At 46.4% G+C, this 121,896-nt stretch overlaps 1 protein-coding gene across 1 annotated transcript; it reads right to left on the bottom strand.

The window, feature by feature from the left end:
- Positions 1–10,930: 10,930 nt before the first annotated feature.
- Positions 10,931–103,995, bottom strand: SHISA4 (shisa family member 4). The gene is made up of 5 exons (XM_075335845.1): positions 103,795–103,995; positions 63,082–63,253; positions 35,414–35,550; positions 15,549–15,824; positions 10,931–11,916 (listed from the first exon to the last, which is right to left on the bottom strand). The coding sequence occupies exons 1-5, from the start codon at positions 103,850–103,852 to the stop codon at positions 11,882–11,884; spliced, it is 678 nt and encodes a 225-aa protein (XP_075191960.1). The 5' UTR covers positions 103,853–103,995; the 3' UTR covers positions 10,931–11,881.
- Positions 103,996–121,896: the final 17,901 nt, after the last annotated feature.

Here is a 121,896-nt window from a genome sequence, read left to right on the forward strand (position 1 = left end):
AACAAAATTTGACCGGAGCAAAAGTATGGGCACCCTTATCAATTTCTTGATTTGAACACTCCTAACTACTTTTTACTGACTTACTAAAGCACTAAATTGGTATTGTAACCTCATTGAGCTTTGAACTTCATAGGCAGGTGTATCCAATCATGAGAAAAGGTATTTAAGGTGGCCACTCCTATTTGATTCTCCTATGAAGAGTGGCATCATGGGCTCCTCAAAACAACTCTCAAATGATCTGAAAACAAACATTATTCAACATAGTTGTTCAGGGGAAGGATACAAAAAGTTGTCTCAGAGATTTAAACTGTCAGTTTCCACTGTGAGGAACATAGTAAGGAAATGGAAGAACAAAGGTACAGTTCTTGTTAAGCCCAGAAGTGGCAGGCCAGAAAAAATATCAGAAAGGCAGAGAAGAAAAATGGTGAGAACAGTCAAGGACAATCCACAGACCACCTCCAAAGACCTGCAGCATCATCTTGCTGCAGATGTTGTCAATGTGCATCGGTCAACAATACAGTGCACTTTGCACAAGGAGAAGCTGTATGGGAGAGTGATGCGAAAGAAGCCGTTTCTGCAAGCACGCCACAAACAGTCGCCTGAGGTATGCAAAAGCACATTTGGACAAGCCAGTTACATTTTGGAAGAAGATCCTGTGGACTGATGAAACAAAGATTAAGTTGTTTGGTCATACAAAAAGGCATTATGCATGGAGGCAAAAAACCACGGAATTCCAAGAAATGCACTTGCTACCCACAGTAAAATTTGGTGCAGGATCCATCATGCTTTGGGGCTGTGTGGCCAATGCCGGCACCGGGAATCTTGTTAAAGTTGAGGGTCGCATGAATTCAACTCAGTATCAGCAGATTCTTGACAATAATGTGCAAGAATCAGTGGCGAAGTTGAAGTTACGCAGGGGATGGATATTTCAGCAAGACAATGATCCAAAACACCGCTCCAAATCTACTCAGGCATTCATGCAGAGGAACAATTACAATGTTCTGGAATGGCCATCCCAGTCCCCAGACCTGAATATCATTGAAAATCTGTGGGAGGATTTGAAGCGTGCTGTCCATGCTCGGCGACCATCAAACTTAACCTCATAACGACGGCCGTACGACTTAAAGCGGCGGCAAAACAGGGTACTTATTCTGTTCCGCCGCTTTAAAGCGGCGGCCCGAAAAAGCCCTGTAGCGCCCCCCAGCGACCGAAAATCTCGGGGGTTTCAGCTACCGGGGGTAGCTGAGACCCCCCAGATTATGAATCGGGGTGTTTTTTTTGGACCCCGATCATGTGATCGCCGGTATACACCGTATACCGACGAACACATGAAAAAAAAAGAAATGGCCGGTAAAACTGATTTCTTTTTCATCTGACATGATCAAACATGTCAGATGAGAAAGAAATCTAAACCCCTAGTGCCCCCAAAGCCCCCGGTACCGGAGAGTCCCCCCACCCCCACCCCTACCCCCACCGGACATCCAAAATGGCGCCGAAGCGCACAGAAAACTGCAGCCGCCGCCGGCTCTGCAGTCATTTCCCTCCGATCTGAAATGATCAAACATTTCAGATCGGAGGGAAATGTCCTCCCCCTGACCCCTCCTCCGGTACACCGGAGATCTCTGGTCCCCGGAGCCCCCTCCGGTCTCCAGAGCCGCCTCCCCCCTCCCCCCTCCGGAGCGTGGAAGATGGCGGCGCGCGGCCGCATTCATTCTGCTCTTTCTGCCGCATGTGACACGTCACATGCGACAGAAAGGTGCCCCCAAGTCCCCAGGTCCCGCTAGGTCACCCCCCGTCACCCCCCCCAGCCCCAGCCCCCGGTCATACGTTACCTGTCTGGTGATCCGTCCCGCGATCACGCCGCCTCCTTCTTGAATGCTGGCGGCGCATGCGCAGACAGCGGCTGTCAGCTGGATCCCTGGGACGCTGATGTCGCTGCTGCACAGGCTCTCCACTGTGGACCGGGGGAGAGTGAGTGCAGTAATCAGCAGTCTCTCCATGTGAGGAGTGTGGTCCTCACATGGAGAGACTGCTGTTCCAGAAAATGGGGGGTAAGTTCTGTGAGCGTGCCCCTCATATTCTGGAATGAGATTACTGCAGGTCACTCTGCCCTAAGTTGGACCGGGGCAGTGTGAGTGCAGTAATTCTCAGATTACTGCACCCACACTGCTCATGGAGAGCTTGCTCTTCCAGAAAATGGGGGATACGTTCTGCGGCCTGCTATTTTTAGGCTGGGAAGAGTCCAATAACCATGGCTCTTCCCACCCTGAGAATACCAGACCCCAGCTGTCCGCTTCACCTTGGCTGGTGATCTAATTTGGGGGGGACCCCACGTTTTGTTTTTTTTTAAAAAAACGCCTGGGGAGCCCTCCAAATTGATCACCAGACAAGGTGAAGCTGTCAGCTGTGGTTTGCAGGCTACAGCTGTCTGCTTTACCCTAGCTGGCTATCAAAAATAGGGGGGACCCCACGTCGTTTATTTTAATTATTAATTTTTTGGGGGGCTAAATACAAGGCTAGGCACCCTTTAGTGCCACATGAAAGGCACTAAAGGGCGCCAGCTTAGAATATGCAGGGGGTAGGACGTTATATATGTTTGACATGTATCCATTCATCCATTGTAGCATTTTAGGCTGTGTGCCCATAATCGGGATTTGCAGCGTTTTGGGCGCAGAGTGTGTCCATAGTGTGTCCCTGTGTCCATAGCGCTGCATTGTGCAGTAGAAGCACAGTGGAAGGATTTTTAGAAATCCCATGCCCAATGTGCTTGCCCAATGTGCTTCTTTTCTCCGCAGCATACACTGACCTGTGGTGTAGCTTCCCGAGCCTCAGCATGTCAATTTCTGCTGCGGAGATGAGTGTTCTCTGCAGGTAGCATAGAGCTCCACAGCGGCCTGAACCCAAATCGTGGGCATGGGCAGCTGCGTTCTCCCGTGGACAACACTCACATCTCTGCAGGAGGCTGACACTGTGTACTAGACGCCGTGTCGCTGGATCATGGCCACATAGCCTAAAAGTGAGACATTTGTTGCTACAGCAACATTTTTGTGAAGTACCTGTGGATTCAAAATGCTTACTATACTCCTGAATAAAATCCAGTTTCCAAAATGGGGTCACTTGTGGGGGGTTTCTAATGTATAGGTACCCAAGGGGCCCTGCAAATGTGACATGGTGCCCGCAATTTATTTCAACTTTTCCAGAATTCAAATGGTGCTCCTTCCATTCCAAGCCCTCCCATTTATCCAAACAGAGGTTTTTGGCCACATGTGGGGTATCCCTGTGCTCATAAGACAATGGATAACAACCTGTGGGGTCCACGTTTTGTTGTTGCCTCTTGAAAAAGTGAGAAATTTGATGCTTTTTTTGTGAAAAAAATGAAAATTTTCAATATGGCAACCTAAGCTTATCAAATTCTGTGAAGTACTCTTGGATTCAAACTGCTCAATATACACCTAGATAAAAGCCTTGAGGTGTCTTGTTTCCAGAATGGAGTCACTTGTGGGGGACCGCCACTGTTTAGGCACCTCAGGGGCTCTCCAAATGCAACCTGGCGCCCGCTATTGATTCCAGCCAATTTTGCAGTCAAATGGCAATCCTTCCCTTCCGAGCCCTGCCATGCGCCCAAACAGTTGATTTCCACCACATATAAGGTATCGCCAAACTCAGGAGAAATTGCACAATAAATGTTATGCTGAATTTTTTCCTTTTACTCTTGTAAAAAAAAAAAGCTACCTGGTTGAAATAACAATTTTGTGGTAAAAATTTTTTTTTTTTTTTTCATGGCTCAACGTTATAAAATTCTGTGAAGCACCTGGGGGTTCAGAGTACTCACCAAACATCTAGATAAATTGCTTGAGGGGCCTAGTTTCCAAAATGGGGTCACTTGTGCGGGGTTTCTGCTGTTTAGGTACCTTAGGGGTCCTCCAAATGTGACATGGTGCCCGCAATCTTTTTCAGCCAAATTTCCTTTCCAAAATTCAAATATTGCTCCTTTCGTTCCAAGCCCTCCCATTTGTCCAAACAAAGGTTTCAGACCACATGTGAGGTATCACCGCGCTCATAAAAAAGTGGTTAACAAACTTTGAGGTCAAATTTTTGGAATTACCTCTTGAAAAAGTGAGAAAATTGATGCTAAAGCAACATTTTTGAGAAAATTATTAGAATTTTCAATATGACAACGTAACGTTAACAAAATCTGTGAAGTACCTGTGGATCTAAAATGCTCACTATACCCCTAGATAGAAGCCTTGAGGGGTCTAGTTTCTAAAATGGTGTCACTTGTGAGGGGTTTCTTCTGTTTAGGTACCTTAGCGGACCTGTAAATGCAACATGGTGCCCGCAATCTATTTCAGCCAAATTTGCTTTCCAAAATTCAAATATTGCTCCTTCTGTTCCGAGCCCTCCCATTTGTCCAAACAGAGGTTTCTGACCACATGTGGGGTATCGGCGCACTCATAAGAAAGTGGGGAACAAGTTTTGGGGTCCATTTTGTTGTGCTATTTCTTCTAAAAGTGAATAAATTTGGGTTAGAGCAACATTTTTAGGTAAAATTTAATTTTTGCTTTTTTTCATTCCACATTGCTTTTGTTCATGTGAAGCACCTGAAGGGTTAATAAACTTCTTGAATGTGGTTTTGAGTACTTTGGGGGGTGCAGTTTTTAGAATGGTGTCACTTTTGGGTATTTTCTGTCATCTAGGCCTATTGAAGTCACTTCAAATGTGATGTGGTCCCTAAAAAAATGGTTTTGTAAATTTTGATGTAAAAATGAGAAATCGCTGATAAACTTTGAACCCCTTTAACTTCCTAACGAAAAAAAATTTTGTTTCCAAAATTGTGCTGATGTAAAGTAGACAAGTGGGAAATGTTATTTATTAACTATTTTCTGTCACAGAAATCTCTGGTTTAACGATATAAAAATTCAAAAGTTGAAAATTGCTAAATTTTCAAAATTTTTGCCAATATTCAATTTTTTTCATAAATAAACGCAAAAAATATTGTCCTAAATTTGGTACTAACATGAAGTCCAATATGTGACGAAAAAACAATCTCAGAATCACCGGGATCCGTTGAAGCGTTCCAGAGTTATAACCTCATGAAGTGACACTGGTCAGAATTGCAAAATTTGGTCTGGTCATTAAGGTGAAAATTAGCTCCGTCACTAAGGGGTTAACAGAACTGGAATTGTTTTGTAAACAGGAATGGTCAAATATACCTTCATCCAGGAACTCATTAAAAGCTACAGGAAGCGACTAGAGGCTGTTATTTTTGCAAAAGGAGGATCTACAAAATATTAATGTCACTTTTATGTTGAGGTGCCCATACTTTTGCATCGGTCAAATTATGTTTAAATGCGGATTGCACATTTTCTGTTCGTACAATTAACCTCATTTTAATCCAGAAATATTACTCAGTCCATCAGTTATTAGATATATGAAACTGAAATAGCTGTTGCAAAAACCCAAATTGTTTTAAAGAAAAAAGGTTAACATTAATAGGGGTGCCCAAACTTTTTCATATGACTGTAAAAGAGGCATTACCAATGTGATGTGTGATGGCCGCTCTCTGCTCTCACTGCAGAGCTGTGTGTGGTTAGATCTGTCACTTCTGCAGGCTCCTCTTAGCTTCAGCCTCCATCTGACAGGCAGACAGGGTTGCAATATCGTTTTTAATAAAGCAGAGCTCAGGGAGCTGCAAAAAAATGTGTTTGCAAGAAGCCAAATTTAATTTCTCCTGTTCTGTGTGAGTTACTTGTGTCACATTGGCAACACCTCTTTTATTTAAAATAATCTCTGGAGGCAGAGTTATCTGCAATCAATCATTTTCTATAACCATCACCAAGCTTCTTGTAGATCTCATCTTGAATTTTGGACCACTTTTCTTTTGTAAACTGCTCCAGGTCTCTCATATTTGTAGGGTGCCTTCTCCCAAAAGCAATTTTATGATCTCTCCACAGGTGTTCAATGGGATTTAGATCTGGACTCATTGCTGCCACTTCAGAACTAGTCTCCAGTACTTTGTTTCCATCCATTTCCGGGTGCTTCTTGAAGTATATTTGGGGTCACTGTCCTGCTGGAAGACTCAAGAACCAAGACGCAAACAAAGCTTTCTGACACTGGGCACTACATTGTAGCCCTAAATCTTTTGGTAATCTTCAGATTTCATGATGCCTTGCACACAGTCAAGTTACCCAGTAACAGAGGCAGAAAAACAACCCCAAAACATATTTAAATCTCAACCATATCTGACTGTAGGTACTGTGTTCTTTTCTTTGTAGGCCTCATTCAGTTTTTGGTAAACAGTAGAATGATGTGCTTTACCAAAAAGCTCTATTTTGTTCTCTCATCTATTCATAATACGTTTCCTTGAAGGATTTTGGCTTACGTATATTTTGGCAAACTGTAGTGTAGCTTGTTTGTGTCTCCTGCCATAGTGTTCATGTTAATTAAATGTCGATGGATAGTTTGCGCTTACACTAATGCATCCTGACCCTGCAGGACAGCTTTAATTTCTTTGGAGTGGGGCTGCTTATCAACCATCCAGACCATCCTGTGTAGCAACTTTTCATCAATTTTTCTCTGCCGTCCCTGTCCAGGGAGAGTAGGTACAGTGACATGGGCTGGAAACGTCTTGATTATATTGTGTTCCATTGACAAAGGAACATCAAAATCTCTAGAGATGGACGTCTAACCTTGAGATAGGTAATATTTCAACAATTTTGGTTCTGAAGTCCTCACACAGTTCTCTTCCCCTCTGTTCTCCATGCTCAGTGTGGCACACAAACAGAAGAACGATCCAAAGTACTATAGCAGGGCATATCATATTGTAAAACAAATAGGTAAATAACCCACCACAGGCATAATTCAGCAAAAAAAACGGAGAATTGTGGTTTAAGGGATAACAATAAATATTTTATTAGCTGGCAAATACCATATTATAACACTCATAATTTGCATATGGAGAGCAGGGGGTCAAAAAGGGTATCCAGGTATTCAGTATATAGTTAATTAAATCACATTATTGCTACAAGGAAGTACATGTCCACAGAGGATACAGGGAATAAAGTGTCATGTGCAATACAATTACTATTACCACAGAAACAGGGGATTACATAAACATTGCACACAGTCCCATGTAAAGTGCTATGCATATCCTAGTGGATCAGACAAGAGTTTTAGCAGCACATATATAACAAATCAAGTAACAGTCATGTCTATACCAGTACCCAGAGGTGGAGGGGATGCACACCAAGCCTAAGGACACACGTTTTCGCGGGTAGCTTTATCAACCAGGCGAGGTAAGGATGACGCTTTTTGACCCCTGCTCTCCATATGCAAATTATGAGTGTTATAATATGGTATTTGCCAGCTAATAAAATATTTATTGTTATCCCTTAAACCACAATTCTCCGTTTTTTTGCTTAGTGTGGCACACACAGAGACACAATGCAACGATTGTGTCAACTTCTCCCCTTTTATCTGGTTTCAAGAGTGATATTTATATTGGTCACACCTATTACTTGCCACAGATGAGTTTGAACGAGCATAACATGCTTGAAACAAAGTTGTTTACCCACAATTTTGGAAAGGTGCAAACAATTTTCTCTGGCCCATTTTTGTGGTTTTGTAAGAAATTACATCCAATTGACAATTTTTCCTCAGTTTTTTTTGTGTTGTTCTAACACACACAAAGGAAAGTAAAGGTGTATACCAAAACATGTCTAATTGCGATAATTTTCTGGGAAAAAAAACCCTTCTTTTTTTGGAACAATTTCAAGCGGTCCAACACTTTCAGCCATGACTGTATATGCAGTGTGTCCACCCATATCCTGTCCACCGCCATTAACTTGAGAACGGCGGCAGCTATAGGAATAGAAGTGGTGTCTAGGTATAGTAAAGTAGCCATGCGCTACACAATGAAACCACCTATAGCGCCACCTGGTGGAAAACAACGGAGTGAGCATTTTTATCTCGAAAACAGAATGAGATAGAGAAAAAAAGTGAATTAAAAAATTGTAGGGCATCATCAACTCAATACGAATCACCACCTTGCATACAGAAATGCTATGATATGAAACCCATGACCCCCCCCAAAACATTGAATGCTGGTCACGCATATGGCACGCATTTAACTTTGATGCTCAAAGTGGCCACCGTCTGCTGCAATGCACATCTGGACTCTGGACAGCATACTGTATCTTGCTGCACGTTGTGGTAGGTGATGCGTTTGCACAAGCATCTGTGATACGTCATCGTAGATCCTGCAATGTTGGTGGAGGGGTCACATACACCTGCTGTTTGATGTGACCTCACAGAAAGAAGTCCAATGGGGTCAGGTGAGCGTGGAGGCAACTCCACGCAGCCACCATACCCAATGACTTGTAGGAAGGTCTCCATGAGGTATCGCTTCACGTCCGCAGCCTTGCGAGTTTTACACGTTCTAATCTCTGTATGCAAGGTGTCGATTCGTATTGAATTGATGATGCCCTAGAATTTTATAATTCACTTTTCTCTCAATCTCGTTGCGTTTTCGAGATAAAAATGCTAACGCCATTATTTTCCACGAGGTGGCGCTGTAGGTGGTTTCATTGCGTAGCGCATGGCTACTTTACTATGCCTAGACATCACTTCTATGCTTATAGCTGCCGCCGTTCTCAAGTTAATGGCGGTGGACAGGATATGGGAGAACACACTGTATACAATAGATCACAAAAGTGAGTAAACCCCTCACATTTTTGGAAATATTTTATTTTATCTTTTCATGGGACAACACTCAAGATATAACACTTTGATTCAATGTAAAGTAGTCAGTGTGCAGCTTGTATAACAGTGTAAAATTAGTGTGCCCTCTAAATAACTCAACAGTCATTAGTGTCTAAACCGATGGCAACTGCTGGTGGGAGGATCAGCCTGTCAGTGCTCAGACCAAAGGCCGCACACTGCATCAAATTAATCTGCATGGCTGACATCCCAGAAGGAAGCCTCTTCTAAACATGATGCACAACAAAGCCTCCAATTGGTTGAAGACAAGCAGACTAAGGACATGGATTACTGGATCCATGTCCTAAAGTCTCATGAGACCAAGATAAACATATTTGGTTCATAAGGTGTCAATCGTGTGTCGCGGCAACAAGGTGAGGAGTATAAAGAGAAGTGTGTCTTGCCTAAATATAGCTGTGTTTTTCTGTCAGACACACATACAGTGGGGAAAAAAGTATTTAGTTAGCCACCAATTGTTCTCCCACCTAAAAAGATGAGAGCGGCCTGTAATTGACATCATAGGTAGACCACAACTATGAGAGACAAAATGTGAAAACAAATCCAGAAAGTCACCTTGTCTGATTTTGCAAGATTTTATTTGCACATTATGGGGGAAAATAAGTATTTGGTCAATAACTAGAGTTAATCTCAATATTTTGTTATATATCCTTTGTTGGCAATGACAGAGGTCAAACGTTTTCTGTAAGTCTTCATAAGGTTGGCACACACTATTGGTGGTATGTTGGCCCATTCCTCCATGCAGATCTGTCGCTCTGCAACACGGACTTTCAACTCCCTCCAAAGATTTTCTATGGGGTTTAGAGCTGGAGACTGGCTAGGCCACTCCAGGACCTTCATATTCTTCTTATGAAGCCACTCCTTCATTGCCCTGGCAGTGTTCTTGGAATCATTATCATGCTGAAAGACCCAGCCACATTTCATCTTCAATGCCCTTGCTGATGGAAGGAGGTTTGCACTCACAATCTCACGATACATGGCCCCATTCATTCTTTCATGTACACGGATCAGTCGTACTGGTCCCTTTTTGGCAGAGAAACAGCCTCAAAGCATGATGTTGCCAACCCATGCTTCATAGTAGGTATGGTGTTCTTTGGATGCAATTCAGCATTGTCTCCTCCAAACATGACGAGTTGTATTTCTACCAAACAGTTCTACTTTGGTTTCATCAGACCATATGACATTCTACAAATTCTCTCCTGGATAATCCAAATTCTCTCTAGCAAACTTCAGACAGGCCCGGACATGTACTGGCCTAAGCAGAAGAACACATCTGGCACTGCAGGATCTGAGTCCCTGGCGGCGTAGTGTGTTACTGATAGTAGCCTTTGTTAGTTACGGTGGTCCCAGCTCTATGCAGGTCATTCACTAGGTCCCCTGTGTGTTTCTGGGATTTTTGTTCACCGTTCTTGTGATAATTTTGACCCCTGAGATCTTGCGTGGAGCCTCATATAGAGGGAGATTATCAGTGGTCTTAGGTCTTCCATTTTCTTATTATTGCTCCCACTGTTGATTTCATCACACAAAGCTGCCTGCCTTTTGCAGATTCAGTCTTCCCAGCCTGGTGAAGGGCTACAATATTGTTTCTGGTGTCCTTCGACAGCTCTTTGATCTTCCCTGTAGTGGAGTTTGGAGTGTGACTGCTTGAGCTTGTAGACAGGTGTCTTTTATACCGGTAAAAAGTTCAAACAGGTGTCATTACTACAGGTAATGAGTGGAGGACAGAGGAGCTTCTTAAAGAAGAATTTACAGGTCTGTGAGAGCCAGAAATCTCGCATGTTTTTAGGTGACTAAACACTTATTTTCCCCATAATTTGCAAATAAAATCTTGCAAAATCAGACAAGGTGAGTTTCTGGATTTGTTTTCTCATTTTGTCTCTCATCGTTGTGGTCTACCTATGTCAGGCCTTTCCCATATTTTTAAAGTGGGAGAACTTGCACAATTGGTAGCTGACTAAATACTTTTTTCCCCCCACTGTATTTTATTTGTAATGTTGTTGTTTTTTTTTTCTTTTCGTGGGGGGGTTAATGCAGACTGTCACCAGCAGAGGGGCCCACACATTTATGCAACATGCTGGTGGGTGCCCATGTCCAAATTTTGCCCTTGGACCCACATGACTAGTTACTGACAGACAACGCAATGCTACCACAGAACTAAAACATGTTTTGTTTATTTTGACAGGAACTGCTGGTACTGATAATTACATATAAACAATGCACACATAAATATATTTGTGAATGTAGGATATAGGATGCTCTAAAGTTTCACTATCAATTGGTTTAATTTGTGACAAAGCAAAAATGATGACACCAGGGTAGTGTAATAAGCGGCAACACATTCAGGTGAGATCCTTACTTCTGGTAAATATGTAATTAAACCCTTAAAGGGGTTGGCTTGTATCAGAAGAAAAGGCCGCAATAATTCTATGTGACTGCAGACAGCCAAACTGTTACAATGTGCAATGTGCACACTGTTATGATTCCACTGTGCTGCCTGTGTGGGTGGACAGTCACATATGTGTGATTTACATATTGCCATTATGACCCGAGTAGACTCTTGCACTTCTTTCAATTATCCTCAACTGAGAGAAAACCGGTAAGACTAGACGGCTCATGAAAGCCCACAAAATAGGGGGTTACAGGCAAATCATGACAATGTGTGAATTGCAAACTGTCAAACTTTGGCTGTCTAGTCACATAAAATTACTGCAGACTTTTCTTCTGAGACTAGACAATCCTCTTACTCGAATTTACATGGGACTGATAACGCTAGTTACTATTAAATTGCTATGAACATAGTCTGAGAACTCTGACAGAAAGATGTATACTGCGCATTCAACAGTTCAATGGACATCAGGTTAGTCCATGAGAATAAACACATGTATACCCATGCAAGTCAGGGGCATAAAGAAGGGAAGAATTACAGAAAAAGGAATATACATTTGCATTATAAGGTAGTATTATATAGTAGTACAGTGGTTATACAGAAGATCTGTGATGAAATAAAATAAATAGAGAGTATCCCTTTGAGATTTTCTGGATTCAATAGATGCAATAATGAAATGAACCAGTGGCATCCAGTTTTCCAGTTTCCGCTTTGGTTTTGTCATACTCCAGGATGCATTGTGTTTGGAGGTGCAACTAGGAAAACGAAAAAGAGGTTAGCACATTTTAAGTAAATAGATTGATGCAAAACAGTGTGAACAGCCTTTTTAGAGAGAAAGACGACTGGACCTCTAGTGCCACCTATAAGATTGAGGAATTTTTAAAACTCAATATCTTCCCAATACAATCCATAAGCATTGTTGACTAGGACTGGGTGGACCCAGACTATAAAAGTCCGGATCCGCGCGGTTTCAAAGTTGCCCGGGTGCCGGACCCGTGCCTGGTATTCTGTCTGTTTGTTCCGGATCTAGAAAAATTAAAAAAATAAAGGAAAAATAAAGAAAATAACAATGAAGCTAGAGCTTCATACTTACTACTGGCTGTAGGCTGCTCCCGCACTCCTGCACGCTGCTGCAGCCTCCCTGTGCCACTCATTTTATATGCACGGTTTTCCCCACCCACCAGCCGGCCTGGCGTCTGTGATTGGTTGCAGTCAGACGCGCCTTCAGCCTGTGTGACGTGTCTCCTTGCATTCAGTCACCGCTTATCGCGGCTCATTCATTCTGCACTCACAGCGGGCAGCCATGCTGCTCTATGGCCGTTCGCTGTGATATTCAGATGTAGCAGAGCTGAATCGTCGTGGGACCTCATGTAGATTACGTCGGACCCTGCAGGGGTGTGTTGTGGTTAAAAAAGTGGTGAAAGAGGGTAGTTTTTGTATTTTATTCCAAATAAAAGATTTTTTCGCTGTCTGTTTATTTACTTTCACTTACAGATTAGTGATGCAGGTATCTCATAGATGCCTGTGCCATCACTAATCTAGGGTTTAGTGGCAACTGTGTGCTGTTACTAACTACTAACCCCTCATTACCCCAATTGCCACCACACCAGGGCAACAGGAAGAGAGAGGTAAAGCTCCTGGATTGTCGCATCTAATGAATGTGACAATTCCAGGCGGCTGGAAGGTTATATTTTTAGGCTGGGTCTCGCCAGTCTTTTTATACCAACCCCCAGCTGGCTTTATCTTGGCTGGGTATGAAAATTGGGGGGCACCGCACGTCGTTTTTTTAATTATTTGTTTAAATGGCCGCACACACTCTCCTGATAGAAATACCTGCTGCCGACCCGCTCCTATGCAGCTGCACGCTCGTGTCTGAAGAGCGTAAGGCCGTGCTGGGTGATGAGATGCGACACTCGCGCAAGTTTGACACCAGCTTTACGGTGCGCTCACAAGAACCGTATGACTCGCACGAGTCTCACATCGCATCACCTGGCAGTCACACACTCCCTGGACACAAGCGTGCAGCTGCATAGAACTAGAGCAGAGCATAGTATAACATATACTATATATATAATATATACAGTAGAGCATAGAGAGCAGATGGTCAGCTTTTTTTCATCCAGATTCTGGATGAGCAAAAAGTCATAGCATGCTGCGATTGTCAGCGAGAGACGTGTCCTTTGCACCCATACAAGCCTATGAGTGCAATTGAAACATTGGACTGCACTCGGATGACTTCCAAGTGCAGTGCGATAATCACATCAGCTGACAAAAGGAGGAAATGGGGAGATTAACCCCTCCCTCTCCTCCGCAGCTCCCGCCCTCTCCTATGCAGCTGTGATCCAATTGCAGGATCGGATCACAGTTGCTTAACACTCGTCCCACGCTGGCAGCACAGCGGGCGCCAAGGGTTATTGGCATATCGCATCTGATGCACTCGTATCCGATCGTGTGAATCCAGCCTTAGTTGATGCTATGGGAGAAACAGTCATATTTACTCTAATCCGATATATATGTTGGCTGGACTGTTCTTGTAGTGCCAGCTATAGCTGGTCTATTCTGGTCTGGAGAGGTGGATTTACCCAGGCTTACTGCTGTTGTTTTCCTTTTCTTTTGGTCTCTTTGTGTTGTTGCCTTGCTTTACTTGCATTTAATTTTAGTGTCTTAGTGTTAATTCCGGAAAGTGTGCAGCGTGACTTTGCTTTTGTTATTCCTGTCTGTCTTGTCTACTATTTCCCTTACACTCCAGCCTCTTCATTCCCTGGGGGAAGAAACAGTTTAGCTTTATTTAGGAATACAGCATAGTACGAGACCCAGGCATCTCCACCATCAGGAGTAATACAGGGGACAGGGATAGCCTAGGGGCCCGTTCGTGAGGGACAGTATAGGAGCCTTTTGTTCCTTGCTTTCCTATAATCACATTGTGACAATGTGCTCTGGGATTGCATCAGCTCTGCTGCAGAGCTGTGCCTGATTATAACAGTACAGCAGAGTTGAACCTCATCTCATTACAAACACAACAAGCATATATGCATTGTCTCCTCATGCAGATGTCAGCTCTGCTGTACTGCCTTTCCCCCACACTGGCTGCATGTGAGAGGGAAGCCGAAGAGCTGTACAAGGACTGCAGCTACACCTTTTCTTAATTAGACAAAATTCAATTCTGTTGTACTGTCTTAGCTCTGATCTCACTGCAGAGCTGTTTGTGACTATGACAGCAACGTGTCAGTCATTACTTGTCTGAAATTAACAGCTAATTTTCATACAACAAAAACTTGTATTCCTCTGGAGCAAGATGTCGGATCGCAGGTATCAAGCTATAATATTCTTCAACATTCTGACCTACAAGCGCATATTGATGGTAGGTTCCTCCTACTGACAGATTGCCTTTAAGATAAGGCAAAGCTTGTTAAAAAAGCAAAGTCCTCTTCCTCTTTCAAGAGTCTATTTGCATATTTTTTTGCAATTCCCAGAAGATCATTGCATGGCCTATAAGCCTCCTTACGCCGACTTCGCACTATTCATGACAAGAAACAGTACCCTTCAGATCTCATGTCAGAGGCCTCTCACCCAGCCAAGCCTCCTGTTTTGCACAGATAAGAGGCCAACGTTCTACAAAACATGTCTGCAAATGGAATTTCTAGTTTGGTTTCTTATTCCAAATCTTATGGCATGGATGGTCGATATGGACTTTGCGGATTGATAGATCCAATAAGTGGCACTAGAATTTCAGTTTTCTTTCTCTCCTAAAGGGAACCTGTCAGCTCATACATGCTGCACAAACTGTGAGCAGAGTGGAACAGCCACTGGCTGTATGAGCATAGCCAGGCTCAGAGAGAAACATACTTTTAATAGCTGCGCAGGTGACTAGTCATATTTGCACGTAGGCAGAGACCTGTCAAGTCACTTTCAGCGGGTGGGGAAAAGTGTTTCAAAGTCAAATAAACCTGACTGTGATCATACAGCCAATGGGCAATACAAGCCACCATGGTTTGGGCAGCATGTATCAGCTGACCGGAACCCTTTAAATTACTATTTGCATATTTAAACCCCCAGAGGAGCATTGCATGGCCTATAAGGTTGGCACTCTACACAAAAAGAAATGTTACCCCTTAAAGGAGTCTGAACACAGAATGACTGATCAAAGTTCCGGCACTCAGTGTACCCTTGGCATGGCGAAACATTTAAGTGCACCTTTCCATATACTTGTTTGCTATCTATCTCCACTCCCCTCCTCGTCTTTGTTAGACATCTCTGGCTTTATAAAGAGTCAGAGAAGAGTGAAGACAGATGGAAAACATGTAGATGGGAAGGTACACTGAACCGTTTGGGTATGGCAAGGGTGCACTGAGCATCTGTTCTTGGTTCTAAAAACGATGCGTCTTACCATTTGGATTGTACATAGGAGGTCCTGGAGGATACATGGGATATTGTGCTGTAGGACCACTTGGTTGATACACAGGCACTGGTTCATATCCTGGTGGTGGTGGTGCAAATTTAGGGTCCATTGGGTATGGTGGTTGTGGGGGATATGGAGACTGCATAGGGTAAGGAGGTTGCATTGGATATGCAGGCTGCATAGGATATGTAGGCTGTGTAGGATATGAAGGCTGCGTAGGATATGGTGGTTGCTGAGAAATTCCTGACATCTGGGTTTCTTGAACTAAAAGACAAAATAAATATGATTAACCCCTTCCCACTGTAACCAATAAATTCGGGAGATTTTGCTGTTTCCACTCAATACATTTTGTATCTTTTCTGTCGACGTAGCCATATTATGGCTTGTTTGCTTTTTTGCGGCACGAGTTGTAATTTGGAATGGCATCATTTATTTTACGATTCAATGATAAAAATGATCTGGCAACATAATTCTCCAAGTCACAATTAAGAAATCGATTCCAAATTGATATTTACAGTGTATGAAAGCCACCATCTGCCGGGTATGGCATGGACTCACTCCTAAGCTCGCTCCATGCTGCCGCACCCGACTTGTGCTGCATACGTATGATGGATGTTGGGAAGGGGTTATTAATATGTTTACTAATGCTTATAAAGTTAGTATTGAACTATTCATCGTAATATACACCTCAAGAAGACAGGCAAAATGGATAACATTGCAAATCTCATAACAATGGCACCTTGACGTTCATATGTTACTTTGACAAGGGCCAAGTTACAATGGGTAAGACAACTGAGTCCTTGCATCTCCAAAATGGCAGGTCTTGTAGGATGTTCCCAGTATACAGTGGTTAGGACAACCAGTGAACCACAACAGAGGCTCATTAATGTGTGGGAGTAGGGGAGGTAACCCCATTTCATCTGATTCCAAAAAACACTGTAGCACAAATTGATGTAAAAAAAATACTGCCGGTGAATCGTAACCTGCTGCATAGCCATAGCCTGGTAATAATGTCCATAAACAATTTTGTATTCACTGTGTGCACAATTATTAGGCAACTCAGTATTTTGACCATATTATCAATTTTATGCAGATTTTCCAACTCCAAGCTGTATAAACATGAATTATTTTTGGATGAAACATATCAGGTGACGTGTATTTGTGTAATGAGGGAGGATGTGGCCTAAGGGATATCAGCAACATTTATTAAGGTGTGCAGAATTATTAGGCAGCTTGTTTTCCTTAAGCAAAACAGGCCAAAAAAGGGATTAACTGAGAGAAAAATAAAGAATTGTTGCAAGTCCTACAGAGTGATGCAGCACCGAGGCTCTGAGTCCAGTGATGTGTCACATAATGTTCGGCATGCTGGTATTTTGATACAATAACTGTATTCTACTGCAGATCTAGCAGTGGTTAGAATGCTGAGCCATGTATAACCCCGCCCACACCACTGATTGTCAGCTTTTTGTCACTATACATTGACAGAATGCTGCTAATCAGTAATGGGGTTGGGGTTATACAGAGCAGTTGACTAGGAGGCACAAGACACCCAGACCTGCAGTGATGATCTACTGCTGATAAAACACTGATTTTATTGATGCCACAACACACAGCCAAATAAGTAACACATCACTGGAATCATGGTCTCAGACCATGCTGATCATCATGCTGATCTTGAATTTCATAGCAAAAACCTGCTGATAGATTCCCTATAAAAAGAAATATCAATGGTGAAAATGTATTTTCAATTTATCCAAGTTTTTCCCATGCATTTGTTAGTGGTAAAAGCAGCTGTAGTTTACAGAAATCTCATGCACATGCTGCATTTTCTCCTTGCTGATTTTAACCATCAATAGGTTTTTTTCTAATCTGCATTATGGAAAAAAGGCAAAAAAAAAAACCACAGCAAAACCCCCCAAAATATTTATGTATTGTACACAGTGGGTTTTTTTTGCCAACACTCTGGTTTTTAGTACAGAAAAATCTGCTGGAAATACTGCCTTAAAAATGATTGAAGTTGATGAAAGGGAATCTGTCAGCAGATTTTGTAGTGTATTCTGGAGATCGCTTGCTGTAAGGGTTAACACACAGATTTCAGTGATGCATCTCTTATCAAGATTTGTGTTGTTGTTCACCTACACTTTGTTTTAGCTTCAGGAGATTATCATTGCTGGATTAGGACAGCTACAAGTTAGCTAGTCCGGCACACCTCCTACTGTCATTAGCAGCTTACTGTCTATAGACATTGTATATAGAGAGCCTAGTGTGGGCAGGTCTTGCTTTCTCAGCTCTGCTGCATTGCTAAATATAAAAACTGATTGAGTCAGAATCACTGCACCAAGTAAACTAAATAATACATCATTGGATTCAGAGTCTCTTTTCCTTTTATCATGCTGCTCTCAGATGAGGTAGCAAAACGCTACTGACAGAATCCCTTAAAGTCCTATGAACCTCAAAATGTTACCCCAGAAATGTACAAAATACCTTCCAAGAAGCTCTGATGTTGTTAAAAAAGTCTCTCGTGCAGTGATAAAACATCAACAATCAAAAAAGTATTTTAATGTGCAAAATGTATTAAAAAAAGCATACATTCAGCATGTAACATCCCTGTATCCCTGTATGTGTGTAGCTGACAAGCTTTTATTTTCCACCTATCCCCTAAAGAATATAATATTTTTTCGATCTATTATATGTATCCCAAAATTTTCCACTATATCTATCTGAAGAGCATAAAATATGGATGAATATTATTCAGCAATCAGCTATAAAGGAAGAAGGTGCACGGTGCAGATATAGAGTTTAGTTTAAAATATTTACTATGTTGCTTGACAGGTATGGTGTTGATATTCATACTATATGGGGGGGAGGGGGGGGCTTTTGATAACGGAGGATGGTTAATCTAGTGTAATTCTGCTATCAGGGAACCTTTCATGTCCAATAACGTTATTAACCTGCAGATATAAGGTTAATCTGCAGGATAACAGTGTTATGAAGGAGTCCGACTGTCATACTGAAAGTGAGGCACCCAGGAGAAAATAAACTTAATTTCTCCCTGGAGCCGCAGCCTCTGAATCTTACAGGTGTGCTTGAAGCAATTACAGTCACCGCTTACTAATATTATGAGCAACGGCTGTAAACATTCTTGGGCATTTTGACTGACGGCCAGCTCAGCAGTGCATCAGTGCAGAGTTACACAGTATAGCGAGCAGTGAGTGACTGAAGCCACACCAGTGCGCCTGCATGTGCATGACTGAAAGCTGGTAGATCCCAAGAAACAGAGGTAATTCAAATAGTTTTAATTAAGTTTGACAATTTTTGAACACAAGGAAAAAGTGGAAAGGAAAGGAGGTGGGCAAAACAAAAGTGGAAAGAAAAACTGACAGATTTAGGATAAAGAGAAACAACAAACAAAACTGCAAGGCTACTTTCACATTATCTCAACTAAAATGACAGCCATTATACTCAGATTGCATATACACTACTCACAAAAGATTATGGATACCTGGCTTTCACGTGAAATGTATGGAAAACATAAAAGGTTCATGCTACAGTGACATTATTAATGATGAGTGAGCACTACCATGCTCGGGTGCTCGTAACAAGCAGTTAGATGCTCTGATGGGTGTGCAACAGGTGACAGACAGTAATGTGGATTCTGGCAATAGAAGGTCACAGCGTTTATGTTCAATCTATTTTTATTGTAAACATATCATATTATACATATACATCATGAAAAACTGAATGACTGACATGTCAAACTTTTTATAAATTGCATAGTAAAGAAATCATGTTTTCTCAATCTGTCTCGATCTCAATTTGACCGGATAATGAACACTTTACATCTATAGTCCTCAATAGACCTCTTCAAATTGGATTCCAACGAGATCTCAGGAAAAGGGAAGGAGAAGAGAAGAGAGAGAGAGAGAAGAAAAAAAGGAAAGAAAGGGGGGAGAAGGGAGGGAATTAGAAGGGGAAGTGGGGGAGAGGTAGGTAGCAGCGTGAGTAAGCTGGGAAGACGAAGGCAGACACAAAAGGGAAATGTTGGGTAGTTTGATTTGATTAGATTAGGGTGGGGGAGAGGCGCTCACTGTCATCTGAGAATCAGGTGGTCCTACATTCTTGTCCGGTTCATCCCTGACCATGCTGTACTCCACCGATCTAATAAGATGTTATGGCTCCGTCAAAACAGTTTAACAAAATCTGGAGAGTCCTTAAATAAGATCCATTCTCCCCAGGTCCTGCAAAATTTGTCCCTAGTGCCCGCAATGTCGGCAGAGAGCTCCTCCATCCTACATATGTTTGCCATTTCAGAGTACCACTCTGAGATGGGAGGTATCGTGGAGGACTTCCAGTACCTAGGTATGACGGAGCGCGCCGCCGCCAGGCAGAAGCGGAGTATGTCTCTCTTATGATAAGCGATTGAGTGTGGTAACATAGAGAGGAGGACTATCTTGGGGCAGTTATTCACTGCTTTCCCAGTTATAAGCTGATAATTAGCAAGAACCTTTCCCCAAAACTGTTTTAATCCATCACACTCCCACCAGATATGTGTCATGGTACCGACATCTTGCCCACATCTCCAGCACATCGCAGATACTGAAGGGAATATAATATGTAGTTTTGACGGAAACTGGTACCAACGTGTCAAAATCTTAAAATTTTTCTCCCCTGCAGAGCACGTGACTGACAATTTATGAGTAAATAAGAAACATTTCTTCCACTCATCGGGAGAGAAGTGTTGCTTCAGCTCCTTTTCCCAAGCTAATTGGTAGCCTCGTTTGCCTGAGACCCCAACTCTGATAAGAATACCGTACAGAAGGGAGATTGTGTGTTCAGGCGGGATGTTTTTAGTAAACAGTTCCTCAAAGGCACTACAAGTGCCTCGGACTCGATCAACTGTTCTCCCCGGAGAGACAAATGCCCGTAGTTGGAGAAACTCTAACCATTGTGAACCTCTAGACGGAAGCTGTGTCCGAAAGGTTTGGAATGAGGGTAATTTACCATCAATCAGTATGTGCCCCAAGCGGATGTCTTCCTCCGCCCTCCATCCGAAGTAGCTTCTCTGTTTATATCCAGGGTGAAATGATGGAGTATAGAATAAGGAAGCGAGGGGACTAACTGACTGTGGAGGCGACATTTTTTTGGATACTATGTGACTAACTTTGAGCGTTTCTTTGATAAAATTTGAAAGTATCCCCACGTTAGAAAGATCTGAAGGAGGTATCCAAGGGAGGTGTTTAAGAGGGATCTCCAGTCCTTCTTGCTCTACCCGTATCCATTGCTTAGAGTCACTGTTGAAATGCCAGTCTAATATACGGGTCAAGGCTGCAGCCTGCATGTAGACTCTGAAGTTAGGAAGGCCTGCTCCTCCACACTCCCTTGGAAGGGTAAGAGTGCGTAAGTTGATTCTTGGTTTAATTTTACCCCATATGAATCGGATAATAGCAGATTGAAGGGTACGAAAAAAACTACTGGGAGGAGAAATGGGGATGGTTTGAAAGTAGTACAAAAAGCGTGGCAGGATATCCATTTTAATTACATTCATCCTGCCCATCCAAGACAATTTCAGTCCCCCGTAAGACTTTAAGTTCTTTATTGTACCTTCTAGTAGTGGTAAGTGATTAAGTGTATATAGTTTGGAGAGGTCCGCTGGGATTGAAATACCCAAATATTTAATGGCCGAAGGTCTCCATTTGAATGGGAAGTTAGACATTGCCCGGGAAACTTCAGTTTGGGTCAAAGAGATATTTAATGCTTCTGATTTTGATAGATTAACTTTAAAGTTACTAAGGAGGCCGAATCGTTCGAATTCCATCATTATAGACGGGATCGATATATGAGGTTGAGAGATGTATAACAGGAGATCATCTGCATATAATGCAATTTTATGATTGGCATCCCCGATCTTGAGTCCTTTGATATTACTATTCCCCCTGAGAGCGTTAGCTAAGTGTTCCATGATGACTACATACAAAAGCGGAGATAAGGGGCAGCCTTGTCTGGTCCCGTTTCGTACAGCAAAGGAGGAGGATAAAGCCCCGTTAACCCTGACCTTAGCGGTTGGGTTGTCATATAAAGCGCCAATTTTCTGTATAAATCGGGGTCCCAGTCCCAACTGACCCAATGCTGCCCTCAGAAATCCCCAATGGACTCTGTCAAAGGCTTTCTCAGCATCGATGGCTAGGAGACCCAGCGGGATCGAGTTGTTTTTAGCTTTAGCAATAAGAGACAAGGTTTTAATTGTATTGTCTCTTGCTTCACGGCCTTTGACAAACCCCACTTGGTCAGGTCACAGCGTTTAGCTGCAAAAAATGATCCCTGACTTTCTGGTGTTCCTGCTGTCAGTATTCATTGTATTAGGTAGCTTTACTGCTTGGTTTTCATCTCTTCTCCTTTAGGACCCAGCAGAGCTCTCCTTCTAGACAGCTGCTTATATCAGTATTCTCCATGTGCTTATATACTCCCATCTTCCCTGGACTTGTGCTGGTGATATTATTCAGTTAATTCTAGTTCTGTTTGCAAGCAGGAGGCTTGTACTCATGTGTGGTATCATTGCTGAAAGTTTGCTGAACGTCTAGTGATCTGTGGATAAGTAGTTCATGCATTTTCCTCCCTGTGTCTTGTATAGTGTTTAGTGGGGGTTGATGAAGAGCTCGGCCCACCCGTTCCCTATTTAGGGACCAGCACTAAGAATATCTAGGATCAGGTATCAGGTTCTGTCCCTCTGCGCCAAGCCGATCTATGGTGGTGAGAGACCCCAGAGACCAGTGGTAGGTAAGGTCAAGGGTCACCATCTCCCCCTTCCCTCAGGGCCGTTCGCATGGTACTTCCCCGTACCTAGCGTGACAGATATGCTCGCTAACTTCAGAAATTTGGGAGTTAATATGAGCATATGGCTCCATAGCTATTTAAACAGATTTCCAGATAACCTTGGAGACTTCAGGAGTAACAACGCGAGAGGTCCCACCAGGATATGAAAGTGATGGAGCAGAGATATCAAGTCAGATGGCACACTCTGATGGGATTGTGACAATGACACACAGAAAAGGAAATCGCATGAACAGCGTTTTTTGAAGCATTGACATTGATAACTAATTAATATTGTATTAATTATTCAAATAATACATAATTCTGTATGATTTTAGATAGTTTGTTTACTTGTTGTAACAAAAATAATATTCTTGGAATTTTGAATGCTTTTTAATTGGGTTACTTTAATTAACTATTAAATATCTCAGAGAATCTGTCAAAACCAAAGTCATAGTCTTTCAACACCATAAACGTAATATAAACTCGTTCAGACATCGCTAGTACCAAAACCACTGTATACCAGTGTTATAATTGTTGCACATCTGTGGCTGTACTTGCTTGCGTGACTATTGAGTTGCGTGTCCTTCCAAATCCAAGTCCTCTGAAATCATGGGATGTAGCTCACTTACTATCATAACATTCTTCCTCAGAAACCCTGTTCTTATGTGTATCAGTGTAATTCCAAGAGCCTATCACTTTCCTATAAGTAGTGGTTCTTTTATTATGGAGGCAAGAAACCCTCTATAACAATATTGTAGAAGTCCCTCATTCCTCCGCTTTCTGTTGATCGTAGATCTAGTGATGCGTCTCTCTACCGACATCCTAACAGGCGCTGACACAGGAGCTGCGTTGATCACAGCCCCGAAGCTCCGATTTATATCTGGGGCCCATCACTCCTGTTCAGTCCTTTTGCATCCTGGGGTAATATCTTCTTCGGCACCCGTTTCCAGATGCTCATGGATGGCGGAATGAAGCATGTGAAAAATCTCCCCTCTCTCTGGTCCGCACCAGAGGAGGGCAGAGTGTCCCTTCTTAAGACGAGTTGACAGTTCAGTCCCTTGACCAGCTCCAGTGGGAACACTGTGCTGTGAGTTCATTTCCTTAATGGCGCTCTGATTTTGAGAATAACATGGTTTAGAATATGTGGATAAGTCGATCATTATAAGAGGCAACCTCTGTCCTCTTTGTTCTTAGGTGGGCAGATCCTCTCTTCCTCTCCACCAATAGTTCAGGCTCATCCCACCTTGTAATTGATGATCTGAAGTTAGAAAGTTTCAGTTTACTCGTTCATTGAGTGATATAAAAGGCAGTAGGCTCGCATGTAACGCAGGGATTTCCTTGCAGGGATGACATCATCTGTGAAGGGGCGCCAGTGCCTAGAAGCACTGCACCCACCCACTTGATATATTGATAAATTTGTTCTGTTGAACGTCTTCTTGGAATATTGTCTTGGCATGGTCTGAGAGATATTCTGCACAATATGTGCCCAATTATTCCACTCTGGGATGCTTCAAAGTAGCTTTTACAGTCGTAACCACAGAGTTCTTTACAAAGCAGCTACTCTGGACCGCCAGCAAATCATGCCCCCTAATCAGGTTTATTTTCTCCTGGGTGCTGCACCTTCAGTAGTGCGGCCGGGCATCATCACGTTGCTATTAACCTGCAGACTGCCCCTATATGTGCAGGTTAATAGCATTATCGGATATGACAGGTTCCCTGTACTGCTGTCATTAGTCAGTGACATGACATATGTACGCGTATATATATAAAATTATTTATTTCAAATATCCATGCTATTGTTAATCTTTTGCTGTTTAGAGGCCTTTATCATGTTTAGAGCTGTCCCTATACAAGCTTCAGCCGAGGAGACAGCAATGGCAGGCCTAACAATAGTGACAAAAGGAGCCGTGTGACTTTCAGGGTTCTGCGATTAGTATTAATCATGGCACCTCACTGGTTACAGTTCTGGGATGGGATCAATGTTTTCTAACAAGTTGTTGCAGGCTGCTAATCACAGATTTTCCCAGCATCAGTAGGTGCCTGGACATAGCTGTTTTCCAGCACAATCTCAGTGCTATTAATTTATGGCCTTCAGTCTAAAGCGGGCTTTACACGCTGCGACATCGCTAATGCGGAGTCGTTGGGGTCACGGAATTCGTGACGCACATCCGGCCGCATTAGCGATGCCGTTGCGTGTGACACCGATAAGCGATTTTGCATCGTTGCAAAAACGTGCAAAATCGCTAATCGGCGACATGGGGGTCCATTCTCAAATCTCGTTACTGCAGCAGTAACGAGGTTGTTCCTCGTTCCTGCGGCAGCACACATCGCTGCGTGTGACGCCGCAGGAACGAGGAAGCTCCCCTTACCTGCCTCCCGGCCGCTATGAGGAAGGAAGGAGGTGGGCGGGATGTTACGTCCCGCTCAGCTCCGCCCCTCCGCTGCTATTGGGCGGCGGTTCAGTGACGTCGCTGTGACGCCACACGGACCGCCCCCTTAGAAAGGAGGCGGTTCGCCCATCACAGCGACGTCGCCGGACAGGTATGTATGTGTGACGGCTGTTGTGCGACACGGGCAGCGATTTGCCCGTGTCGCGCAACAGATGGGGGCGGGTACCCACACTAGCGATATCGGGACCGATATCGCAGTGTGTAAAGTAGCCTTTAGGCTACTTTCACACTTGTGTTGGACAGCTTCCGTTGCTATCCGCAGCCTTGAGGAATTACGGTAACCATTGCAGGAAACCGTTTGATTCCTCATAGACTTCTATTAGCTACGGATAGCAACGGATGTCCTTGCATTGCGTCCGCCCCGCGGCGCATCAGTTCTTTTGACGCTGACCGTCAGTGACCGTTGGGCGGATGGAACGCTGCATGTAGCGTTTTTCTGCACTTGGCAGAGTGTCAAAAAAACGCAACCTGCAGGAATCCGTTGGCGTCCGTTGTTTTATAATGGATGCCTATGGTGGCGGATTCCGTTAACGCATCCGTCTTTACACAACTACGCATGCCCAGATGTGTAGAGTCAAGGAAAAAACCTATAACTGATTGCGTTATTATGTACGATCCGTAGCATCCGTTGTGCCACTATATGCAACGCATCCGTTGCATGCGTCACACAACGCAATGCTACGGATGCCGTTCAACGCAAGTTTGAAAGTAGCCTTAGCTGCCAGTGCAGCACATTTATAGCTCAAAGGAAAAAAAAAAGAGTTGAAGGATTTTTTTTCTGTCGCCTAGAATTCTGACAAGAAGGGGTTGGAACGCAGACCAAGTCACTGTTTTTGCCTAGAAAATTGCCCATATATGTCCAGCAAATCAACATCAAAGTTAGCTGGACTTTCCCTGGAGGCACAGCAAGAGCCCCCTTCACCATTAGTCACTTGACTTTCTAATAATCTATCCCCCTGAGCTGGTGTTAGGAGGAGCAAACAAGGTGTTTGTCCAGGGCCCCATACACAAAAGGGCCGCCCGACAGTTACAGGTTTGGGAAGTTGGAGTGCAACATGCAGTGTATGTGTGTAAAATACAGTGTGTGTATATATGTGGAACATGTGGGTGTTATGCAGCATAGAGTGTATATATGTGTAGCGCAGAGTGCTTTCTAACATTGAGTATTTGTGTAACATACTGTTTGTGTGTAGCATGGAGAGTGCAAGCTTGTGTATATAAGTGTAACATAATGTCTGTGTGTATCATTGAGTGTTGTTTTTTTTTAACATTGTGTGTGTGTAACATACAGTGTGTTTGCTTGTGTGAAACCTGCAGTTTATGTGTAGAATGAAATGTAGGTGTGTGAAACATGCACAAGTGCCTCCAGTATCTGTGTATCATAAAATGTGTGTTCAGCATAAAGAGTGTGTGAAGCATAAAGAGTGTGTGAAGCATAAAGAGTCTGTATAACATAAAATGTGTGTATAACATGGTTTGTGTGTAGCACTGTGTGTCTGATATATACAGTGTGCAGCATTGAGAGTGTATGTGTGCAACATACAGCTTATGTGTTGCATGGAGTGTGTGCTGTGTGTAAAATAGCGTGCGAAGCATGAAGTGTGTGTTACAGTGTGTGTGTGTCTGTATGTAAAATACAGTGTGTATGTGTAAATTACAGTGTGTGGTGTGAAGCTTGGAGCGTGTATACTTGTAACAAATTGTCTGTGTCTCACATTGAGTATGATTTATAATATACTAGAAGGTGGCCCGATTCTACGCATCGGGTATTCTAGAATTTACGTATTGTGTAGTTCATGTATGATTTTTGTTTATATATATATATATATATAGATGTTGTTGTGTGTAGTTACCAAGTGTTTGTGTAGGGCGCTGTACATGTTCTGGATGTTGTCTGGGTGTGATGGGGGGGTGAGAGCGGTGTTGTTTGTGTGTTGCGTTGTTTGTGGAGCGCTGTGTGTCTGTAGCGTTGTGTGTGTGTTGCGCAGTTTGTGTGTGTGTGGTGTGTTTTGGGGGGAGGTATGTTTTGTGCAATGTGCGTGTTGTGCGGTATGTGCGTATATTTGTGTGTGCAGCGTTGTCTGTGTGTGTGGGTGTCTGTGTAGGGCAGTTGTTTGTGGTTCCCAGTGTGTGTGTGTGGTGTGGTGTGTTGTGCAGTGCGCGCGTATGTGTGTGTGTTGGGGGGAGGTGTGCACTTCCCATCGTGCTCCATCCCCCATGCAGCGCACTCCCCATCGTGCTCCATCCCGTATGCTGCGCACCCCCCATCGTGCTCCATCTCCCATCCTGCGCACTCCCAAACGTGCTCCATCCGCCATGCTGCGCACTCCCAAACGTGCTCCATCCGCCATGCAGCGCATTCCCCATCGTGCTCCATCCCCCATGCTGCGCACTCCCAAACGTGCTCCATCCGCCATGCTGCGCACTCCCCATCGTGCTCCATCTCCCATGCTGCGCACTCCCAAACGTGCTCCATCCGCCATGCTGCGCACTCCCAAACGTGCTCCATCCCCCATGCTGCGCACTCCCCATCGTGCTCCATCCCCCATGCTGCGCACTCCCAAACGTGCTCCATCCGCCATGCTGCGCACTCCCCATCGTGCTCCATCTCCCATGCTGCGCACTCCCAAACGTGCTCCATCCGCCATGCTGCGCACTCCCAAACGTGGTCCATCCGCCATGCTGCGCACTCCCAAACGTGCTCCATCCGCCATACTCCGCACTCCCCATCGTGCTGCATCCTCCATGCTGCGCACTCCCAAACGTGCTCCATCCGCCATACTCCGCACTCCCCATCGTGCTGCATCCCCCATGCTGCGCACTCCCAAACGTGCTCCATCAGCCATGCTGCGCATTTCCAAACGTGCTCCATCCGCCATGCTGCGCACTCCCAAACGTGCTCCATCCGCCATGCTGCGCACTCCCAAACGTGCTCCATCCGCCATGCTGCGCACTCCCAAACGTACTCCATCCGCCATGCTGCGCACTCCCAAACGTGCTCCATCCGCCATGCTGCGCACTCCCAAAGGTGCTCCATCCGCCATGCTGCGCCAGCATCAGCCTCTCCGTCTCCAGCATCAGCCTCCCCATCCCAGCCTTCCCCAGGTTCAGCCTCTCTCCTCTCAGCCTCCTCCAGCACGCCATGCTCCTCTGCCGACACTCACAGATCCGATCGCATACACTCACACACACCCACCCGATCGCATACACTCACACACACCCGATCGCATACACTCACACACACCCGATCGCATACACTCACACACACCCGATCGCATACACTCACACACACCCACACACCCCCACCCGATCGCATACACTCACCCCCACCCGATCGCATACACTCACACACACCCGATCGCATACACTCACACACAAAGACACACACACTGACGATATTGCACATACGCGCTGATACTCACAACATCCGGGGATATCACATGCTTCTGGCCATGTGATCCCCCGGCAGGTCCTGGAAGCTCACAACAGCACAGTATCGCCGCCGAGAAGCAAGCGATATCCCAGGATGTTGTGAGTATTTGGATGCGATGTGTGAGGTGTGTGTGAGTGTGATCTGATTTGTGTGTGTATGTGTGTGTGTGTGTGTGCGCTGTTATGTGTGTGTATGTTCCGCAGCTGCAGGACCTTGATGTGTGGATGCGATGTGATGTGTGTGTGAGAGTGAGTGTGAGCCGGTGTACACTGGTAACTATGATACACATCGGGTAACTAAGGGACCTTAGTTACCCGATGTGTATAATGGTTACCAGCTTTCACGGCCTCCGTCAAGATCCCAGCATCGCAAGGTTATGTCTGGCGCTGCCGGGATCCTGACGGAGCCGGTGTAGAAGCAAGCGATATCCCAGCATGTTGTGATGTGTGAGGTGTGTGTGAGAGTGAGTGTGAGAGTGAGTGTGATCTGATGTGTGTGTGTACTCACCTGGGAATCGGAGCTCCGTGTCAGTTGGGCCAGAGCGAGCGTGCATTGCGTGAGGGGGGCGGGGCCTGCAGAGAGCCGGGGCGAGAGGCCAATCCGTGGGGGGGGGGCGAGCCCAGCGGCCAATCAGCTTTGTGTCACCGTAAGGACACAATTTCGGAGCAAGACAGACAGACAGACAGACAGACAGACAGACAGACAGACAGAATAAGGCAATTATATATATTGATAGAGTGTGTATGCAACATTCAACGTGGGTGTAGCATGGAGTTTATACATAGCAAAGACTATGAGTCCTACATATAGTGTGTGTGTGTGTGTGTGTGTGTGTGTGTATGTATGTATATATATGTGTGTGTATGTGTGTGTGTGTGTATGTGTGTGTGTGTTGTGCAGCAGCAGTGCTCCCGTCCTCAATCCCAAAATCATAATTTCAACATGTATGTGTGTGACATGCAGAGTGTGTGTGTGTCTGTGTGTTTGTGTGTTTGTGTGTGTTGTGCAGCAGCAGTGCTCCCGTCCTCAATCCCAAAATCATAATTTCAACATGTATGTGTGTGACATGCAGAGTGCGTGTGTCTGTGTGTGTGTGTGTGTGTGTGTGTGTGTGTGTGTGAAACAGTGTGTGCATGTTATATAATTAATGTACTGATGGCTCTACCTAGTAATCCAATATTGTGCTATTAATTTTCTTGCCATATATAGCATACGGGCAGCCGCCACTTTACCCTATGCAAACAATAGTTGACATAACAAAAATGAATATAATAAAAAACAACACTTTATTAAACACTATTAAAACCATATGGACAAAATAAAAAAAAACTACATAAATATAAAAATTATTACTATGAGACCACTCAGTAGGTTGAGGCCAAAAAATGGGTGTAGGGGGTTCACCAAGCTGTCCGAGGGGAAAATGACTCTATCAATGGATGTTACACACACTAAGTGGTGACCCCACTCCTTCATGGCTGTCTGGTATACCTGACCCAACACTTGATTAATTACCACACAACGGTGAAAAAAGGGAAATCAATAAATGGAAAATGAGTCTAATATAGGTCATGATGTGTATACACCACTGATCTTGAATCTATATATAGTAGAATCAGTCATCAGTTGAATTCATCAGGACAAAATGTTATATGTATTTTCCATAGCAAGACGCATTTCCTCCCACTTCATCAATCGGGGTTCATGAGAGACCGGAGTTTGCAAGATTGAATGAAAATATTCAGTGTAGCTCATCTAATGGCTGTTTGCCTCAGGATATACAACATCGCTGATCTATCTTGCCAACTCCGGTAGGGTGATATTCCCCTCAGTGACAAGTTGGTGAACCCCTTACACCCATTCCTTTGCCTCGACCTTCTAAGGGGTCTCACAGTAATAATTTTTATATTTGTGTCGTCTTTTTTGTCCCTATGGTAATATTATTTAATAAAGTATTGCTTTCTATTGTATACATTTTCTCTAGCAGGGTATATTCTGGTATCTATATATATAATTGCCTTATTCTGTCTGTCTGTCTGTCTGTCTGTCATGCTCCAAAATTGTGTCCTTACGGTGACACAAAGCTGATTGGCCGCTGGGCTCGCCATGGCCCCGCCCCCCCACACGGATTGGCCGCTCGCCCAGGCTGCGCCCCCACACGGATTGGCCAGCCGCTCGCCCAGGCTCCGCCCCCCCCCCACAGATTGGCCTCTCGCCCCGGCACCCTGCAGGCATTGGCAATTCGGCCCCGCCCCGCCCCCTCACGCAATGCACGCTAGCTCTGGCCCCGCCCCCTCCCCCCCGCGCATTCCCCGAACTGACACGACTCCCAGGTGAGTACTGTACTCCCCCCCCCTCCCCTTCGGGAGCCCACATCAGCGTACGCCGCCAACCCAGCCAACACTTACTCTCGCATTGCTGGCTTTGCCGCCGTATGCTGGTGTGGGCTCCCGTGCGAGCGGGGGACGGGATACGTTGGTAACCATGCTAGCATAGTTACCAGCTGGTAACCATGCTAGCATGGTTACAAGCGCATCAAGGTCCTGCAGCGGCGGAAGATCCACACGCACACACATAACAGCACACACACACACATACACACACATCAGATCACACTCACTCTCACACACACCTCACACACACATCACATCGCATCCACACACTCACAGCATCCGGCGATATCGCTTGCTTCTCGGCCTCGATACTGTGCTGCTGTGACCTTCCAGGACCTGACGGAGGATCACATGGCCAGAAGCATGTGGTATCTCCGGATGTTGTGAGTGTGAGCGCGTATGTGCGATTTCCTCAGTGTCTGTGTGTGTGAGTGTATGCGATTGGGTGTGTGTGAGTGTATGCGATCGGGTGTGTGTGAGTGTATGCGATCGGTTGTGTGTGAGTGTATGCGATCGGTTGTGTGTGTGAGTGTATGCGATCGGTTGTGTGTGTGAGTGTCGGCAGAGGAGCACGGCGTGCTGGAGGAGGCTGGGAGCAGAGAGGCTGATCTTGGGGAAGGCTGGGAGGGGGAGGCTGATGCTGGGGGAGACTGGGAGGGGAAGGCTGATGCTGAAGGAGGCTGGGAGGAGAGAGGCTGATCCTGAGGAAGGCTGGGAAGGGGAGGCTGATGCTGAGGGAGGCTGGAAGGAGAGAGGCTGATGCTGGGGGAGGCTGGAAGGAGAGAGGCTGATGCTGGGGAAGGCTGATGCTGAGGGAGGCTGGGAGGGGAAAGCTGATGCTGGGGAAGGCTGGGAGGACGGAGGCTGGGAGGAGAGAGGCTGATCCTGGGGAAGGCTGGGAGAGGGAGGCTGATGCTGGGGGAGGCTGGAAGGAGAGAGGGTGATGCTGGGGGAGGCTGGAAGGAGAGAGGCTGATGGTGGGGGAGGCTGATGCTGGGGGAGGCTGGGAGGACGGAGGCTGGGAGGAGAGAGGCTGATCCTGGGGAAGGCTGGGAGAGGGAGGCTGATGCTGGGGGAGGCTGGAAGGAGAGAGGCTGATGCTGGGGGAGGCTGGAAGGAGAGAGGCTGATGCTGGGGGAGGCTGGAAGGAGAGAGGCTGATGCTGGGGGAGGCTGATGCTGGGGGAGGCTGGGAAGAGAGAGAGGCTGGGAGGAGAGAGGCTGATTCTGGGGAAGGCTGGGAGGAGAGAGGCTGATGCTGGGGACAGAGAGGAGAGGCTGATGCTGGGAGGAGAGAGGCTGATGCTGGGATGAGAGAGGCTGATCCTGGGGAAGGCTGGGAGGGGGAGGCTGAGAGAAGAGAGGCTGATGCTGAGGGAGGCTGAGGCTGGGGTAGGCTGGGAGGAGAGAGGCTGATGCTAGGGACAGAAAAGGCTGATGCTGTGAGGAGAGAGGCTGATGCTGGGAGGAGAGAGGCTGATGCTGGGAGGAGAGAGGCTGATGCTGGGAGGAGAGAGGCTGATGCTGTGTGCAGAGAGGCTGATGCTGCGGGCAGAGAGGCTGATACTGCGGGCAGAGAGGCTGATGCTGGTGCAGCATAGGGAATGGAGCACGATGGGGGGTGCGCAGCATGGGGGATGGAGCACGATGGGGAGTGCGCAGCATGGGGGATGGAGCACGTTTGGGAGTGCGCAGCATGGCGGATGGACCACGTTTGGGAGTGCGCAGCATGGAGGATGGAGCACGTTTGGGAGTGCGCAGCATGGCGGATGGAGCACGTTTGGGAGTGAGCAGCATGGCAGATGGAGCACGTTTGGGAGTGCGCAGCATGGCGGATGGAGCACGTTTGGGAGTGCGCAGCATGGCGGATGGAGCACGTTTGGGAGTGCGCAGCATGGCGGATGGACCACGTTTGGGAGTGCGCAGCATAGCGGATGGACCACGTTTGGGAGTGCGCAGCATGGCGGATGGACCACGTTTGGGAGTGCGCAGCATGGCGGATGGAGCACGTTTGGGAGTGCGCAGCATGGCGGATGGAGCACGTTTGGGAGTGCGCAGCATGGCGGATGGAGCACGTTTGGGAGTGCGCAGCATGCCGGATGGTGCACGATGGGGAGTGCGCAGTATGGCGGATGGAGCACGTTTGGTAGTGCGCAGTATGGCGGATGGAGCACGTTGGGGAGTGCGCAGCATGGCGGATGGAGCACGTTTGGGAGTGCGCAGCATGGCGGATGGACCACGTTTGGGAGTGCGCAGCATGGCGGATGGAGCACGTTTGGGAGTGCGCAGCATGGCGGATGGAGCACGTTTGGGAGTGCGCAGCATGGCGGGTGGAGCACGTTTGGGAGTGCGCAGCATGGCGGATGGAGCACGATGGGGGGTGCGCAGCATGGGGGATGGAGCACGATGGGGGGTGTACACCTCCCCCCAACACACACACACACACACACGCGCACTGCACAACACACACACACACTGGGAACCACAAACAACGCCCTACACAGACACCCACACACACAGACAACGCTGCACACACACACAACACCCAACACACAAACACCGCAGCACACACAAATATACGCACATACCGCACAACACACACATTGCTCAAAACATACCTCCCCCCAAAACACACCACACACACACAAACCGCACAACACACACACACACACAACGCTACAGACACACAGCGCTCCACAAACAACGCAACACACATACAACACCGCTCTCACCCCCCCGCCACACCCAGAACATGTACAGCGCCCTACACAATCACTTGGTAACTACACACAACAACATCTATATATATATATATATATATATATAACAAAAATCATACATGAACTACACAATACGTAAATTCTAGAATACCCGATGCGTAGAATCGGGCCACCTTCTAGTGTTATATATAAAGCCATGCAAAGTGAAATGTTAAAAAATTCAAGGCAAGGAAGTAATTACAGACCCAATCACAAGATGAAGGTGGGCTGTTCCTACGCCACTCACTCCACGACTTTGGACATACAGTAGGCTTCCTCAGGGAGTGGGAGGTCCATATGCCAGAGGATGACTGCATGTAATTGCCTAATAAAGGGTGGCATCATCTTACCGGGCACTGCTCCGCACACAATACGGATACCTCCCTGACAAGGCCGGAAGGACTGGGTCACTGAAGTTGCCGTCCGTGACACAAAGTGAAGCCTGTCACGTCAGGGAGGGAATCACAGACATGCACAGAGTGGTGCACAACGTCACCCATGTTGGAAGGTGGAAAAGTACAAGAGTACGAGATAAGGTAAGGGACATAAACCTTTCAGAAAATACGATGTACTGTTAGGTATCGATGAAAGTGACTTGTATTGTCATTATTCACATGTGTCATTATTCAGGAAGCATTAACTTCTGACTTTTATTATCTATTTGCTCATTTTACATTTTTTTTTGAGTATTTCAACATTATATCCTGTTTCCTTGCCCTTCTTGTTTTTAATTTTTTATATGTCTGGTACAGTATATATGTTGTTTAAACATGTTTTTTTTTTGTAAAGGAATTGATTTTTGTACATATATCATCCACAAGTTTTACTTTGTTTTGTATATTACTTTTAAATTTGTCTAGGATCTTATAAATTTTCTATAAAATAAAAAAGAAAGAAAATTAAAAATCCGGATCCTAATGGGTGACAAAAAAGTGTAATTTTTTTTTATTGAAAATTAAAAACAACCTCAATGCACATCAGACAAAAGGTAAAAAAATGGCAAACGTGCACTTAGCAATAAAGACGACCCTTTGTATACCCATTAGAATCCGGATGCTGGATTTTCTTTCCTTTCTTGCATTTTTGTCTTCTCGTACTCAAAGTTTCCATGTATTGTCTGTGATTGGGTCTACAGGTGAGCTGAGTTCTTGCTTTATTTTGTTTCTGTAAAACCCACTCTGACCCCAGGTCTGGTTATCACATCCACATTAACACCTGACCCCCAAAGCAGAAGCCGTATGTAAATAATGTACAGAATGGAACACCCTTCAGTGATACTGCCTAAGGCCCCTTTCACATCTCAGTTTTTTGCCATTAGCCGCAATCCGTCAAATTTAGAAAAAAACGCATCCAGTGACTGATGCCGATGGATCCGTTTTTTTCTCATAGACTTTTATTAGCGACAGATTGTGACAGATGGCCTCACGTTTCTTCCGTCGTTCGACGGATCCGTCGAAAATTGTTTGTCCGTCGGATGGAGACAACGGAAAAAATAAAGTTTTTTGTCTATGTCGAAAAAACTAATGGCAACGGATCCGTCGCCGTCCGTCATTTGGTGGAATAGAAGCCTATGGGCACAGGATCCGTCATAATCCATCAAATGACGACGGATTCTGTTTTTTTAACTGAGCATGCTCAGATGGGGTGTGAAAACACTGTATTTATGATGCGACGGATCCGTTTTTTCGACGCATCCGTCGCATTAGTTTTTCCACAATCTGCGACGGATCCGTCTAGCCATCGGATTGTGACTGATGGCAAAAGGCTGATGTGTGAAAGGGGCCTTAGTGGCAACCACTGGGTATTGCAGATCCATTCCTAGTCCAATAATAGAAGCTGATCTGCAGTATCCAGTAGGAATCATTAGTATCGCAGTACTGATCAAACTCCATAGATATTCTTAATCTAGTCTCTACCCTAATAATGAAGAGAAACAAATATTACTGTACTTGTTTTAACTTAGCTAAAGACATTTGATGACTGTGGTGAACAGTTCAGATCAGACTCACCATAGTATGGGGTTCCTCGCTGGTGACGCCGTTTGTACAAATAGCAGCAAGAACACATGAAGCAGCAAATGAGTGTGACAATCACCACAAAGAAGAGAACCACAGCAAAGCCAATTCCAGCTATTGTCTTTGGGCTACTAGGAAAAAAAATCTTGTTAGTTTGGAATATCAGAATGCAAGAGAAATGTACAAAGATACCATGTCTTCACTAGACTGTAAGCTGCAATGACAACCAATAAGCACCTCATGAACGAGCTGTGAAAATTAAGGGTTGGCTGAATGCCCCAGCCCCAACCACTTAGGCTGCTTTCACACTACGTTTTTTTAACATGCGTCCTGAACGTTTAACGCAAAAACGGATCCAGTGCAAATGCGTTCTCATTTCAATGCATTTGCAATGGACTCGCGTCAACATGCGTTCACATGCGTTATAGTGAGGATCCAGCGACTTGCAGTTTTTTTAACTTTTTTCAAAAATGCTACTTGTAGCGTTTTTGAGCTGTTTCCAAATACTGCAAATCGCTGGATCCTGACTAAACAGCATGCAAACGTATGTGAACGCTGGCATGCTGATAGACAGGATCCTGCTTGCTCTACTGAGCATGCCCAGAAACCAGCCTGTCGTGATCAGTCTCTCTCCCCCTCCCTCTCCCCCCACCTAAGAGCGGCGGACGCTCGTAACCAAGGTAAATATCGGGTATTCAAGCAAAGCACTTCACTTAGTTACCCGATATTTACCTTGGTTACAGCGTACCACAGCTGTCAGAAGCCGGCTCCCAGTCTCATGTTCAGTTCCCCTCACTCCCGATCACATGACTCCAATGCCCGCCCATAAACTTCAAGTGACCGGATCCTACAAAATAACACATGCGTTTTTCTCTGCAAAAACAGGATCTGCTTTTGCAGCAAAAAACGTTCATGACGCATGCTAAAAAAACGTAATGTGAAAGCAGCCTTAGATGCTGCTGTCACTATTGACTGCAGCATCTAAGGTGTTAGGCTATGTGCGCACGTGTGCGCTCTGCACCGCACACAAAAGGTCCGCTTCAGAGCGCAGCTGAAAAGCTCCGTTCTGAAGCGCCTGGTGCCTGCAGAATTCATGCGCGCTGCATGCTGCCTCTCCTTATAGACAGCATGCAAAACGCACAAAAGAAGTGACAAATCACTTCTTAGAACGCAGACTTCGGGCAGCAGCCGAATCACTGCTTTCTAATACGCCACGTGCGCACGTCTCATGCACAATCTTCATAGATTGTGCTGGGGACGCAGGACGCATGCAGTTACGCTGCAATGCAGAACGCAGCCTAACTGCATGCAATATGCACACGTGCGCACATAGCCTTATACTGCTGCAATTGAGCTACCTCTGCCCCCAGCAGTTAGGCTAGTTTCACACTACGTCTTTTTAACATCCGCTGAAAACGTTATTTTAGCGGAAGTACGGATCCTGCTTTTACAGCAAATAACGTATGCAAACGCATATGTTAGGGTACTTTCACACTTGCGTTATTTTCCTTCCGTTACAATCCGCCCTTTTGGGAAACAGCGGAATCCGTTAACGGATTCCGCTGTTTCCCATAGACTTGTATGGTTGACGGATTGTACCAAAAGGAGCTGCGTTGCTTCCGCTGGGCGACGCTCCGTTGCTTCCGCCCAGCGGGAGGAACGCAGCATGTAACGTAATTTTGAGCAGCGGAATCCTCTGGATTTCACTGCGCATGCTCTTTTTTTTTTTTTTTTTAAATCAAACTTTATTTTGGCTCGCGGTGGCCGAACGTTCAGCTGAGCGCCCGGCCGTCGGCAAGCGACAGCGCTCAGCTGAATGACCGGCCACCAGCATGCCCGGCCGCCGGCAAGTCACAGCGCTCAGCTGAGCGCCCGCCCGCCGGCATGCCCGGGCGCCGGCAAGTGACAGCGATCAGCTGATCACCCGGCGGCCGGCTGCAGGGAGCGATCAGCTGATCACCCGGCGGCCGGGAGCGATCAGCTGATCACCCGGCAGCCGGCTGCAGGGAGCGATCAGCTGATCACCCGGCAGCCGGGAGCGATCAGCTGATCACCCGGCGGGCGGGAGCGATCAGCTGATCACCCGGCAGCCGGCTGCAGGGAGCAATCAGCTGATCACCCGGCAGCCGGGAGCGATCAGCTGATCACCCGGCGGGCGGGAGCGATCAGCTGATCACCCGGCGGCCGGCTACTGGGAGCAATCAGCTGATCACCCAGCGGCCGGCTGCAGGGAACGATCAGCTGATCGTTCACTATAGTCTGCCGCTGGTAAAACCGGGAAAAAAAAAAAAAAAAAAATCAAAACGAATTGCGTTGTTTTGCAGCATCCGTTGCATCCGTTGTGTCACTATATGCAACACATCCGTTGCATCCGTTACACAACGCAATGCAACGGATACCGTTCAACGCAAGTGTGAAAGTAGCCTAATTTTGCAGGATCCTGCACTGGATGTTTAGGGGCGGGCACTGGAGTCATGTGATCGGGAGTGAGGGGAGCTAGACTGGGAGGAGGCTTCTGACAGCTGCAGACGCTGGTAACCAAGGTAAACATCGGCCTTGGATACCCGATATTTATCTTGGTTACGAGTGTCTGCAGCTGCTAGGAGCAGGGCTGCCTGCACGCGTAACCAACGTAAACATCGGGTAACTAAGAGAAGTGGTTACGCGATATTTACCTTGGTTACGAGTGTCCGCAGCTCTCAGGTGGGGGAGAGGGAGGGAGGGAGGAAGGGGGAAAGACAGAGATAGAGAGAGAGAGGGTGAGGGAGGGAGTAGAGAGATAGACAGATCACGCGAGACTGGTTCTGGGCATGCTCAGTACTTTCTGGGCATGCTCAGTACAAAAGCAGGATCCTGTCTATCAGCATGCCAGCTTTCACCTGCGTTTGCGTGCGTTATAGTCAGGATCCAGCAATTTGCAGTATTTGGACGGAGCTCAAAAACGCTACAAGTAGCGTTTTTGAAACATGTTAAAAAACTGCAAGTCACTGGATCCGCACTATAACGCAGGCAAACGCAGGTGAACGGATGTTAACGCGAGTCCATTGCAAATGCATTGAAATGAAAACGCATTTGCACTGGATCCGCTTGTCCGCTAAAATAACGTTAAGGACGGATGTTAAAAAGACGTAGTGTGAAACCAGCCTTATACTTTTGATCACTGAACTCAGTAAAAATATTGAAAAAAAAATTGACACATACAGTTTTTCACAAACACTGACTCCATAGGCTTTTTCTTGCACCATACTTTGACCCCTTTGTGCGACTTTTGGAGGATGATTTTGGTGCCATTACAAGTAGTGTTGAGCGAGTAGTTGACTCTTCGTATTCACTATGCTATTAGCGAGTACTGACCGCTACTCACATATTCATTACAAGTAGCGGGCACAATGTAAGTCAATGGGATATACTCGCTAAGTAGCGAGTCACCCGAAAGCCGTACTATTCGCTACTCACATGGAAATTACGGCTTTCGGGTTACTCGCTACTTAGTGAGTATTTCCCATTAACTTACATTGCGCCCGCCACTCGTAACAAATATGTGAGTAGCGGACAGTACTCGCTAACAGCATACGAACAGTTAACTACTCGCTCAACACTAATTACAAGCCACAGATTATTTCATAGCTCATATGAAATTATTTAGTCAGGAACTTGGACCTTCCTAAACATTCTGCAGAACTTTTAGGCTTTAGATTAAATGAAAAGAACCTGCTAGCACCCGGTATCTGTTTTTCATGGTACAGAAGCAGAGAAAAGGAATTCCTTTTCTCAAGTGGGTGCACTTTATTGATCCATCAAAAAAAAAAGTCTGAAAGTTGAGCTACTGTACAATGGCAGCAAGTGTGCTTCAGTGCCTATAGGGCATTCTGTGCACTTGAAGGAAAGCTATAAGAATTTAGACTTTAGTCTCAAGAAACTTAACTACGAGGATCAAAGATGTAAATATGTTGTGATCTGAACGTTTTCTTTGTTCCTTGGGCGACAAGGAGAATACACAAATTATGCTTTTTGTGTGAATGGGACTGGCGATATTAGTGGAGCTAAAATAATTGGCCAAAGAGAACATCTTTCAACCTGGAATCAAGAACATACTTGCGAATCATCTGGAGCAACTGAAAAAAGTACACCTGCGATGGTATCGGTCCCCAGCCAACTTAGCACAGTTCCTCCCAAATTATTCGCCACATTGTTGGAAGGGCTGCCTCCAAAGGGGTACTCTTGGTCACTGCTGGTGGGCGTGTCCCAAGGTTTTCTCGTTCTGGTTGGAGGTGTTTGGCCTGATGGGTGAGCTGACAGGCAATCGTATTAATCCGAATCCGGCTCTGGCAGTGCTAAACGTGGGTATAGAGGAGTTCTCTTGGGAATCCAGGGGTTTATTAGTTCACATTCTAGTAGCTGCCAGATATTGCATAAGTTTGCACTGGAAATCCCCAAAGACGCCTACATTAGTTGAACTATATAACCGAATTAATCTCCAATGCCAATACGAGTTCTGTCTGGCTCACTCCATCCGCGCCAAAAACAAAATACTTCAGATTTGGGACACGTGGTTAAACTCTGTATATGCATCCCCTGTCAGGCATCTGTTTCCAGGGCAAACTGTTGATAATTAAAAACGGGTCAAATAGGCTCAAAGTGTGTGTTACGCAGGGAGTTCACCCATACCACATGTCACTAGTCAAGGTGTTTAAATCTCTGTTGTTGTTACTGCTCGGGCTACCCCAAAACGCCATCCAATTCCCTCCCTCCCCCCTCCCCCTCCCTGGTTGCCTCCTTGCAACCATCCATGGTTCTCCCCCTCTCCCCCACCTCTCTCTCCCCTCCCCTTTCTTATCTTCCTTTCTTACTCTCTGGTTCTGGTTGTTTGGATCCCTCATTTTGAGGATTAAAGAGTAAATTGGTAGGTTGATTCTATACGTATTGGGTATTGATTAACCTAAAAAAGTTGCAACTTGCATCAGACATGATTGGTGATGTGGTGGTGTGACAGGAAATGTGAATCATAATCAAAGGTGACACTACCACATGTTACAGCGTTGTTTTCTTTGTGTATTATTGCCCATGATACCTGAATTTCTCCTTTTTTTGTAATGTAACTTCCTACAATAAAAATTGATTGGATTAAAAAGAACATACTTGCGGAAAATTTAGCTGATTCCACTAAAGATCTCCTGTCAACACTCCAAATTAAGCTTGGATTGCTGAAACAGTTTGTGAAAGCTCTACCGAGAGAAGGAGATACTTTTCAGTATCTGTGTACCAAGTTTCAGGGACTGTTCGAAGCAAAACTGGGTCTGGACATTCGGAATCTCATGAAGGACGATGTGTTTGAAACAAACATGAAAGCTGTTGAGAAAAGGGCTTTAGGGGTTCTTTTGGAGAAGTCGTGAAGAAATTTCTAGGTACCATGTTTTCCCTGAAAATAAAACCTACCCAGAAAGTAAGCCCTTGCAGGAATTTTCAGCCTATTTGGTGTAAGGCTTAAAATATAAGCCCTACTCCAAAAACATGCCCTAGTTGCAATTCAATAAGAAAGTATCCAGGCAGCAAAAAAGTTAAAGAATACAGAATAACACTTCATTAAAGAAAATAGACAACCCCAAAAATAAAACAGACACACCCAAAAGAAAAATTGCACTCACCAAACCCTAAACAATTACAGCTGGCAAGTATCAACTGTGGATGGGCTCTCACATAGGGCTCTGCGTTGCTGTCAAGTCCCTGGCTGTTCCAGCTGCATTGCACTGCACCTCTCACACACAGAATGGATACCAGTGTCACTCCGCTGTCACACACACATAGAGTACCAGTATCACTCTGCTCTCACTAGCTACGAGTGAATGATACTGCTTACGGCCAGCAGGGGGAGCTATCTGCTGTGGGATGCAGGGAGACCTGACAGTGATGCAGATTGGTATGATAGAGCCCATTCACTTGTGAACTCTATTGTTTAAAAGGTCTGGTAAATGCAATTTTTTTCTGGGCTGTCTGCTTTCTTTTGGGGGTGACAGTAGATAGGGAATAATAAACTAAAAAATGGAAATGAAAATATAAATACTGTATATCAATTAGCCAGTAGATGGTACTACATATAACAAATAAGGAAAGGTATGAACATATAAATTACTGTAATAACCCTGAATATTCATCACATTATGTATAGCCATGAATAAATTATAAAAAGATAACTTTAATACTTGTAGCAAAGATCACAAAAGATTAAAAACAAGAAGAGTACTTTATAACTTATTCATGGCTATACCTCATCTGTGAATAAATGTTAATATGTTGTTAAAAAATAAATGTGGATACCGAAGTTGTTCATGGAAAAATAGAAGACATCTCCTAAAAATAACCCTAGCACATTCTTCAGACCAAAAAATAATATAAGGCCCAGTCTTATTTTCTGGGGAAACACGGTTGTTATGCCAAAATTTCTAAAAATCTGAAAGCTAAGCATTTTTGACATGTATGAATATTAGCAATTTTTGCACCATAAATTAGGCCTTGTGCCCATGTTGCTTTTTTTCATGCTTTTTTTTCTTGCTTCTTTTAACCAATAAAAGCAAGTAAAAAGAATCCCAGCAAAGTCTGAGAATTGTGACTTGCTGTGCACACACTGCTTCTTTTTTCCTTGCAGTTTTTGTTGCTGAAAAAAGAAGCAGCATGTCAATTGTTTCTGCGTTTTTTTCTGCTTTTTTCACCAATTGACTTCAATGGAGTCAGTGAAAAACGCAAGAAAAAACGCATGTGCAATGCACACTTTTGTGCGTTTTTATGTGCTTTTTCTGACATCACTGGGTTCCCTGTAGCCTTTTCCTCAACTCGGGGTCTTTACCGTGGGACCTTGGTGCAGAGAACTCCGGTGACATCACAAGGTGAATCGAGTTCATGCCGGTGGAACAACGGGGTTTCCTGCAGATCCGCCAGCATGAACTCGGTTCACCTTGTGACGTCATCAGCAGGGCTGTGGAGTCAGTAAACCAAAACTTCGACTCCGACTCCTCAATTTCTCTTGCACCGACCCAGACTCCTACATATATTACTTATAGTTAGGTGAAAAATTTATTGTAGTACATGAACATGTGCATGTGAACATCAGATATTTAATAATTTTTATGATACAATAATCAAGATATTTGGATAGAACATAAAATATATTTATTGGAATTCAACTTTAGAACACAAACTGTAATAAATTGTAAATATGTAATACACTATGTAATATACAGTAGATTACATATATATCTTGTGTGTATGTATATATTTAATATATATATATTACATATTGTATTACATATTTACAATTTATTAGTTTTTTGTGTTCTAAAGTTGAATTCCAATACATATATTTTATGTTCTATCTAAATATATTAAATGTCTAATGTTCACATTGCACTACAATACATTTTTCACTTAAATATAAGCATTATACTAAATGTTATTATTTAGTAAAATATTCAGCACATTCTGCATTGCACTACTGTCCCCAATTTATTATATATTTTAGGAGTCGGAGTCGGTGCATTTTATACCAAAATGAGCTCCGACTCAGACTCCACAGCCCTGGTCATCAGGGTTCCCTGCACCTAGGCCACATAGCCAGTGTCAGCAAACATTTTCTCATCTCGCGGTCTTTACTGCAGGACCTAGGTGCTTGGAAGCCCGGTGACGTCATAAGGTGAATTGAGTTCATGTCAGCGGATCACCGCGGTTTCCTGCAGATCCGCCGGCATGAACTCGGTTCACCTTGTGATGTCACCGGGGTTCCCTGCACTTAGGCCACATAGCCAGTGTCAGCAAACATTTTCTCATCTCACGGTCTTTACCACAGGACTTTGCTATAGGGAAATATGGTGACGAAGGTGCCCTGGTCTATGAGGCGACCCGTACCCCAGTAACCCAGGATCATCATGGTGACGAACCAAAGTTACCATGGCAGCAATCAGGTCCCTGTAATCGCATTACAGGGAGCCGATCGCCAGGGAGAGGTAAGCCATTCTTCTCCCTGCCTCCTGAATGCTGCGATCGCATTGATTGCAGCATTCAGGGAGTTAAAGTGCCGGAAGCGGTGCGAGCACCGCTCCAAGCAGAGAGTGCTGGGATCCAGTTGTAAGATCAGCCAGTGACCCAGGGGCGACCGCGGGGGTGCAGCGTAGGAACCCCCACAAGCGCCATGATTAAAAAACGCACACAAAAAAAGCATGGAAAAAGCATGTGAAAAAACGAGCAATAAAAAATGCGTGTTTTTTCAGTTGTTTTTTTCCTGCCAAAACATGTGTTTTTATGTGCAGATTTTCTGCACATAAAAATGCAATGTGGGCACATAGCCTTAATTCCATCTGGCTAAAAATACTTTTTAGCAAAGCTGAGATGATTATTTATCAACTTATATTAAAGAGATAGATAGTCAAATAATATCTTTTTAAAAGTCTATATATTTATGGATCTACTTGTGTATGAAAATGTGTTGAAGCAGTTTTCTACTACTGATTTAACCCCCTCTCATATGACCTAACTCATTTTTCTAATATACTTCTATTACCTGCCCTGCGCCTGTAAGCTCATCTATTTGTGCTGCTATATTCCTCTGTTGTGATGTAGCTCCTACTATTTCTGATCTGGGGACCGGAATCGGACAAACTGAGCAGCGGACATCATTGGTGGGGGTGGACTACCTCTCAGTGAGTTACAGCAATCTGAGCACTCATACTCAGGTCAGGCTTCATCCTCCTCTGACTTGATCCTGCTGAAGCTTTGGAGCTCCGTTCCTTCAGCTGGCAAGCACTGCGATGTGCTGCTCATCATTAGGATGCGTATCACAAAGCTTGTCAGCTGAGGGGATGGCACTTCAAAGCTTCAGCAGGATCTAGGCAGAGGAGAAGCCTGATCTGAGCAGACTGACTCTGATCAAGCTTTGACGTACCATCAACTCAGTCCTTTCAGCTTGTCAGCTGAAGGGATGGTGCTGCGAAGCATTGGCAGCTTCAGCCAGAGTAGGAGAATGAAATCAGATTGCTGTTACTCACTTAGAGGTCAGGGCCGCCATCAGGGCATTACAACCTTGACTGTTGCACGGGGCCCGGAGAGGAGGAGGGCTTGGTCGGGGCCCGAGTTAATTACTTAGCTTTATTGAGCCCCGGCTGGGCCCCCCTCTTCACCAGGCACACAGGCGGCACTGTACCTTTAAATCTTCCTGTCTGGCTGCTTCAGACGTTGCTATGCAGCATGCTGTGCTTTGGCAGGTCCTGATTGATGGTTCTCAGTGAGAAAAACAAAATTAAAATTTGTAGCTGTGATACCTTTTAATGACTAACTAAGATAAAGTAAGAGGATGTAGGGCGGAGCCGGACATGGCCGAGTGAGGAAGCAGCTTCTCTGAGCTCCTCTCTGCAGAACTCCATAGCACTGGCCCAAGACTCCAAAATGGGCAAATTAACGGGCAAAAAGGCCACAGCACGAACCCCAAAGAAGGCCCCCATGGCTCAAGGCAAAATCGGGGCATATCTGTCTAATCCACGGGGCTCCAGCGCTCTATCGCAGCCCGAGCTGGAAAGGCAGCAAGAATCGCGGCCTGCTGACCCGATAACTGACCTCAAGACGTCGGTGGAGAGGCGGGGGTCGACAGTGGAGTCGCGGGGACCCGGGGGAACCGCGGTGACCACCGATAGCAGTGACGGTCACGGGCCGGGGGATGTGCGGAGGAGCGGCCGACAACATGAATCACAGGCCCCACTCCAAAATGGCCGCCGCACGCTTCCAGACCAGGCCCTGCAGCGTCAGCAAGATGACCCCTCAGCGGCAGCATCACCGCCCGCTACTCCTTCATCGCAGCCCGCGATGGGAATGGAACTTCCCGGTGGCCGGCAGAACATCGACTTACCTCCGGTCGCTTCCAGATGCCTAATGCCTCTTCAGCCTGCAGCACACACGCAGACAGGCTCTGGAGCGGCGTTCGGGAAACATCCATTACAGCAGCGCTCCCAGAGTGAGGGGGCCCCGCGGTCACCAGTCTCCCGCGTTGTCAACAGCACCACCGATGGAGGTAGGAAACAAAACCCGGGCACCCCGGCCCCACCGCATACCAAAATCTCCAGCCCGCAGGCGATAACTGGACTGGGGGAGGGGGGAAGGGGCACAGTCATGGCTGGCGACAGCAGCCCCCCATCATTTGCAAAAGGCACAATTATTTACCTGACGGCCCCCCCTATAACACCGCCATATACGGGCACTAATGTGGAGCAGAGGGGATCCTACAGCATCCAAGGGCCCCAGGACCAGACTGGGGGAAACCTCCAAGGGCCCCCTCCTTATACTCCCCCTGCGAGGTGGTCCACGGGCTCCTCAAGGGAAAATAGCCCGACGGGCCCAGGAGGTAGCATGGTGGCAACCACTAAAGGTCAGTGGAACGATGGGCCCAGGGCACCAGGGACCCCTCCGCAACAGATTACCACAGTAGCACACTTGGGAGGAAATATAAGCACCTCTAGAAGTTCACAAATACTATATGACCCAGCTTTGCAGGACTCTATCGGCTCTTTTTCCACAACATCTTTCTCCACTAATGTGATAAATGAAGAGCGTCCAGCATCCTTAGCAGACCTACGGTCCCTTTTCCAAGCAATGCCCACTAAAAATGATATAGCTGCTTTGGCCAACCAGGTAGTGGCAGAATGTAAGCAAGAATTTGCCCAGCTACGGATGGACCTTTCTTCACTCACCCAAAGGGTGGATGTCCTTGCAGACCAACAAACAACATCTCAAGCTGACATCCAATCTGTCCAAGCCACACTGCAGGTTCAGTCCAAGCAGCTATTCTCTCTCCAACAGCATGTGGACGACTTAGAGAATAGAAATCGAAGAAATAACCTGCGTATCAGGGGTCTGCCGGAGTCAATTGCCCCTCCTGACATACCTTCAGTCCTTATTTCAATCTTTAATAATCTACTAAAAAGACCACCCGGGGCCCCCCTGGAACTTGACAGGGCCCACAGGGCATTACGCCCCCCGGACCCAGGGGACCCCCGCCCGAGAGACATTGTATGCAGGGTGCACTATTTTGCAGCAAAGGAAGCTATCCTTCAAGCAGCTCGAAAGAAACAGTCCCTAACGTACAATGGATCTACAATACGCATCATGCCGGATCTTTCGAGACACACCTTAGCTCAGAGGGCGGTTCTCAAACCCTTGTTGGATGTCATTAGAGAAAGGGGTCTCCCGTTTCGTTGGGGTTTTCCCTTTTCTCTGTCGGTACAAAAAAATTCAAGATGGTGGGTAATGCGGTCACCAGAAGACCTCCCATCCTTTACCTCAAACCTGGGTCTACCCCCAATCTCCATCTCTCAATGGCCCACCACCTTGCTCCAACCGTGGGTCCCAAGGGAACGCCCAGCTCCTCCCCACGCAAATCCATCCCCCGTTCATGCAAGGGGACTCCCCCCGAGAGAGACTCGGGACCGGAGATTGGGCCGTCCGAGATAAAGGTCAAGATATCGGGGACTACCCAATGTTTCGTAAACTTTAACTAGCTAAGTACATAGACTTTACTTTCTAACCTGCCGAGTGCCCAAGGCCCTTATTACTCAAACTTTTGATTATATGCGCCAGTGTTTATGGTAATCTCTAATGTTAACAGTATACTACGGAGCTATCAACGGTTATGTCTGATCTTTTTCTCCCCCAAGTAGGTCGGGACCCTCTGTCTTGCCCGGGTGAGGCGGACAAGCTCCCCCGGAACGTTTGTTCTCAGCTAGTGTATTGTGCGGGAGCTATACTCCTGCTGTTTTCTCTGCTTCAACTCCTATTCTTTTTACTCTTCATCTGCCTTTCACAGTTCACACTTCCTTCTCCCTCCCCAAATGGTGGCCGAGACGGGCTAGTCCGTCCCTATATCTCATGTACCTATAACACTTCAATCTTTTACAGATGGCCAACCTGACAATCGCCTCCTTCAATGCTAAGGGTCTTAACGTGCCGGAGAAGAGAGCACAGGTCCTCTACCACTTCCACAAGCACAAGGTGAAAATAGTATGTTTTCAAGAAACGCATTTCAAACAGGGACACGCCCCTATCTTAAAGAACAAGTACTACCAAACCTGGTTATTTTCAGATAACCCAGAATCCCGCTCAAAGGGAGTGGCGATTGCCATTCACAAGTCTCTTCCACATCAAATTATAAACTGCACATCAGACGGTACGGGACGGTATATTATCCTCTCACTAATAGCTGGAGACCAAACATTCACAATCATAAATGCTTACGCCCCAAACCAGAGACAAGATGACTTTCTGGCTAGCCTTGCCGACACTGCGATGCCCCTAATTAGAGGTACAGCAATTCTCTGTATTGACCTTAATGCTACTCTGGACCCTACATTAGATAACTCCAAGGGGAAGTCCAGCATTTCATACACCACCATCAAACGTATCAAAAGGGTTCTATTAAGTATCCAGTTGTTTGACACTTGGAGAATAACACATCCGTCAGATAGAGACTATAGTTTCTACTCGCACTCACAAGACTCCTACAGTCGTATAGACTACATCTTCATACAGCACAATGCTCTCCCTTGGGTCCGACAGACTGGAATAGGCAGCATATTGTGGTCAGACCACGCCCCAGTATACTGTGAGGTAGAGGTTCCTTCCCTCCCAGCCCCTGCGGGAACATGGCGGCTTAATGAATCTTTGCTCATGGATGAGCTCTGTGTTTCTGATGTGCTGACCACGATCACTCATTTTTCAGAGGATCATTTGGCAGACGACACAGCCCCCACGTTTAAGTGGGAGGCACTGAAGTGCGTCTTGAGGGGCACTTTCATCAAACATGGAGCCCGTATTAAAAAAGAAAAAGCCCAGAATCTAACAGAGGCCCTCCGCAGGGTCTCGGGGTTAGAGCTTGCTCATAAGCGAGCTTTATCAGCCACCACCTTACAGGCCCTCTTGCAGGCCAGATTACAGGTCAAGAAATTGTTGGATGCGTCATACCAGCGCCTGTTGCAAGTGGGAAGGGGGAAATTTTATGAATTCGGGGATAAGCCGGGCAGACTATTGGCAAATGCACTGAAGGAAGGGAAAGCCCACACTCTAATTCCCTGCATTAAAAATACAAGAGACGAGATGCTCTATGCTACTCCTGATATCTCTTCTGCCTTCCATGCGTACTATTCCAAATTATACAATCTGACCCCTCGGTTTCCTGAGATAGACCACGAGCCCCCTACAATGCCCTCTCCCTTTCAACCTCTTAATCAGTCCACAATTGAGGACCTCGAGAAGCCATTTCTTCTTGAGGACATTCTGTCAGTAATCCGTGACACACCCGGTAACAAAAGTCCCGGCCCGGATGGATTCCCAGCCAAATTTTATAAGACGTTTGCAGAACAGTTAGCACCCCTAATGCTCCTTTCTTTTAACGCTATATCAGATGAGACCCCATTCCCTCCCCACTCCACGACAGCTCATGTGGCTTTGCTCCGAAAACCTGGTAAAGACCCTACCGCATGTAGCAGCTTCAGACCAATATCGTTGCTCAATGTGGATTTGAAGATCTATGCTAAGCTTCTTGCAAACAGACTCAATCCCCTTTTGCCAGATCTGGTGCACTTGGACCAAGCAGGATTCGTTCCTGGTAGGGAAGCAAGGGACAACACCCTAAAAACCCTAGACCTGGTCCAACATGCTCACACCCAAAAAATCCCCGTGATGATGTTATCGTTAGACGCCGAAAAGGCATTCGATAGAATTTCCTGGCATTCTATTTCTCAGACTTTGTCCCATGTTGGTTTTGGTCCAACCTTCTCATCTAAAATTTTGGCCTTATACTGTTCCCCGACCGCGCGTCTAAAGATTAATGGCACCCTGTCGAGTCCCTTTGATATCCATAACGGGACTCGACAGGGATGCCCCCTATCCCCATTGCTCTATATCTTAGTCATGGAGCATCTGTTGTCGGCCATCCGGCTTAACCCCGACATACGGGGGATTAAAGTTGCCACTCAAGAATATAAATGCGCCGCCTTCGCGGATGACCTACTTATTTATGTGCAAAACCCACTCACTTCCCTTCCATCCTTAATGCGTGAACTCAATCGTTTTAGCAAATGGTCCAATTTTAAAATCAACCTTGACAAATCTGAAGCCCTAAACATATCACTTTCCCAAGCAACAGTAGATGCTATAAAACCAAACTTCCCCTTCAAATGGCCACCACACGGCAGTATCGGCTACCTAGGTATCACTATCCCATCTGATGTAACCAGACTTTTCCAGCTTAATTTTCAAAACTTTCTCTCCAAACTCGAGAGGGACCTGACTGTATGGCATAGAGGCACCCTCTCATGGTTCGGTAGGATCAGTGCCCTCAGGATGACAGCCCTGCCCAGACTGCTCTACTTACTCCAGACGGTCCCGGTATATGTTCCGGCGTCGTATTGGGTAAAGTTACAGCGCCTGTTTAATCAATTTGTGTGGTCCAAGGGACGGTCCCGACTCGGGAGGAATGTCCTAACTAGGACCAAGGGGGCGGGAGGGGTGGGGCTGCCTGACTGTCGGCGTTATTATCTGGCTGCTGCCCATGCAAGGGTCTTAGACCTCTTACATAACTCTGGATCGAAGCTCTGGGTCCGCCTGGCACACGACCTGTGCCCCTTATCTATTCTATCCATGCCATGGAACTGGCCACTTCTTACCAAACATAAGATAGGAATGTCCTACACCACTAAACAAACATTACAATCAGTACACTCAATGCCACGGATTAAGCGCCTGCTCCAGACTCAGGGACCCCTCATGCCACTGACGGATAACCCTGACTTTTTACCAGGGGCATCGTCTAATAACTTTTTGGGAAGCTCAAAACAGAACCCCCTGAGACTGGGACAGGTGGCACCAGAAGGGGTTCTTCTCCCACTTCCGGACATTGTGGGGCAGAGAGACTTCAAAATGCGGTTCTACTTTGAATATGCCCAACTTAAACACTTCATAACCACGCAGGGGCTAGACCTAACTTGTCCCTCATCCCCAACCCCTTTTGAACTTATCTGTACAGGGATACCCGACACTAGACATGCAATATCAAGGATTTATGGGATCTTGACAGCAGCAGCAGAAACACCACTTCCTCGCTTCTGTACTGCTTGGGAGGCAGAGCTCGGCCAGACATTCTCCAGGGATCAATGGGAACGATGCTTCCGCCTGACCCACAAGTCAGCGGTTGCAACGAGAATGCAAGAGACTTGCTACAAAATTCTCTCCAGGTGGTACAAGGTCCCGTCATCCCTTCATAAGTGGTGCCCCGAAATCCCTGACACATGCTGGCGGTGCGGAGCACAGGGAGGTACCATGGCCCATATCTGGTGGTACTGTCCGAGCTTGGCGGCCTTCTGGAGCAAGGTGCTGGTGGGCATCCAGGAGGTCACAGGGATCTTAGTCCCCAGTCGCCCCGAGGCAGCCCTATTGTTTATGTTTAAAATACCAGAAAAGGTGTATAAAAAGTCTCTTACCGGACATCTACTCCAGGCCGCCAAGACAGTAATCCCACGACATTGGAAAGACCCTACCCCCCCGTCCATAGAGGAATGGGCGACAGAAGTAAATGTAATACACCGCATGGAGATGGTAATGGCTCAATCGCGAGGCCAGCTAGTGGAAGCCTCCTCTAAATGGTATCAGTGGGAATCTTTTCTCTCTGACCCAAGGTTTCTTGCCCTCGTTGACCCTCAGTAAATAAGACTCTCAGCTAGCCACACCTTCCATAGTCATTTGCATTCTTTTCAGGTTCACGCCCAACAGACGGGACGCCAGCCTCGGCCAACATACTCCTATCCACATCTTTCCCCCTACGGTTCTCCCCCTCTTGTCTCCCCCACCCACTTCTGATCTACTCTTTTCCTTGTTCATCCTTCTTTACCTTTACTTTGGTTTCTTGTTCTCTATTAGTAAGTCATGTTGTTTGATTATTTCCTCAACGACAGTTGTAAAGATTACTGAGCCTGTGGCCTTTAGCCGCCGTGATGGCTCCTTGTTTATCAAAATTGTATTCAATGGTTTGCAATGTTGTTGTACTCTTTCCTTTGAAAACCAATAAAACTTTAAATTGGAAAAAAAAAGTAAGAGGATGTTACAAAGCAAGTTTTCAAGACATCTCAGGTCTCTTCATCAGGCATGGTATGACAAAATATCTGAAGAAACACAAATATATACACAAACAGAGCAGAGAGATGGTATAATAAAAGGACATTTAATAAACAAACACTGTGCTTAGAGAGAGAATCTTAAGAAGCTTAATTAGCTTGATTAGTGGTTTGAAAGTTTTATTGTCCCAATATCCATGTAGGATCAGAGGCCTGGGACCCTCAGTCTCTGGAGCAGACAACTCCGATTTTGTAAGGAGTCATAAATCCTCCTAAAAGGTTGAGTCCTGTGTGAACAGAGTCAAACATTGTAATGAATTTGTATTCCCAGACCCTGCAATGATTTTGTGATCTGAAGTTGCCTTTTAATATGACAACTACAGTTAGGTTCAGAAATATTTGGACAGTGACACAATTTTCGCGAGTTGGGCTCTGCATGCCACCACATTGGATTTGAAATGAAACCTCTACAACAGAATTCAACTGCAGATTGTAACGTTTAATTTGAAGGTTTGAACAAAAATATCTGATAGAAATTGTAGGAATTGTACACATTTCTTTACAAACACTCCACATTTTAGGAGGTCAAAAGTAATTGGACAAATAAACCAAACCCAAACAAAATATTTTTATTTTCAATATTTTGTTGCGAATCCTTTGGAGGCAATCACTGCCTTAAGTCTGGAACCCATGGACATCACCAAACGCTGGGTTTCCTCCTTCTTAATGCTTTGCCAGGCCTTTACAGCCTCAGCCTTCAGGTCTTGCTTGTTTGTGGGTCTTTCCGTCTTAAGTCTGGATTTGAGCAAGTGAAATGCATGCTCAATTGTGTTAAGATCTGGTGATTGACTTGGCCATTGCAGAATGTTCCACTTTTTTTGCACTCATGAACTCCTGGGTAGCTTTGGCTGTATGCTTGGGGTCATTGTCCATCTGTGCTATGAAGCGCCGTCCGATCAACATTGCGGCATTTGGCTGAATCTGGGCTGAAAGTATATACCGGTACATTTCAGAATTCATCCGGCTACACTTGTCTGCTGTTATGTCATCAATAAACACAAGTGACCCAGTGCCATTGAAAGCCATGCATGCCCATGCCATCACGTTGCCTCCACTATGTTTTACAGAGGATGTGGTGTGACTTGGATCATGTGCCGTTCCCTTTCTTCTCCAAACTTTTTTCTTCCCATCATTCTGGTACAGGTTGATCTTTGTCTCATCTGTCCATAGAATACTTTTCCAGAACTGAGCTGGCTTCATGAGGTGTTTTTCAGCAAATTTAACTCTGGCCTGTCTATTTTTGGAATTGATGAATGGTTTGCATCTAGATGTGAACCCTTTGTATTTACTTTCATGAAGTCTTCTCTTTACTATTGACTTAGAGACAGATACACCTACTTCACTGAGAGTGTTCTGGACTTCAGTTGATGTTGTGAACGGGTTCTTCTTCACCAAAGAAAGTATGCGGCGATCATCCACCACTGTTGTCATCCGTGGACGCCCAGGCCTTTTTGAGTTCCCAAGCTCACAAGTCAATTCCTTTTTTCTCAGAATGTACCCGACTGTTGATTTTGCTACTCCAAGCATGTCTGCTATCTCTCTGATGGATTTTTTCTTTTTTTTCAGCCTCAGGATGTTCTGCTTCACCGCAATTGAGAGTTCCTTAGACCGCATTTTGTCTGGTCACAGCAACAGCTTCCAAATGCAAAACCACACACCTGTAATCAACCCCAGACCTTTTAACTACTTCATTGATCACAGGTTAACGAGGGAGACGCCTTCAGAGTTAATTGCAGCCCTTAGTGTCCCTTGTCCAATTACTTTTGGTCCCTTGAAAAAGAGGAGGCTATGCATTACAGAGCTATGATTCCTAAACCCTTTCTCTGATTTGGATGTGAAAACTCTCATATTGCAGCTGGGAGTGTGCACTTTCAGCCCATATTATATATATAATTGTATTTCTGAACATGTTTTTGTAAACAGCTAAAATAACAAAACTTGTGTCACTGTCCAAATATTTCTGGACCTAACTGTATAATGTGGTTTATGTGGTGTCCTGAAGTACAGAAATGTTTGACCACAGGTAAATGGGTTTTTTTGTCTGTAAATGTATGGCGGTGATGAGATCTCATTCTTGTTCTTAGTGCCTGGCAGGTCCTGGTGCACAGGTCATCTGCGTGAAGAGGATTCTCGGCATCTTCTCTGCTCTCCAGACCAGGAACTGCGGGGTTCACTGCAGGCTCCGCCCCCTCCTCCTTCTGTGCTGTGGTTCATGGTTTCTGTCCTAGACACAGAGCTCCTGGCCAGTCAGAGGCTGGTAAGATGAATGTGTTGTGATAGCTGGTGACAGTGGTCTGGGTCTGCTATACTGTGCACTGTGGTGGACTGGGTGGAGGGCCAATAGAGGGTCTGTAGCTATGTATGCTTTAAAGAGGTTGGGGGGTCTGAGCCATACCTATTATATGGAGCTGAGGGGGTCTGAGCCATAGCTATAATATGGGGCTCAGGGGGTCTGAGCCATATCTATTATATGGGGCTGGGGGGTCTCTGAGCCATATCTATTATATGGGGCTGGAGGGTCTGAGCCATACCTATTATATGGGGCTGGGGTTCTGAGCCATACCTATTATATGGACTTCCCCGGAAGAAGGCACTGCGCCGAAACGGGCGTAGGGAATTGACAGTGGTTCCACGTGGATACAGGTAGTACACTACATTTTCACTTGTTTGTATTCATATTATACCATCATGGCACCCCGGAGTGACTTTTTCTGTACTTTCCTATGCAATTTGCATTAATATATAGCATTGACATACTTTTAGTCTCTCCAGCAATTTGGGGATAATATTGCCATATCCTTACATTTCCACAGTATTATATACATATCTTGCTGTCAGTTGACATCGCTATACCTATGTACTTTCACCTCTGAGATATGTATTCTATTGGTTGTAGTACTAGCTTTGGCTCTTTTTTACATAATAGTATTATTTAATATAACCTGGTGCTGCTATTATACAGTATGCAGTTTCCAATGTCTCTGGTCATTTTGTACTAAATTATCTGGTCTCTCAAATTATTAATTTGATATATATTATTATCTTGAGATAGTCAGTACCAGTATATATCAATTTTGGAACTAGTATATTAAGTAAAAAGACTTTTATTATCAAATTTCATAAATTATCTGTACATAGTATATATAACTATATTTTGACATCCTAAATGGTATAGCGTGCAATAGTATTACTATATTTATAATTATATTGACAATATTTATATTTATTTGTATTTTCTGGATAAGCATACATTCATTTATTGTAACTATTCTCTGTATCACGTGGTTATAGTGCCACCTTGTGGCCATTTGCAATTAATGCAATATATTTTTCATATCTTAGTAACATTTCCAATAAATTATATTTTGATATAAATTGTGTTCTTTTGAGTAGTTTTGTGTGTATAGGTTCTTTGGTACTCCGTTCTTGCCAGTATATATAGTCCAAATATATTTTATAAAGCCCCCCCTTAGTTATTTATATCATTTCTAACTGTATTGGAACAATTATTTAGGGATGGCAAAGTAACACAATATATATCTATATCTATTATATGGGGCTGGGGGTGTGTGAGTCATGTCTATTATATGGGGCTGGGGGGTCCTGAGACATGTCTATTATACGGGGCTTGGGGTTTGTTGCTATGTAATTTATGAGGGGCTGAGGTCTGCTACACTTTACCCTGTGGGGAGATGTGCTGCACTGTCTATTGTTAAAGGGAACCTGTCAGGCCCAATATGCAGCCAGAACCACGAGCACGTCTTGGTGCATATTGCTAATCCCTGCCTAACTGTCCCTGTATTTAGTAGAATAGATAAAGAAATCTTTAGAAAAAGTATTTCTAAAGATTTTTTATCATACAATAATGAGGCCCAGCATTCAGAACAGTGGTCACCGCTGGTGATTCTGCATTCAATAGCATTTTAGTACGCCCCTGTAGGTGTACTAACATGCTAAGAGGGCGGACTAGTCGATGGAAATAACGCCCTTATAACTAGTCCCTTTGCTCATTAGCATATGATACAGATCTTTAGAAACACTTTTTCCAAAAATCTCTTTATCTATGCTACTAGATACAAGGACAGTTAGGCAGGGATTACTAATATACATCCAGAACTGCTCGGGGTTCTGGGTGCAATTGCACCTAACAGGTTCCCTTTAAGTGCTAGGGACATATTACCCTGTGTACTGTGTGTCGCACTGTATATTATGGACATATTACCCTGTGTACTGTGTATTGCACTGTATATTATGGACATGTTACCCTGTGTACTGTGTATTGCACTGTATTTTATGGACATATTACCCTGTGTACTGTGTGTCGCACTGTATATTATGGACATATTACCCTGTGTACTGTGTATTGCACTGTATACAGGGGACATATTACCCTGTGTACTGTGTATTGCACTGTATTTTATGGACATATTACCCTGTGTACTGTGTATTGCACTGTATACAGGGGACATATTACCCTGTGTACTGTGTGTTGCACTGTATACTGGGGACATATTACCCTGTGTACTGTGTATTGCACTGTATACTGGGGACATATTACCATGTGTGCTGCACTGTATACAGGGGACATATTACCCTGTGTACTGTGTATTGCACTGTATTTTATGGACATATTACCCTGTGTACTGTGTATTGCACTGTATACAGGGGACATATTACCCTGTGTACTGTGTGTTGCACTGTATACTGGGGACATATTACCCTGTGTACTGTGTATTGCACTGTATACTGGGGACATATTACCATGTGTGTTGCACTGTATACATGGGACATATTACCCTGTGTACTGTGTATTGCACTGTATACTAGAGACATACTACCCTGTGTACGGTGTATTGCACTGTATACTAGAGACATACTACCCTGTGTACTGTGTATTGCACTGTATAGTAGGAGACATACTACCCTGTGTACTGTGTATTGCACTGTATACTAGAGACATACTACCCTGTGTACTGTGTATTGCACTGTATACTAGAGACATACTACCCTGTGTACTGTGTATTGCACTGTATACTAGAGACATACTACCCTGTGTACTGTGTATTGCACTGTATACTAGAGACATACTACCCTGTGTACTGTGTATTGCACTGTATAGTAGAGACATACTACCCTGTGTACTGTGTGTTGCACTGTATATTATGGACATATTACCCTGTGTACTGTGTATTGCACTGTATACAGGGGACATATTACCCTGTGTACTGTGTATTGCACTGTATATTATGGACATATTACCCTGTGTACTGTGTGTCGCACTGTATATTATGGACATATTACCCTGTGTACTGTGTATTGCACTGTATGTTATGGACATATTACCCTGTGTACTGTGTATTGCACTGTATACTGGGGACATATTACAATGTGTGCTGCACTGTATACTGGGGACATATTACCCTGTGTACTGTGTATTGCACTGTATACAGGGGACATATTACCCTGTGTACTGTGTGTCGCACTGTATATTATGGACATATTACCCTGTGTACTGTGTATTGCACTGTATTTTATGGACACATTACCCTGTGTACTGTGTATTGCACTGTATACTGGGGACATATTACAATGTGTGCTGCACTGTATACAGGGGACATATTACCCTGTGTACTGTGTGTTGCACTGTATACTAGGGACATATTACCCTGTGTACTGTGTATTGCACTGTATACTGGGGACATATTACCCTGTGTACTGTGTATTGCACTGTATACTGGGGACATATTACCCTGTGTACTGTGTATTGCACTGTATACTGGGGACATATTACCATGTGTGCTGCACTGTATACAGGGGACATATTACCCTGTGTACTGTGTGTTGCACTGTATACTGGGGACATATTACCCTGTGTACTGTGTGTTGCACTGTATACTGGGGACATATTACCCTGTGTACTGTGTATTGCACTGTATACAGGGGACATATTACCCTGTGTACTGTGTATTGCACTGTATACTGGGGACATATTACCCTGTGTACTGTGTATTGCACTGTATACTAGAGACATACTACCCTGTGTACTGTGTATTGCACTGTATACTAGAGACATACTACCCTGTGTACTGTGTATTGCACTGTATACTAGAGACATACTACCCTGTGTACTGTGTATTGCACTGTATACTAGAGACATACTACCCTGTGTACTGTGTATTGCACTGTATAGTAGGAGACATACTACCCTGTGTACTGTGTATTGCACTGTATACTAGAGACATACTACCCTGTGTACTGTGTATTGCACTGTATACTAGAGACATACTACCCTGTGTACTGTGTATTGCACTGTATACTAGAGACATACTACCCTGTGTACTGTGTGTTGCACTGTATACTAGAGACATACTACCCTGTGTACTGTGTATTGCACTGTATAGTAGAGACATACTACCCTGTGTACTGTGTGTTGCACTGTATAGTGGGGACATATTACCCTGTGTACTGTGTATTGCACTGTATACTAGAGACATACTACCCTGTGTACTGTGTGTTGCACTGTATACTAGAGACATACTACCCTGTGTACTGTGTATTGCACTGTATAGTAGAGACATACTACCCTGTGTACTGTGTGTTGCACTGTATACTGGGGACATATTACCCTGTGTACTGTGTATTGCACTGTATACTAGAGACATACTACCCTGTGTACTGTGTATTGCACTGTATACTAGAGACATACTACCCTGTGTACTGTGTATTGCACTGTATAGTAGAGACATACTACCCTGTGTACTGTGTGTTGCACTGTATACTAGAGACATACTACCCTGTGTACTGTGTATTGCACTGTATACTAGAGACATACTACCCTGTGTACTGTGTATTGCACTGTATACTAGAGACATACTACCCTGTGTACTGTGTATTGCACTGTATACTAGAGACATACTACCCTGTGTACTGTGTATTGCACTGTATAGTAGGAGACATACTACCCTGTGTACTGTGTATTGCACTGTATACTAGAGACATACTACCCTGTGTACTGTGTATTGCACTGTATACTAGAGACATACTACCCTGTGTACTGTGTATTGCACTGTATACTAGAGACATACTACCCTGTGTACTGTGTGTTGCACTGTATACTAGAGACATACTACCCTGTGTACTGTGTATTGCACTGTATAGTAGAGACATACTACCCTGTGTACTGTGTGTTGCACTGTATAGTGGGGACATATTACCCTGTGTACTGTGTATTGCACTGTATACTAGAGACATACTACCCTGTGTACTGTGTGTTGCACTGTATACTAGAGACATACTACCCTGTGTACTGTGTATTGCACTGTATAGTAGAGACATACTACCCTGTGTACTGTGTGTTGCACTGTATACTGGGGACATATTACCCTGTGTACTGTGTATTGCACTGTATACTAGAGACATACTACCCTGTGTACTGTGTATTGCACTGTATACTAGAGACATACTACCCTGTGTACTGTGTATTGCACTGTATAGTAGAGACATACTACCCTGTGTACTGTGTGTTGCACTGTATACTGGGGACATATTACCCTGTGTACTGTGTATTGCACTGTATAGTAGAGACATACTACCCTGTGTACTGTGTGTTGCACTGTATACAGGGGACATGTTACCCTGTGTACTGTGTATTGCACTGTATACTAGAGACATACTACCCTGTGTACTGTGTATTGCACTGTATACTAAATGCTAGAGGTGGGGAGACAAAAGGCGCAATAGGGTCTTACCCGATATAACGTGAAATGATAAGAAGGGAATAGGTACACTCACCTAATGGGGTTGTGCCAGTCACAACTCCTTAAATCGCATGTGAGTGTCCGCGTGGTTTAAGCAGCGGCCCCGTAAAATAGTGATAAAATATAATAAAAGAGAAAACAGGTATATGCCGCGCTTAAAAACCACTGATGCAGGATTAATGAAGAAATTTCTTTTTATTTCAGCGTTTCAGAGACAAGGACCGTCTCCTTCATCAGGGAAAAAGAAATCAACAATATTTCTTTTTCCCTGAGGAAGGAGACGGTCCTTGTCTCTGAAACGCGTTGGAATGCTGAAATAAAAAGAAATTTCTTCATTAATCCTGCATCAGTGGTTTTTAAGCGCAGCATATACCCGTTTTCTCTTTTATTATTTTATTATATTTTAACTGTATATTCTGATCTCGTATCTCTGTAGTAAGCTCGGTTCTGCTCCCATATCTTTGAAGTAAGCTCGGTTCTGTTGCTGTATCTCTGTAATAAGCTTGGTTCTACTCCTTTATCTCTGTAGTAAGCTCTGTTCTCATATCTCTATAGTAAGTTCAGTTCTGCTCCCATATCTCTGTAGTAATCTTGGTTCTGCTCCCGAATCTCTGCAGTAAGCTCGGTTCTGCTCCCATATCTCTGTAGTAAGCTCTGTTCTGTTCCCATATCTCTGTAGTAAGCTCAGTTCTGCTCCCATATCTCTGTAGTAAGCTCAGTTCTGCTCCCTTATCTCTATAGTAAGCTCTGTTCTGCTCCCATATCTCTGTAGTAAGCTTGGTTCTGCTCCCTTAGCTCTGTAGTAAGCTTGGTTCTGCTCCCTTAGCTCTGTAGTAAGCTCGGTTCTGCTCTCATATCTCTGTAGTAAGCTCGGTTCTGATCTCGTATCTCTGTAGTAAGCTCATTTCTGTTCCCTTTTCTACGTAGTACACTTGGTTCTATTTCTGTATATATGTATTAAGTGTTGGATCTTTGGTGAAGATATTTCTGTATACAGAGTGTGATGTATCGAGTCTGCTCAGTGTTGACTAAAGTATTGTGAACTACTAGATTTGTATTTGGAATGATTATTTTCTGGGTCTGACACTGACAACTATTTATAATATAATGTTATGGTATTGCTAATGTGTTTATGATCCCAATATGAGAACTGCATCAATCACCGTTTTAAAGCCTTGCTACCTCTGCTGTTTATGTAGCAGCCTCAGGAAAGCAGGTTAAAGATGAGTACCCAAAACTTGTGGGCCACCGGTATGTGCTTGCCCCAGGCTAAAATTTGCCAGCTGGCCCCTGACCGTGTTCCAGTCACAGTCCCAGCAGAGGGGCGGCAGTGTCGCTTCAGTGACTACACTGGCTAATTTGCATTGCATGCAAATTAGATGTGATGCTGGCAAGGACAGTGGGGCAGAGCAGGATGCCAGTGTGTCAACCCACGGCCCAGCGTGCAGCAGTGTGAGCAGGTTATCATTCTGAGTCTGTGACCTCATCATACTGCTGCAGGTAACAGAGCCGCAGAGATGGCAAGGACGTGGCAGCTAGCGGGGACAGGTAAGCTGAAGATAGGAGCGGGACGATCGTCGGGGGGTGATGGGGCCTGTTGACCCCAGCCCTTGTCTTCCTTCAGCTGGATGTGTGTTGGAGGGCGCACATCCAGTAGAAATGCATCGTGACTTAGGACACCGTGCAACGTGGCAGCCGGGGAGGGTGAGTAAAATGTTTTTGGGTTTTTTTCTTTTTGCGGCATACAAATCTACCAGGAAGAGCCCAGGAAGGAGACATACAGTATATTCCAGTAGGACGACATATATACCAGGAAGCGGACAGAAACCAGGATGGAAACATATATACCAGAATGTGACTAGGAGGGGGACCCAGGATAGGACATATATTCCAGGATGGGGACAACTAAATCAAGATGGGGACATATATAACAGGAGGGTCCTAGGATGGAGACATATATACCAGGAGGAGGACATATATGCTAGGAAGGGGACAAATAAACCAGGATGGGGACATATATACCAGGATGGGCCCAAGAGGGGGACATATATACCAGGAGGATATTATACAGAGGGGCAGTGTGTGTTGGGGGGGATAGCATACAGAGGAGCAGTGTGTGTGGGGCAATATATATAGGATCAATTTGTGGGAGGATATATATATAAAGAGGGGCAGCTTGTGTGAAGGGATAGTATACAGAGGGGAAGCGTATGTGAGGTATATTATACAGAGGGGTAGTGTGTGTGTGGGGGATATTATACACAGGAGCACTGTGTGGGGGGGATATTATACAGAGCAGTGTGTGGGGTGGATATTATACAGAGGAGCAGTGTGTGTGGGGGAGATATTACACAGAGAAGCAGTCCATGTGGAGGATATTATTTTCATAATTCAGGCCTGGCTCAGCCGCTGCTGAGCCAGCGCTGTCATGTGTGCGGTGTTCAGGACATGAAGGGGTTAACGTCTTGCAGCTTCATTCCCAGTTGCAGAGCACTATATCCTGGCGCTGCACCTGTCGTCCGGTGCCAGTAATAGTTTTGCTCTGCAGCGCTCGTTTCTGGCTCCTGTGAATACCCAATCAGTCCTGCCTCCCTACTACCTCGTCCTGACTCGTGTTCCCCTGCTCCATTAGTTTGTTCTTCTTCCCTGACTCCCTTTCCCGGTCTGTATATTTGTCCTATCTCGTTTGTCTGTCTCTGTCCCGACCCGTGTACTCCGACCCCAGTCGGTTACCTGTCTGCCCGGCTTCCGAGTTTGCTTTGTTGGTGACTTCGGCTCAGTCTCTCCCTCCTGCTATATACGTGAAATCTTGGCTCTGACCCCTGGCATACCACCTGACTTCTCTTTGCTTATTCTTTGGTGACCAATATTGACCTTCTGCTGATGATTTGGTTTGTTGACTATGCTGCTGCCCTCTGCTGGTTGACCTGCTAACTGTACTCTGAAGTTACATTGCTAGTAACTTCAGTACCTTCCTAGTGCAGTGTGACAATTATATACAGGAGCAGTGTGTGTGTGGGAGATATTATACAAAGGAGCATTGTGTGTGGGGGGATATTTACAGAGGAGCACTGTTTGGGGAATATTATACAGAGGAGAGGTGCGTGTGGGTGGATATACAGAGGAGCACTGTGTGGGGGGCAGATATACAGTGGAGCAGTGTGTGTGGGGATATTATACAGAGGGGCATTGTGTGTGGGGGGATAATATACATGGGGCAGTGTGGGAGAGATATTATGGAGAGAAGGGGTGTAGAGGGTGCTAATACTTTTGACTGTGTGTGTGTATGTATATACATATATACACACACACACACACACACATATACACACGTTTTTCCAAAAATGGCAGTGAGGCTTTGAAAGGTTTGATTGGTGGAGGCGGAGCTGTAGTGGAGCCTGGGTGGAGTCCCAAAGGGGCCTCAAAATTTTGCCAGTGTGGGGCCCTGAAATTCCTAGTGGCGGCCCTGTTAAAGGTAGCCCCATCCCCATCATTGATGTGCACTGCCTAATTTGTCGGATTCCTGTTTCAGATCAGAAGTATCAGTGGCTGCATCACAACAGAGTAATATAGCAGTCACAAAGACATGAGCTTTCAGAAGCAGGTAATCGAAGTACATTAGAAAAATTATTAAGAGTTAGGTCATAAGAGTAAGGTTAAATTAGTAGCGTGAAACCTCTTAAAGGATCATAAAACACCCAAAACTCACCTTATAAAAAGACAGCTCTTTTGCATTCTTTCTGTGATCAATTTAGTAGGTTCGATACAGCAATATCTGTGCTCACAGTTCCCACAACAAAATGTACCAAATCTACAATCAAATTTGGGACGCCAAAAACCTCCAGGATCATGATATCCAATGCAGTCTTCATCCCCCAAAACTAAAAAAAAAAAAGAATAGAAACTATGTATTAATTTTAACGGAATCACAATACTCAATAGTTCCGGGGTCAGATACCAGGAAAGCACACCAAGGATTAAGGGGATAGACAGAAGCGTAGTCAGGTCATGGTCCAAAGTCAGAATACCTGGAGGATAATGGATCAGAGCAAAGGTACAAGGCAAACGAAAGGTCAGATAAGGTCAAAGGTCTGGCAACAATAGATCACAACACAGAGCGAATATAACTAGGCCAACAAGCACCACTGAGCAGAATGCTACAGTACAACTGGCAGTGTCCTGGGATCAACTACTAAGCTAAGGAAATGGACAATCACAAAAAACAGCACCTGTCAGGGCGGAGCGGTCACTTAACAAACCGACAGCTCAGCATGCCCAAGCACCAGATTGGACGACTGAGCTGTCACTCAATCTGACAGCTCATCATGCTGATTCCATAGCACAGCAGTCACTCATTGCATTCAAAACCCACTGAGCGGAAGAATTGTGACAATTGTTAGGGTATGTGCAAACAACCTAGTAGTTCATAAGGAGCAAGAAGGAAACCTGACTGCATACAGCTGCTGTGCCGGAAAAGTTTATTCAAGGAATTTTTTCATCAGTGCAGGTAAAATCAGCGGGAGATGACCTGGATGCGAGCCCCTCCAGGAGGACGACGGCCGTTTCGCCTGCCAATCAGGCTTCTACGGGTCCACATGTGGGGGCGATCATACACTCCTTAAATAGGGGAGTGCACCCAGGTCACATCACCACATGTTAAAAACAGAGGAATCACTGTGCAAAGTTAAAAACAAAGTACAAAAAAGGACAAATTTGTGATATGGGCTTAGTGTAATAATATACAATTTTTTGGCAGACTAATTTTTCTGGTCCCATTTATAAAAACACTGTTAGAGTCCCTAGGGGCCGTCGTATTATAAAGTCTTTATCCCATTTCCAGGAAGATGCAATGTTCACAAAGGAATGGGAAGAAATTCAACTAGACTGTTCAATGAAGTTGTTAAAACTGGTGTTAAAGAAAAATGAGGAGGAATACTCCACTTTAAATATAGATGTGAGGCAAATCCCGGGATATGAAGATGAATTATGACTCCAGTCATAGTCCCTCATCACTCCCTGGCAGTGCCCCCTCCCTTCTTGTTCTCAGTGTTCCACTCACACCTCCATGGCCATGTCCTGTGATATGGAGATGAGGTGGTGTGGGAACAATGGACACAGGATGACTCCCTGCCGTCACCCTGTAACAAGAGTTGTATCTCATTAGCAAGGCTATGGAACTAGCTAGACAGAACGACTCCAGTAAAAAATGGTTCATATCTCGCAAGCCATATTTCCGATAAATATGGCAACCATAAAAATGGTGTCTCCGCATGTGGACGATGCCGGCACCCCCTTTTTATGGGAGCAGGACATTGGGAAATGCCCCAGGCGTGATATCAGCCAATGGGGAACTGGCAGACAGGTCATGAGTCCCCTCGTTCTGTAGCTAAATTCATAACTGTCACAATGAGAGCATTGGCGTCTGCCTACGACGCTCCCAGGCAAAGTTATGGCCAATATCCCCTTTGCTGGATAATTCTGATCCATGCAGGGGGAGTGGCAGTGCTTCCCTGTGAGGTCACTAAGGTAGGAGGGGACCTGGATTGCCCAGGTTGATAACCCTACTTCGGCCATTTTCCAGTGGTCTTTTCGCTGGGGGCACGTGTAGGAAACATCTGTGGGAAGGATCCTAGAAACCTGGGTACAGCGCCCCCCTGTGGCCAGACGCAACAAGGTAACTGCTGGAACTGTGTATGCCTGTTTGTAACCCATGCTTTGATTGTAACTGTACTCTGACATATGTATATTCTGTAGATTCCCTATTGTATATATTGTAGTTTCTAGTGTGCTTTAGGCTGATTAAATTATATAATTAATCTTGGGCTGTTCTGTTATCTCGATCTTGAATCCCACGTCTGTGTGTTCGGCTAATAGTTACCGTAAATCGGTTGGTGGCAGCGAATTGTGCCAAGGATTATTGTGGGGAGGCCAGTGAGATTCGGGGAGATTTTATATATTCCGCCCGCGGAGGTCGGGGGAATATATACCTTACTCTCACCGGGGACCCTTCAATAATCGGCATAAGTAGTATAGCGGCCTCCTTGCTTATGGTCGGGCAATTCCATAATTGGCCTGACTATAAGAGGGGCGCTAGAGAGCGCGTCACGTGCTCTGTCTGTCGGTCGGGAGGTATAAAGGAGGGGTGACCCCCACTTGTTACCCCCCGATTGTGACGTACTGGTAGCCAGCGCGGGGGATTTCTGAGTGACCCCCCCGGTGGTTTGTGACATATTGGTGGCATAGCGGTGGGATCGAGATAATAGTGTGTGTGAGTGTGAGACCCATACTCCCAGACACTAAAGACTGCCTGCAGCAGCTGTGGCTGCTGGGGTCTTCAGACTAGCTCAACACTAGAGTGTCAGAGTGCAGATACTGTAAGGTGTGTGGAAGCATCAGGTGTCAGTTCTGTGTCAGTGACCAAAAGTCTGCAAGAATGGCTGATGGCACCAGGAGCAGAGCTATGCAACTGGCCAATGCTAAGGCAGGAGCCGAAGAGAGGGAGGACGGTGCTGTGGACAGTAATGAGGAGGTTGCCCACGAGTCCTCCAGGAGCTCGACGCCAGAAAACAGCTCTGCAGAGGACATTGCACAACCTAGCAATTATGGACAAGATGAGGAGCAGCTCACCCAAGGGTCCTCAACGAGCCAGATGCCAGCCCTCCGCTCTGCAATGGACAGTGAAGCACCAGGCTCCGCAGCGGGCCGCAGATCACCACGTGCCATTCCACCGAGCCTGGGAGGCTCGGATAGCCTTCTTCAAATGGCTATGGCCCTTCTCCAGGCTGGAGACCAGAAGGGCTACAAGGAACTCCTGGCAGAGCGCAGGGCAGAGCGGCAGGCAGCGCGTGATGCTGAGGCTGCGGAGCGGCAAGCAGCGCGTGAAGAGCGCCAGGCAGAGCGTGAGGCTGCGGAGCGACAGGCAGACCGTGACTACCAGCTGCATCTAGCCAAGCTCCAGCCCTCATCAGCCACACGTGACCTTCAAGACACCAAACTTCCAAAGGTCCGTGTTGAGGACTTCCCAGTGCTGGAGAAGGATGGAGACTTGGACTCTTTCTTGACTGCTTTTGAACGGACTTGCTTGCAGCACCATCTGGACAAGGAGCAGTGGGCCAAATACCTGACCCCCCGTTTAAGGGGTAAGGCCCTCGATGTCCTTGGGGACTTGCCTGCTGAGGCAGATCAGGGCTACGACACCATCAAGCGGGCCCTGATCCAACAGTACAACCTCACCCCGGAGTCCTACCGCAAGAAGTTCCGGAGCCTACAGAAGGGACCAAAGGACTCCTGGGCTGACCACCGGCGGGCACTTGCCCGAGCTGCCGACCACTGGACCCAAGGCCTGCAGCTTTCCACCGGACCGGAGACCCTGGACTTGTTCATCACGGAGCAACTCTTGTGGAACTGCCCTGAGGATCTCCGCCAGTTCATCCGAGACCAGAAGCCAAAGGGGTCCACGGCTACAGCTGCCCTTGCCGATGACTACACCAACAACCGGGCCCCTGAGGCCAGGAGAGCGGCCACCAGCAGCACCTGGAGAGGGGGTAAGATGAATTCTGCGACTGCCCCACCTGCCCCTAGACTGCAGGGGGTGTCCCCCTCAACTCCCCTCTCCAGGCCCGTGGCGGAACCAAGACGGTGCCACCAGTGCAACCTACCTGGACACTTCAAGGCCATGTGCCCTCAGCGTCCCAAGGCCCCGGCTCCGTCCCCGTCCCAAGGGCCGCCCAAGGTGTATTGTGTGGGTGGGGGTGGTGGTAGGTCCCTGGACAGCTTCCAACCTGTCACCGTCGGCCGGTCTGTGACCATAGGACTGCGAGACAGCGCCTCGGAGGTGACTCTGGTGCGGCCTGAGATGGTGTCCCCCCAAGACTTGATCCCTGGAAAAACCCTCGCTGTCTCCGGGATTGGAGGCACTGACCCGGCGCTGCCTGTTGCTGACATTTATGTGGACTGGGGCGCAGGGCGAGGGGTGAGGGAGGTGGGGGTAACTGATCGGATCCCCGCAAACGTGCTACTTGGGACAGATTTGGGGCAGATAACCTCCCAGTTTGGGCCCCAACCAAGGGCTGAACCTTCAGCCAGTACTGACATGCCTCCGGACAATGTTAATGTGTTATCTATGAATGATGTAAGGGAGGAGGGAGTGAACTCTGATATTTCTGCTTGCATAGACACCATAGACACACACACAGCTGCAGCTGTGACAGGGGAGGGGGTCAGAGAAAGGTGTGACCATGCCTCTACAAGTAATCAGCCTGTGAGCTGGGATCTGCTGCCCTCTGCAGGGATAAGCAGAGAGCAGGGTGCTGCAGGGGGAGGACCAGTGTGTGGGGTGGGGGCTACCACAGCAAATGTGGGGTCCCCAGAGATTTCACAGCGGGGTTCTGTTGCTGCAGGAGGGGAACAGGCAGGTGAGATTGGGGCCGGTCCAGGAGCGGAAGTGCTCCCAGGTAAGATCTCGGTGCATGGTTCCCCCACAACCGGGGTGTCAGGAAGCCAGGTAGGTCTGCCTGAACCGGCGACTTGGTCAGGAACGGAGGAGGAGCAGGCACGACCCACGGTCGCAGCGGCTGTGGCCGCTGTCACCCGCAGTGGGAGTGCTGGAAGCCAAGGGGCCTCCCGGAGGTCCGATAGCTCTTCCCCTTCTGACCAAGTGGCAGCCGAGTCAGGTGGAGGCCAGGACACAGGTCCCGGGGTACTGACTGAAGATGTGACAGTCTCGTCGATTCTGGCCACATCTAGTCAGGGGTTTCAGGCAGCGTTAGAAGCTGACGACAGCCTGAAAGCTCTTAAGGAGCAGGCGGCACAGCCTCCCTCGGACTCGGACCCGGAGCGAGTGGTCTGGGACCAAGGACGGCTGTACCGGGCCACGGTCCAGCAGGGTTCACCGGAGGCGTGGCCCAGGGACCGACAGTTGGTGGTACCCTATCCGTTCCGGACGGAGTTGTTGCGGATCGCACATGAGATTCCGATGGCCGGACACCTAGGGATCGCTAAGACCAAGGCCAGGTTAAACCAGCATTTCTACTGGCCAAAAATGGGGGCCGATGTGGCTGCCTACTGCCGTTCGTGTGAAACCTGTCAGAGAGTGGGGAAGGCGGGGCCACGCCCCAAAGCCCCACTGGTATCTCTGCCCATCATCGATGAGCCTTTCAGGAGGGTGGCTGTGGATCTGGTCGGCCCGCTGGCCATCCCCAGCAGCTCCGGGAAACGCTTCATACTGACGGTAGTGGACTATGCCACCCGGTACCCAGAAGCAGTGGCCTTGTCGTCCATTCGGGCTGACAAGGTGGCCACCGCATTGCTGGAGATTTTCTCCCGAGTGGGTTTTCCCCAGGAAATGCTCACTGACCGGGGGACCCAATTCATGTCCCAGCTGATGGAGGCCCTCTGTAAGCAAGTCCAGGTGCGACATCTGGTGGCCAGCCCGTACCATCCACAGACTAATGGCCTGTGCGAGCGGTTCAATGGCACCTTAAAGCAGATGCTTAAGATGTTGGTCGACTCCCATGGGCGTGACTGGGAGCGGTATCTCCCACACCTGTTATTTGCTTACCGGGAGGTTCCACAGGCCTCAACAGGATTCTCACCGTTTGAGCTCCTGTACGGGCGACGTGTGCGGGGCCCCCTGGCTCTGGTGAAAGAGGCTTGGGAAGGGGATTTGGCCACCCCTGGAGTGTCGGTTATCGAGTATGTCATGCGCTTCCGGGACAAAATGCAGGCCTTGACGCAACTGGTACACGACAATATGGCTCAAGCCCAGGCCGATCAGAAGCGTTGGTACGACCAGAACGCTTGTGAGAGGACCTACCAAGTGGGTCAAAAGGTGTGGGTACTGGTCCCCGTACCACAGGACAAGCTTCAGGCAGCCTGGGAAGGCCCATACCTCGTGTACCAGCAGCTCAACCCTGTAACGTACCTGGTCACCCTGGACCCTGCCCGTGGAAGGCGGAAGCCCTTCCATGTGAACATGATGAAGGCACATCATGAGCGGGAGGCATGTGCGCTCCCCGTGTGCAACCTGCCCGAGGAGGGAGAAGCGGAAACCCTCTTGGATATGCTAGCCCAGGTTAGGGCAGGCGGATCCATTGAGGATGTGGAGGTTGGCCACCAGCTCTTGGAAGACCAACGGTCCCAGCTGTGGGCCACCCTCCTCCCCTTCCGGGGGTTGTTTACCAACCAGCCCGGAAGGACTGACTTGGCTGTCCATCACGTGGACACTGGGGATCATCCCCCGATCCGGCGTTCAGCATATCGGGTCTCCCTGGAGGTGCAGCAACACATGCGCCAGGAGATTGACGAGATGCTGAAGCTGGGGGTGATCCAGGCATCCAACAGCGCTTGGGCCTCGCCTGTAGTCCTCGTCCCTAAGAAGGACCGAACCAATCGGTTCTGCGTGGACTACAGGGGGCTCAATGCGGTCACGGTCGCCGATGCGTACCCAATGCCACGCATCGATGACCTGCTCGATCAGTTGGCCGGGGCTCAGTACCTGACCATCATGGATCTGAGCCGGGGATATTGGCAGATCCCCCTGACTCGCAAGGCCAGGGAACGCTCTGCCTTTATTACCCCATTTGGACTGTACGAGTCCACGGTGATGCCATTCGGGATGAGGAATGCCCCTGCCACTTTCCAGCGGATGGTCAACACCCTGCTCAAGGGACTTGAAGGGTACGCGGCCGCGTACCTGGATGACATTGCCGTCTCCAGTCCCACCTGGGAGGACCACCTAGAGCATCTAGCACAGGTGCTCAGGCGGATCCACCGGGCAGGTTTGACCATCAAGCCGGGAAAGTGTCAGCTGGCCATGAGCGAGGTCCAGTACCTCGGTCACCGGGTAGGTGGGAGAACACTGAAGCCCGAGCCTGAGAAAGTGGAAGCCATCGCATCCTGGCCCACCCCCAGGACCAAGAAGCAGGTGATGTCCTTCTTGGGGACCGCTGGGTACTATAGGAGGTTTGTTCCATGCTATAGTAGCCTGGCAAAGCCCTTGACGGACCTCACCAAGAAGAAGCTGCCCTCTGCAGTCGATTGGACAATGGACTGCGAGACAGCCTTCCGGGCCCTAAAGGACGCCCTGTCCAGCCCGCCCGTGCTACAGGCAGCCGACTTCACGCGGCCGTTTGTAGTACAGACCGACGCCAGTGACTTCGGCCTCGGTGCGGTGCTCAGCCAGGTGGACTCTGCGAGCCAAGAGCACCCAGTCTTGTACCTGAGCAGGAAGCTGTTACCAAGGGAAGTTGCCTATTCCACGATGGAGAAGGAGTGCCTGGCCATAGTGTGGGCCCTGCAGCGTCTGCAACCCTATCTATACGGGCGCCACTTCATCGTGGAGACGGACCACAATCCCCTCAGCTGGTTGCACACCGTCTCTGGGACGAATGGACGATTGTTGCGATGGAGCCTTGCGCTCCAGCAATACAACTTCACCATTCGCCACAAAAGGGGCCGTGACCACGGTAACGCAGACGGGCTGTCCCGACAAGGAGAGGTCGCGGACGGGCGCACGGGGGAACACCGGAGTGTGCTGCCCCCTAGCGCCCTCAAAAGGGGGGAGGTGTGAGGCAAATCCCGGGATATGAAGATGAATTATGACTCCAGTCATAGTCCCTCATCACTCCCTGGCAGTGCCCCCTCCCTTCTTGTTCTCAGTGTTCCACTCACACCTCCATGGCCATGTCCTGTGATATGGAGATGAGGTGGTGTGGGAACAATGGACACAGGATGACTCCCTGCCGTCACCCTGTAACAAGAGTTGTATCTCATTAGCAAGGCTATGGAACTAGCTAGACAGAACGACTCCAGTAAAAAATGGTTCATATCTCGCAAGCCATATTTCCGATAAATATGGCAACCATAAAAATGGTGTCTCCGCATGTGGACGATGCCGGCACCCCCTTTTTATGGGAGCAGGACATTGGGAAATGCCCCAGGCGTGATATCAGCCAATGGGGAACTGGCAGACAGGTCATGAGTCCCCTCGTTCTGTAGCTAAATTCATAACTGTCACAATGAGAGCATTGGCGTCTGCCTACGACGCTCCCAGGCAAAGTTATGGCCAATATCCCCTTTGCTGGATAATTCTGATCCATGCAGGGGGAGTGGCAGTGCTTCCCTGTGAGGTCACTAAGGTAGGAGGGGACCTGGATTGCCCAGGTTGATAACCCTACTTCGGCCATTTTCCAGTGGTCTTTTCGCTGGGGGCACGTGTAGGAAACATCTGTGGGAAGGATCCTAGAAACCTGGGTACAGCGCCCCCCTGTGGCCAGACGCAACAAGGTAACTGCTGGAACTGTGTATGCCTGTTTGTAACCCATGCTTTGATTGTAACTGTACTCTGACATATGTATATTCTGTAGATTCCCTATTGTATATATTGTAGTTTCTAGTGTGCTTTAGGCTGATTAAATTATATAATTAATCTTGGGCTGTTCTGTTATCTCGATCTTGAATCCCACGTCTGTGTGTTCGGCTAATAGTTACCGTAAATCGGTTGGTGGCAGCGAATTGTGCCAAGGATTATTGTGGGGAGGCCAGTGAGATTCGGGGAGATTTTATATATTCCGCCCGCGGAGGTCGGGGGAATATATACCTTACTCTCACCGGGGACCCTTCAATAATCGGCATAAGTAGTATAGCGGCCTCCTTGCTTATGGTCGGGCAATTCAATAATTGGCCTGACTATAAGAGGGGCGCTAGAGAGCGCGTCACGTGCTCTGTCTGTCGGTCGGGAGGTATAAAGGAGGGGTGACCCCCACTTGTTACCCCCCGATTGTGACGTACTGGTAGCCAGCGCGGGGGATTTCTGAGTGACCCCCCCGGTGGTTTGTGACAATAGAGATGGACAATTTAAAAAGGGACACTCGTTCACGTATGACGGAGGATTTTTGGCTTGCATTTGTTCAAAAATTGGATAAAAAATTAATTGAGACACAGGCAGAGATAAAAATTAAGAAAAGGGAGAAATTTTTAAGGGATAAAATTGACTATGACATGAAACAGATTTTCTGCTGGACGAAGGATAGAACAAGGAATTATAAGAAAAAACCATACATAAAAAACCTGGTAACCAGGAAAGGGGATACTGGACCACAGACTCGGAGTCCAGTGGCTCAGAGGATGTGGTCCTGGCCCCTCCAGTCCAGTGCATTGATGAAAAAATTCCTTGAATACACCTTTCCGGCACAGCAGCTGTATGAAGTCAGGTTTCCTTCTTGCTTCTTATGAACTACTGAGACTGACTCTCTTTCCCGACGTGCACGCTGCCTCCGGAGCTAACCATGCGCTGCAACTCCTTCCCCTGCACATATGTGAAAATCATAAGGTAACCTAAAGGCTGGCGGTGCAGGGCTTTTCCTTCACTTGTAGTATATGTGCAAACAACACTTATCCAGGCAGATTCCGTCAGAACCCACCTTAAAGAGTGCTTCATTAAATGAAGATAACACACATCACTGTAAGAACAATATTTCTGTGCACATGTTCCTTCTTATGTTACTTCTTTTACCTACTTGAGAGTTTGGAAACCCTGAAGTGGGTAAAAGAAATGACACGCTCAGGCTGCTTTCACACCTCCGGTTTCTGCAATGCAGCACAATCCGGCACTTTGCAGGAAAATCGCAACCGTTTTTTTTTTTTTGCTGCCGGTTGCGTTTTTTCTGCATAGACTTTAATTAGTGCCGCATTGTGCCGCATGGCCTTGCGTTCCATCCGGTTTTTGCCGCATGCAGCAGATTTAGCCGATGCGACGGCCGGATGGAACGTTGCCTGGCACATTTTTTCGTGCGGCAAAAAAAAAAAACCGCATCGCGCCACATTCGGCCGATGCGGCGCATTTTTCAATGCATGCCTATGGCGGACGGATGCGGCAAAAAACGTATCCGGCCGCCGCATGCGGTTTTTGCCACTGCGCATTCTCAGTAGCATGCCGCAAGCGGCAAAAACCGGACGGGCCGCATGGGAAAAACTTATGCAAAGGATGCGGTGTTTTCACCGCATCCGTTGCATAGCTTGCACAGCCGGATTGAGCCGCACAGCAAAAGCCGGATGTGTGAAAGCAGCCTCATTCATCTCTATACTTTACAGCATAGAGCAAGAGACACCGGGGGTGGAGCTACCGTAATAGAGACGGCAAAGCTGATTTTGCCAGGGAAAACTCGGTGGCTGTGTTGGCTTCTAAAAGACACCATGTGTACATAAAATGCTGGTTTCTACCAAACTCAACTGTCCTGAAAGCTTGAAGGAAGAGCACAGTTCAGCTGTGTGTAGCCTGCAGCTGAGAGAACAGTGATGTTAATCTGCAAATGCTGGTCTGTTGATGCATATGGCAGACGATCATCTTCGGCTCTGCTAGTTTTAATGGAGAATCCAAGTTTATGTGGATCCAAGTCATCGTATACTGCTTGATGATGTTGTTCTCAAGTCTTAAAATTATTAGGTCAGATTTGAGGTCATCTATGAAGGAGGATCTGATGGAGGCAATTTTATTTCTTAGAACAAATTCATAGACTGCACAAATGTTGTTTAGTATGTTTTTGTTGAAAACTGTTTTTTGCCACTTACATAGTGTACTACACAGTGTTATATATAACACGATGTAATAAACTATGTAAGTGGCAAAAAAGTTTTCAACAAAAACATACTAAATAACATTTGTGCAGTCTATGAATTTGTTCTAAGAAATAAAATTGCCTCCATCAGATCCTCCTTCATAGATGACCTCAAATCTGACCTAATAATTTTAAGACTTGAGAACAACATCATCAAGCAGTATACGATGACTTGGGTCCACATAAACAGCTGCCAGAAGAATTTTATTTTCAAATAGCTGTGTCTCTCTCCGTTTCATTGAAGCAGAAATGCCATCTGCGATTAAACCTACTCTTTGGGACAGGCAAAATAGCAAGTTCTTCCACTCCCTTATGAAAATGCCAGGAGTTAAATCCTCAGCTTGTAATTTTTTAGTCACGGTAAATGGGTGATTAAGCAATTCCTTCAATTCAGCTACCTGTGTCCATTGACCTTCATTTAAGGTTACTTGAGGGTTCACCATATCTATAAGAAACTATTTTAGTTCAAGCAATCGCTTAGTCATTAAATAAGTGCTGCCCCACCGAGTGGATTGATCAACAATTGCCCCTTTCCCAGTATGTCTCTTCAAGACAGAATTAATTTTAGGGTTTCTGGCGGCAATAACCAACTTACTCACTTTTCCAATCAGATTTCCAGCATGTCTGCCCAGTTTCACACATCCAGCTTTTTGGCGGTTTGGCGGATGTGGCGCAAGCCAGTACAGTACAATACAGTACAGTGGCAGCGCCACAACTTCCGGGTCACATGCTCTGGTCACATGAATGCATGTGATCGTTTGTCGTGCTGCCACTGTACTGTATACACTGTACTAGAGTGTGCCGCATGCGCCAAACTGGCGAAAAGATGGATGTGTGAAACTGGGGCCCCTCTTGCAGACTATCTCTTATTGCCAGCTGCAGCGTGTGCACAACACAGCGCATGTGATGAATATGAAAGTGTTTTGAAGCAGCTTCAACAAGATCATCTAATCCTAAAGTATCATTTTGCTGCTCTTCTGTGTTGAGGAGAGCCATAAAATGAAATACTTAATTAACCTCTGGACATAGAGCATTGTGGGAAATATGTCGATTTGTCTTACATAATTCAGGTTTCAGATCATATGCATGACACAGATATAAAGGTGGCTGCCATTGCCTGTTTCTCCACACCTTGCCTGGAATGCAAGGAATGTCCAGATGAAAGAAGATACCATATAAGGGAAGATCCCTGGTCAAGCTGGAAATCACAGACCAAACCATCAGCATGGATGCACCAGATGACGTCCCTCCCATCGTCATGGTTTCATCCACTGGAGTCAGACCCGCCCATCAACAGCAACACGGATCTCCCCATTGGCTAGCCCATGAACTGTCCCACTAAATATGCATATCTGAACTTGTGTACGCCCCTAGCCTATATCAAGAGGACGCACGAGTCTCTCTGTCTGTTTGGTGCCATTTTCTACTGTGACCAAGAAGAGATTACACATCCGACTGTGTCTGGTGTGGATTCTTTTATGCATGCACTTGGCCCATATCAATTCGGCCAGGCAGTAGGCAACTAGTGATCTCTGGTTATGAGTTCACCTTAACATTATTGGCGCCCAACGTGGGGCCAATAGACGGAGACACCTGAAATCCTGATGAACCGGCAACTGGAATGGCATGACGTGCTGGACACCCCAGGAAACTGATCACTTCCGAACGAGAGTACGGTAGGTCTGCTGATTTTTCATAATCTGTAGTCTTCCCGTGGTCTCGGTGGGGTGTGTGGCACTGATTGCCTGACTGTGTCCGGTTTGTTGGGGTATCTGTTGACGGGCAGACGGGTCTCACGGCTATTGGCCATATTAATCTCGGAAGGACCGTCACATATTCAGTTGCCTGCTGCCTGTTGTGTATTTGTGAAGAGAGCATGTGGGTTTGTGAGTTCTGTTAGTTGTCGCCTGTGATATGGTTTGTGGTTCTAGTGGAAACTTAAGTAGTTAATACGGTTTGGTACAAGACCTAGAGATATAGGGCAGGTTTTAATTGGTCAGGTTAGGCACGTGTTTTTCACGGGCTCTCAAATTTGTTGATATGGTAAAGGATATTGTCTGTGGTATAGTATACGGTTGTCGCCTGTGGTACAGTTTATGGCTCTGTAAGGAAATACGTGGGACTGCTGGTACGTGGTAATCTTGGGGCCTAGCGCAGTGTAGCGTGGAATGGCTGGTACGGATACCATTGGGGCATAGCGTTTAAGTTGCGCATTGTGGCTGGTACGTGGTAGTCTTGGGGCCTAACGCTGGACGTGAAATGGCTGGTACGGATACCATTGGGGCTTAGCGCAAGCTTGGGTGATATAATTGGTATGAGGTGTCTTGGGGTCTAGAAAAAGCGCTGGACGTGAATCGGCTGGTACGGGCACCTTGTAGCCAGGGGTGACACCATTGGTGTCTTTATGAATTATGGACCATGTAGAAACTGGGCAGGGACACCGTGACGAGGCGCCTGCTGCAGACTTAACAAAAACTTTACTTAGTGTTCAAGTTGTGTGTCAGTTGTGAGTCATCTCCTCCTGTGTTTGTTTGTTGGTTTTGTTGGTGTTGTTTATCTTGAGAGAAAGATGGAAAAATTGGTGAAGCGGTGTCTAGTTGTGCCGGAAAGATCCGGATGAGTGGACTGTGTTGAGATGTGGGGACTCTAGGCCGCAATCCTGTGATAAACCATGTGCTAGTCATGGAGGCAGACATTTTAGGTAAGATTTTAAAATGGTGGATGAAGCACATGGCTGAATGGAGTAGTACATACTTAGACAGAAAAATTAGTGTTTTTAACTGTAGTTGGACCAGGACTGTGGATATGTAAATCTGTGTGAATATGTATAGAGTATGGAATATAGGCAGGAAGGATAATTGGTTAAACTTGTAAGTTTAGCAGAAGTAAAATCAGTTTCTCCCTTCCCCCTCTCATGTGGTTCAACCGCCCTTATACAAAGAAGCCATGTGCTATTCTGGCAGTGGCCATTTTGTTAGTAAATCTGTATGGAGCCCTCCAGTGCAGCTGACAAAACTGCTCTCACTGAATAACATGAAGTGTTAGTAAATGTTTATAGCACTAAAAGATGGAATATTGTATGATTGGGTGGTTGTGGAAGACACTTAATATAGATCCAGGGTGCAGGTTGGATTGAGTCAGGACAGTCACAAGGAGCAATATCTTATTAAATTAATAAGCAATAAAAGAATAAGAGAAAAACCTTAAAATAAACGTACCTTTGCGGCAGATGTCATGATAAATAATACATATTCCAATTACGAATATGGCGAATAATCCTGAGAGTTGAATGTTTTAAAAAAAAAAAAAAAAAAATCCAACAGAAGGAGAGAGATATCACTCGTGTCCAGGCAAAATGAACTGTGCTTTTGGGGGAAGTAGCAATTTTTAGAAAAAAAAAAAAAAAACAAAACCTGTGGGGCAGGTTTTTCATCTCACCTTCGATCTATTGTGAGTCAGCTGTGAAGAAAAAAAAAAAAAAAAAAACCCAACAGGCCAAACATGGGGGGTTTATCCTGCATTTAATTCATTGCAAATTATATTGGAAAAAGGTTATTGACAGTAGTTTTTTATTTTACTAATTTTATCCCAAAGAAATAAAAGTTAACTGTGGACATGTTTAGATTCATTGATAGCTTTTCAAGCATAGAGGTCTGTTGGATAATCTCCTCAATGATTCAAAAATGAACGCCCCTACATCCAATATCCAGAGGTTGTGCTACGTTATTATAGTTAATAATAATAATAATAATATAATAATAATTTATTAATATATTTATTAATAATTACAATAATTTGTTTTAAGGAATGTGGATTATTTATGGAATTCTGTGTTTTATATTTAATGTATTGAATAATCTGCTTTCTTTGCAGTGCAGATTTCTGTGGTTTAAGCAAAGGTTATAAAAACCATTGAAAGGGTTTTCCATTATTAAGTTACAGATAAAAACAATATTTCTGCTGTTCCCGATTAGGTACAATCTATACAATGTGACTTTTATACCTAAATGTAGAGCTCCGGGGCCACACACTTTTTGAATCTAATTATATTTTGGATAATAGATTCAAAAAGGGGGGGAAAGATGATGTGGAAAGTCACACATATTATTTAAGGTTTTAATTTGTTCATCGATTGGGTTTTTCTATTAAGTGTTCTTTATATTTTTATCTGTAAGGAGGATACAGCAGACACACATATATCTCATGATTGCTCTGATGTAACAAGAATTGTCAGGTTTTGAACATGTCTCAGATGAGGCCATTGCTAATGCAGATTTTGAGTTTTTCCGTAGATGGATCCAGATACCAAGATGCTGGTTGATTCTGCACTGGATATGCTGAGGTTACGCAACATGAGGTATTAAAAATCAAACCACTCCTCTCTCATCGAAATAGGAGAATGAGATGAAGATTTGCGATCACTGTGGTTCGTAGAGCGGAAAGGGGTAAGATAGTCAAAATGTGGAGTGTGACGTCATAAATCTATAAAGACCGTAGAGAGTGTATATGAGCCCAGGTGGAGGCGCTCTCCTGTTATCAAAAGAGCCGGTGACTGATGGAGCAGGCAACAAAGAAGCAGTGAATGGGCCTAGAGTTGAGAGTCCTTATACAAAGCAGACCAGTACCTCGGTGGCTCCTGTCACGTCCTCCGTGACATTGGTCACTCCTTGTGTTCTTAAATCCTTACAGGAACAAGCGATTCAGCAAGGAACGGAGTGTGAGACGCAGGGAGCCAGTGACTGAGGAAGGTCTGTGGATAAAGGGCGGTAAGCTTTCTCTGCCATGAGCGCTCTACTCAATAATGGCCCAGGTAACCCATGTGACAAAGGTGTTGGGATGGACAAGATCTGGGCGGCACCACTGCTCAGTACCCAGGTGGCCAGACACATCCAGTCTTGTAAGACGTGTGCCTATTAAGGTAGAAAAAACTGTAAAGACCTCGTAGCAACACCCCCTCATCCGCTCTACTGCTCCGGTGATTGCAGATTAGTCATATACATCTACCATGAGTAGGTTTATATGAGTTTTGTGCGTGTTGAGTGAATTTCTTTTCAGGTCTGCTCTGAGACATATCCAGTGTGGAAAACATTACTGCTGAAAAACTCATGGTGCTGGTGCTATGTAAAGATGGAGTTCCTAAAAAGCGGTAAAAGTACATATTCTATAGCAGAGGTCACTATAGAGGTCAGTACCTGGGGATGCCCCTGATGAACCCGTCTGCCGTTGTGAAGAGGGGAGAAACGCGTTGCGCTTCTTTCCTGCTAAGTGTCTGACAAATATGTGTTTATTTTATTAGCCTGAGTGTGAATTGTACAGGGAGAGTCTGTGATTGGACGAGATCTCCTCATGACTCTACCTGGCCTTATTATTATTATATTGATACAGTGGGTACATGTTATACATGTGAGATATTTAATTTCTTTTAGGGTTTGGTTCTTGAATTTGCTGTATCATATTGATTTAAGCTACAAACAGCTATGTAAATACAGAGTGTGAATATTTAATCTTTGGGAATGAATTGGATATATATAACTGCATATTGACGCCTCTTTATCCCCGGTATCTCACGGTTTCTATATTTCCCTCACTGACATTAGCAACACGTATTAGCTTAGCAGTGTAGGGATAGGGAGGGTGAGCCGTCGGTGAGCGGGGGCGCCAATTCGCCTTATAGGGTGCCGACCTCCGCTGCGAGGTAGGGAGAGTTTTAGGGCTATTGCCCCAATCCCTGCCCCCTCCTTTATTGGAATATCTTATTGTGTCTATAGTCACATGGGTGTATGTTGTTTGGAATTTTAATGATTATAACATAAACATGTAACGATCCACAAGATAATGGTGAACGCTGCAAATCATGTAACAAATGTTCGTTTTCCTTAATAATTCAATCTTTATATAAGGTATTTTTGGTTTAGTACCTAGAACGTGATTATATTTCTCACACATACTGCAGATACAGTGTGATATCCTGACCAGTGATGTATGAGCCGTATACAACTGCCTGTATAGTGTGTTAAACATGTGTATCCTCCAATTCCAGATCCTAAATCAGTGTCAGGAGCACGTGGTCTCCAGCCCGGAGACTGGGTGATCCTAAAAAGACAAGTCAGAATGATCCCTGAGTCAGAATCAGATGGGCCGATCCAGCTTATCCCAACCACAGCATCTTCCATGAAGCTTGAGGGAAAACCCATCTGGAGACAGCAGCCGCTGTAAAGAGTCCATCGTACCAGCAGAATGAGGGTCACAACACACATAGTGCTGGATTATCTCATATAGAACTTTATGGAGAATTTCTAGATTGGGGATGATACATGGGAAATAACCATAAGGGAACAATGGGTACAGGAATATTACACAAATAAGGGCTCATGGTGGGAAAGACATTATCTGACCTGAACCGATCAATTATTTTAAGGGTTTAAGTGACTTAAGGATAACATACACTTATAGGTAACTGGTATTGTTTTATTTGTTGGTATTTGAAGCCGTAAAAGTGCTACTCTGTGTTACTGAAGGTAATCGGATCCATGTGTAAGGGAAATCTTGTTAAAGGCCTCCTGGTGGTAGATTATAGACCAGAGACAAGAAGAGATCCATTAGTGTTGTGATACAATCAGGTATATTCGGGTAGAAAAGTCTCGAAGACGCGGACAGCACTCGGATATTGACTGAGAATCAGCCTTTCAGAAACAGTAACGCTAAAAGCTGCAGCATAACAGTAAGAAGCTTATTCTTACAATTGCCTTACTCTTTCTAATCGATTAATCTCGAAATCTGAGTGAGCTCGTCAGCATTAAATAGTCTGTTCTAGTTACCTATACCTCTGTGAACTGTGTGTGCGGGATGTGATCAACTCTCTGATCAGCAGTCTGTACCAGCGGGGGCAAAAGCTTAGTATTGCTTGTATAGCGGATAGCAAAACGGAAAAAGGTTGCAGTTAAAGCATTAGAGCTGATGTGTTAGAGGACCATGGTAGGGTCAGAAGGTTAATAAAGTATTTAGGGGGGACTGTTGAGGAGAGCCATAAAATGAAATACTTAATTAACCTCTGGACATAGAGCATTGTGGGAAATATGTCGATTTGTCTTACATAATTCAGGTTTCAGATCATATGCATGACACAGATATAAAGGTGGCTGCCATTGCCTGTTTCTCCACACCTTGCCTGGAATGCAAGGAATGTCCAGATGAAAGAAGATACCATATAAGGGAAGATCCCTGGTCAAGCTGGAAATCACAGACCAAACCATCAGCATGGATGCACCAGATGACGTCCCTCCCATCGTCATGGTTTCATCCACTGGAGTCAGACCCGCCCATCAACAGCAACACGGATCTCCCCATTGGCTAGCCCATGAACTGTCCCACTAAATATGCATATCTGAACTTGTGTACGCCCCTAGCCTATATCAAGAGGACGCACGAGTCTCTCTGTCTGTTTGGTGCCATTTTCTACTGTGACCAAGAAGAGATTACACATCCGACTGTGTCTGGTGTGGATTATTTTATGCATGCACTTGGCCCATATCAATTCGGCCAGGCAGTAGGCAACTAGTGATCTCTGGTTATGAGTTCACCTTAACATCTGTTGTAATATCTGTTTGTTCCTCAGTTAAATGAGCAGCACTGTGGCTCCATATTACACATACTAAATCCTAAATTTTCTTCTAGCTGTTGTTCATTACTCTCATTCATCAGTATAAGGGTAAGTTCACACAGTGCGTTTTTCGCGGCGTTTTTTCGCGTTTTTCGGGTGCGTTTTTGCTCAGAAAACTGCATGACTTTGCTTCCCCAGCAAAGTCTATGAGTTTTCATTTTTGCTGTCTGCACACAGCATTTTTTTTAGCTGCGTTTTTGTGGTGCCCACAAAAACGCAGCACGTCAATTATTTTTGCGTTTTACACTGCGTTTTCCACCCATTGAGTTCAATGAGATGTTCAAAAACGCAATGAAAACTGCAAATTGCAAATATAGCTGCGTTTTAGTGCGTTTCTATGACTAAAAACGCAGCTATAAAACGCAAGGGGTGGGCAGTAAAGTGACATGTACAGGAAGAGGATTCCTTCTGTCAGTAAATACAGAAGCGTGAATCCTCCCGGTACCGTCACCGCTGCTTCAATCTTCCGTGCGGCGCCATGTCTGGGCGGGAGGTGGAGGCAGCTGCGAAAACAAAAGTGAACAGTAGAAAAAAAATGTCATACTCACCTGTCTGCAGACTCCCGGTGCCATGTCCGCTCCCAGCTCCTCTCTCGGTACCACCGCTCCGGCTGTGTGCAGATAGCTGGGACACCTCCGATAGCTGCAGGACCTGGCGATGGATCACCTGATGCAGTCACCTGACGCGTCAGCTGATCATAAGTCTCGCGGTGACGCCGGCGCCCGGCCGGCTTCACCTATCAGCTGATGCCGTCAGGAGACTTCAACACTGATTACCGGCAGCTCCTGCAGCAATCGGACGGGATCACACTCGCTCCAGGAGCTGCCTGTGATCAGCACATAAGTGAGTATTTTTTTTTTTTGCACTGATGCATCATCTGATTGTATAAACGGCTTTTATACAATCAGCTGATGTGTCATGTGATTCACATCCTGGAACCTGACATCATCTGATCGCTTTGCCTTCCAGCAAACCGATCAGATGATATTGGATCCGGATTGGACGGCGCGGGACCCTTGACCCAGGATTACTGCGGAGGGGGGTTCTTTATTTCAATAAAGATGGAGTCACTAATTATGTTGTGCTTTATTTCTAATAAAACTATTTTTCTGTGTGTTGTGTTTTTTTTTTATCTTTACTAGAAATTCATGCAGGCCATGTCTAATATTGGCGTGACACCATGAATTTCCAGCTTAGGGCCAGCTGATAATATACAGCTAGCCCTAACCCCATTATTACCCAGCGAGCCACCCGTCACCAGGGCAGCTGGAAGAGTTGGATACAGCGCCAGATGATGGCGCTTCTATGAAAGCGCCATTTTCTGGGGTGGCTGCGGACTGCAATTCGCAGCGGGGGTGCCCAAAAAGCATGGGCACCCTGCACTGTGGATTCCAATCCCCAGCTGCCTAGTTGTACCTGGCTGGACTCAAAAACTGGGCGAAGCCCACGTCATTTTTTTTTAATTATTTCATGAAATTCATGAAATTAAAAAAAAAGGGCTTCCCTAAATTTTTGGTTCCCAGCCGGGTACAAATAGGCAGCTGGGGGTTGGGGGCAGCCCGTACCTGCCTGCTGTACCTGGCTAGCATACAAAAATATGGCGAAGCCCATGTCATTTTTTTTGTTTGGGGGGGCAAAGAGATCCTGCATACAGTCCTGGAAGGAGGATGCTGAGCCTTGTAGTTCGACAGCTGCTGTCTGCTTGCCTGCTCTCCTGCATACACTATTGGATGGAGGATGCTGAGCCTTGTAGTTCTGCAGCTGCTGTCTGCTCTCCTGCATACACTAGTGGAGAATGAAGAACATATGGAAGAAGGAAATGACATCAGACCTTTTTTTTTTTCAACAATCTTTAATGGCAATGTTCACTGATAAAAAAACGCAGAAAAACGCAGTGAGCAAAAACGTAGCAAAACGCAGCCAAAAACGCACCAAAATGTGGTAAAAACGCATGCGTTTTTCATGCGTTTTTTAAAGACGCTGCGTTTGTAAGTTTTTAGCGCTAAAAAACGCACAAAAACGCAACGTCAAAAAACGCTCTGCATTGCACTACTGTCCCCAATTTATTATATATTTTAGGAGTCGGAGTCCGACTCCACGACTCCGCAGCCCTGCTGACACTGATGCACCCTGAGCCTGCAGAAAATCTTGATTGGGGCTGCTTATCCATCATCCAGACTATCCTGCACTGCAACCTTTCATGAATTTCTCTGTTGTCCTTGGAGATTAGCTACGGTGCGATGGGTTGTAAACTTCTTGATATGTTGTGCACCGTGAATAAAGGAACATCAAGATCTCTGGAGATGGGCTTGTAACCTTGAGATTGTTGATATTTTTCAGCAATATTGGTTCTCAAGTCCTCAGACAGCTCTCTTTTCTTTCTGTTTTCCATGCTTAGTGTAGCACATACAGGCACACAGTGCAATGTCTGAGTCAATTTCTCCCCTTTTTATCTGGTTTCAGGTGTGATAGTCAATATACAGCTTGTATAACAGGGTAAATTTGGTGTGCCTTCTAAATAACTCATCACACAATCATTAGCGTCTAAACCGCTGGCAACAAAAGCTAATATACCCCTAAGTGAAAATGGTCAAATTGTGCCCAAATAACTATTTTTCCTCCCCAATGTAATGTGACTCATTAGTGTTACAAGGTATCAGGTATGAATGTGGAGCAGAGGTGTTAAATTTGATGTTACCACTGAAATTCTCATACTGGTCACTGGAAGTTAAACATGACATCATATGGCAAAGAATTTTCTGATTTGAAAAAAAAAGAATTGTTGCTCTACATAAAGATGGCCTAGGCTATAAGATGCCAACACCCTGAAACTAAGCTGCAGCACGGTGGCCAAGACCATACAGCGGTTTAACAAGACAGCTTACACTCAGAACAGGCCTTGCCATGGTTAACTAAAGAAGTTGAGTGCACGTGCTCAGCGTCATAGCCAGAGGATGTCTTTTCAAAATAGATGAGTGTTGCCAGCATTGCTGCAGAGATTAACGTGGTGGGAGGGTCAGCCTGTCAGTGCTCCGACCATAAGTCACACAGCATTAAATTGATTAGCATGGCTGATGTTCCAGAAGGAAGCCTCTTCTAAAAATGATGCACAAGAAAGCTTCCAATTGGCTGAAGACAAGCAGCCTAAGGACATGGATTACTGGAACCATGTCCTATAGTCTGATGAGACCTAGATAAATTTATTGGTTCAGAAGGTGTCAATCATGTGTGGCAGCAAGAAGGTGAGGCGTATAAAGAGAAGCGTGTCTTGCCTACAGTCAAATATGGTGGTGGGAGTCTCATGGTTTGGAGCTGCATGAGTGCTGCTGGCTGAGGGGCGGTACAGTTCATTAAAGGAACCATGAATGGGGGCGTGGCCTAGCTCAGTATGTGAGTGGAAGCAGATCCTGTAGCTCCTGCCAAGCATCTAGAAAATCCCTAGGGAAGAAACGCAAAAAACACTCTCAGAAGTCACAGGCTGCAGCTGGACGACCCTCTGACCCCCCTGACCTGATTGCATTGCTTACTGGCACAGATATGACAAGGAGGGGGCCGAAAAAGCAGGTGGGAGAAGTGGAGGAGCAGAATCAAGATGGTGCCATGGGCAGCATGGAGCAGAGAAAAGATAATGGTGCAGACGCTGAGGAGACCAGAAGACAGGCTGCAACACGGCTGGAGCGTTTTGCCAGGCAGGAGAGCAGTGCCCATCACAGAGAGACAGTGAGAGGTGAGCTGCAGATGAATATGGGACTTGCAGACAGCATGGTGCTGAGTGCAGGAGGAGGGAGGGGTGAGAGCAATGTGGGAGCTCAGGCCTGCATGGCAGAGACAAATCCCAGATCTCAGGCAGCACAGCTAGGGGAGCTGACACAGAATACCCCTGAAGAGCCCACACTGAGACATCCTCACAGCAGTAATGCTATGCAGAGCATCTATTACTGAGGTGACCCAGCAGCTGGGGAGCCTGAGAGAAGACATGGCATCCATGCGGCACAAGCTTCATGAAGTGAAAGAGAGAACAGGAGAAGTTGAGCAGAGAGTCAGTATCATGGAGAACCGCATGGCAGGATCTGACAGAGACGGGCAGGGTGCAGCACAGCAAATAGCAGCACTCCTAGCAAAAACTGATGACCTTGAAAATAGATCAAGGCGTAACAACCTGAGAATAATTGGCGTTCCAGAGAAAGTGGAAGGTACATCCCCAACTGAATTTTTTGAGGAATGGCTGAAAAGTAAAATTGGATCTGGGCATCTCACCCCTCTATAAGCGGTGGAAAGAGCCCATAGGGTTCCCACCCGCCCCCTGCCTCCTGGACACCCACCGCGACCTGTCCTGGCCAAAATACAGAGACAGGGATAATATCCTGAAGTATGCCAGAGGACACCCGGACCTGATCGTCAATGGCTCCAAGATATCCATTTTTCCAGATTACTCCATAGAAGTGCAAAAGCAAAGAGCCAAGTTCATTGACATCAAGAGAAGGCTGAGACAACTGAACCTGGTATACTCCATGATATTACCCGGTGAAACTCAGAGTGGTAGCTGGAGGAATAGTGCACTTTTTCCTGGATACTAAGGAAGCGCTAAGATGGCTGGATAGCAATGAACAACGCTTGTGGCGGGAGGGTCGTGAAGGGGAAGCTGGAGACTGACTTTTGGGGACACCCTACCTCTCATCGCATGCAGTGGTGTAGAGGAAAAATACTATGCTATGGTTGCCGGGGAGGAGTTCCTGTTTGAAAATTTTAAAAAACATTTTTTTTTTGTTTACCTCGGCAATCTAAATTTAAATCTACATTTAATGGACTCTAGAGGAAAGGGGTCTGCAAACACCACTGAGGATGGGAGGAAATGGAATCCTGGCTATGGAAAGGGACTTTCCAACTCATACTGGACTCGCAATGCATAAATACTGAATTAATTTTTATTCCCCCCCTCTTTTTTTTGTTTTTCTTTTTCTCCCCTCTCTCTCCTCTTATTCCACCCTCTGTCTTCTTCTTATACTACTTTTTTCTTTCTCTTCTTTGTTTTACCCACTTCCCCTCCCCCTTTCTTTCTCCCCCTTTTTTTTTTTCTTTTTCCCTTCTTTCCCGTAACTTGCTTTCGTTCTTCCCCCTTAATATTAAAAAAAGGGGCATTGTGAGAATATGGCAGGACTGCAATACTGATCAGATGGACAGCCGGATACCGTGCACGACAAACAGGCGGGGTCCGATCCTCCTTCTGGAGGTTCTGGTTCTGGTGTTATTGATGTCGTAAAAGAGGAAACAAGACAAAAGATGGACACGGTATCTGGCAGACTTGCCAAGGCAAACATATGCCCTCCGTCCCTGATACAAAGGGGACTGGTGGCAACAATGTGTTACTATGTTTATTGTTGTGGGGGGTGTTTATATTGGGGGGTAGGGGGAGGGTGGGCTGGTCGACAGTCTCATTTGGCCTATTAAGGAGCTCTGGGAGAACGAGAATTTGTCAATTAATCATATGGCGGGACGCATTAAGCTAATTAGTTGGAATGTTAGGGGCTTAGCCTCTAGCATCAAAAGGCAAGCAGTATTTCAATTTTTACGCACAGAAAAACCTGGCCTAATTTGCTTGCAGGAAACACTCATGACACCGGAGAAGCTGCATCTACTGGATAGAAGGTGGCTCAGGGTGGGGTATCATTCTACATATTCTGCATACTCCAGAGGGGCCAGTATACTAGTCCGCTCAGGCGCACGGTTTGAATTTCTAAAGGTCATCGTGGATAAAGATGGGCGGTATGTATGTCTTTCCTGTAGGCTGGGGACAAGAGCCGTAGTAATTATATCCCTATACATAACTCCGCCATATTGCAGCAAACTACTTCACAGTCTGATAAATTTATTGGCAGACTTTCCGGGGGTTCCCTTTATGATAATGGGAGATTTTAATAATATTCCAAATTCACATTGGGACAAAGGGAGACATGAGGTACGAAAAATGGGGGGTAACTGTACACCATTCGGTAATTTACTTAAAGAAACGGCGCTGATTGACCTGTGGAGGACTCGGCATCCAGAAGTGTATCAATACTCCTGTTATTCGGCTACGTTCTCATCCCGGTCGCGCATTGATCTGGCCTTGGGCAATGAAGCAATGCAAGGTTTGGTAGTGGGTACTAAATACTTCCCCAGGACGGTATCAGATCATTCGCCCATGTGTAGAAATAGACCTGGGGGAATAACAAAACAAAAACAGACCCTTATGGAAATTAAATCCCTTTTGGTTACAATTAGTGGAAGAAGGGGGGGTGTATTAGTGATACTTTAAGGGAATACCTTAGGTTCAATGAAGGATCAGCATCTATTGGAATGGTTTGGGAGGCAATGAAGGCGTACTTGAGGGGATTGTATATAAGGGGTATATCTAAGGTAAAGTCGGAGGCAAGAAGGCAGAATCTGCTTGCGTTTCAGGAATTGGGGGAGGCGGAAGATGCTTTAATATCAGACCCCACACCGTCGGCAAAAGCTAGGATGAAGGCAGCTCAAAAGATGGTTAATAGATTGACCATACAGGCAGTGGAGAGAAAGAAAATGTTCCAAACCATGCAGTCCTTTGAGAATGGAGAACGGGCGGGTCACCTATTATCAGTGATAGCTGCGGCACAGAGGGAATCGACATATATTGCACGGTTACAGTCAGTAGATGGGGCAGTTGTCACGGACACCTCGGGGATCCTAAAAGTACTAGAAACATTCTACTCTGATCTATACTCCGTCAAGGTGCACCCGGAGGCGGGGGAGGTGGATGAATTTCTAGGCAGAGCTCAGGTGCCAGTCCTCTCAAGGGAATCTAGAGAGTTACTAGATGAGCCATTTGACTTAAGGTACCGTCACACTAAGCAACTTACCAGCGATCCCAACAACGATAGGGATCGCTGGTAAGTTGCTAGGAGGTTGCTGGTGAGATGTCACACTGCAACGCTCCAGCGATCCCACCAGCAACCTGACCTGGCAGGGATCGCTGGAGCGTCGCTACACAAGTTGCTGGTGAGCTCACCAGCAACCAGTGACCAGCCCCCAGCGCCGCGTGGAAGATGCTGCGCTTGGTAACTAAGGTAAATATCGGGTAACCAACCCGATATTTACCTTGGTTACCACCGCACGTGCACAGAGCAGGGAGCAGCGCACAATGCTTAGCGCTGGCTCCCTGCTCTCCTAGTTACAGCACACATCGGGTTAATTACCCGATGTGTGCTGCAGCTAAATGTGTACAGAGCAGGGAGCAGCGCACAATGCTTAGCGCTGGCTCCTTGCTCTCCTAGTTACAGCACACATCGGGTTAATTAACCCGATGTGTGCTGCAGCTACATGTGCACAGAGCAGGAGCCGGCAGCACAGGCAGTGAGAGCGGGGGAGGCTGGTATCAAAGGTAAATATCGGGTAACCAAGGACAGGGCTTCTTGGTTACCCGATGTTTACATTGGTTACCAGCCTCTGCAGAAGCCGGCTCCTGCTGCCTGCACATTTAGTTGTTGCTGTCTCGCTGTCACACACAGCGATCTGTGCTTCACAGCGGGACAGCAACAACTAAAAAATGGCCCAGGACATTCAGCAACAACCAACGACCTCACAGCAGGGGCCAGGTTGTTGCTGGATGTCACACACAGCAACATCGCTAGCAACGTCACAAAAGTTGTTCGTTAGCAGCGATGTTGCTAGCGATGTTGCTTAGTGTGACGGGGCCATTAGAGGAGTTGGAGCTAGCTCTGAGTGATATGGCGAATGATAAGGCGCCGGGGGTAGATGGGTTTCCGGCTGAAGTATATAAGCAACATAGGGAGGTTTTACTGCCGCTGCTGCTTAAGGTATATAATTCATGTCTGGAAAGAGGAGAGCTTATGCCGTCTATGCAGGAGGCAATAATTGTTGTACTCCCTAAAGAAGGCAAAGACCCTGGTTTGCCAGGATCTTACAGACCGATTTCACTATTGACGGTAGATGTAAAGCTCCTGGCTAAGATGCTTGCAAATATGCTCACCAAAGTCATTACATCCCTAACCCTAATACACCCAGATCAAGCAGGGTTTATGCCCAACAAATCCACGGCAACTAACCTTAGGAGACTGCACCTGAATATGCAGATACCGGCGGAAAAGGGGAGGCGGGTTATTCTCTCCCTAGACGCGGCCAAAGCTTTTGACAGCGTAGAGTGGGGGTACCTATGGGCTACGATACGATTAATGGGGTTTGAGGAAGTGTCTATTAGGTGGGTGCAGATGTTGTACTCTGCTCCTACGGCAAGAATTAGGGCAAATGGCAGTATGTCAGATAGATTTTCTCTCTATAGGGGCACAAGGCAGGGGTGCCCACTGTCCCCCCTGTTGTTTGCTATCGAACCACTGGCGGCGGTGATGCGGCGTGATCCTGGTGTAGTGGGTTACCGATATGGAAGTGTGGAGGAGAAAGTGGCCTTATATGCGGACGATTTATTATTGTTTCTGGCAGATGCAGGGAGTTCCATGGAGGCGGTAATGAGGGTCATATCTAACTTTGGAAGGATATCAGGGCTCAAGATAAATTGGGACAAATCGGTTTTGATGCCACTAGATGAAACGCCTTCCAATGTAGTGGTGACTTGTGCTCCGGTTCAGGTGGTGTCAGAGTTTAAATATCTGGGAATTATGATATCCAATAAACTGGCTGACTATGAACATCTTAATCTCAACCCCCTTTTACTTAAGTTCAAACAAAAGATTCTGGCCTGGTCCAAACTGTACCTTTCGGTGGTGGGGAGAGTCAACTTAGCTAAAATGATACTAATGCCCCAACTGCTCTATGTACTCCATAACGCCCTGGTATGGCTACCACAAAATAGGTTTTATAAAATAAATTCTATTTTCCGAGGCTTAATCTGGGGAAGGAAGCGCCCACGGATGAGGTTAGAATATTTACAGAGACCAAAAGACGAAGGGGGAATGGCTCTACCTAATCCTTGGTGCTATTACTTAGCTGCCCAGAGCCAACAAATGGTGGGGTGGGGTGTGACAGGTTTGGAGACCTCGGCGGGGAAAATATTACAGTATGTGATCGGAAAAGGTCCTCTGCTGGCAAGTCTGGAGGCGGGAAAGTTTCGTCCACACTCTGCATCATATCCTACTATACAGTTGATAGATAAAGTATGGGGTAAGATCAAACAGATGAGCCAGGTAACCGGGTTCACTAGATATATCCCCATGTGGGACAACCCCAACATTCCGGAATTTTTATCCCTTAAAGGATTTGGGCAATGGAGGAGAATTGGTATCTGGTACCTCTCCCAAGTGATGGATGGAAACATATCTAAGACTTTTGAAGTACTGCTAAAAGACTTCCCACTGGGACATAGTATGTTTTATAAATACCTGCAGCTACGTCACGCATTTGAATCGCAGAACAGAATAACACCAATTGTTATACAATCAGATAGTGTAATTAATATATTAGGGACGCAGAGAGGGACGGCAGGATGTATATCGATGGTCTACGGGGGACTTCTGTCCATGTCGGCTGGGAGGCAACAAATTGGGGCATATGCAAGGTGGGTGGAAGATTTGGGAGAAATTGGGGAGGAGAAATGGGAGTCTATTTTGCAATATGTCATCAAAATATCTCTGAGCGAGGCAAAACGGCTATCGCAATTATATGTTATATACAGAGTATATAGAACCCCCGTGTGGATGAAGAAAGTGGGAGTGAGAACAGATTCCAAGTGTCCAAAATGTACTGTGGAAGAAGCAGGGCTCATGCACGTTGTGGGAATGCCCGTGTTTACAAGGGTTCTGGATCACAGTGTTAAATTTAATTCATTCAATCAGTGATGCAAGTGGACCTACCCAGAACCCCGCTGGTGTGTGTGCTGGGCTATGTGGATGAAGTGGGGGCGGATGAACAAGAGAAACTGGCAGTGGCACGATTGTTGTATGCAGCAAGGAAACTAATTGCCTTGTATTGTCTGAAAAAGCACCGACACGTGAGGAATTTGATGAAAAAGTGAATTATATTATTTATATGGAGAAAAATGTTTATATTAAAAGGGGAAGGAGAACTCAATATGAGAAGATCTGGAGCAAGTGGCTGGACTTTCCAGGATTAGCGTCATTTGATCTACTGAAAGATAGGATATTTAGACTATAGGTAGGAAAGGAAAGATCGCAGTGGCTGAGAAATAAGGAGGGCAGGGTATTATGTGAATAAAGAGGGATGCAGAGAGTGGAGGGGTGAGACTGTCGATCGGAGGGGGGTGGGGGGGGAGGGGGGTATGTGTGAGGACTACCCTCACAATTTGTTATGTTTATGAAAGTTTTAACCCCTTCAGCCCCCGGGCACTTTCCGTTTTTGCGTTTTTGTTTTTTGCTCCCCTTCTTCCGAGAGGCGTAACTTTTTTATTTTTCCATCAATCTTGCCATATGAGGGCTTGTTTTTTGCGGGACGAGTTGTACTTTTAAATGAAACCATAAGTTTTACCATATAGTGTACTGGAAAACGGCAAAAAAATTCCAAGTGCGGAAAAATTGCAAAAAAAGTGGGATTGTACAATAGTTTTTGGGATATTTTATTCACCGTGCTCACTATATGGTAAAACTGATGTGTGGGTATGATGCCTCAGGTCGATGCGAGTTTGTAGACACCAAACATGTATAGATTTACTTGTATCTAAGGGGTTGAAAAAATTCACAAGCTTGTCCAAAAAACGTGGCGCACGTTTTGCGCCATTTTCCAAAACCCGTAGCGTTCTCATTTTTCAGGATCTGAGGCTCAGTGATGGCTTATTTTTTGCGTCTCGACCTGACGTTCTTAACGGTACCATTTTTGCGCAGATGCTACGTTTTGATCGCCTGTTATTGCATTTTGCGCAAAATTTGCGGCGACCAAAAAACGTAATTTTGGCGTTTGGAATTTTTTTGCCGCTACGCCGTTTACTGATCAGATTCATTGATTTTATATTTTGATAGATCGGGCATTTCTGAACGTGGCGATACCAAATATGTGTGTATTTTTTATTTTTTTAACCCTTTAATTTTCAATGGGGTGAAAGGGGGGTGATTTGAACTTTTAGGTTTTTTTATTTTTTTTTAATTTTTTAAAACTTTTTTTTTTCCTTTTTTTTTTATTTTACTAGTCCCCCTAGGGGGCTATTGCGATCAGCAATCCGATCGCTTTGCACTATCTGCAGATCTCAGCTACAGAGCTGAGAACTGCAGATTTGCTGCTTCACTTTCAATGCCGGCTGTATTCCGGCATTGAGAGGAAGTGACTCATGTTAGCTACAGGCGTCATCACATGACCCTGTGCTACCATGGCAACCGCCGAAAGTCACGTGATCATGTCACGTGACTTCCGGTGGGGGCGGGGTAAGTTTCTGTCATGGCGGCGCCCATATACATATCGCTGCCAAGACTTTGGCAGCGAAATGTAAGGGGTTAATGGCCGCGGGTGGAAGCGATTCCACCCGCGGCTAGCAGGCACACATATCAGCTGTTGATAACAGCTGATATGTGCGCCGATCGCTGCCGGCGGCAGGGGGCGGGGCTTACCGGCACACGATCCATGACGTATCTAGTACGTCATGGGTCGTTAAGGGGTTAAAATGCAATAAAAATTTATCTGATTTAAAAAAAAAAAAAAAAAAAAAGGAACCATGAATGCCAATATGTACTGTGTAATACTGAAGAAGAGCACAATCCCATCCCTTTAGAAACTGGGCCACAGGGCAGTATTCAAACATAACAACCACAAACACACCTCCAAGACAACCACTGCCTTAATAAGAAACTGAGGGGGAAGGTGCTGGACTGGCCAAACATGGCCAAGCATCTGTGGGGCATTCTCAAACAGAATGTGGAGGAGAGCAGGGTCTCTAACATCCACCATCCACCATGTCGTCATGGATTCCAGTGTTTCCTGCGAAGCTCTAGTGACCTCCATGCCGAAGTGAGTTAAGGCAGTGCTTGAAAATAATGGTAGCCATAGAAAATATTGATACATTGGGCACAATTTGGCCATTTTCACTTAGGGGTGTACTCACTTTTGTTGTCAGCAGTTTTGGCATTAATGGCTTTTGAGTTATATAGAGGGCACACCAAATTGACAAGCTGCACACTGACTACTTTACACTGTATCAAATCTCATATCTTCAGTGTTGGCCCATGAAAAGATATAAAAATCTACAAAAAAGAGTGGTGTATTCACTTTTGTGATAAATATGTATATATCTCAAATATACACTCGCTAAAAGGGTGGTTCAGTATTCTGCAATAGTGGCTGCATCCTTGTAAAACTGATAGGGAGGTCTTTTGTCAAATACCTTGTTCAGCCAATTCTGCCTCTGAGCGGCGCTATTGCGGTTCGCTTATCCCCATGAAGTGACCCCCATCGGGCTCCATGACCTCTGAAATCTGGTGATGTCACGTCAACTTCCAGCTGACCCGACATCCACGTGGCCGGCTCCAGTCTTCCCGAGTCACTGGGCTGTGGGTAGAGTTTCCCCGCTCGTCACAGCCCAGCATCTCGCACGCACTCTCCTTTCACTGCAGAGCGCCACAAGCATGAGCCATGTCACAGAACATATGCGATAGATATAATCTATTCTATGTCTATACAGTTGCATAAGTCTGCTCCTGACTCCCATTATAGAAAGTACACTACAGGATATAAAATATTTGGAGAGGATCCCACTGCACAAAAAAGGGTAGTCAACCAAGCTTTTCAATATAGTGAAAGGAAACAAGCATACAACAAAAGGACACTCTGAGGCATACTGGGGTGTAAATCCAGAGGTGCTTCTCACATATACCGTATATTGATCAGAGTTATTTTTCAATGGTAGTTTATGTTTGAGCTGGAATGAAATAAAAATGCACTACATAGAAAAAAAGAAAAATATAATGACTTTCAAAGTACAGTATATAGACAAAGTAGTGAGGAAAGTGATGTCACTTATGATATAACTTATTGCACAGTTCAAAATAGTAATTATAGCAAAACATTGCATGTGTGGTTTACCCCACGCTTTTGGGAAGCTGCAATTTTCCTATATTACAAAGGCAAACCACAATTAAATTATGGTCTGAGAAAGAAAAGAGTGGATACTTTAAGTAACTTCCTGCCACTTCAGCAACTATTTGTACCATATGAATTATTCAACCCCCTGAATAGAATTGCTCAGAAGTGCAAACCAGGTGTTACAACTAACGAAGCCCCTGATTAGCATTAGGTGTATCAGTTGTGCTTGAGATAAAACACATCAAATACCTGGACTGGCTGGAGGTTTCTTGACTCTAACGTTTGATTGCATATTAGATAAAAAGAGAAAATAATGATCCAAGAAGTTAAGAGAAGCACAAGTAAAGTTGATACCAATAAAAAAGCAAGTAATGGCCTATGATTTAGTGGTATGCGTAGAGGAGGAAGAATTTAGCATGTACTATAAAGATCACCTTGCCTACAGTGAAGCATGGCAGGGGATCGGTGAAATGCAGGGGTTACTTTGCCTTCTTTGGCACAAGAAACCTGCAGGGTATGGAGAATTAGATGAATTCAACCAAGTATCAGGAAATCCTAGGAGAAAATGTCTTTTATGAGAAAGCTGAAGGTTGGAAGTTACTACACTTTCCAAAGGACCGTGATCCCAAGCATACCTCAAAGTGCACCAAGGCTTGGTTTCAGAAATAGTCCTGGAAGATTCTGGTCTTGGTATCACAATCACCTTGCTAGAACCATTGAGAAACCTTTGGTGGCGATTGTAGCATGCAAACCGAAGAACATTAGTGAACTGGAGGCCACTGCCCATGAGAAATGGGCTAAGATTCCTCAGGAACACAACTAGAGGCTGATGTCTGGCTATGCACCATTTCTGCAACAGTTCCAAAGGGGCTATACTGAGTACTAAATATGCTTGTCATGAAGGGGAGACTACAGTCATCACTAAAAGAGTGATTTTTTTTTTGGTGAATATTGAGATACCGCTCGTTATATTAGTTGTATTGAGGTAAATACCTTACTATAAACTAATGAAACAAGGACAAACAGCTAAATGTTTGTGCATTTTTCTAATAAACCTAACTTGGAATTTGGAGTTGAAGAATTTTGATTGCAACTATAGATATCATATTTTGCGGACTATAAGATGCACTTTTTTTTCTCCAAATTTTGGAGGAAAGTGGGAATGCGTCTTGATTTACCTGGCTGTGGTAGTAGGGGGTGGCGAAGGAGCGGGTCACAGAAAACAGGAGCCAGGGCTAATAAAGAAAATTAATATTCACTGTTCAGCACACCCATAATCCCACCCACTTTTCAGCACTGAAGCCGGGTTCTAACTTGTGCCAGTCATTGCACTGGCTGCCCATACATTACAGGATCCATTTAAAATTGCTTGTTCTCATCCAGAAAGCTCTCCACAGTACGACACCCCCCTATATCTCCACCCTTATCTCTGTCTATCATCCTACCCGTTCTCTATGCTCTGCAAGCAACTTTCGACTAAGGGTAAGAGCTGGTGCGTCGCTACATGGTCGCTGGTGAGCTGTCAATAAGGCAGATCTCACCAGCGACCAGTGACAAGCCCCCAGCCAGCAGCGACACGTGGAAGCAATGCTGCGCTTGGTAACTAAGGTAAATATCGAGTAACCAAGCAAAGCACTTGCCTTGGTTACCCGATATTCACCTTGGTTACCAGCGCACACCGCTTAGCACTGGCTCCCTGCACTCCTAGCCAGAGTACACATCGGGTTAATAAGCAAATCGCTTTGCTTATTTACCCGATGTGTACTCCGGCTACGTATGCAGGGAGCTGGCACTGGCAGCCTGAGAGCGGCGGATGCTAGTAACCAAGGTAAATATCAGGTAACCAAGCAAAGGGCTTTGCTTGGTTACCCGATATTTACCTTGGTTACAGCTTACCGCAGGCTGCCAGAAGCCGGCTCCCTGCACATTCAGATCGTTGCTCTCTCGCTGTCAAACACAGCGATGTGTGCTTCATAGCGGGAGAGCAATGTCAAAAAAATGAAGCAGAGCAATGTGTAACGAGCAGCGATCTCACAGCAGGGGCCAGGTCGCTGCTCAGTGTCACACACAGCGAGATCGCTAATGAGGTCACTGCTGCGTCACAAAAAACGTGACTCAGCAGCGATCTCGCTATGTGAGAAGTGCCCCTAAGATCCGCACTAATCCAAGCCTCCTTCTCTCGGATCCAAGGATTCTCCTGAGCGGCACCAATTATCTGGAACGTTCTCCCCCAAGAAACTAGGAGTAATCACAACTTACACAGTTTTAGACGCCCCCTAAAAACATATCTTTTTAGGGCGGCCTATCATGTTGCCTAATCGAAGTCCTTTTACATACTGCTCATTTATTTTCTCTGAACATAATTCTCCATCAAACCCCACCACACCAAAAAGCACTACAAAGATTGGCTGCTGACTGGCTCATGAAACCTTTATTTATCCCCCATTTCTTCAAAATGGCTGGACCATCACTGTAAATAAGCACCTGTACTTTGTGTCACCCCCACCTCATTGTAGATTGTAAGCTCTTACAAGCACAGTTGTCATTATTTTTGCTTTGTATTTTCTATAACTGTTACTTATCACTGTTTGTATATGAGCCTATGAATTGTAAAGTGATGCGGAATACGTTGGCGCTATATAAAGATTATTATTATATTCATTCATCTTAATAGCGGACATATGTGAACACCCAGCTGCCGGCTTCCGGAATAGGCTGGGTGATCACGTGTGTCTACTCTTAATGAAAATTATATTCCCTGCTCCCCAAGCCATAATCCCGGGAGTAGGGAGCAGTAAATATTCCGGCAGCTGACATCACTGTGTAACTTGGGACACACTGCATTGACGTCATATGCGCCGCCCCACTTACACACTAAAGTCAGTTCCTGGCATCAAAAGAGGATATCACGCAATGAATGAGCGCAGGAATGGTAAATATAATTGTTTATTTGTTATGTGTGCAGCATGATGGAACGCATATACACCAGGATGGGTCCATGATGGGAATCATATATACCAAGATGAGGGACATATATACCAGGATGGGCATCATGCATACCAGGATGGGGGTCATATATACCAGAATGGGAACAGGATATGGAACATATATACCAGGATGTGTATCATATATACCAGGATGGGCTCAGAATGAAGGCAATATATACCAGGATGGGCCTAGAATGGGGATCATATATACCAGGATGAGGGCCATATATATTAAGATGGGCTTAGGATGGAGAACATATATACCAGAATGGGGGACACATATCTGGAAGGGGGCTAGGATAGGGGATATTAGTACAGAATTGGGAGGTATTACACCCATAACAGTGGTCAGCAACAGATCCCCCCACAACTGTGCATCATGACCACATGTTTTGCTTTAACATTTTTGTCTATTTTCCAGGGCTGTGGAGTCGGAGTCGTGGAGTCGGAGTCGGAGTCGGAGCTCATTTTGGTGGAGTCGGAGTCGGTATAAAATGCACCGACTCCGACTCCTAAAATATATAATAAATTGGGGACAGGAGTGCAATGCAGAATGTGCTGAATATTTTACTAAATAATAACATTTAGTATAATGCTTATATTTAAGTGAAAAATTTATTGTAGTACAATGTGAACATCAGACATTTAATTGTTTTTATGATACAATAATCAAGATATTTGGATAGAACATAAAATATTTATTGGAATACAACTTTAGAACACAAAAAAACTAATAAATTGTAAATATGTAATATATATATATATATATATATATATATATATATATATACACACAGTGTATATACACACACAAGATATATATGTAATCTACTGTATATTACATAGATTACATAGTGTATTACATATTTACAATTTATTACAGTTTTTTGTGTTCTAAAGTTGTATTCCAATAAATATATTTTATGTTCTATCCAAATATCTTGATTATCGTATCATAAAAATTATTAAATGTCTGATGTTCACATACACATATTCATGTACTACAATAAATTTTTCACCTAACTAAGCAATATATGTAGGAGTCGGAGTCGGAGTCGGAGCCGGAGTCGGAGTCGGTGCAAGAGAATTTGAGGAGTCGGAGTCGGAGTCGGAGTCGAAGGTTTGGCTTACCGACTCCACAGCCCTGCTATTTTCCTCCTCTGAAACCTAGGTGCGTCTGTGAAAATCTCATACCGTATCAATGTAGCAGCTAAGTGCTGCCTGTGATTAACATTACAAAGGATAAGAGAAGTTGTACAATTTTTTTTCCCCATACAGAACCATTGATGAAATTCTGATGGTAAAAACTGACACTGATGACACTAGGACCATTGTGGGTTTATTTCTCGTATATGGGAAAAATGACTGATGTCTAAATGAAGACTTAACCTCATATGCAGCCTATATCCTCTCTCCGACTGCTACACTGATTTTCTCCTTGTCTTATCCCCATCAAGCCGTACCAGTGACATTATGACACCACATTCCTGCGGAGACCCATGCATGGTCAGCAGATGTATGGGGTTATAAAGTCAGCTGCAACCCTCAATTCAGATGCAGAAATGAACAGCACAAGAATTCCACCTTTAAAGGGTTGTCCACTACGTAACCTCCCCGTTGTGCAGCACAGAATAAATCCTGTACTTACCTCTCGGACCCCCACTGTTCAATCTCAGACCTTGTTACCCACTATTATCCTGCCATGATCACCACATTTATGGAATAGTGACGGATGCAGCACAGCAGCTGCCATGTGACATTTAGGCCTTGTGCGCACTAGGCGTTTTTGCCGCGTTTTAAGCGGCGTTTTTTACCGCGTTTTGGTGCTGAAAACGCAGTAACATTGCTTCCCCAGCAATGTCAATGGGTTTTCATAAGTGCTGTCCGCACACAGCGGTTTTTTTTAGCTGCGTTTTTGTGGTGACCACAAAAACGCAGCATGTCAATTATTTCTGCGTTTTCCACTGCGTTTTTCACTCATTGAATTCAATGAGATGTTAAAAACGCAATGAAAAACGCATATAGCCGCATTTCTATGACTAAAAACGCAGCTATAAACGCAAGGGGTGGGCAGTATAGTGACGTGTACAGGAAGAGGATTCCTTCTGTTGGTAAACACAGAAGCATGAATCCTCCCGGTACCGTCACCGCTGCGTCCACCTCCCGTCCTGTGCATGTCAGCTCTGTCCGGCGCCATGTCTGGGCGGGAGGTGGAGGCAGCGGCGAAAACCAAAGTGAACAGTAGAAAAAAAAAAAATGTCATATATACTCACCTGTCTGCAGGGTGCCATGCCCGCTCCCATCTCCTCCCGGTACCGCCGCTCTGGCTGTGTGCAGTCTCCCCGGGGCAGGACCTTGCTTGCAGGACCTGGCGGTGGATCACCTGATGCAGTCACCTGACGCATCAGCTGATCGCGGTGTCGCCGGCTTTTTCGCGCCCGGCCGGCTATCAGCTGATCCTGCCGTCAGGGGACTTCATCAGCTGATTACCGGCAGCTGCTGCAGCGATCGGACAGGATCAGACTCCTGTCCAATCGATCGCTCCAGGAGCTGCCGGTAATCAGCACAGCACATAAGTGAGTATTATTATTTTTTTTTCTACTGATGCATCAGCTGATTGTATAATCGGCTTTTATACAATCAGCTGATGTGTGATGTGCTTCAGCCCCTAGAACCTGACACATCATCTGATCACTTTGCCTTCCAGCAAACCGATCAGATGATATTGGATCCGTATTGGACGGCGCGGGACCCTGACCCAGGATTACTGCGGAGGGGGGTTTATTTCAATAAAGATGGAGTCGCTAATTGTGTTGTGTTTTATTTCTAATAAAAATATTTTTCTGTGTGTTGTTTTTTTTTTTATCATTACTAGAAATTCATGGTGGCCATGTCTAATATTGGCGTGACACCATGAATTTCGGGCTTAGGGCTAGCTGATAATATACAGCTAGCCCTAACTCCATTATTACCTAGCTAGCCACCCGGCATCAGGGCAGCTAGAAGAGTTGGATACAGCGCCAGAAGATGGCGCTTCTATGAAAGCGCCATTTTCTGGGGTGGCTGCGGACTGCAATTCGCAGTGGGGGTGCCCAGAAAGCATGGGCACCCTGCACTGTGGATTCCAATCCCCAGCTGCCTAGTTGTACCCGGCTGGACTCAAAAATTAGGCGAAGCCCACGTCATTTTTTTTTTTTTAATTATTTCATGAAATAATTAAAAAAAAAGGGCTTCTCTATATTTTTGGTTCCCAGCCGGGTACAAATAGGCAGCTGGGGGTTGGGGGCAGCCCGTACCTGCCTGCTGTACCCGGCTAGCATACAAAAATATGGCGAAGCCCATGTCATTTTTTTTTCTTTTTGGGCAAAAAACTGCATACAGTCCTGGATGGAGGATGCTGAGACTTGTAGTTCTGCAGCTGCTGTCTGCTCTACTGCATACACTAGTGAATGGAGGATGCTGAGACTTGTAGTTCTGCAGCTGCTGTCTGCTCTCCTGCATACACTAGTGAATGGAGGATGCTGAGACTTGTAGTTCTGCAGCTGCTGTCTGCTCTCCTGCATACACTAGTTCTGCAGCTGTCTGCTCTCCTGCATACAATGAACATTTTGAAGAAGGAAATGACATCAGACCTTTTTTTTTTTTTTTTCATCAACAATCTTTAATGGCATTGTGCACTGATTAAAAACGCAGTGAGCAAAAACGCAGCAAAAAAACGCACCAAATCGCGGCAAAAACGCATGCGTTTTTGCCGCGTTTTTTTAGCCGCGGGTGCGTTTTTTAGACAAAAACGCACATAAAAACGCAGCGTGAAAAAAACGCCTAGTGCGCACATACCCTTACCGTATCTTTCAGACTATAAGGCTGCTTTCACACATCCGGTTTTTGCTGAGCGGCACAATACGGCTCTTTGCAGAAAAAACGCAACTTTTTTTTGCCGCCGGTTGCGTTTTTTTTGGCAAAGACTTGCACTAGTGCCGCATGGCCTTGCGTTGCGTCCGGTTTTTGCCGGATGCGGCATATTTAGCCCATGCGGCGGCCGGATGGAACGTTGCCTGGCACGGTTTTTTGGGAGGCGAAAAAACCACATCGCGCCGGATTTACAATGCAAGGCTATGGACGCCGGATGCATTTTTTTTGCACTGCGCATGCTCAGTATCAAGCCGCATCCATCAAAAAACGGACGGGCCGCATGGAAAAACTTATGCAACGGATCCGTTTTTTCGACGCATCCGTTGCATAGGTTTTTGAGCCGGATTGAGCCGCGCTGCAAAAACCGGATGTGTGAATGCAGCTTAAGACGCAACAAGGTTTTGACAACAGAAAATAAGAAAAAATATTATTAATACTACCCTGGTGATGTAAAGACATGGAGGGGGTAATGTTACTAAGGTTGGTGGTCTACTTATGTGCTGGTTTCTTGGTGCTCTAGGGTAGAACAGATGGTGATTTATTCTAAGGTGGTAGAAGTATCTTAGTAGGGTTGTACCAAAAAATAAAGGGCTTTCATTTCTGCCACTTTACCCCTTATACACAATTTAGCCGGCTGTACACTTTACTAGAACTTACTCTAATTTCCGCATTATAAAGGATGCCTATGGCAGACTTCAGATCAAGCAGTCCTGTGCTACACTGATTTTCTATGCCCTTCACGACCGCACATAAATAGGAGCAAACAAGGACGGCATCACATATGTATCCTATATGTTGCTCAGAGAGTGCAAATACAGGAGATCGGTTTTTGTCTGGGAGACTGAGACTCTTCTGCTAAGTGTATGTCCACTTGTTATCCTCATGTGACAGGTTTTTATTTCTTCCGCCTGTGCACCAAAGAGGCATTCTACTAACCCTCATGTGGACAGCTCAGTCAGTCTCTCCTGCCCAGCATTAATTACACAGAATGAGGACACTATGGAGCAGTGCGCAGCCCTTATCAATGCTCAAACCTGTGATTTAGGGTAGAGTCAGGGGGTCTGAAACTGCTGATCTTACTGACTGCAGAGTGTAAGATGCATATACATTACCAAAAAGTGCATCTTAGGCTATGTGCGCATGTGTGCGTATTACATGCAGTTACGCTGCGTTCTGCACCGCAGCGTAACTGCATGCGTCCTGCGTCCCCTGCACAGTCTATGGAGATTGTGCAGGAGCCGTGCGCACGTGGCATATTAGAACGCAGCGATTCAGCTGCTTGCCGAATTGCTGCGTTCTAAGAAGTGACATGTCACTTCTTCCGTGCGGTTTGCATGCTGTCTATAGGGAGAGGCAGCATGCAGAGCGCACGTTCTCTGCCGGCACCATGCGCTTCAGAACGGAGCTTTTCAGCTGCGCTCTGAAGCGCACCTTTTAGGCTATGTCCGCACTTTGCTTTTTACCTGCTTTTTTGCTGCTTTACCGCACTATGCTGTTCAAACTACAGCCTTTTTGTGGCAGAAATTTGGTCAAAAACTCAGCTTTGCAGTGCAAAACCCAAATGGCAAAAACAATTGACATGTTGCTTCTTTGAAAAGCCCATATTTCTGCCACAAAAAGGCAGCATTTTGAACAGCATAGTGCGGACAAGAAACCCAAATTCCCATAGACTTTGCTTGAAAAGCAGAACACATCCATTTTGGCATTAAACGCTGCAGTTGAAAAAGCAGCAAAAAAGCAGATAAAAAGCAAAGTGCGGTCATAGCCTTAAGTGGACAGAAATCCATAAAAAGCAGCCAAATTGCTGGGAGTCCAGTATTTCCTGGCTGCAGCCAATCACTGGTCACAGCGGTCACGTGCCATCGCTGCTAAGGCCGGTGATTGGCTGCAGGGGTCATGTGCTGGTATTCAGGGGCTATATTATGGCCAATCTGTCATTGAGACCACATCATGGCAGGTTGTCACTACAAAGGCAGGAGTCAGAGGACCAGCCATGGATGGAGCTTACAATGCTATACAGAGGGAAGCTTACGAAGGTGACCATGTTTTCATATGACCTAGGAGGGTCTGCTTTCATCAGATACTCCCAAACAAGGAAACGCAGAGACCCACAATGACGTCACAGGTATGACGTACATGCCCAGCTCAGAGCCGAGTACACACAAGTACACGCCACCCAGAAGTCTGTACACGAATGACACTGCAGCCGATCACAAGTAACGTGCATAAGAGACGCTCACCGGTGGGTGACAGGGCACACAGCACAATGCAGGCGGCTCCCAGAAGCGGCGCTGCCATCTTCCGTCTCCAGCAGAAGTGATGAAGTATTTGTGAGCCCGAGTCTACACTGGAGACGCTGCTGGTCCGTCTGATGACGTAAAGACCTTCGGTCACATGACCTCTCCTGTGCCTTGCGGGGCTGAGGCGAGCGGCGGCGTCTGCTGATCTGTGAGCTGAGCTGACTGGAGGATGGCGGCAGGGAGGCTGCACACACTGGATTCACCGACACACACGGCTGTGTGGCGTGTCAGGACAAATCCCAGAGCTGCCCAGTCACTAACCAGTGCGGCGCCAGTGACTGCACCAGGCAGAAGGCCCCTATACAAGAGCAGTATATAATGGCCACTGCTGGCCAAAAGCCCCTCATTACACCCCAATAACTGCACCAGGCAGAAGGTCCCTATACAAGAGCAGTATATAATGGCCACTGCTGGCCAAAAGCCCCTCATTACACCCCAATAACTGCACCAGGCAGAAGGTCCCTATACAAGAGCAGTATATAATGGCCACTGCTGGCCAAAAGCCCCTCATTACACCCCAATAACTGCACCAGGCAGAAGGTCCCTATACAAGAGCAGTATATAATGGCCACTGCTGGCCAAAAGCCCCTCATTACACCCCAATAACTGCACCAGGCAGAAGGTCCCTATACAAGAGCAGTATATAATGGCCACTGCTGGCCAAAAGCCCCTCATTACACATCAATAGCACCAGGCAGAAGGTCCCTATACAAGAGCAGTATATAATGGCCACTGCTGGCCAAAAGCCCCTCATTACACACCAATAACTGCACCAGGCAGAAGGTCGCTATACAAGCGCAGTATATAATGGCCACTGCTGGCCAAAAGCCCCTCATTACACACCAATAACTGCACCAGGCAGAAGGTCCCTATACAAGAGCAGTATATAATGGCCACTGCTGGCCAAAAGCCCCTCATTACACACCAATAACTGCACCAGGCAGAAGATCCCTATACAAGAGCAGTATATGGGGCACTGCTGGCCAAAAGCCCCTCATTACACCCCAATAACTGCACCAGGGAGAAGGTCCCTATACAAGAGCAGTATATAATGGCCACTGCTGGCCAAAAGCCCCTCATTACACACCAATAACTGCACCAGGCAGAAGGTCCCTATACAAGAGCAGTATATAATGGCCACTGCTGGCCAAAAGCCCCTCATTACACACCAATAACTGCACCAGGCAGAAGATCCCTATACAAGAGCAGTATATGGGGCACTGCTGGCCAAAAGCCCCTCATTACACCCCAATAACTGCACCAGGGAGAAGGTCCCTATACAAGAGCAGTATATAATGGCCACTGCTGGCCAAAAGCCCCTCATTACACACCAATAACTGCACCAGGCAGAAGATCCCTATACAAGAGCAGTATATGGGGCACTGCTGGCCAAAAGCCCCTCATTACACCCCAATAACTGCACCAGGGAGAAGGTCCCTATACAAGAGCAGTATATAATGGCCACTGCTGGCCAAAAGCCCCTCATTACACACCAATAACTGCACCAGGCAGAAGATCCCTATACAAGAGCAGTATATAATGGCCACTGCTGGCCAAAAGCCCCTCATTACACACCAATAACTGCACCAGGCAGAAGGTCCCTATACAAGAGCAGTATATAATGGCCACTGCTGGCCAAAAGCCCCTCATTACACACCAATAACTGCACCAGGCAGAAGATCCCTATACAAGAGCAGTATATGGGGCACTGCTGGCCAAAAGCCCCTCATTACACCCCAATAACTGCACCAGGGAGAAGGTCCCTATACAAGAGCAGTATATAATGGCCACTGCTGGCCAAAAGCCCCTCATTACACACCAATAACTGCACCAGGCAGAAGGTCCCTATACAAGAGCAGTATATAATGGCCACTGCTGGCCAAAAGCCCCTCATTACACACCAATAACTGCACCAGGCAAAAGATCCCTATACAAGAGCAGTATATGGGGCACTGCTGGCCAAAAGCCCCTCATTACACCCCAATAACTGCACCAGGGAGAAGGTCCCTATACAAGAGCAGTATATAATGGCCACTGCTGGCCAAAAGCCCCTCATTACACATCACTGACTGCACCAGGCAGAAGGTCCCTATACAAGAGCAGTATATAATGGCCACTGCTGGCCAAAAGCCCCTCATTACACATCACTGACTGTACCAGGCAGAAGGTCCCTATACAAGAGCAGTATATAATGGCCACTGCTGGCCAAAAGCCCCTCATTACACATCACTGACTGCACCAGGCAGAAGGTCCCTATACAAGAGCAGTATATAATGGCCACTGCTGGCCAAAAGCCCCTCATTACACCCTAAATAACTGCACCAGGCAGAAGATCCCTATACAAGAGCAGTATATGGCCACTGCTGGCCAAAAGCCCCTCATTACACACCAATAACTGCACCAGGCAGAAGATCCCTATACAAGAGCAGTATATGGGGCACTGTGTTACGGGGGGCTGTCTGATAATAACCTAAAGGAGTATCAGACAGTCAGGGTCCACCGTGCAAAGACTTTGCTGCAGACTATGGCAGAGTGCAATACCTCTGTTAACTCACAGAAGGATATAATAAGTAAGTAAAGCAATTCCTCCCTTACTTGGAGGGTGTGTGGAATGATCTCTGTTAATAATCACAGAGACAAAGGCAATGTGTGCGAAATGGCACCTACCTAGGTCCGCTCTTCTAGTGGTGCAAAAGAGACGAACAGCAGCGTAAGCCGCACAAAGCTCCTACCTGCGTTCGCTCCACTAGTGTGCGAGGACACGAACCACTAGATATGGCACCTGCCTAGGTCCGCTCTTCTAGTGGTGCAAAAGAGACGAACAGCAGCGTAAGCCGCACAAAGCTCCTACCTCTGTTCGCTCCCCTAGTGTGCGAGGATACGAACAACTGCCAGACGCAGTATAAGGAACGTTACCCTAGCGGCAACGTCCACCTACGAGTCGAATCACAAGGCCCAGCCAGACCATGTGCCTCAGGCACCTGCTTATGTCCGCTCCCCTAAGAGGTAAGGATACGGACAGCAGCCGAAGCTGTAAGGTATAAGAACGCTACCCTGCCGGTAGCGCTCACCTAGCATAGACAGAGGAATGCCTAGAGGAACGCGCACAGAGCGTCTACTCTTATGCATGAACCAAGAGGACTGAGCGCCATGCGGCGTGTGTCAGGGTCTTATATAGACTCTGTGCCTCATCCAAGATGGAGGACACCAGAGCCAATCCGCTGCCAGAACGACAGGAGTGACGTCATGCTGGCCTATCACCGAGCAAGGCGTCACAAGCACATGACCAGCGACCAATCGGCATAGAAGGTGTCAGAGACGTGACCTCGTGTCAGCGATGATGTCACCCGCACATGTGCAATGGCTCCAAGATAGGACTTAGTCTCCGGCGCTCGCACATGTGCAGTAGCAAGAAATCTGGACATAGTCTCCAGTGCTCGCAGCAACCGTAACACACTGCTGGCAAAAGCCCCTCATTACACATCACTGACTGCACCAGGCAGAAGGTCCCTATACAAGAGCAGTATATGGGGCACTGCTGGCCAAAAGCCCCTCATTACACATCAGTGACTGCACCAGGCAGAAGATCCCTATACAAGAGCAGTATATGGCCACTGCTGGCCAAAAGCCCCTCATTACACATCAGTGACTGCAACAGGCAGAAGGTCCTTGTGCAAGAACATTATATGGGCCACTTCTAGCTAAAAGCCCCTGATTACACACCAATTATTTAGGCCAGGCATAAGGTCATTGTGCGAGAACAGTATATGGGGCACTGCTGGCCAAAACCCCCTCTTTACACAACAGTGACTGCACAAGGCAGAAAGTCCCCGTGCAAGAGCAGTATATGGGCCACTGCTGGCCAAAAGCTCCTCATTACACATCAATGACAGCACCAGACAGAAGATCCCTGTGTAAGAGCAGTATATGGGCCACTGCTGGTCAAAACCCCCTCATTACACCACAGTGACTACGCCAGGCAGAAAGTCCCCGTGCAAGAGCAGTATATGGGGCACTGCTGACCAAAACCCCCTCATTACACACCAATTACAGCACCAGGCAGAAGGTCCCTATACAAGAACAGTATATGGGCCACTGCTAGCCAAAACCCCCTCATACACATCAGTGACTACGCCAGGCAGAAGGTCCCTGTGTAAGAACAGTATATGGGGCACTACTGGCCAAAAGCCCCTCATTACACACCAATGATAGCACCAGGCAGAAGGTCCTGTGTAAGAGCAGTATATGGACCACTTCTAGCTAAAAGCCCCTGATTACACACCAATTATTTAGGCCAGACATAAGGTCATTGTGCGAGAACAGTATATGGGGCACCGCTGGCCAAAAGCCCCTCATTACACACCAATGTCAGCACCAGGCAGAATATCCCTATACAAGAACAGTATATGGGGTACTGCTGGCCAAAAACCCTTCCTTACACACCAGTGACTGCACCAGGCAGAAGGTCCTCGTGCAAGAGCAGTATATGGGCCACTGCTGGCCACAAGCCCTTCATTACACACCAATAACTGCACCAGGCAGAAAGTCCCTGTGTAAGAACAGTATATGGGCCACTGCTGGCCAAAAGCCCCTCATTACACACCAATTACAGCACCAGGTAGAAGGTCCCGTGTAAGAGCAGTATATTGGCCACTGCTGGCCAAAACCCCCTCATTACACAACAGTGACTGCGCCAGGCAGAAAGTACCTGTGTAAGAACAGTATATGGGGCACTGCTGGACAAAAGCCCCTCCTTACACACCAATGACTACACCAGGCAGAAAGTCCCTGTGTAAGAACAGTATTGTATATGGTGCACTGCTGGCCAAAAGCCCCTCATTACACATCAGTGACTGCACCAGGCAGAAAGTCCCCATGCAGAGCAGTATATGGGCCACTGCTGGCCAAAAGCCCCTCATTACACACCAATGACAGCACCAGGTAGAAGGTCCCGTGCAGAGCAGTATATGGGTCACTGCTGGCCAAAACCCCCTCATTACACACCAATGACAGCACCAGGCAAAATATCCCTATACAAGAACAGTATATGGGCCACTGCTAGCCAAAACCCCCTCATTACACAACAATGACAGCACCAGGCAGAAGGTCCCGTGCAACAGCAGTATATGGGCCACTGCTGGCCAAAAGCCCCCTCATACAGACCAGTGACTGCGCCAGGCAGAAGGTCCCCGTGCAAAAACAGTATATGGGGCACTGCTGGCCAAAAGCCCCTCATTACACACCAGTGACTGCACAAGGCAGAAAGTCCCTGTGTAAGAACAGTATATGGACCACTGCTGCCCAGTCTTTAACCAGTGTGGCATCCATGACAGCACAAGGCAGAAAGTCCAGATGCAAGATTGGTATATGGACCACTGAAGGCCAAAAACCCCCCATTACACACCTGTGACTGCACCAGGCAGAAGGTCCCTGTGCAAGAGCAGTATATGGGTCACTTCTGGCCGAAAGCCCTAATTACACACCAATGAAATCACCAGGCAGAAAGTCCCTGTGTAAGAACAGTGTATGGGTCACTGCTGGCCAGTCACACCAATAACTGCTCCAGGCAGAGGTCGCTGTGCAAGAGCAGTATATAGGCCACTTCTGGCCAATTGCCCCTCATTATGCACCAAAGACTATGCCAGGCATAAGGTCCCTGTCATTGCGCACCAATGCCCTGATTCATCAAGACCAGAGATTCTCTTGATTGTTTGGATGAGGTGGGGTCACACTCCTGACACACTAAGAGGTGCACCCGTCTTACCGCCTTCACCACTCAGCGATTTTCCGCATTTTGTTTTTTCAACTCCTTCTTTCAAGAGTCATAACTGTTATATTCTCCACATAGCCACATTAAAACTTGATTTTTGCAGGAAGAGTTGTACGTTTTAATGTACCAGTCATTTTATCATATGCACAAGAAAGAGGGATTAAAATTCCAAGTGCATTGAAACTGCCAAAAAAAAGTGCAATTTCACAACTGTTTTTTGTTTACCATGTTCACTATATGATAATACTGACCTTGCAGTATGATTCTCCATCTCAGTACAATTACACAGAACCCAAACATGCAGGGCCAGCTCCAGGTTTTCATGGGCCCCAAGCACATGCACATACACAGATACGTACACATACAGGCCAACGGACATATACATAGTTAAAGACAAATTCACAAAAATACATAGACAGAAATTTATATACAGTCATATACACTGACATACTGTTACGGGGGGACCGGCAGATTAGGACCAGGGGGTATATATCCTAATCGCCAGTCGGGGCCCACCGTGCTTCAGATGACAATGGAGCTGCTGGCACCTGAGGGTTAGGCGGAGACTATAGAGCTGGATGGCTCTGAGATAACCCAGGAACTCTGGGAACCGGTCACGTGTGTTGGGACACGTCAGACCGGACGACAACCCGATTAGCGTTTTGGTGCACCTAGCGCTACACCAACCACGTGTGCAGGAAACACGTCAGGCCGGGTGGTAACCAGGTAGCGTTGACCGGAAGACCGCCACGAAAGCGCCCTGTTGGCCACGTGTGTAAGACACGTCAGGCCGAGCAGTCCTCCGATTAGCGTTTCTGGCCACCTCTCGACTGGCCACGTGTGTGTAGGACACGTCAGGCCAGATGGGTACACCAGTAGCGTTGACCGGGAAGCCGAGGAAAATAAGGAACACCCTGTTAACTCCACAGGGGTCCTGGAGTACGCTGTCCGTGCGCGTAGGGGGCACAACCGGACAGGTGGCGCAGCACGTGCGTTGTCCGTGTGCGTAGGGGGCACAATCGGACAGGTGGCGCAGCAGGTGCGTTGTCCGTGTGCGTAGGGGGCACAATCAGACAGGTGGCGCAACAGGTGCGTTGTCCGTGTGGGTAGGGGGCACAATCGGACAGGAAGCACAGCAGCCGCAGCCCAGTTAACGCCACTGGGCTGCTATAGCAAGACTGGAACGGCAGGAGGGAAGCACGGCGCCTGACCCTGATGTGCCGAGCCACGAATCTTGGCGTGACAGGCACCGTTCGCCTAACCCTACCTACCGCTTCCCAACATAGGCTAATGCCGCAATGAGGCTCTAACATGGAGGTGTGCTCTGACTGAGCAAATGTGAAGACTGCGCACCTCCATGTTGTCTCCAGCCCCTTTTATAACCTGGGTCCACCCCAAACCCAGGGTGGAACCACCAAGGTCCAATAGCAGAGTGCCATGTCATCAGTGACGTCACATGCGACCTATCCGGAACCGCCACGTCATTGGTGACCTCATGGCAGCCACGCCCCAAACACTTCACCAGTCATCGTCTGACGGCCAATACTGAGGTGCCAGATCATAGGGGCGGGCCTCTGCGAGCCAGTCCGGAGTTGCCACGTCATCAGGACACCTGACACCCTCTGCCCTATCAGGGCCTGCCACCTCACGGACATGCTCAGTGAGGTCCTTACCGGACCTAGCCTCTGGTGCACTAAGTGCCTGAGCATGCCCAGTAGCCTGAGCAACAGGCTCAGAAAGCAGACTATCAGTTTGAGCATGCTCAGTAGGCACATCCCAGAACTTAGACACAGCACGAAGTCCAAGTACCTGTGCAAAGAGGCTGTTAGGGTTAATTGTGGGAGCATGCTCAGTAGCCTGAACTGAGGACTTAGTCTCAGACATAACACAATCAGGCTGAGCATGCTCACTAGGCAAAACACCGGGCTTAAACTCTGGCTGGGGTAAATCGGCGCACGCATGCGCACTAGCCGCCTCTCCACACTTAGACGTGGTGGAAGGAACAGCCAACTGGATGACCCGAGGCACGGCCAAGAACGGCAGCCGGCGCCTGGGCGCAACAGGAACCGCAGCAGGCTGCTTGCGGCTATGGCGGCGCCGGTTCGTAACAGTACCCCCCCCTCTAGCGGCCCTCCCACTCGAATGGTCTATAGTCGCCACAGATACCACTGAGCGATGGGCGGAAGATGGAGACATGCAGTGGGAGCTACAAGACTCGCTCCACCGTGTAATCACCCCAGATGACCAGTCGATATGTGGGGAATGTTGCTTCAACCAAGGAATACCCAGCAGAATATCATCTGCACCCTTAGGGAGAACCAGAAATGAAATGGTCTCCCTATGCCCAGATGACATGGCAAGGGTAATGGGCACTGTCCGCTGGTGAATTACCTTGGGCAACAAGGACCCATCCACCACACGGACTCTCACTGGCCTTGGCATTTGCACCAGCGGGATGGCATGCCGCCGGGCAAAAGAGGAGGAGATGAAACTATCCCCAGCACCTGTGTCCACACTTGCCCTTGTGGACCATGTTGACCCCTTAAAGGAAATGGACGCGGGAAACGTCACCCTAATGGATGACACAGAGTCCAGTCTACCTTCAGCTATGGTCACCAATCGTGGTCGCTTATCATGACGCTTTGGGCAACGGTTGGCATAATGACCATACTGCCCACAAGCGAAACAGGAAATGCCCTTGCGACTCGAAGACCTAGCAACACCAACCCTAGAGATGTCCATAGGGACAGAGATATCCTCTAAGGGAGGTGCAGTAGGAGAGACCACTACAGTGGCTGAACGACCCTCTGACCTGCGCTCCAGCTGACGTTCGGAGGTCCGCAGGTCAATGCGGGTAGCCAGAGTCATGAGGCCCTCAAGGGTAGTTGGTACCTCACGCGACGGTAATGCGTCCTTCACATGCGAGGCTAATCCCCTCCAGAACAGTGGAATGAGAGTCCTCTCTGACCACCCCAGTTCTGCAGCAAGTGTCCGGAAACTCACAGCATATTGACTTGAGGAGGTACGCCCCTGCTCCAAAGTCAGTAGCTGTAGGGCCGAGTCGTGAGTGACCTGAGGCCCCAGGAACACTTGTCGCAAGGACTCCAAAAACTCCTTAGAGTCCTGTACTACGGGGTCATTCCTCTCCCACAATCGTGTAGCCCACTCCAGTGCTCTATCAGAGAGCAAGGAGATGATAAACCCCACCTTCGACCTCTCTGTAGGAAACCGTGCAGCCAACAGCTCTAGATGGACTGAGCACTGGTTCACGAATCCCCTACATGCCTTGCTGTTCCCTATAAACTTGTTGGGCAGCGAGAGGTGAGGGAGGGTTGGAGTAGGCTTGGTGACTGACACCATTGCAGCCGCTTGAGCCACCACATCATCCATATCAGCAGCAAGAGCAGACTTCTCCAGAGACCTCACTCTGGCATCAAGCTGCAGCATGAACTGACGTAGCTGCTCCATCTCCGCCATGCCAGCCAGACCCTGGCGCAGTCTTACTGTTACGGGGGGGGCGCAGTCTTACTGTTACGGGGGGACCGGCAGATTAGGACCAGGGGGTATATATCCTAATCGCCAGTCGGGGCCCACCGTGCTTCAGATGACAATGGAGCTGCTGGCACCTGAGGGTTAGGCGGAGACTATAGAGCTGGATGGCTCTGAGATAACCCAGGAACTCTGGGAACCGGTCACGTGTGTTGGGACACGTCAGACCGGACGACAACCCGATTAGCGTTTTGGTGCACCTAGCGCTACACCAACCACGTGTGCAGGAAACACGTCAGGCCGGGTGGTAACCAGGTAGCGTTGACCGGAAGACCGCCACGAAAGCGCCCTGTCGGCCACGTGTGTAAGACACGTCAGGCCGAGCAGTCCTCCGATTAGCGTTTCTGGCCACCTCTCGACTGGCCACGTGTGTGTAGGACACGTCAGGCCAGATGGGTACACCAGTAGCGTTGACCGGGAAGCCGAGGAAAATAAGGAACACCCTGTTAACTCCACAGGGGTCCTGGAGTACGCTGTCCGTGCGCGTAGGGGGCACAACCGGACAGGTGGCGCAGCACGTGCGTTGTCCGTGTGCGTAGGGGGCACAATCGGACAGGTGGCGCAGCAGGTGCGTTGTCCGTGTGCGTAGGGGGCACAATCAGACAGGTGGCGCAACAGGTGCGTTGTCCGTGTGCGTAGGGGGCACAATCGGACAGGAAGCACAGCAGCCACAGCCCAGTTAACGCCACTGGGCTGCTATAGCAAGACTGGAACGGCAGGAGGGAAGCACGGCGCCTGACCCTGATGTGCCGAGCCACGAATCTTGGCGTGACAGGCACCGTTCGCCTAACCCTACCTACCGCTTCCCAACATAGGCTAATGCCGCAATGAGGCTCTAACATGGAGGTGTGCTCTGACTGAGCAAATGTGAAGACTGCGCACCTCCATGCTGTCTCCAGCCCCTTTTATAACCTGGGTCCACCCCAAACCCAGGGTGGAACCACCAAGGTCCAATAGCAGAGTGCCATGTCATCAGTGACGTCACATGCGACCTATCCGGAACCGCCACGTCATTGGTGACCTCATGGCAGCCACGCCCCAAACACTTCACCAGTCATCGTCTGACGGCCAATACTGAGGTGCCAGATCATAGGGGCGGGCCTCTGCGAGCCAGTCCGGAGTTGCCACGTCATCAGGACACCTGACACCCTCTGCCCTATCAGGGCCTGCCACCTCACGGACATGCTCAGTGAGGTCCTTACCGGACCTAGCCTCTGGTGCACTAAGTGCCTGAGCATGCCCAGTAGCCTGAGCAACAGGCTCAGAAAGCAGACTATCAGTTTGAGCATGCTCAGTAGGCACATCCCAGAACTTAGACACAGCACGAAGTCCAAGTACCTGTGCAAAGAGGCTGTTAGGGTTAATTGTGGGAGCATGCTCAGTAGCCTGAACTGAGGACTTAGTCTCAGACATAACACAATCAGGCTGAGCATGCTCACTAGGCAAAACACCGGGCTTAAACTCTGGCTGGGGTAAATCGGCGCACGCATGCGCACTAGCCGCCTCTCCACACTTAGACGTGGTGGAAGGAACAGCCAACTGGATGACCCGAGGCACGGCCAAGAACGGCAGCCGGCGCCTGGGCGCAACAGGAACCGCAGCAGGCTGCTTGCGGCTATGGCGGCGCCGGTTTGTAACACATACATTGATGTTCACATTATACATGCACACACAGATCCATTAGACATATTTTTCCTATGGGGAAGTCGGCAGCAGCCTCACTCACCTCCGACGCTTGTCTCCCGTCCACTTCCTCCCAGGCATGTGGCTGTGCAGGGCACAATGCGTGATGGCAGTCACTAACAGACTTGGCCGTTCACAGTGCTCCATAAGACTGCTGTATATACATCACAGAAGGGGTTGTGGCATAGACAGCACTGGGGGGCATACATGTTACTGGGGGGGGACATACACATTACTGGGGGTGCATAGACATCACTGGGGGGAATACACGTTACTGGGGTCAGTGGGTAGCATACACATTACTGGCGGCCTGTGGGGCATGCACATTACTAGGGTATGCTGGGAGCCTGTGGGGCACATATACTGGCCCTGCAACGCTGGGGGCCTGTGGGGCATATATATTGGCCCTGGGGGCCTGTGGCGCATACATACTGGCCCTGGGATGCGTAGGGCCTGTAGGGCATACGTACAGGCCCTGAGACGCTGGCGACCTCTTGGCCCTGGGGGCCTGTGGGCAATACACATACCGGCCCTGTGGGGCATACATACTGGCCCTGGGGACACTGAAGGCCTGTGGGGCATACATTCTGGCTCTGGGGTCCTGAGGGGTCTATACATAATGGCCTCGGGGACTCTCTAGGCCTGTGGGGCATACATACGGGCCCTGGGGATGATTGGAGCTTGTGGGGCATACACATACTGGCCCTGGGATGCTGGGGGCCTATGGGGCATACTTACTAGCTTCTGGAACACTGGGGGCATATGCAGGCAGTAGCACTGGAGGATGCCGGGGCCACAAGCAGGTAGCACTGGGGTCGGCAGGTGCTCCTGTTCGTCTGTGGGACAGTAGGGCATTGTGCGCTACCTCCGCCCACAGATGAACCCCAGCCTGCAATGCACTTAAATGCAACGTTCAGCAGTGGACACTGTGGGTGCATGCTTGGCCGGTTTAAAGGGCCGGCAGCCAGCAAAGTGCTGCTGCCGGCCGAAGCACTGACTGCGGTTTGTGGAAATTTGCCCTGGGGCCGCTGGAAAGCTAGTGACAACCTGCTCCTGCCGACCTCAAGTGCCCCCTCCAGCTGTCCAGGGCCACAGCACTTGCCCAGGTGCACCGGGTGCTGACTCTGCAAACGTATATATATTTTTTTTGTATTTAAAGCGCCACTCAAGTTTTATTTTTTGGGGTTTTTTTTTTACTGCACAGCTGGAGTGGTGCTTTAAGTATATGTCCCCTGCCCCCGATCTTATACTACCCCTCTTCATCTTCTATTGCCACCGCTCTATCGGTCTCCATCACTTTGTGACTTGCCAGCAGCGCCAATGTTTTGTGGAAACGCCGGAGGTCACAATTCAATACAAATCTGTGAGAGCCTTGTTCTTTTCTCGGTCTGGCCTCATTTTGTCTCCCATAGACTTGCATTGAGCGCTTGTGACATAACTTTTGACTTCTCGCCATTCAGAAGTAACAGTCACAAGATGGCTCTGTGGGTCAGGAGTGACGCTGAAAAATAAAGAAGCTGCCTGAAGGTGAGTATATGGCAGGAGGCTTATATTGAACTCCTTCACACACCAGCCTGTTCTCACCTTCATGACCAGGCCATTTTTTTCAATTCTCACCAGTGTCCATTTATGACTGAGGCTATAACTCTGGAACACTTCAACAGATCTCGGTGATTGTTTTTAAGTGAAATTTTGTACTTCGTGTTAGTGGTAAATTTAGGATGATATATCTTACATATATTTGTAAAAATATCAGAAATTTAACAAAAAAATTTGCATTTTTCACACTTTTAGTTTTTATGCCTTTGAACCAGAGAGTTAAGTCGTTCAAAATACGGTAGTTAATAAATAACATTTCCCACATGTCTACTTTACACCTCCACAATTTTTGAAACATATTTTTTTTTGGTTAGGAAGTTAGAAGGGTTAAAGGGAACCTGTCAGCAGAAATGTCCCCTAAAACCTAACAGATTCCCCCTCTGCAGCTCCTGGGCTGCATTCTATAAAGGTCCCTGTTATGATTGTGCCCACTTTCTGACCAAAAAAAAGTGTTTATAAAGTTGTACCTTTTTGGCTTCGGATTCTGTAAATCTGACACGGGGGCGGGCTGCCTGATGGCCGTTATTCTGCCCCCTGGTCCTGTATGCCGCCCCCATCGCTGATTTCCATACTTCTGGACGCCGCCCACTGCTCCAGCCATCCCCGCGCATGCCCAGTGCCCATCTCTCGTGGATGAGCACTGTGCCCAGCTGTGTCAGCAGAAATTTCGCCCAAAACCTAAAAGATTCCCCCTCTGCAGCTCCTGGGTTGCATTCTAGAAAGGTCCCTGTTATTATTGTGCCCCATGTGAGACCAAAATAAAGACTTTATAAAGTGGTACCTTTTTGTATTCAGATACTGTAAATGTGACACGGGGGCGGGCTCTCTGGCGTCCGTTATTCTGCCTCCTGGTCCTGTATGCCGCCCCCATCGCTCCTTTCCATAGCTGATGCACCGCCCACTGCTCCAGCCATCCCCACACATGCCCAGTGCCAGTCTTACGGGACTGAGCAGTGTGACCGCTGGTGACGTGTGCGCAGGCAAGTGATTATGGTCGGTGCTGTGATTGTTATCAGCAAGTACCCGCCCATAATCTCGTGAGCGCGCAAACCTCACCAGCGGTCACACTGTGCTCAGGGTAGTGCTAGACTGTATGGGCTGCTTCCAGGGATGACGTCCCTTTTGTCACGTGATAGTATTTTGAACACGCCCCTATCACGTGACAAAAGGGACGTCATCCCTGGAAGCAGCCCATACAGTCTAGCACTACCCTGAGCACAGTGTGACCGCTGGTGAGGTTTGCGCGCTCACGAGATTATGGGCGGGTACTTGCTGATAACAATCACAGCCCCGACCATAATAACTTGCCTGCGCACACGTCACCAGCGGTCACACTGCTCAGTCCCGTGAGACTGGCACTGGGCATGCGCGGGGATGGCTGGAGCAGTGGGCGGTGCATCAGCTATGGAAAGGAGCGATGGGGGCGGCATACAGGACCAGGGGGCAGAATAACGGACGGCAGAGAGCCCGCCCCCGTGTCACATTTACAATATCTGAATACAAAAAGGTACTACTTTATAAAGTCTTTATTTTGGTCTCACATGGGGCACAATAATAACAGGGACCTTTCTAGAATGCAGCCCAGGAGCTGCAGAGGGGAATCTTTTAGGTTTTGGGCGAAATTTCTGCTGACAGGTTCCCTTTAAGAGATTATTAGCAATTTTTCATTATTTCAACAAGATTTGCAAAACCATTTTTTATGGACCACATAATGTTTGAAGTGACTTAGATGAGTCTTTGTGACCAAAAATACCTAAAAGTGACACCATTCTAAAAACTGCACACCTCACACTGTTGAAAACCACATTTAACCCTTCCATTACTTCACATGACCCTTAAGCAATGTGGAAGGAAAAAAATTAAAATTTTACTTTTTCACACAAAAATGTTACCTAAGCCCCAAATTTTGCATTTTCACAAGTGTAACGTGTGTGTATGATACAATTTGTTGTGCAATTTTGTCCTGACTATGCTGATATCCCATATGTGGTTGCAATCTACTGTCTTTGTGCACGGCAGGGCTCGGAAGAAAAGGAGAGCCATTTGACTTTTGGAACGCAAATTATCTGCAATTGTTCGAGGATGCCATTGTTGCATTTGGAAAGCCCCTGATGTGCCTAAACAGTGGAACACCCCCCCCCCCCAGATAACCTCATGCTGTAAACTAGACTACTCAAGGAATTTATCTAGATGTGTTGTGAACACCTTGAATCCCCAGGTACGAAACAGAATTTTATAACAATGAGCCATGAAATGGCTTAATCAGAAAGAAATGCATTACAAATATAGCAAAAAGACTGACCCGCACATCCAACAGGTGTGAACAGGTGTTAGCTGAGTCTTTTTGATATATTTGTAGTGCATCTCTTTCTGATTGAGCACTTCGCCCTGTAACCAGGCTGTGTTCATTCACCTTTATAGCTGCCCAGACATGGAGGTTTTTAACCCAGATAGTGGCATTTGAGTTGGGTTGGGTTCCCGGTATATAGAGATATAGCTTGCCGTGGTCACCGGGCTCACATGCATCGACCAATACATAAGCTAAATATCTCTTTTTTCAAATATTCCTATAGCAGTAAAGCAATATCAGAGTTCCCTTATTCATTGTTAGAGTATGTGTTTTGTAGTTATAAAGTGTTTTCAGCTAGCACCTGTTCACGCCTGTTGGATGTGCGGGTCAGTCTTTTTGATATACCTCTGAGAATTTAGCTACAGGTGTAGTGACAATTTAGTCTCTTGAAACCACCAATGGTGTCAAACACAGTGAATGTTGCAGAATTATAAATTGCAAATTGTAGTGCCTAGTACATTGTAGTACCCTTACATTGTGCCCAGCTCATGCTTCTGGAGACTCATGTCCCATAAATTAAGCAGGATTCCTAACTACAACAAAGGCAAAAGTGTATGTTAACTGTGGTTTAGGCATACTTTGGGGTAAGAAGTGAGGGGGCATTTCTATTTGAGAGCGCAGGTTTTCTTTTTGGGGGAAGTCACAGCACTTTTCCAGAGTCTTTGTTCTACCAGTAATGTAGAAGCCCCAAATATTTCCTTTAAAAGATGACAGACCTAAGTGTGGATTTGTGTTTTTGTGGATTGAGTTGAATGCTATGTGGTGGTAATTTGTGGTACAGAACATTTTGGATCATTTTCAATTTATCCTGTTCTTTATGCTGAGCACTTACATCAGGGTTTCCATCTACATCGCCAAAATACATGATTAAGGTAAAACCCCCCAACGGATCCAATCTCTATAATGATGCAACAGAGTTACACAGGGGTGCACAAAACTGTTAAGGACTGCACTTTTGTGCACTTATAAAAAGACACGTTAAAAGATGAGCTCAGCCAGAACACAGGCTAAACGGAAGTTCAAAGTGACCTCCTCTGCCTCATTACAGTGAATTTTCTGTTCGGAATTTTGTCTGAATCTTGTTTTTCAAAGATTCCCATGTAAACCCAGATATAAGCGCTCAGCAGGATAAATGTGCGATCTTTGGGAGTCGGAATAAAATCAACAGCATTTGAAGAATTAGTTTTATTTCACCTTGCGATATAAGTGATTAGGCAGATTTACTCCTCAGGTCAGTACCATGACAGCGATACCGGGTTTATATAGGTTTTTTTAGGTTTGGCGATCATACTAAACAACGCTTTTTTTTTTTTTTTTTACATAATAAAGGTTTTTTGCATCACCATATTTTGAAGGCTATAGTTTTTTTTATTTTCTAAAAAAACAAAAGATGAAAATATGAACATATACCCTGCTGTAACTAAAATAAAAGCATAGCGCTTATAAACATAGGGTACTTAGTAAACACTGTTTTTGATCAAAAAAGCGTAAAGCCATTCCACCACGACATGGTGTATCCAATCTGGACAGTACCTACATTCTCTAATATTAACACCTCACCCATCCCTAAATGCTGCGATCGCTAGTTATCGCAGTATTTACAGGTTAAACAGTAATGGACGGTGCGGGCACACTCCTTGCTGTCAGAGTTGAGTCTCAACCTCACAGCTCACAGTGCATATCAGACCAAATGAGAATCATGAGGTCAAATGAACTGCCCAAGGAGTTCAGAGACAGAATTGTGGCAAGCCACAGATCTAGCCAAGGTTAGAAAAGAATTTCTGCAGTACTCAAGGTTCCTAAGAGCACAGTGGCCTCCATAATCCTTAAATGGAAGAAGTTTGGGACCACCAGAACACTTCCTAGACTTGGCTGTCCAGCCAAACTGAGCAATCGTGGAAGAGCCTTGGTGAGAGAAGTAAAGAAGAACCCCAAGATCACTGTGGCTGAGCTCCAGAGATGCAGTAGGGAGATGAGAGAAAGTTCCACAAAGTCAACTATCACTGCAGCGCTCCACCAGTCACGCCTTTATGGCAGAGTGGCCCACGGAAGCCTCTCTTCAGTGCAAGACATTTGAAAGCCCACATAGATTTTGCTAAAAAACAGACTCCCAGACTATGAGAAATAAGATTGTCTAGTCTGATGAGACGAAGATAGAACTTTTTGGTAATAATTCTAAGCGGTATGTGGCGAGAAAACCAGGCAGTGTTCATCACTTGCCCAATACAATCCCAACAGTGAAACATGGCGGTGGCAGCATCATGCTATGGTGATGTTTTTCAGCAGCAGGGACAGGACGACTGCTGATTGCAATTGAAGGAAAGATGAATGCGGCCAAGTACAGAGATATCCTGGAAGAAAACTCCTTCCAGAGTGCTCTGGACCTCAGACTTGGCCGAATGTTCACCTTCCAACAAGACAATGACTCTAAGCACACAGCTAAAATAACTAAGGAGTGGCTTCAGAACAACTCTGTGACCATTCTTGACCGGCCCAGCCAGAGCCCTGACCTAAAGACAATTGAACATCTCTGGAGAGACCTGAAAATGGCTGTCCACAAACGTTCACCACCAAACCTGAGGGAGCTGGAGAGGATCTGCAAGGAAGAATGGCAGAGGATCCCCAAATCCAGGTGTGAAAAACTCGTTGCATCATTCCCAAGAGGAATGGGTGCTTCTACTCAATACTGAGTAAAGGGTCTGAATACTTATGACCATGTGATATTTCAGTTTTTCTTGTTTAATAAATTTGCTAAAATTTCTACATTTGTTTTTTTTTCCTGTTAAGATGGGGTGCAATATGTACATCAATGAGAAAAAAAATGAACTTTTTTGAATTTACCAAATGGCTGCAATGAAACAAAGAGTGAAAAATTTAAAGGAGTCTGAATACTTTCCGTACCCACTGTATGTCCCTTATCCTGGTAAATATGTTCCCTTCCTGGTATATATGTAACCATGTTGGTATACATGTCCTTATATACCAGGATGGGGCCAAGATATGTCCCCATCCTGGACCCCATTCTAGTATATATGTCTCTATCCTGGGCCTCTGCTGGTATATAGACCCCCATTGTGTTATATATGTCCCC

This window comes from Anomaloglossus baeobatrachus, chromosome 2 (genome assembly GCF_048569485.1).
Source record: "Anomaloglossus baeobatrachus isolate aAnoBae1 chromosome 2, aAnoBae1.hap1, whole genome shotgun sequence".
NCBI lineage: Eukaryota > Metazoa > Chordata > Amphibia > Anura > Aromobatidae > Anomaloglossus > Anomaloglossus baeobatrachus.

Bases quoted from the DNA above. Each gene is read 5' to 3' on its own strand.
- SHISA4 (XM_075335845.1), bottom strand. From the start codon at position 103,852: ATGGCAGCGCCGCTTCTGGGAGCCGCCTGCATTGTGCTGTGTGCCCTG. The intron at 15,825-35,413 runs GTGAGTCTGATC...TTTGTCTTTTAG, and splicing joins GCGAGGAACCCCATACTATG to TTCAAGAAACCCAGATGTCA. The intron at 11,917-15,548 runs GTAAGACGCATC...TCGTTTTCCTAG, and splicing joins TCCTATGTACAATCCAAATG to TTGCACCTCCAAACACAATG.